The 138,213-nt window shown below is 42.7% G+C and overlaps 13 protein-coding genes across 22 annotated transcripts; 6 read left to right on the forward strand and 7 right to left on the reverse strand.

Annotated features, from left to right (window-relative positions):
* Window positions 1-10,821: 10,821 nt before the first annotated feature.
* On the forward strand, window positions 10,822-12,662 carry mul3 (mitochondrial E3 ubiquitin protein ligase 3). 2 transcript variants are annotated; one of them, XM_026150217.1, is made up of 5 exons: window positions 10,822-10,888; window positions 11,317-11,441; window positions 11,517-11,604; window positions 11,692-11,812; window positions 11,890-12,662. In XM_026150217.1, exons 2-5 carry the CDS (start codon window positions 11,325-11,327, stop codon window positions 12,380-12,382), a joined length of 819 nt encoding a protein of 272 aa, XP_026006002.1. In that variant the 5' UTR covers window positions 10,822-10,888; window positions 11,317-11,324; the 3' UTR covers window positions 12,383-12,662. The 2 variants fall into 2 exon arrangements, with proteins under 2 accessions (XP_026006002.1, XP_026006001.1); XM_026150216.1 differs by having other exon boundaries at window positions 10,831-10,923.
* An 828-nt stretch (window positions 12,663-13,490) lies between these two features.
* On the reverse strand, window positions 13,491-19,186 carry eif2b5 (eukaryotic translation initiation factor 2B, subunit 5 epsilon). The gene is made up of 16 exons (XM_026150215.1): window positions 18,934-19,186; window positions 18,585-18,709; window positions 18,316-18,501; window positions 18,051-18,228; window positions 17,883-17,963; window positions 17,721-17,798; window positions 17,317-17,629; window positions 17,071-17,216; window positions 16,175-16,316; window positions 15,998-16,099; window positions 15,808-15,909; window positions 15,587-15,677; window positions 15,366-15,489; window positions 15,125-15,250; window positions 14,887-14,997; window positions 13,491-13,745 (listed from the first exon to the last, which is right to left on the reverse strand). Exons 1-16 carry the CDS (start codon window positions 19,090-19,092, stop codon window positions 13,683-13,685), a joined length of 2,127 nt encoding a protein of 708 aa, XP_026006000.1. The 5' UTR covers window positions 19,093-19,186; the 3' UTR covers window positions 13,491-13,682.
* Window positions 19,187-22,485: 3,299 nt separating this feature from the next.
* Window positions 22,486-28,221, reverse strand: LOC113011269 (crystallin J1A-like). Of its 4 annotated transcripts, none has more exons than XM_026150732.1 (10): window positions 28,119-28,221; window positions 27,433-27,499; window positions 26,567-26,743; window positions 26,065-26,163; window positions 25,899-25,991; window positions 25,662-25,818; window positions 23,807-23,922; window positions 23,510-23,587; window positions 23,222-23,361; window positions 22,486-23,138 (listed from the first exon to the last, which is right to left on the reverse strand). In XM_026150732.1, exons 2-10 carry the CDS (start codon window positions 27,497-27,499, stop codon window positions 23,037-23,039), a joined length of 1,029 nt encoding a protein of 342 aa, XP_026006517.1. In that variant the 5' UTR covers window positions 28,119-28,221; the 3' UTR covers window positions 22,486-23,036. The 4 variants fall into 4 exon arrangements, with proteins under 4 accessions (XP_026006517.1, XP_026006516.1, XP_026006518.1 ...); XM_026150731.1 differs by having other exon boundaries at window positions 28,086-28,220; XM_026150733.1 differs by lacking the exon at window positions 28,119-28,221 and adding an exon at window positions 27,945-28,031.
* Window positions 28,222-34,333: 6,112 nt separating this feature from the next.
* On the reverse strand, window positions 34,334-38,404 carry LOC113011396 (uncharacterized). Its single transcript, XM_026150957.1, has 6 exons — window positions 38,286-38,404; window positions 38,015-38,203; window positions 37,265-37,417; window positions 35,667-35,825; window positions 35,127-35,222; window positions 34,334-35,048 (listed from the first exon to the last, which is right to left on the reverse strand). The coding sequence occupies exons 3-6, from the start codon at window positions 37,385-37,387 to the stop codon at window positions 34,728-34,730; spliced, it is 699 nt and encodes a 232-aa protein (XP_026006742.1). The 5' UTR covers window positions 37,388-37,417; window positions 38,015-38,203; window positions 38,286-38,404; the 3' UTR covers window positions 34,334-34,727.
* Window positions 38,405-42,136: 3,732 nt separating this feature from the next.
* casq1a (calsequestrin 1a) lies at window positions 42,137-53,700 on the forward strand. The gene is made up of 11 exons (XM_026150524.1): window positions 42,137-42,615; window positions 45,671-45,764; window positions 45,927-46,027; window positions 46,191-46,302; window positions 46,553-46,626; window positions 49,902-50,032; window positions 50,138-50,183; window positions 50,288-50,342; window positions 50,488-50,588; window positions 50,714-50,788; window positions 52,632-53,700. The coding sequence occupies exons 1-11, from the start codon at window positions 42,379-42,381 to the stop codon at window positions 53,028-53,030; spliced, it is 1,425 nt and encodes a 474-aa protein (XP_026006309.1). The 5' UTR covers window positions 42,137-42,378; the 3' UTR covers window positions 53,031-53,700.
* A 4,549-nt stretch (window positions 53,701-58,249) lies between these two features.
* On the forward strand, window positions 58,250-62,800 carry LOC113011394 (zinc finger protein 660). Its single transcript, XM_026150954.1, has 4 exons — window positions 58,250-58,650; window positions 58,905-59,044; window positions 59,226-59,307; window positions 60,750-62,800. The coding sequence occupies exons 1-4, from the start codon at window positions 58,407-58,409 to the stop codon at window positions 61,679-61,681; spliced, it is 1,398 nt and encodes a 465-aa protein (XP_026006739.1). The 5' UTR covers window positions 58,250-58,406; the 3' UTR covers window positions 61,682-62,800.
* Window positions 62,801-64,813: 2,013 nt separating this feature from the next.
* LOC113009921 (E3 ubiquitin/ISG15 ligase TRIM25-like) lies at window positions 64,814-68,810 on the forward strand. Its single transcript, XM_026148579.1, has 8 exons — window positions 64,814-64,969; window positions 65,141-65,400; window positions 65,522-65,839; window positions 66,130-66,222; window positions 66,311-66,383; window positions 66,473-66,562; window positions 66,893-66,949; window positions 67,654-68,810. Exons 2-8 carry the CDS (start codon window positions 65,143-65,145, stop codon window positions 68,184-68,186), a joined length of 1,422 nt encoding a protein of 473 aa, XP_026004364.1. The 5' UTR covers window positions 64,814-64,969; window positions 65,141-65,142; the 3' UTR covers window positions 68,187-68,810.
* A 402-nt stretch (window positions 68,811-69,212) lies between these two features.
* On the reverse strand, window positions 69,213-76,101 carry tox4a (TOX high mobility group box family member 4 a). 2 transcript variants are annotated; one of them, XM_026148578.1, is made up of 9 exons: window positions 75,556-76,101; window positions 75,377-75,442; window positions 74,973-75,260; window positions 74,636-74,881; window positions 72,987-73,325; window positions 72,746-72,826; window positions 71,931-72,653; window positions 69,999-70,138; window positions 69,213-69,913 (listed from the first exon to the last, which is right to left on the reverse strand). In XM_026148578.1, exons 1-9 carry the CDS (start codon window positions 75,658-75,660, stop codon window positions 69,856-69,858), a joined length of 2,046 nt encoding a protein of 681 aa, XP_026004363.1. In that variant the 5' UTR covers window positions 75,661-76,101; the 3' UTR covers window positions 69,213-69,855. The 2 variants fall into 2 exon arrangements, with proteins under 2 accessions (XP_026004363.1, XP_026004362.1); XM_026148577.1 differs by having other exon boundaries at window positions 74,973-75,263.
* A 1,408-nt stretch (window positions 76,102-77,509) lies between these two features.
* Window positions 77,510-96,719, reverse strand: chd8 (chromodomain helicase DNA binding protein 8). 2 transcript variants are annotated; one of them, XM_026148576.1, is made up of 39 exons: window positions 96,572-96,719; window positions 94,457-95,541; window positions 94,014-94,340; window positions 92,544-92,657; window positions 91,902-92,404; window positions 91,664-91,775; window positions 90,991-91,194; window positions 90,772-90,840; window positions 90,620-90,675; window positions 90,363-90,480; window positions 90,178-90,261; window positions 89,920-90,057; window positions 89,154-89,275; window positions 88,784-89,027; window positions 88,511-88,687; window positions 88,107-88,250; window positions 87,889-87,987; window positions 87,577-87,736; window positions 87,038-87,248; window positions 86,689-86,884; window positions 86,358-86,528; window positions 85,938-86,228; window positions 85,551-85,771; window positions 85,249-85,451; window positions 83,866-84,022; window positions 83,694-83,783; window positions 83,499-83,602; window positions 83,264-83,387; window positions 82,968-83,043; window positions 82,603-82,871; window positions 82,133-82,362; window positions 81,330-82,010; window positions 81,138-81,241; window positions 80,834-81,055; window positions 80,570-80,665; window positions 80,357-80,470; window positions 80,149-80,250; window positions 79,949-80,053; window positions 77,510-79,341 (listed from the first exon to the last, which is right to left on the reverse strand). In XM_026148576.1, exons 2-39 carry the CDS (start codon window positions 95,438-95,440, stop codon window positions 78,961-78,963), a joined length of 7,803 nt encoding a protein of 2,600 aa, XP_026004361.1. In that variant the 5' UTR covers window positions 95,441-95,541; window positions 96,572-96,719; the 3' UTR covers window positions 77,510-78,960. The 2 variants fall into 2 exon arrangements, with proteins under 2 accessions (XP_026004361.1, XP_026004359.1); XM_026148574.1 differs by having other exon boundaries at window positions 90,991-91,197.
* A 1,590-nt stretch (window positions 96,720-98,309) lies between these two features.
* cbln12 (cerebellin 12) lies at window positions 98,310-101,172 on the reverse strand. The gene is made up of 4 exons (XM_026148580.1): window positions 100,869-101,172; window positions 99,595-100,255; window positions 99,099-99,218; window positions 98,310-99,018 (listed from the first exon to the last, which is right to left on the reverse strand). Exons 2-4 carry the CDS (start codon window positions 99,874-99,876, stop codon window positions 98,821-98,823), a joined length of 600 nt encoding a protein of 199 aa, XP_026004365.1. The 5' UTR covers window positions 99,877-100,255; window positions 100,869-101,172; the 3' UTR covers window positions 98,310-98,820.
* A 490-nt stretch (window positions 101,173-101,662) lies between these two features.
* trim110 (tripartite motif containing 110) lies at window positions 101,663-107,250 on the reverse strand. Of its 2 annotated transcripts, none has more exons than XM_026150250.1 (8): window positions 107,179-107,250; window positions 105,924-106,434; window positions 105,749-105,841; window positions 105,371-105,604; window positions 104,934-104,956; window positions 104,600-104,745; window positions 102,897-103,168; window positions 101,663-102,289 (listed from the first exon to the last, which is right to left on the reverse strand). In XM_026150250.1, exons 2-8 carry the CDS (start codon window positions 106,410-106,412, stop codon window positions 102,020-102,022), a joined length of 1,527 nt encoding a protein of 508 aa, XP_026006035.1. In that variant the 5' UTR covers window positions 106,413-106,434; window positions 107,179-107,250; the 3' UTR covers window positions 101,663-102,019. The 2 variants fall into 2 exon arrangements, with proteins under 2 accessions (XP_026006035.1, XP_026006034.1); XM_026150249.1 differs by having other exon boundaries at window positions 105,746-105,841.
* A 6,880-nt stretch (window positions 107,251-114,130) lies between these two features.
* sall2 (spalt-like transcription factor 2) lies at window positions 114,131-123,383 on the forward strand. 3 transcript variants are annotated; one of them, XM_026150653.1, is made up of 5 exons: window positions 114,131-114,657; window positions 116,187-116,333; window positions 117,558-117,611; window positions 117,844-121,709; window positions 122,035-123,383. In XM_026150653.1, the coding sequence occupies exons 2-5, from the start codon at window positions 116,258-116,260 to the stop codon at window positions 122,335-122,337; spliced, it is 4,299 nt and encodes a 1,432-aa protein (XP_026006438.1). In that variant the 5' UTR covers window positions 114,131-114,657; window positions 116,187-116,257; the 3' UTR covers window positions 122,338-123,383. The 3 variants fall into 3 exon arrangements, with proteins under 3 accessions (XP_026006438.1, XP_026006436.1, XP_026006437.1); XM_026150651.1 differs by lacking the exon at window positions 117,558-117,611; XM_026150652.1 differs by lacking the exons at window positions 116,187-116,333; window positions 117,558-117,611 and having other exon boundaries at window positions 114,516-114,657.
* A 1,656-nt stretch (window positions 123,384-125,039) lies between these two features.
* mmp14b (matrix metallopeptidase 14b (membrane-inserted)) lies at window positions 125,040-136,535 on the forward strand. The gene is made up of 10 exons (XM_026150255.1): window positions 125,040-125,597; window positions 131,904-132,052; window positions 132,135-132,257; window positions 132,354-132,661; window positions 133,096-133,257; window positions 133,454-133,614; window positions 133,737-133,875; window positions 133,972-134,122; window positions 135,011-135,126; window positions 135,238-136,535. The coding sequence occupies exons 1-10, from the start codon at window positions 125,499-125,501 to the stop codon at window positions 135,738-135,740; spliced, it is 1,911 nt and encodes a 636-aa protein (XP_026006040.1). The 5' UTR covers window positions 125,040-125,498; the 3' UTR covers window positions 135,741-136,535.
* The last annotated feature ends 1,678 nt before the right edge of the window (window positions 136,536-138,213 follow it).

Here is a 138,213-nt window from a genome sequence, read left to right on the forward strand (position 1 = left end):
TAAAAACGGGATATGACAAAAAGAGCTTTATCCCACTTAAGAACTGTAGACTTTTGAGAGACTTGTACTTTAGTTGTATTTATATTTTTGTTTTGTCTTTTAGACTATGTCATACAGATTGGGGGCAGTCAGGGGCTGTCATTATTTAGCAGGAAGATTTTGTCAGAGGTGGGGATCCCATAGAAACTGCATCCATGGAGAAGTTAAAATACAGCAGCTTGCGTAGTACTGAATGTTTTCCTTCTGCTCTCATGATTTTTATTATTTATTTATTTTTTGCATAAACTAACTAACCTGACCTTTAGGGCATCGCCAGCTGGAGGGATGGCAAAGAACTGGTAGAACTACTGTAGCAGGTGAATCCAGGCAATTTGAAACTCATATATATTTTCCACATTGCACAAGTCACAGTGACAGAGCTGCACAAAAGGATCTGTAAGGACCAATAAACAAGACTCACCAGCCTGTAATCTAACTCTGACCAAACTTAACAGCAGTTAAAATTGTGTTGCATGCTTGTAGCTTTCAAAGTGTTTCCTCTGACTTTAGTAAAGTAAGAGAGCTGCATGCAATTACCCATGTTGCATGGTTGCAGTTACTTCATTAATTATTAATGACCATTAATTATTCCCAGCATGAAGACAAAAATTAGCATATCAAAAACCAGTGCCTCCATACTTTGTTGTCATGTTTGAAAGCGGGTTTCCAACCACAACCAGCATCTTCCATTAACTTGTTTTTAACTCGATGGAGTTTGGTTGTGGTAGTTTTGAGAAAGTAAAGGATAGTAACTGATAGTCCATCAAAAATGAATAGTAAAATTATTGTCATTAAGGTGACTAACAACAATGTGACACAGTCATAGAATGGGTCACTAGTTTCACTGCATTAGGACGTCACATCTGTAGCCCAACTAAGGACATGCTAGAGTCATCCATCCACCCATCCATCCAATCATCCATCCAATCATCCATCCATCTTCTCCTGTTTATCCAATTCAGGGACCTGAAGCTTGTCCCATGGGACGAGTGGAAGGGGCAATTCTGCACTGTCACCGCTCTATCATAGGTCACTTTAGAACCATCCATGCTTGTTTTCTTAAAAAAACAAACAGAAGAGCATAAAGACATTCACATGACCTCTTTATTTACACACATAAAAATGATTTTGTTAGTTCCTGGAAATGAAGCCTGTCATAGCCGGCACACTGTTCCTAGATAAGATTCAGTAAACAGTCAAAGAATAGAGCTCATATGCATGTGAATGTGATTACAGCATGCTGTATTGAATGCCCTCAAAGGATTGTAGATGAACGGTGCAGACTGAAAACATGAAGAATACTCACTGCTGGTATCAAAACCAGAGACCAAGGCCTTACTTTAAATGTGCAGACTCTTCCAGTGGCACCACATGCTTTGGAAGAAAAAGCAACATTTTGGGGCTTTTGAGTTCTGATAGGTAAGGCCTGTGGAATTTTAGAGACGATAGAAAGCTTTTTTGATTTTGAGCCTTTGGTGTTTATCAGGTTTGGGCTACGTCAGAAGCTGTGTACAGTCATGTTGCTAAACAGAAAGCTTTTCAGATAGCTCATTTGTCAGAAATGTGATGAATTATTAATACCTCTCTCATCGTAGTGACACGTGGTTTCATTAGAGCAGTCATTTTGCCACTTTCCTAAACATGCTGACAGCAGTCGTCTTTCGTTGCTGTTGTCTTGCAAATTAAAAGCACCTTTTGTCATAAACCCCGATTCTCTGTTTCTTTTTGTTGGCTCACAGTAAAATAAGAGACATCGTACAGGTTTGTGCTGTCAAGCAGTCCAACAGCATCTTGTGCAAAACCTAAACGTGACGTCAGGGTGAAATATGATGACAATCAGAATCCTCATTTGCTGCCATGAAAGCAACAATTGCTCAAAATTAAAGTGGGAGTTGGTTACTGCAGATAATTGCTATGTAAACTGCTGGCTTTAACACACAAGCTGAAACATAACTCCTCGCAAGCAGCCTGTGAGCTTCATTTAATACTGATACAGACTTAAGCTGTCAGTTAACACCTTGAATATGTAACCCAGTCAGTGATGGTAATTATAAAGATACACCAGAGTCATTAGGTTGAAATTATGATGGGCAGCAGGGAAACTAAAAGCAATATAAATCTGTTTATGAGTGCACTATGACGGAACTTTATTAATGAATCATCAGAAAGTATGAGCACCTCTATGAAAGATGTTTTGGCAATTAGTTGATCGGGAGCATTCAGGTGTATGTTAACACAGTGCCAATGAAGAAAGACGGTAGCAAAGATCCCAGAGAAGCAACCTCGGAAGGATTATAAAGCCACTTCCAAACAATCTAAAGTCCCTAATTCTACAGTGAGCAGAGTATTTACATGTGAAAACAGACAGCTGTTAATCTACCCAGGAACCTCACAGCAGATTCACACCAAGGTCAGAGAAATGTCAAAAAAACCCAAGAGCTCCATCTCAGACTCTCTAAATGGTAAATGGCCTGTATTTGTATAGCGCTTTACTAGTCCCTAAGGACCTCAAAGCGCTTTACACATTCAGTCATCCACCCATTCACACACTGGTGATGACAAGCTACATTGTAGCCACAGCCACCCTGGGGCGCACTGACAGAGGCAAGGCTGCCAGACACTGGTCTCTGACCACCACCACCATCTGCACAAGAGCTAAAGCTTGGCTGAAATTGGATCATGAAACATGACAAAGATCTCAAGCACAACAGCAAGTCTACAAGAGACTGGCTGAAAGAGAAAACAATCAAGGTGCTGCAATGGCTATAGTCAAAGACCAGACCTCAATCTGACTGAAATGCTTGGAGAGCTGTGTATAAACCAAATCCTGTAAAATTCTGCAAACTGAAGCCGAGAAGTGGGCCAAATTTCCTTCATCATGATGTGAGAGTCATGTTATTTCTGCTAAAAGTGTCTCTATAAGCCACTGAAGCAATGTGTAAAAAACTAAGGACAGTTTTTTACACATTGCTTCAGATTTGTTTTCATTAAGGTCAAAGAGTTTGATCTTTGTTTTATTAGACCGGTTATTTTGTTTCTCATGGTTTGAGAGTCCTTCAGGTGCCTTTTGACAACCTCGGGTGGACTGTTATGTGCCTTTTACTGAGCAGTGACTTCTGTCTGGCCACTGTACCATGGTCGTCCTTCGTCGACCTTCTGGAAGGTGTTCCTCTCTCCAGAGAACAATGCTGGAGCTCTGTCAGAGAGACCATCAAGTTCTTGGTCACTTCCCTGACGAAGGTCCTTCTCTCCAATCACTCAGACTGGCCCGACGGCCAGCTCTAGGAAGAGACCTGGTGACTCCTAACTTCCTCCATTAACAGATGATAGAGGCCACTGTGCTCATTGAGAACTTCATTGCAGCAGACATTTTTCTGTACTCTTCACCAGATCTCAGTAGAAACTGCTCTCAGATCAGTGCACCTGAGTTCAAGTTTGACTGTCATGGCACAAGTTATGAATACTTATCTGCATGTTATATTTTTCTTCTTCATTAAACTTGTGTGTAATTTTGAGATGAAAAAGAATTTTGGATTAAGGCTGTAACACCACAGAATTTGGAACAAGTGAAGCGCTGTGAATACTTTCTGCATACACTGTATGTAAAAATTCTGAAATCATGGAGGATTCATTCTCTTTTTACCATGACTGCAACTACATACCAAATGGATTTGCACTAAATTGCATAAAGATATGCATGGCCCCAGAAGACGGAGAACACTATTCTGGGAATCTTCCTCTGATGTATGATTTGATGATTTGATGTGGGATTTGTTAAACAGGATGGCACAGGTGGGAAAAGTCATGACAAAGTCATGTGGGCGAGGGCACTTTGGGACACACAATCTCAATTGTAAATAATTAACACAAAGCTTTTGTTCACATTTTCTATTTAATGTCTTATACAGTAGCTTTATTTACAATTAAGGAAGCCATCTTTCCATGTTCTGTTCCCCTTTACTTTACTACAGCCTTATATTCAAAGACAGAGAGAGTTTTGGGAGGGTGGCACCAGGAGGCTGTTTCAGGTAATCAGACAAGTGCTCATTTATTGTAATGCTGTTTGGCTGGAGAACAACTGTGTGCCAGAACCGATCTGTGTGTGAAAATACTCACCTAAATAATAAATTGAACAATAAATCAGAGCATTAGTAAGTCTGTAAAAATCTTGTTTTGACTAATGAATTCTGAAGGTTCCAAAGCTACGTCCATCAAAAATCCAGCTGAAGGCCTAACAAGGGCATTGTGAGCAACACTGACATCAGCATGCAAATGAAAGCATCACCAAGACATACAACAGCTTTGCAGAGCTCTTGCATGATTGGGAATTTTTTTATCACTACAAAACTGATATCACATAATTTCTGGTTATTTTAAGCGGAAATATTATAAATAGTAACAGCAGGAAATAAACAACCACACCGGCTGCCATGAAACAGTGTGTCTCCTACCAGTTCTCACTTTCCAGTGAAAGGAAAAGCCAAAGGGTGTGTGCAACTTTAAAACAAATATTAGAGGATTTAGTGATATGAAAGTAAGCTAGCAGAATTCTGGAACACTTTCTGCTCTTTAAATAAGAACTGCAACTAATCATTAGCCAAAGACGAGATTATGTCTGACTTTTTATTTTGACCGGACTGCACCATTCCTTTTTTAAAACGTCTTCATTCCCACAGAGCCAAAGCAGTTCAGGTTCACAGTTTTCATCCAGTTTTGTAACTTAATCAGTTATCTGTGCCCACTGCTGCCATGAGAGCGGTGCGGCGGTGCCACTACATCTGTTTGATTGGTGTTCCAACAATGTGAAAATTGACGTCACTTCTGCAAGATGAATGCCATTTTTCTGCTTTCAGTGGGCAGTCAAGGACAGACATACTGAAGAGGAAGCAACACCTGAATCAGGATGAGTATTAAGTACACAAATAAAGACACAAAAGAAGCTTTAAATGAAGAAATTCTTCCGCTGTATGTCATCTCTCGCCTCTCCTTGCTCTCTTTCCTCTAGCTTTTTCTGCACTGCTCTCTCCCTCTCTCTATGTGTGTGAAACTGAATGCAGAGAAAATACTTCTGTCTCGAGGAGACACATTTTCAGTTCTCTTTTCATTAACCGAAAAATAGTCTGGACACAATGCAGGAACATAAGAAACAAATGGCATGAGAAAGTATGAGTGTGCATTTAAAACAGGTGTGTATTCAGAGACAAATGTTGTTTACCAAAAGAGCATGTAGTGTTGTAATTAGCATTATGCAAAAGTGGAGAAAAAGGAAGCTAGCTCTTTGGCTGATAATTCATTAGTGGATTGGAGTGTGAATGAAGCACAGTCAGAGGCTTATCTGCTGCAGACAGGTGACCTGGCCCTCTCCAGGAAACACAAGATAAATCTGAGATCATTGACAGGTTAGAAAAGAACATGACCAAGAGAGAACAAGAGTTATTTCCTCTTAAATGGTTGCAGATTTGTAAGGAAAATGCATTTGAGTTGAGCAGCAGAGTTGAATATATGGTTTGTGCCCTGCTATAGTGGTCAGTGGGTGCCACATTTAACTGATCTGGATAGTACCCTGTGGCACAGGATAGAGCCTAGAGCAGGGGTCTCGAACTCCAGTCCTTGAGAGCTACTGCGCTGCAGCTTTTAGCTACAGCCCAACTCGAACACAGCTGAATCAAATGGCTGAATTATCTCTTCAGTGTGCCATCAAGTTTGGTAAAGGCCTGGTAAGAAGCCATTCATTTCATTCAGGTTTGTTGGAACAAGGATGCATCTGAAAGCTGCCAGACAGTAGCTCTCGAGGACCGAAATTGGAGACCTGGCCTAGAGCCATCTTCAAACTGAAGGCCAACAGGGGGTGACAGAAACAGGCTGCAAAGTGGGCATCCCAAGAAAAAGTCACCACAAGAAGTTTACTCACCCTGTCAGCCCTTGGGAATTTTAGGCAGTTGTCTATAGATTTGCAGTCAAGGTTTGCAGGATGATATGGCTCTCCTATCCAGACAATCTCCGGTCTCATAGGCCCATCAGGTGTCAACAACATGAGCACTGGAACCTGATGGGCCAGATTCTGCCTATGGTGTTAGAACAGTAGGGTGAAAGTGTGGAGAAGACGTGGAGAATGCTTTTCTGATGGATACACTGATAGAGCGCAGACTTGTCACAAAAAAGGCTTGTCATCATTGGAGGCAATCTAAATCGAGGATTATCGAAAACGAGATTCTGCAACTAGCGGTAATCCCACATCTCCACAGTCTGTGTCTGAACTCTATCCTTCAAGATGAAAATGACCCCACAGACTGGGGTTTATCAGAGACTACTTCCAGAATTTGGGAGTGGGGAGGATGTTAATGACCTTAACCATGCTGAACAGTGGTTGGATCAGCTTGGGCCTGCTGTTTCTACCAGATTAACCAACACAAACACAGAAAGAAGCCATCTATGTTCTCTGTGAACGACCATCTTTGAATAGACGGAGTGGTTTACGACACCAACTCTCTGCCACTTACAATCCAGGTTTGAGATCCCTTCCCAGGCGCCTTAATGCCCACTCATATCTTACATCAGTTGATCTCAATGGATCACATGGTAGGGTGAGGCAAGGTCTGACAATGGTTTCACCCCAAACCTCTGCTGATAATGACCCACACCCTCTTTCACACCTTGGCTCATGTGATGAGGCACGTGATCAACAGTGGGGCAACGACCCTATTAAGGGACAACTTCCACCAGGGTTAAAATCTGGGACTTTCGTCCTAGAACTGAAGAAGCTTCTGAGATGAGAGGTCAAACGTCTCCAAGAAACTTAAAAAAGTCAGGTTGCTTTTCTTTCCAACCTGCTTATATAAGCATGCTCTGGATGACTGAGAACTCACACAGACGTAGTGACCAAACACAAACTTTATTCATTTTTCTACCACGTTTATGTATATGCAACCAGTAATGAGAAGAGGTACAGTGTTTCAGCCTCCCAAATCCATCATGGCTCATGTCTGCAAATCACCAGGCATGACTGCATCATTGAAATTGGCAGCATTAATCAGTATAACACCACCACAACAAGCAGTAGTAAACATTTGAAGTTGTGTGAAGGACAAGCTGTCTTCTCAGAGAACAAGGCATGAAAAAAACACAGCAGGGCTTTTACAGGAAATGTAACTGATAAAAATCCAGTAAAAGTAGTGGGATGCACGGGAACAAGTTGTAAATTTTGAATTTGCAGTTAAAGAGGATTTTTGTCTTTATGTTTGATTTGAACCCAAAACGAGTAAGTCTAAGCTGTCATCCACAAAGTCAAAATTGTCTTATTTCTTGTCTGTTTATAATCTTGATCTCTCCTAGTCCTGCTGCAAGTCTGTAAAACCCACTGACAGACTCTATGTCCATCAGTATTTGGTCATATAAATAAACCTGACTTTACATGACTAATTATGGGCATTTCATTACCCATCAACAGATTTGAGTTAATGTCACTATATAGTAGAATTATTATCAGTACTAATTGGACACTTTATTAGGTACACCTTACTAGCACTAGATTGAACCGCCTTTTGCCTTCAAAACTGCCTTAATTCTTAATAGAAAAAAAAGATTGAACAAGAAGCTTTGAACATAGAAACATAATGACAATAGAAGGATTCTTCTTCTTCTCATTTGTTGGAGGCGTAGTTTTAATGTTTTATTCTGTGTGTGTATTCTGCATGGCAAGGGAGTTGGACCCAGTAAGGCCTTTCCCAGCAAGCTATAACCGATGAAAAAAAATATTTCTGTGACGGCTGGTGCTAGGGCATCTATTTCAAGACTGCTGCACCTGCACCTGAGCATGTGATATATAAGTGGGACTTGTAGCCTGGGTTTAGTTTTTAGCTTTGAAAATCCCCTGGGATTGTCTTATTGTAAATAAATGATGTTATTTGCTACTCTTGACTCATTGCCTACCACCGCCCTTTGATTTTTTCTAAACTTTCTTTCTCCTTTTCCTTGATTACACATCCGGTCCATATTTACATGACAGAATCAATCACACAATTTCTGCAGATTTATCAGCTGTGTATAATCTGTATCGCCTGTTCCACCACATCCCAAAGATGCTTGATTGGATTGAGATCTGGTGACTGTGGAGCCGCTGTCATGTTCAAGAAACCAGCTTGAGATCATGTGATATGGTGTGTTATCCTATTTATCCTACCTATCAGAACATGGGTACACTGTGGTAAAAAAGAGATGAACATGACCAGCAACAATAGGTAGGCTGTGTGCTCTCTTGGTAATTAGGGTCCCAAAGTGTGCCAAGAAAATATCTCTCACACCATTGCACCACGACCAGCAGCCTAAACCACTGATTCAAAGCAGGATGAATCTGCCTTTTCATGTCGTTTACTCCAAATTCTGACCCTACCATCCAAATGTCATCAGGCAACATTTTTCCAATCCCATGTGAACTGCAGCCTCCGTTTCCTGAGTGGTGCCTGATGTGGTCTTCTGCTGCTGTACCTCATCGGCTTCATGGTTCAACAAGTGGGTTCAGAGATGCTTTTCTTCATACCTCATACTTGGTAAAAGTACAGACATTCTGTACTTAAGTTGAAGTGCAAATACTACTGTTAAAAAATACTCCAGTAAAATTTGAAATATTGATCCATATTCTTTAGTCAAGTAAAAATAAAAAAGTACTGGCATCATTTTAGAAATGAGCTTCCTCCGAAGGGTGGCTGGTGTCTCCCTTAGAGATAGGGTGAGAGGTTCAGCCATCCGGGAGGGGCTCAGAGTAGAGCAGCTGCTCCTCCACATCGAAAGGAGCCAGCTGAGGTGGTTCGGGCATCTGACAAGGATGCCTCCTGGGTGAGGTGTTCCGGGCATGTCCCACCGGGAGGAGGCCCTGGGGATGACCCAGGACACGCTGGAGAGATTATATTTCTTGGCTGGCCTAAGAACGCCTTGGTGTTCCCCCGGATAAGCTGGAGGAGGTGGCTGAGGAGAGGGAGGTCTGGGCTTCTCTGCTTGGGCTGCTGCCCCCGCAACCCGGTCCCGGATAAAGTGGAAGAAGATGAATGGATCATTTTAGAGGAGAGGGTGACTTTGCCTATAAACATAAAAGTGTGTACAGTCAGGAGTTAAAGAGGGGCTTTATCAGGTGGGGAACTTTAAAATCGGTTGTAATGGCTCAGTGTGGGAAAAGAATCATATGTCACAATAATTTCTACTGAGAGCTCGAGTAGATTTTCTTAGTTTACAGGCTGTGATGAGCTGACCTACCGCTCTCTGTGCATGTACACAACTTAATTCAGCCAGATGTGAGCAGATGCTTCATGTGTTGTCCTGGCTGATTTCCATCCTCTACACTGACAGTACACCGTTTATGTTGGGTTTTTTCTAGAACATATAAAGTTGGTATGAAGTCAATGGATCTAAGCATCATCAGCTAAAATCTATATGAATCTCTGCTACTGTTCATGTAACCTAACTCTGTTCTTTACTTTAAGCATCACAGTACAGCAAACTAACCTGTTTATACTGCACTAACCTCCTGAGGATTTTCATGCAGCCTTTAGATAACACATCAGTCTACCTCAGTTTGTTTTGCAGCAGATTTCACAACATAAAAAACAGACCCAATCTTGATTTATAAACATGAGGACTTAGAGCTTACTTAGTGCCTTACTTATGTAAGCTTAGCTTAAATTTTCTAGTTAATCAAACACCACTGATCAGTCCTTATCTTTAAATCTAACCTCCTCTTCCTCTCCTGCCGCCTTTCTTATCTTTCTCCATCTCTGACTGAAGTTAGTTCTCTGTCTTTTCTCTCCCTGTGAAATACAGCAGCTAGACCTTCAGCTAGCAACACACTGAGACAAACCACACAGTTTATGTGTTTTCTGATGTTTGTTGATTTCTATGTCGCACATAGAATTGTAACATTTGAAATTACACTTGAAACAAGTAATCAGAAAAAACACTACTCAAGTACAGATACCTGAAAACTGCACTTAAGATCAGTAAATATTTGTAATTCATTACTTCCCACCTCTGTTCCTTGGTTGGTTACAAGTGGTTATTTGAGTTACTATTTCCTTATTGTCAACTCAAAGCAGTCTGGCCATTCTCCACTGAGGGTCTTTTTCCAGTACTTAAAACACCTCTCCTCCCCACTCTGATGCTTGGTATCAACTTCAGCAGGTGATCTTAACCATGTCTGCACACCTAAATCCATTGGGTTGCTGCTATGTGTTTGGCTGATGTTAATGAGCACTTGTACAACTGTGAATATCAAAATGTAGTTTTAATGACACAGGAGAGCTTTGATAGGTGCATCTGATTTTCTTTTTTTCAAAGCTCTCAACAATAACGATGTAGAACAAAATATAAATCATACAAGCAACAGTACAAATTCTCAGAAAGTACATAAGTAATAAGTAAATAAAAACTATATAATAAACCTTTCAGTCAGAGGTGAAGCTGATACATGTATCTGTGTACAGCTTTAACACTGCAAGGTTTTTTGGACCCCAGGAAGAATAATGCTGAGTTTAACTAATATGATTACATGTACATTTTCCATGAAGGTTTGAAAAACGTTAAATTTAATGGAATCTGGTCAAATGAAATTTACCTGATTGGTAAGTTTATACCAGGCATACCAATCCTTTGATTTTCTATATTTCAGGTTTTTGTTTTGTTTTTTTTGTTTTTAGCCTAATAAACTAACCACATATGCCGTGCTGCCACGAAGCGGTCAAACGGCATGATTGCAAAAAAAATCCGCTCACATTCTATTGGTTAATTAAACGTGACGTAACCCGGTAAAAACGGAAGTGTTGACGAAGTAACTGACAGCTTTTGTTTTCTGTTCCTTCAAAAGGCAAGTGTGACTCTTTTACTTGGTAGTTTTAACAGGTAAGCTTTGTGTTACTTCTCCGCAATTTTATGTAATGACAGTGCAGCATTACAAGATGTTTATAGGCACACTGCGAAGGCAGCGATGTCATAAAAGAGAGACACGACAGTCAACCAGCACTGAACTGGAGTAATCCTGTAGAAGTAAAGATGCTGATAAAATGATATCTCGCAGTGGGGCTTTAAAACCAAAGTCACCGAACATTTTCAGAGGTTTTGACTGTTTAGTGCTGTTTATTTTTTCTGTGTTGACGAACTTTACAACCTCGAAATAACTTCCTGGACCCGTTTCGTTAAGGTCGGGGTTGCCAGGTGCAACAGTGACACTGCTCGTCACTAGTTCACTGGAAGCTGTTTCCTTTCCACTCAGCTGTGTGTGATTTCTCCTCACAGCTACAGATATGAGCGACCTTCCCGTGAACCCTCTGGTTCTGATTGGTATCGGGTCCAGTTTTGCCTTCTCCGGCCTGTTTTATCACCTGTACAAAGAGAAGAAGAGAGAGTTGAAAGCGCTAAAGGCAAGTGACATGTCTGCTGTAAACCTTAAATACAGTCTGACCTTTATCATTCAAGTCAATCTTCTCCATTTTTAGGAAATCCCTGTTTTCAGACCAGATGAAGATTTGGTCAGGGTGCTTAATGCCACTCCCCACAGGCGGCTCCAGTATGTTGCTGTTGAAGGTAGAAATATGTCAACACACTGAATGAGCTCAGTCCTGGAGAGAGAGTTTTAAGAAGACTAATGATTTCCTACATGTCTGGTTTAAGGTCAGGTCCAGGCAGACGGGGAGCCTCTGACCAGCCAGTTCATCCCACGATGCTACGGTGTGATTCAGAAGATTGTTACAGTGGAGCATTGGAAATACTGGGACTCCACTGCTGCGAAATGGTGAATACCACTAAATAATACACCACAAATGTCTTTTTATTAATCTTCTGCTCTACTGAGAATGCATTCTCTTACAGGAACACCCGGATAGGGTGCAAAAAAGAGAGCAACAACTCTGTGCCCTTCAGTCTGATCAGCCCAGACGCCTACATCTCTGATGCAAGTGTGAGGGTGCACAACCCTTTAGAGGCCTCCGGCTGCTTTCTGGAAAGGGTTTATTACAAAATCAGAAATGCTGAGGAGGACCTTGTGAACTCATTGCTGCAAACCGTGGGTGGGGAGAAACCAGTGTCGAAGGAGGAGACGGAGGAAATGCTGCGCGTGGAGACCACCATGACGGGGTTCGGCGAGGTGGTGCTGGAGCGAGGCCAGGTGATGAGGCTACAGGCCCCAAAGGGTGGCCGCAAATACATCCTGGTGCCCACTGACCACAATAGCTTTTTGGACAGCCACAGGTCGTCAGCCGCCATGTGGAAGGCGCTGTCTGCCTTTACTGGGATAACTGGAACTGTAGTTCTGGCCTGTGTCATTCGTAGCTTGATGGATAAGCGAGACGAACGATCAAATTAGGGCAGAAGACGAAGGGTTTGGTGCAGGTTTTACTGGTTGCTAAAGTTGTGTCACAGCCTTTTCAATGCCTTTGGTGTTCTTTCATAGATTCTTTAAGAAACTCTCAGTGCTGACATAATTCTCTTGCATATTTTGAGTAGTTACAACGCTCACGGGCCGTTTCCTGTCATGTTCCAAGGCAAGCTTAGGGATTTCCAATCATGACCATGGGGGTGAAAAATTAGACACACTGGTGCGAATTAAACTTTTCTTAATACACATAAACAAAACTGTAAATGTAACATCAGTAAAACAAAAAGAAGCCAAATTCATACTAGTTCTGCATTTTAAAATGCATTGGTTTTATATTTTGAAGTATTTTGTCCCTCCCAGCCACCGTACTGAGCTGGATACTTCACAGATCTGCTAAATGAAAATTGTAATAAGTGTTCTCTAAGTTAATTAGATAAAGATTCAGTTCAGAAGTGTGTAAACATGCTTAAAGAGGAGTTAAAGACTGGTTTGGTTTGTTAAAGGCAGGCTGAAACCTGTGCGCTACTGTGAATTTTTTGCTTTTTGTGACGTTTCATGTAACATTATCTTAATCAAAACTGACGTTTTATTTTTGTTATAAAATTGTATTTTTCTAATTAATTGAGATTAAATTAAGTGTAATTTTACTCTTGGGTTGTTAACACACACACACTATACATTCAAGCTGTTATTTATAATGATTGCAGTTTATGCTTTACTTTTACTGTTGGTGCATTCCTTATGCAAACTCTGTCCACTCCTGACCATGAACTCATTCCACCTCCACCATAAAGAGGCTTCAAGTATCTATAATACAGCTTATGGTCAAAAGTAAAGAAGTGTATCCTTCCATGCATCTTCTACATCCTTGCACAGAGCAGCCAAGATGGAAGGAAGCATGTTCGCATAAAGAGAAGCGTTCTCTGAATCTGCCCAGAGAATTAATGAAATGTTTCATTTTCGTCAAATGTTGACAGATGAGACAGGAAGGCTTGAAATCTTATTATACTACAGTCTCCTACCTCTTGGATACTTTCCTTCTGTTCTGTTTTTAAAGTGAACAATCAGTTTCATTAAATAAAAAAAAATGACACAGTTGTCTGTTAAAACTTTTATTCCAAGCAGACCACAGGTCCTTTATTTGGATATTGACATTCACACCAGCCTTTACACGGCGTGGCATAATGTGATTAAAATATGTCCCCTTCAGCTACGCAGAGCACGTCCAGATGGTAACTAGATGCAGAAGCGTAAGAGTTCACCTTGTCATAACTTAAACTGCTCATCATTACTCTCCATCCTCCTCCGAAGACTCCTCAGCCTCTTCCAACCACTGGATGAACTTCTGCAGCTGTTTGAGATAAATAGATAAATTGTTGTTAGAAACCATGAAACTGCTGCAGAGGCCGTGAATGTAAAGCTATACTCAGGCTCAAATGTGAGTACATGAGGAAAGAATATATATAGCAGTTTATAGGCTGTTTCTCAAACATACGTACAGCACCCTTTTTTCTGTTTTCTATCCAGATGATCCCACACGGCTTCAATAATGTTAGATCTGGGCTCTGGGAAGGCCAGCCCATCATAATGATAGTGTTTCACTACATGTTTTTGTATCCAGGTGTGTTTTTACTGCTTTGGTCGTGTATTTGGGATCATTATCATGGTGAAAGATGAAGTTGTTGCCAATCAGATGCTACTGTATTAGGAATCAAATCTGAGAGTATTTTGACAAGATCCCCAACACCACTGGGAGCAATGCATCTCCAAACCATGAATGAGCCTCCACACTGTAATACAGATGGCTGCAGACACTGTTGTACCTCCATACATACTGTCAACAACGTGAACCAGAAAGTTTCAAATTTGCATTCATCAGTCTGTAAGATCTGTCACCAATAATTTTCAGAGCACTTCTTGTGTAATTTGGCAAACCTCAGACTTGTCTCCCTGTTTCACTTCCTTAAGAGTGGCTTCTTGACAGCCACTTTCCTACTGACAGTTTCCTATGAGGCTTCATGAACAGTAGATGGATCGACTAAAGGTTCTCTCAGTCACATCTTTGCAGGATATATATATAAATTTAAAATTGGTTCTTTGGTCTGCTATGTGTAAACAGCACTGGTTTATAGTTAGATGCCTTCACAGGTCATAGGTTGGTGTTAAGTGGCTTAACAGACAAAACGAATTCCTCTGAAAAAGATCAGTTACAAGGACTGGACTAAAAGTGAGTGAAAAAGAAGCCAATGTCCAAAGAAAAACTGAAAGAGTTTCAGAAAGCCTGGAGAATTAAAATATTACAGGAATGTCTGGGCCTCTTGGAAACAAAATATAAAAAAAATGGGGGGTAGCTCGACTGTACATTTGCACAGTACTGTAATTCCTTTCTTTACATATACATACATTTACACTAAACCTGTTCATAATGTGAATACTGAGCTTAAACTTTGTTGCTGCTCTGTGCTGTCTCCTGTAGTTCACACTGTACTTACCCCTTGGTTTTTGCGGAGCTGTCTGCTTTTGTCACTGGTGGCTCCCTGAGAGAACCAGCGCAGTATCATTTCCTCCTCCAAGATTTCCAGCTCGTACATATTCATGAGGACCTGAGTTACAAACAAAGCAGCATATTCATCCTCATCCTAACAGGCTGGATAAAGACACAGCAAACAATTAAAAACCATTGATTTTAACAATGCAGTTTTGCACGTATAAGTGCTCATTGCTCCTGACCTTGACCATAGCAGCCCAGTGGCTCTCCTGCTCCAGGAAGTGTTCCTCAAAGGCAGACAGGCAGTCTAGATGGTCCTGTGCTCTCTTCACATAATTCTTAAACACTGGCGCCCATTTCTTCAATAGCTGACAGCAGCATAAAGAAAAAGAAAAAAAGAAATGGAAAATAATTAAGTTTTTTGGGTTTTTTCTGAGCTTCTGTTTTGTCATATTAAAAGTAATAGACTTGTATCTTATTCACCGGCAGAAGCAGAGTAACGTATTGTGAAGGGGTGAGATGTGTGCCCTGCTGCTGGAAAGGGTACTCCAGTACCACTCGGGTTAAAATCTGCATCACCTCTTTCAGACTGATATTGTAGGCATACCTGGAAAAGGGAGGTTGGAGGGGGATTGGGAAATGTCAAACTAAGCAACAATTACTGCAAAGACGAGCAACACAGGTGTGAGTCAGTTCCCCCTTACTTTAGAGAGTTGATCTCAAGTACGAGGTTGTCACAGCTGATGTTCTCCTCCAAACCTCTCTGCAGGGTCCCGAGCACCTCCATGTGGAAGACTACATAAGAGAAAAAAACATGTATTAGTATTATTATTCGTTTTGCAGTTTGTGTTGTCATTTTCGGGCCAGGAGGGGGCAGTATGAGAGTTCCACATGCAGGCTAGCTAAATGAGACATGCCCTCTCACCTTTGACATCGTCCATCTCAGGGGAAGGAATCACCGGGTCATCGGGGTCATCAGTGTCGCTGTCTTCACTGTCACTCTCAGGGTCTGGATTCAACACCAAGCCTGGGAACACACAAAAACAAGCATGCTGGGACTTCAGCTGAAGCATCATGGGAAATGCCAGTTCCATGACGATGAACTGCTGCTCTACCCCAGAGACACTGCGACAGCTCCTCTTCCTCTGTGTCATCCAGACTGCTGGCCTTCCAGATGTAGCCTTTTCCTTCTGCTCCAACTTCTGCAGGATTGAAAACTGCAAGACAGGAGAACATTCACATCAAGCAGCTTGATAACATATAAACTGATCTAATACAGACTTAATACACACCTTTCTGTTTGGTTTTGTCCGATCTTTGGCCAACCTCAGCATCATCACTGAGGAATTCATCGTCATCCTCCTCTTCCTCCTCTGGATGGTGCATAGACACCACGGTGCCTTCTGGTAGAGAGATGTTTGGTCCAATTACCACCTGTAAAACAGTTCATAGAAACATTCAAATACGCAGATACTGCAAATCTGACTTTATATCTGATGACGTTTTACAAGACGATCACTGAATGCACGTCCCTGATTTCATGCATTGAACTAAGCGCGTGTACAAATAGCTATATATTTGTACTACTACTGTGGGTAATTACTTTTGCAGCAGGAAGGTGCAAAGGACCAACAGCCAGCAGACTGTAAGCCAAATCTGAAACCCTGTTTCCAGTTTGATTAAGACTAGTAAAATCATTCTCTTTTAGCGTAAATCAAAGCTACTTTTGGACATAAAAAAAGAACACAGAAGACTAAATATGAAGGACACAGGCAACCAACTGATTGGCTGAACTTTGCACAGATGCTAAAACCAAAATCCTTCTATCAGTATTGCTCAATATCTGACATAGTGTGGCATTGCAGTGGATATATATCAGATTCTTTTTTGCCCAGATTTGTGGCATCTCTACTAGACTCCAGAGGGTCACAGCTACTACACTAAATCCAGTTAAGAACCAGATATTTGCTGCGGTTATATTTCTGCAATAACAAGCCATTTTAGATCCTTTCACAGTTTTTGAAATCTGCTTATGTTTTCTCTAAAAAGGAGCAAAGAAATGTCAAGAAAAATGGAAAATTTGCCAGTCAAAATGCAATATCCTTAAACGCCTTTAAAATGCAACATCAATTTGCCACCAGACAGAGTTTGCTTTGCAATCGGATATAAAAGATGATGTGGAGCTTACATCATATGCTAGAACACACTGTTTCTTAAGAGTCACGCCCTCTTTGACCTCAGCCTTGTTGCAGATGACAGACTGGATGATCTCCACATTACTGGCAATGTGAACATGATTCCAGATGTAGGCATGATCCAGGACTACATTGTCACCTATTGCAGTGAACCAATAAAAAAAGAAAAATGTTAACTACACTTCTATAACTTAAAAATTGAAGCACTGAGTTTGAGTGGTGCTGGCCAGAGAGCTCACCTATGATGCAGTTGTCACCAATGACACTGTTCGAGATGTAACAGTTGGCACCGATGCTGGTATCACAGCCGATAAGAACGTTCTCCTCCATCTGGCTGCCATGGCCCAGGCTGACACCAGACGCCCTGTAGACATTGTGGCGAGAGTATGTGCAGCTATGTCCCTCCTGGTCTGTGAAGTTGGCTTCGGGGGTCAGGGGATAGACCCACCGCCGCACAAGGTCAGACGACACTGAGTCATACATTAGAAGGTTCGACACTCGGACACCATATCCGTCCTGTGTGACATGCACATGGATCTGGTTGCCCAGAATCTAAACAAAGAAAATGAACAAGGGTCAGAAATGCTCTAAATATTTTTTGTGGCATTATTCAAATTTCAGCATAATAATGCTTCCATAGTACCTCTTCATTGACCAAAAGCCCTCTAACAAAGTCATCTCTAGTTTGGTAGTCAAAATTGTCAGTGAAAAGCTCAGCAACCTGAAAAAATGACATCAAAAACAACAATGTTACTGCAGCCAACAATGACAGTTAAATATTTCCCCTGTGTGGACCAAAACCAACCTGCGGGGAGCAGATACTGATGTGGCTGTCCAGGAGGTCATGTCTGATTTCAAATTCCTCACTTCCACTGTGGAAAATATTCTGCAAGTACGACAAAGACTCAAAAAGTCAATCGAACCCCAAAATGCATCAAAGATATAACAGACTGCCAAAGATACAACTGTTTACCATTGGAAACTGTAGCTTCTTGAGCCCTTGTGTCTTCTGATAGTGTAAAATCTGCTGGCTCTTGCTGTCCACTGCCACAATGACGTCGTCTTCCTCACAACGAGATCTGTGACCCGGCGACGATTCTTTAAAGATCATGGTCATCACTGAGATGTTCTTGTCCATCTTTCGGCGATGCCTTAAGTGCACAAAAACACAGCCTTGTGGAAACACTTAGATCAACACCATTTCTCATGTAGAAAAAGGCTGGCCGGTGGACTTTTACCTGTGCTCCTGCAGAGCCTGGCTGATATCAATATTGGATACCACATCTCCGTAAACCAATATAAAGTCTGAGCGCACCAGGGACTTTGCATCAACATCCCGTAGCACATCCCCAAGGGAGCGGTACAGGTCCGAAGTAATGATGTGGACTGTGTTTGGAGAACTGGGTCGACACCACTTTGATTTCCTGTCAGACACAATATTCATAAGTTTTAATACAATAAGCTTCAGAAAACAAAAGCTCACACACACAGTAGCAGGGAAACTCACTGCAAGTGCGCCTTGATTTTACTGGCCATCCAGCAGCAGAATACAAATGTTTCCTGCACTCCAGTAGAAGTGAGGAACTCCAAGGTGTAGTCGATCATGGCAACGTTACCCAGCGGCAGCAGCGCCTGTCATCAATGAAAATCTGACAGTTAAGTGGAGCTAAACAATCCCGAGACTCGCGTGATTCTCTCATTTTAGCAACTACTGTACAGACAGCAACAAGCACGAGTTCAAATTTTGTTTGATTAAATGCTTTCATCATCCGTATGAGTGATGCCCTGTCACTGTTTACAGCATGGACACAAGCTAGCCTCCATTAGCATTTTGGTTAGCTTAGCTCACTGCCTACCCGCGGCTGGTCTTTGGTCACTGGGAAAAACCTCCGGTTGAAGCTGTCAGCGACTAAAACCGCCTGCAGCGGCTGTTCCTCTTCCTCCTGGTCTCCTGCACCTTTTCTACATGAAAGACCAGACGCCGACCGACTTTGTTTCCCCCCCTTACTAGCCATGTTTGACTCCCAGGTAGTAAGTACCAAACGCTTTCGTCAGACACAGCTACGGCAGCTGTAGCGGGACAATTCTGTGGTAGACAATCCCCGCGAGAGCGCGTGTGTGAAGAAAATTACAGTTTAATTTTCGTGGGTCACATACACATGTGGCCGCACATGTATGAATAACGCATGTATGATAACAGTGCCAAACAGCAAAGTTGAAACAACACCACTTCCATATATATATATATATATATATATATATATATATATATATATATATATATATATATATATATATATATGACATGACACCCGGAATGGCTAACTGAAGGCCGGACGGTCCTGATCCCCAAGGACCCCAAGAAGGGACCGGTCCCCTCCAACTACCGACCAATAACCTGCCTCAGTACTACATGGAAGCTCCTGTCAGGCATCATATCGGCTAAGATGAACAGGCACATGGGTCAATACATGAGCGGGACACAGAAAGGAATTGGCAAGAATACCAGAGGTGCAAAACACCAGCTACTGGTAGACAGAACAATCAGCCGAGACTGCAAGACCAGACTGACCAACCTGTGCACTGCCTGGATTGATTACAAGAAGGCCTATGACTCAATGCCCCACAGCTGGATACTGGAATGCCTAGAATTGTACAAGATCAATGGGACCCTAAGAGCCTTCATCAGGAACTCAATGGGGATGTGGCGTACAACACTAGAGGCCAACTCCAAGCCCATAGCACAAGTTACCATCAAGTGCGGGATCTACCAAGGAGATGCTCTGTCCCCACTGCTGTTCTGCATAGGCCTGAACCCCCTCAGTGAGATCATTAACAAGACTGGCTACGGATACCGACTACGGAACGGAGCAGTTGTCAGCCACCTCCTGTACATGGATGACATCAAGCTGTATGCCAAGAGTGAACGAGACATCGATTCACTGATCCACACTACCAGGCTATACAGCAATGACATTGGAATGTCGTTCGGACTGGAGAAGTGTAGTCGGATGGTAACAAAGAGAGGGAAGGTAGTCAGAACTGAGGGGATTGAACTACCAGAAGGCAACATTGCAGACATAGAGGACAGTTACAAGTACCTGGGGATCCCGCAGGCAAATGGGAACCATGAAGAGGCCGCTAGAAAGGCTGCAACCACCAAGTACCTGCAGAGGGTCAGGCAAGTCCTGAGGAGTCAGCTGAATGGTAAGAACAAGATCCGGGCCATCAACACATACCGTGATCAGGTACCCTGCTGGGGTAATAGGCTGGCCAAAGGAGGAGATAGAAGCCACTGACATAAAGACAAGAAAGCTCCTTACCATGCATGGAGGGTTTCACCCCAAGTCCAGCACCCTGAGGCTGTACGCTAAGCGGAAGGAAGGGGGCCGGGGACTGGTGAGTGTCAGCACCACAGTCCAGGATGAGACAAGGAACATCCAAGAATACATTGGGAAGATGGCCCCAACTGACCGAGTGCTCAGTGAATACCTCAGGCAGCAGAAACCCAAGAAAGAGGGAGGAGACGAGGAACCATCATGGAAGGACAGGGCCCTGCACGGTATGTACCACCGGCAGATAGAGGAGGTGGCTGATATCCAGAAATCCTACCAGTGGCTGGACAAAGCTGGACTGAAAGACAGCACAGAGGCACTAATCATGGCAGCACAAGAACAAGCTCTGAGTACAAGATCCATAGAGGCTGGGGTCTATCACACCAGGCAAGACCCCAGGTGCAGGCTGTGTAAAGATGCCCCAGAGACAATCCAGCACATAACAGCAGGGTGCAAGATGCTAGCAGGCAAGGCATACATGGAACGCCATAACCAAGTGGCCGGCATAGTGTACAGGAACATCTGTGCCGAGTATAACCTAGAAGTCCCGAGGTCAAAATGGGAGATGCCCCCAAGGGTGGTGGAGAATGACCGAGCTAAGATCCTGTGGGACTTCCAGATACAGACGGACAAAATGGCTAACCAACCGGACATAGTGGTGGTAGACAAACAGAAGAAGACGGCCGTAGTGATCGATGTAGCGGTTCCGAATGACAGCAATATCAGGAAGAAGGAACACGAGAAGCTGGAGAAATACCAAGGGCTCAGAGAAGAGCTCGAGAGGATGTGGAGGGTGAAGGTAACGGTGGTCCCCGTGGTAATCGGAGCACTAGGTGCGGTGACTCCCAAGCTAGGCGAGTGGCTCCAGCAGATCCCGGGAATAACATCGGAGATCTCTGTCCAGAAGAGCGCAGTCCTGGGAACAGCTAAGATACTGCGCAGGACCCTCAAGCTCCCAGGCCTCTGGTAGAGGACCCGAGCTTGAAGGATAAACCGCCCGCAGGGGCGTGCTGGGTGTTTTTTTATATATATACTGATTTCACTCAGGCCTGTCCACGGTGCTCACCGCTTCTCGCCCTAAGGTAGCAGAGTTCCGTTGATGGAACCAGATGTGCAGCCTACCAGTTCCAGATGCAGTAATGCACCCTCATAGACCTGATTGGAAAATCAGGTTTGTGAACTGAGTACTGATGTTTTCTTTTCCAAAAAGAACTTCGAAATCTCGATTAGTCTGACCACAAAACAGTTTGTTTTTTTTCACTATGTCTCACTCAATTTCAAAAGAGCTGTGGCCGCAAGAAGATGATCGCATTTTCACCTGAGTTTGTGGATGGCAGTGATTTCCATGACAGAATCATGCCTGTTTTTAATGCAGTGCCACTGGCTCAGAGTGCAGTCCCACAATTCTCTGTTTCTTGATATTATGTGTTGTAGATGATTCAAAGCCATTGGGATGAAAATTATTATGAAACTGTTTCACAATTTATAGTTGTTTTTTTTTTACATAGTGGTGAACCTCTGCCCACCTTTACTTGAGAAGCTTTGCCCCTCTAAGATGCTCTTTTTATTTCCAGTCCTGTTAATGACCTGTTCCCAGCTAACTTAATTAGTTCCAAAATGTTCCTCTACCCATTTCTTTTCAGTGCCACCTACTTTTCCAGTCTTTTGTTGTCCTCATGCCTACCCTTTTTTGAGACATGCTGCTGTCATCAAATTTAAAACCTTATTTTTGTCTTATAATGGCACATCCTCTCAGTTTAAACATTTCATATGTTCTCTGTGTTCTGTGAATAAAATGTGGGTTTATGCAGTTTTCAAATCAGTGCATTCTGTGTTTAATTACATTTCACACAGCGTCCTGTTTTATTAACTAATTTGGTGTGGTTATAGATTTTAAAAGAGATTACAAAATATTCATCTGGTGTAAATGAAATCCACGCTCAAGCTGCTGAAATTTTTTAAATTACATAAAAGAAAAATGTGACCTCCATGTGGAACATGGAATCTCAGTACACTCATACAATCAGCTCCTGTTAATGTTTTATTAATTTTATGATACTGGCACTGGAAGGCTAAGTACAGCAGTTTATTTCAGCTTCAAAGGAAATTTTCATTCAATACTAAAAGGAAAGACAGATGTGTGAGTTATAAAAGCACACTGTAAAATAAATAAAGGAAGGTATTATTTGTCTTTTTATTGATGGCCTTTACATCTCTGATGTGCTTGCTGAAGTTTATGGGCTCTTCATACAACTTGTGGCTTTACATAAATGCAGTATTGGATATTGGAAAAACATCATTTGCAAAAACTGTGGTGCATGGACTCTTTTTCTCTAAACTCCTATATTTTGTGTTGGACCACAAATCGCACTGTCAATATGAATAATGCTTAAATGACACGTATGTAGTCCAGAAATAGTAATTTAAATAGTAATTCATTTTTAAAATAATGATGATCTTTACCATATCTTCTCACAGAACATGTGAACAACCTGTTTTACTTTAACAGAAACAAAAACATCTGGCTCCTGCCATCCAGACATTTAAACAGGAACCATCATTCGCTGTTCTGTCAAAGCTCGACAGTTTGTCACACCGTTCTCTCTAAGCCTTCTTAAAAGGCATTACGCCGACAGGTGTTTGGTTATCTTCTTGGTATGCTCCAACACCAAGTCGTATTGCAGGGTCTTGGACTTCCAGGACTCCGGGATTCCCTCAAGTCCGACCTAGAAAAATGAGAACAGAACATTTCATAAATCAAACTTAAAATATGTGCATGTGAATATATTAGATTAGCAGACAGCCCCACCTGAGCCCCAAGACAGGCTCCTATGAAGGATCCTCTGCTGCAGGTGCATCCCCCGCAGCTCATGGTGTCTCTGACAGCCGTCTCATAGCGAGTGGCTGTCAGGACTCCGTGCAGCGCGGCTTGGAACGCACCGGGCAAACCTGAAACATCAGAGGCAGATGTGAATGGCATGAAGGCATTTTTCCTGGTTTGTCTCACAGCTATCCAAATTACACATACCGCTTTTTTACCACGTTACTGTTAAGGACTACACTGATGGCAGAGGTTGAAGGAGCTTATCAAAGATACCTCATGCATTTGTGAAGACAGAGGGGATCAGCTCTTGCGGAGTTTTGGATAAATTCTCCTTCACCTGGTGGATGTGTCCTGAAATCAGGCAGAGAGGGTGCAGTAGTGAGTCACACATAAGATAAGATATTAACTAAAATACTAAACATAACTCTCTGCATATCTCTTTATCCTATAATCGTTATGTCGCATTGGAACTGAACCTTCAGAGAATAAGGTAAAATAAACTCTTTGATCACATGAGTCGGTCTCATGACTTTAACACAGGGAAGGAAATATGCTGCTGGCCTCACGTACCGATGACTGCTTTGTCTAAATCTTGAGGCTGCTTTCTGTTTGGGTCATTCAGCTGATTGAGCACCGCGTCCAAGGCTTTTGGATCTGGACCATTCAGGATGAAATGTTCCAGAAACCTGGGAAAAGAAGTCAGTGTGGAGCATTTCCGTTTTATGTTTTTCTTTATACATCTTTGTAGAACAGTATTAAATACACTCAACAAAAATATAAACGCAACACCTTTGTTACTGCTCCCATTCCCCATGGGATGGACGTAGAGACCTAAAATTCATTCCAGATACACAATATAACCATCCCTCCCAAACAGTGGTCACAAATCAGTCCAAATGTGTGGTAGTGGGCACATCTGCTATATTGAGATAATCCATCCCACCTCACAGGTGTGCCACATCAGGATGCTGATCTGACATCATGAGTAGTGCACAGGTGTACCTCAGACTGCCCACAACAAAAGGCCACCCTGGAATGTGCAGTTTTTTGCGCTATTGGGGGTCTGGGGACCCAGAACCGGTCAGTATCTGGTGTGACCACCATTTGCCTCATGCAGTGCAACACATCGTCGCATGGAGTCTATCAGATTGTCAATTGTGGCCTGTGGAATGTTGGTCCACTCCACTTCAATGGCTGTGCGAGGTTGTTGGATATTCGTGGGAACTGGTACACGCTGTCGTATACGCCGGTCAAGCACATCCCGAACATGCTCAATGGGTGACATGTCCGGTGAGTATGCTGGCCATGCAAGAACTGGGACATTCTCAGCTGCCATCTGCCCTGAACAATGTGAACCATGATTCATCCGTGAAGCGCACACCTCTCCAACGTGCCAGACGCCATCGAATGTGAGCATTTGCCCACACAAGTCTGTTACGGCGACGAGCTGGAGTCAGGTCAAGACCCCGATGAGGACGACGGGCATGCAGTTGAGCGTCCCTGAGACGGTTTCTGACAGTTTGTGCAGAAATTGTTTGGTTGTGCAAACCAATTGTTCCAGCAGCTGTCTGGGTGGCTGGTCTCAGGCGATCTTGGAGGTGAACCTGCTGGATGTGGAGGTCCTGGGCTGGTGTGGTTACACGAGGTCTGCGGTTGTGAGGCCGGTTGGATGTGCTGCCATATTCTCTGAAACGCCTGTGGAGACGGCTTATGGTTGAGAAATGAACATTCAATGCACGGGCGACAGATCTGGTTGACATTCCTGCTGTCAGCATGCCAATTGCACGCTCCCTCATTGCTTGTGGCATCTGTGGCATTTTGCTGTGAGACAAAACTGCACATTCCAGGGTGGCCTTTTGTTGTGGGCAGTCTGAGGTACACCTGTGCACTACTCATGATGTCAGATCAGCATCCTGATGTGGGACACCTGTGAGGTGGGATGGATTATCTCAATATAGCAGATGTGCCCACTACCACACATTTGGACTGATTTGTGACCACTGTTTGGGAGGGATGGTTATATTGTGTATCTGGAATGAATTTTAGGTCTCTACGTCCATCCCATGGGGAATGGGAGCAGTAACAAAGGTGTTGCGTTTATATTTTTGTTGAGTGTATGTGTTCTGATTTTGCCTCACTACAGAGAAAGGTGTAATCAACCATGCAGCCAAACTGGAATGATCTTTAGAGACACTCAGCTTTCATGTGGCTGATCAGTTTATTAAAATGTGAAATGTGTTCTCTTCCCTATTTTTATACTCTCTGCTCCAAATACTTCTTATTATGCCCAATTTTAATTACCAGATCTAATAGTCTATTGTGGTTTCCAGGTTAAAAACTAAGTTTTATTATTAACCCTTAAATAGCCAATTCTAATCCAACATGTGTAAATAAGTGAAACTGGTGTGCTGGAAGATGTCCTGACCTCGCTGCTGCTAGAGTCTCTGCCACACATTCATCATTGTTCTGGGTGACACGGATGGCCTGTTCCACCTTCTCCAGCATATCGGGCTGTCCTGCATAAAAAGCCACTATAGGAGCCAGTTTGGCTATTCCATCAATCTGACAGTCGTTCTCACAACCTGAAGGAAACCAGGACATATTTAGGTTAGAGATGTTTGTCTTCATAACATCAAACTGTGAATAATTTCAGAAGCTTTACCCGTCTCCTCTTTGCCTGCATCCACATTCTTCAGGAAGCTCTTTAAACTTGCATGTCTCCACGGCCCATCGATAGGCAGCTGAGGTCTTGGCCCTGCAGAAGTCCAAATTGCATATTTTGTCAAAAAGGTAACGGACCTCAGGGATATCTCCAAGATTTCTCTTACCTCCCCTCTCTCTGTAAGGATCATTGACGGGCGTGTCATACTCTGATCCTGGCCCAAAAACTTTCAGTGTGCGCTGCTTCAGGTCATCAATGTTTAGACCTGGTCAGAGAGATCAGGCATCTTAGACAGTGTGTGAAAATTCCCTACACACTGCACGAACCGAGTCCCTGCATGTAGACTATGTGGCTCTAGAGTAATGCGTAATATTTCTTTGAGGACAGCCCACTTTCTTCTATTTTCCTTATATCACTTGTACAGATATGAGGCAATTTCATGTGTCCAGTTCTAGTTAATCCCTTTATGTTGGACCAAGTGCTACTTCTGGTAGAATTTAAAGCAAATCCATCCATGAATTTATCAATAATTCTACTGACAAACAGAAAAAACAAACTGAATCAACTGCATAACTTCGCTTGCTGTAGATAGTAGTAATCTGAAACCTACTATGACCTATAGAAATGTAAGTTTAGTTTAATTTTAGGGATAAAGTCAGCAGCACTACCTCCACATTCAGACAGGGACTCCAGCAGGACATATGCCTGGTCTCCATAGCAACTCTGCTTGCCAGTCTCCCTCCTGTAAAAAGGGTTAGCGGACTCAGGGTGGAATTCTGGGTTTGGATTCAGAGCCAGGATCCCCTTTAACTTCTGGAGGTCGTACACCCAGTGGAGAGGCTGTGCTGCAAGAGACAAGATAATTACACTCTGAACCTTGACATTACTCAAAACCTAAGGAGATGTGTTAAAAATAAGGACGGACTGAAAATCCACTTCTACTCGTACAACCTGAAGATCTGAGTACTCAACTCAAACCAGGAAGCTCTCAGCTCAGCTGAAAGATACCTGCTAACCTTATGGCAGCTCAAAAGTTATAGTCTTGACAGATTTGACAGGCGACAGAGTTTATCAGTCTCTCACATTGTTGTGGAAGAAATCTGGCCCACTCTTCTTTACAAAATTGATTTAGTTCATTGATGTCTGTTTTCATTTATGCACAGTTCTCTTAAGGTCCCATAATCGAATTGCAATCAGGGTGAGGTCTGGACTTTGACAGGCCCATCGCAACACGTGGATTCTTTTATTTTTCCAGCGATTTTTTTTTTTTTTTTAAAGAGATTTGCTGCTGTCCTTGGATCATTGTCTTGTTGCATGATCCAATTTTGAGGTGCCTGAGGTGCTCACACTTGTGATGATCAATTAATCAGGTGCACCACTAAACTAACCCTGCCATGGAAGTAGTATGGTGATATTGAGTGTTTCACAGAACAGCATTTTAGTCCCCTATAAAAACTGTCTTTCCAGTTATTAAACACAAGCATGATTACTTTCATAGATCATCAATGTAAAATAAGTGTGACACTATTAATACCTGCAGCATCTGCCACTGCTGATCCCATGATGGCTCCTATTGCCCTGTTTGCCAGAGCTGAAGCCATCTGCAAAAATGTACAAAGAATTAAATACATTTAAAAAAAAAAGAAATTTTAAATGAAATGAACAGTTAATTTCATTATTTTGGCAGAGTGGACTGTTTAAATTTTCTTAAAATTAACATTTTCTGTTTCCCGCTTTAGTAATGTGGCTAAAAATTATTTTCTATTGCTCACTATTTTATAATGACAAACCATTAATCCGGTATTCAAAAGCTTAAGCTTTGAGCAAACATAAGAGAGTTAGTGACAGTGACAGGGCATTTCTCTTATTATATTTCCCAGCAGTCGGTTTTCTACTGTAACAAAACTCTCCAGCTGATAAGCGGTCATATCGATTTCATCTGCGCTCGACTACCTTTCCTAATCACCTGACAAATCGAGCACAGCTTGGCGGAGCTTTCACCAACTTGTAGCCAGCTAAATGATTAGAAGCTTGGTAGCTACTCACAGAAATATAGCACTTGCTGTTTGTACTCGTTCAAGCTACAGCTAGCAACCACGACAGCAGAGTGCTAGCTAACATACTCTTAGCTAGCATAAACTAGCGAGTTGCTGAGGCATAAATAAAGTTCATAAAGAAAAGTCTGACCTTAGCCTGCGTTATATGTAGCCCACAGCGTACCGTAATTCGTTTAAAACCTTTTACACCAGCAGTACGAGCACCAGCACCACAACAACACACTTTGATTCTGAAACTTGTTACGAAAGCTTCGGCACCGCCCACAATGAAATGTCTCAATTACCCGGGCCCTCCTCCGGCGAGGAGAGGAACTGTGGTCCTGCATGAGGAAGTCAGAAGTAAAAGAGAAGAGTGTGAGGGTGATGAAAGACATGAATGATGACAGCAAGACAGTAGTGAGGTCTGTGGTAGCAGCTACTGGTAGAAGGTTTAGGCATGATGTGTCATTACATAAGGTGCCCTGAGCCCCTTCTTGTTTGCAGTGGTGATGGACAGATTCCTGGTCTGGCAGGAGTCTTGATAGTCTATGATGAGAAGAAGCATGAAGGTCAATAAAAACCAGACAGAATATGTGTATTTTGTGGTTTTAATGCTTAAAAAAAACATTAATTCACCAGCTTATATAAATGAAGATGGATAACTGAAATTCATAATGACAATTCATAATGGTCTTTTTGCATTTAATGATAGTTTTTCAATGTGCTTTTCACTGTTAGCAGAGCCAATGTTGTGTCAAAAAGGGATTGCTGTCCAAAAAGTGATTTACAGTATTTAAAGGTATCAAGTATTAGTCTTGGAAGAACACAGCTCTTTACCATTAGGCTTCCTGCTGTTGTGTAATGAAAAATTCTGGGTGCAAGTGTAACCCAGGTTATGTTCCTAAGTATGAGTTTGTGATCATTTGGCAGGCATTGAACGCATCACAGTGCTGTGAGCATAGGAGCCTAATGGTGTGTTCTTCCAAGCTAGCTGACTTACTACTGGTGTAAAAGGTTTTAAACAAATTACAGTGCTATATATCTGTGTGTAGCTACCGAGCTTCTAATCATTTAGCATTATACAGTCATTGAGTTATACCCAGGCAAAAAATGTGTTCTCATTTGTGCCCAAGATGAATGTTCACTGCTGTTTAAGGGTATTGCAGGTTTTAAAACGCATTTAAATCGTTCTTATAGTACTTCTTGGGATGATACATGTAATGTTCAAAATCCACATCCACTGAACATGGATTCCAGTTGAAATTAATTTCAGAGTGCAATATGATTCAAAGAGAAACGAATCATCTGCTTTATATGAGCAAGTTCCAGTAAATGACACTTTCATTTATGTACCTATTTTGAAAGAGTTGATTTTCAAAAATGCAGAAGTTTCACAACACATGAATAAACCAGCTACTGTATGTGATGGCAGATGTTAGCGACATCAACCATTAGTCTCAAAATCCAATGGCGCACTGCAAATTTAAGTTAACTGTCAACACAGGTGCACTGCACTGTGAGCTATTCCAAACTGCTACAAACCTTCCAGGGCACAAGAAAGATTGAGGGGACTGGCAGAAATTAGTATTAACAACAAAGTTGGCCATCACATTTCTTGTAATGATGTAATAAATGATTTTGCCTCTAGAGCAAGGGAAAGCTCTAAGCTGGGAAACAAAGGTGTTAAGATGGAGTGTTGAGGAAAAACAAAAAAGTCAAATGTTTGGAGTCCAATCATTCATTTTGAAATGTAGTTCTTCCTATTTTTAGCCAAGTGTTTACACATTTTTACAGTTTTCAGAACAAATTATTCAACTTTGGATTTGATTTATAAATCCCTTGTTTCACCTACCTCTATTAATTTACAATATTTAAACATTTCTCTGATATTTTTTATTTTATTTAATACTTTGTTTTGTAGATTTTCATTTATTTTCACTTACAACATATTAACTAGGTAATGTTTTATTTAAGGAGTTTTTGTTGTATTTCTATTTTTTGTAGTACTTCATTGTTGCACATTACTCTTACAGTTTATTTAAAACTAGAAATAATAAAGCAGTTGAGGTGTTTCAGCCTGTGACATTCAGTATCTGTTGGTGCTTCAGCTGTTTGAATAAGTGTAAGTCAACGCCAGGCCACGCTTCCAGCTGAGTCTTTAAGTAGTGTGTAACACCATGAATGAGGAACAGTAAATGTCAATAACTGATCAAGAGTAAGTTTTTCTTAGTCTTTCAATGAAACACATGGACAGGCACCTAGGATTAAATCTTTTGATTCGTCATCCACAGCTCTCATCATGAATGACTTCTCCTGTAACACAGAGCGCTTCAACACTTTCATCACTTCTGACAACAAGAGATTTCTGTGTGTAAAACCAGGCAGTTATGCAATTGCTCAGAAATGATCTGTCCATAGACAAGGACGCAGGTGCCCACCTATGACCTGGTTTATTAATACTAAGCTAAAGAAGAAATGATCTCACTGTAGTTCTCACAGCTCAGGACAAGCAGACACCTGATGACTACTGAATGGAACTAAAACAAGAATTCATAATTATGTTTGTCTATGTTTGATAAAACTCTGCATATGCAGTCAGGAGACTGATGACCTGTGAAATGAGCTGTTAGAAATGTGCAGATATGTGTAAACATTATATGTAGCAAAACTTCTGACCTACAGGAAATGATGACATCGGATATGATGGCTGCTATAAAACAAAAAATCATTCATATGATAAAAATGAACAAGTTGTGTTTCCAACTTTAAAACATCTTAGTGTCTGCTGCACTTTAATTCAAGAGTAATCTCATTAAATGTATGAGAACATTTAATCACATGGCCCCATAACAGCTGGGATGGCTCCAACCTTGAAATGAACAAGCAGAAGGAAGTTGATGGATGGATAATCCAATGGGGAACATTAAAGACCCTCTCACCAGCTTTCATTTATTAAATTTGTATTTACTGAACGATTTCTGCTGTGTATTTGCATTGATACTCAGACAACAACTCACATGTCCTCTTTCTGTTTGTGGTGCATGATTCAGGCAAACACATATTACATATATAGATTGTTATGCTATGACACAGTTTCACATTTAATGCTCTATGATAATGATGAGGTCCAGTTTAATAGTACTGCTAGTGTCTAATGAAATGAATTGAACACATGTGATTTTGGGGTCCAGCAAAGTGAATATTTTTCACTGTGGATAAAATACATGGAAAGGTTTAATGAGTCATCAGCTACTTCACTACAAAGATGATGTGATTAAAGGTTCTCATACATTTAATGAGATTCATCTTGAATTAAAGTGCAGCAGACACTAAGATGTTTTAAAGTTGGAAACACAACTTGTTCATTTTTATCATATGGATGATTTTTTGTTTTATAGCAGCCATGATATCCGATGTCGTCATTTCCTGTAGGTCAGAAGTTTTGCTACATATAATGTTTACACATATCTGAACATTTCTAACAGCTCATTTCACAGGTCATCAGTCTCCTGACTGCATATGCAGAGTTTTATCATCATGTGTTCATGAGAGACAAACATAATTATGAATTCTGAACATTATGAAAACCGTTACTTCAGTTTGTTTCTGGTTTGTTGTAAGGAAAAGAATTCTGCCAGTGGAACAACTAAATTTACTTGCAAAGTTATAAAATTAGAGAATGATTCATCATAACCAAGAATTGAGTTCAAACCTCACTTGTCACCAGTTACTTGTGCAATCATGCCATAGACAAGTTGTTCATTCAATGACACTTTCATAGCACTGTTTTCTAATACCCAACATCATCAGCAAACGGAGTGAGTATTTTGTCAGCGCCATGTTTCTTTGTATTTTGGGAATGAAGCAAAGAAATGAGATGAATGTTCATCAACGAGGAATTCAGACTTGGTGGTAAATTGCACACATCCAGACATCCAAGCTTCTGGAGGCTTTGTCAAGACCCTAGGGGGATTTGATGTTTCAAAGTCCTCATAAAAAACTTAAATTTGCAGTGCGCCATTGGATTTTGAGACTAATGGTTGATGTCTGTAACATCTGCCGTCACATAAAGCCTCACACATTGCTGGTTTATTCATGTGTTGTGAAACTTCTGCATTTTTGAAAATCAACTCTAAAGTTTTTAAAAAGAGGTACATAAATGAAAATGTCATTTACTGAAACTTGCTCGTATAAAGCAGATGATTCACTTCTCTTTGAATCATATCACACTCCCAAATGAATTTCAACTGGGATCCATGTTCAGTAACACCTGACTGATGTGCGTTTTGAACATTACATGTATCATCCCCAGAAGTACTATGAGAACAATTTAAATGCGTTCTAAAACCTGCAATAACCTTAAACAGCAGTGAACATTCATCTTGGGCACAAATGAGAACACATTTTTTGCCTGGGTATAACTCAATGACTGTATAATGCTAAATGATTAGAAGCTCGGTAGCTACACACAGATACATAGCACTGTAATTTGTTTAAAACCTTTTACACCAGCAGTACGAGCAGCACCACGACACACTTTGATTCTGAAACTTGTTACGAAAGCTTCGGCACCGTCCACAATGAAATGTCTCAATTACCCGGGCCCTCCTCCTGCGGACTGAGTGGAGATTATGTGGAGATTGCAAAAATGAAATAAAACATTTCTTTTTAGTGTAACAGTAATAATTGTGCTGCATATTTTAATAGTCTATAGAGATTTGATGTTTGCTTCGAGACTGTGGCTGTAGAAGTATAGAGAAGGTCAGAAGGAGTTGCACTGTGTCATTGTGGATTCAGAGAAAGCGTATGAGAGGAACTGTGGTCCTGCATGAGGAAGTCAGAAGTAGAAGAGAAGAATGTGAGGGTGATGAAAGACACGAATGATGACAGCAAGACAATAGTGAGGTCTGTGGTAGCAGCTACTGACAGAAAGTTCAGCCACGATGTGTCATTACATAAGGCGCCCTGAGCCCCTTCTTGTTTGCAGTGGTGATGGACAAATGAGGAAATGAGGATCACAGGTTAAAGGTGAGTTTGGGGCAGATGATCTGCTGAGGTGACCTCTAACAGTCACAGGCAAAAGAAAGAGATTAAATATTCTTACGGTTTGAGGAATCTATCCAGAAACTGGAAGCTGCAGACTCTACAGTACACAATCTGTAGTTACAGTAGATCAGAGAGTGCCATCTCCTGGCCAGCAGCGGTAACTGCTGCAGACATGAAGAAACTGGATGAACGTCATTCTCCCTCTGTCAAAATATTACATTATTCGTATTAGAAATGTTCTATTACAAATTAGCCTGCAATCATGGGTATAAATGCAAAATAGCAAATAGTAATTCAGAAAAAGAAAAAAACACCAGCTAGCTATTGTTTGGACTGCAAACAAATAAACAACAAGTAAAAGTCTTTATTTAACCAGGTTCCAGGAGACCAGCACAGAACAGAAGAAGCTTAATTATTTAGCAGTATGCCTAAAGTCCATGAGACAGTGTATTATACACACTGTATACATCAGTTCTACAGTAGATAAACTAGAAGTTTCAAAACTTACAAGTTATAAGCTTTTGATTGCATATGTGTGTCATAAAATGAATAGTCGTACACTGTAAAAAAAAAAAACGTTGCTAAAACTTAAAAACTCAAGGCAACCGACTGCATTTACGTTTTTAGGTTCTGATGGATAACTTATAATTTCAAGTTTAGGTGATAAGTTGCTTTAGCTAATGTTTTTGTGTTGACAAAATTAATAATTGTCCTTTTTCTCAACTCATATTTTATTGTTTTTGCAACGCATTTCCTAAAGTTTACACAAGGTATTAGTTTTAGTTTTGGCAACGTATTTCCTAAAGTTTACACAAGGTATTAGTTTTAGTTTCGGCAACGTATTTCCTAAAGTTTACACAAGGTATTAGTTTTAGTTTTGGCAACGTATTTCCTAAAGTTTACACAAGGTATTAGTTTTAGTTTTGGCAACGTATTTCCTAAAGTTTACACAACATATTTTTTTTGTTTTGCCAATCAATTTCCTAAAGTTTAGAAAAAGTATCTTTCATAGTTTTCATGAGGTGCTCCCTGTTGTACCAATGAATGTTTACACAGTTGATTTTCAAATAACTTTGTGTTCAAACACAACTGCACCACTGACAATGTTGACTTTTGAGATCAGCCATTTTTAACATACTGACAACATTCAGCCACAAATAAAGTCCTTCCAAAAACACAAAAAAAGTCAAATTTTTGTAACAAATGTTACTCATCCAATTTTAAAGGTGGTGTTGTCAGACAGAATATCAAACCTATCTTGATAGATAGTCACTAACAAACAGATTCAAAACATCAGATGGCAGGATGTGAACAACTTCCTGGTTTCCATACAGCTAACAACTTTCAAACAAATTTTTCCACCACTTGTCTTTTAATAGTAATGGTATCAACACTCCAATTTCCTGTGAAGTTCAGTATCGCGCCACATTTGTTATAAAACTAATACAAATGTACCTAAAACCAGATTATAAAATTTTTTAAAACAGCTCAAGTTAGAATAAAACCTTTCAACATTTTATAATAACATGTTATACATGAAATCTGCAATCAGCCATGCAAGCTACATTAAGTAAAGTTAGAACAGAAGACATTGATTCAGAACTTTCTGCACCTTACCGTTTTCTTAAAGACAGAAATTAACTTTTTTCAGAGCAACTTGCCACGAAACCCAAAAACAGTAAATCAAAACAAATTGCCATTCTGTTTTACACAAGTTGCATTTGAGTTGAACATGTTGTCAAATAGGTTAGACTTTGGTTAAGAGCTTGGTTTTGAAGCTTCTTATCCTCTGGGAACAGGTAGATGTCAACTCCATAAAAATGTGTTGCACAGCTTCAAATGTGTACTTGAGTTCTTTGGGAAACTCCATGTTGAGCCCATAAAGTAGGCCAAACAAGTAGGCAAAGGCAGTGGGAAGGTCTGGCAGATCATCAAGAATAATGTCCTCTTCCAAAACAATGGCAGTGTTGACCACTGTGGACTGCGAGTTGGGTCCCACGTAGTCCTCCAGAACAGTGAGGATGCCCACCGTAACACCTCGGGTTGCCCTCTCAACTGGATCTGTATCCTATGCAAAATAAAAAACAACAGTACATATAAGTCTCTGAAAACCAAAACTGAAGATTGAGTAGATTTGCATACTCACCAGACATGTTAAGAAGAGTTTGGTCTCGTCGTCGCGAACAAATATCGGTAACCCTTCCAAACTGATGGTTCGTCGATGCTGGACTATGTTTGAGACCTAAAACAAGGAAATCAAATAAGACTCAGTCTCATTTATAAACCTACCATTTTGTTTTTAAAACACATTAAGTGTTGTTGCTCAAAATACAGCCTTAAGAAATAAGATGTTGAAATGAGTTATTACAGATAATTGGTCATGTTTTTGTCAGTTTTTTTAATTTATTTATTTTTTAAGTAATTTTGATGTGCAACAAATGTAGCACACTTATTACAACATTTATAACAAAAAGTGCCATGAGTGGGATGAGAGTTGAACTGTCTGTCATTACCTGCAATCTGCCAAACAGCGCTGCTTGTTAGCTTGTAATCCCATTCAGGACACACTTTTTGAAAACTAACAATTTTTACATCAATTTAGTAAATATTTAATAAAGTATCTTTCGTTACAGTGGGAACTTCAGGTTCCTCATAAACCAGACACAAATACATTTTTATATATTACCTGTTCATCAAACTTCTGCAACAGGGAATCCATGTCATTGCGGAAAGCAGCTTTTCTAATTCGATACAGCTTAATCAGCCGAAGTGAGTAAGTGTCGAGGGCAGTCATGAAGGTCCCCATGAGATCCTTGGTGGTAATGCGTGAGAATTCCGCACAAATCTACAAAGCAACAAAAAAAAATATAGAAGAAAACTTTTAAAGGTACATTATATAAAAATCACATTGTTTTCAAATTTGGTTAAAAGAGCTTAATTTCAAAACATTTAGTTAGTCTCGGTTGATCTATTGGTCAGGCCTTGATTGGATTTTTTTTTTTTCTTTTAGTGGTAGTGGTGGTACAAATTATAACTGACGTATTAAAAAAAAACAAAAAACAAGAAAAATCTGATCAGCAGATTTTACAGTAAGTCTATAGAATACCTAATCAAATGTTGATAAGACAAAATAATGGTTTCAATTGTTACAGGATGTATTGCAGAAAAGAAATAAATCAATAAATTGTATTTTAAATTCATTGAAAAAATTCCATTAATTTTATAGTTATGTAGAAATGAAGTAAGAATAACATCCTGTGGTCAAATTTGTATACTTTCATAACACGTAAGTGACTTTCTCAATCCTGTTCTGTGAGTTTCATGGCTGTTGCCCGCTAAGGGTCAGCACCAAAAGATTCTAGATGCCCAGTGAAGACAAGTCATTGCGGCGACCGTGGTTCAGGGGGTTGGGAAGCTCATCTGTAACCGGAAGGATGCTGGTTCTATCCCCAGCTCTCTCTGTCCTGGTCGTTGTGTCCTTGGGCAAGACCCTTTACCCCACCGCTTACTGGTGTTGGCCAGAGGGGCCAGTGGCGCGATATGGCAGCGTCACTTCTGTCAGTCTACCCCAGGGCAGCTGTGGCTACAACTGTGGTTTCCCTGCACCGATGTGTGAATGTGAGAGTGAGTGAGTGAGTAGTGGAATTATAAAGCGCTTTGGGTGCCCAGAGAAGAGCGAAATAAAAGCAATCCGTTATTATACACAGCAAGTTGACAAGTAAATAGATTTCACTTCAATAGAGTTCATATTTTTAGAGCCAAGTATTTTTTTATATTTTATTGTTCTGCATTGTTAGCTCAACGGTAGCCTTCAACCTTTTCTACAAGATATTGGAGTGATACAAACAGATGCTTCTCAAGGGCACAAGAAATGGAGCTCACGTTCATTTACTCACCCAGACAAGTTTCGAGGCATTTGGAGTTGTTCAGAAGGAATTGTAAAGGTCCTATATCATGTAAAATCAACTTTTTGGAGCTTTTAAACACATTTTAATGTTATTTCCTTAGATTAAAATCCCTCCAGAGTGGTTTTTGGCTTAATTCAGGCATTTCTTAGTTGTCTCAGTGAATCCTTTCCCCATAACCGTGGCTCAGCTCTCTCTTGCAAAACGACTGACTCGTAACATTGGGATTAAAATTTCTTTCTAACAACTCCAAATGCCTTGAAATTTTTCTGGGTGAATAAATGAACGTTTTCAATTTTAGAAATAAGACCACACTGGGGAAAAAGGGAAGAAGAAAAAAACGGAAGTTTTCCTTTAAATATTTAAGAGATTATCTTACCTGTTCTTTCAAGAAGAGAGCTGGCCATCTGAGCTGCATTTCCTTGACCAAGGGCTGCATCTCCACAACTTCTTTCCTCCTGAGAGAGAATGTGATGTCCATCTTTTGGGTGATGAGTGCCATGTTCTTATCCCTTTTCTTCACCTTTTGGTTCTGTTGAGATAATTAATGGGTTGGTTTTGAAAAGTGCATCATTTATATTTTTAATTACATCATCATCTGCCTCAATGTTCTGTTAAGCAAGCACCTGTTTGATTCTTTGAAATGAATGAACCTGAGAAAATTTTAAAATGTCACTAATTTCCTCAATAATTCTCTGCAAAGCACTTTTAGAAACATGTAACAATGTTTGCATGCATAGAAAAAGTCTAGCTATTTTATGTTCAAGACATTGGTAATCTACAAACTCATTGTCCTCTTTATCACTTGATGCTACACCTGAACCACTTGGTAATGTCTCTGGCTCCTGAGAGGTATTTAAGGATTTATCAGGGGAGCTACTTTCACTAGGACATGCATTTGCATGAGAAATCAGTCTAATACAGTTTTTTATATCTTTTGAGTTTTTGTGCTTTCTGCTTGTGTGTGACGTAAAGGTTGTTAAATTGTTGGTAGCATAGTCACATTTTTGGAAAGGACAGGATACAGTCTGATTTTTTTAAGTGCCTTAAAATATGTGAAATAAATGTATGCTGTGAGCAGTTTTCCTTAAATTCACAAAAATCACAAAAAAATGTTGAGATCTCCTGCCTTTTCTTAGCCCTGTTGTGTGATCTGCTGAGGTGAGACTTCAATGCCCCTCGTGTCCTGAACGAACAGACGCAGTCACTGTAAACACAGGGCAAATGAAATCCTCTTCTATGTCGTAGCTGGTGATGTCTTAAGAGTACTTCTTGGCTTGAACAGACAAAAGAGCAGAACTGGCACTGCATACAAAAGCTATAATGAGAAGAGAGGAGAGGACAGTGTCAACAATTCAAAAGAAACCTGAATTAATCTCAAATTACCAAAGTTACATTACCTGATAATGTGTTTGGGGCGGGGGGCAGGCACTCCTGTTCTGATTCCTCTCCTTACCAACTCCTCATCAGTCCCTCATAAATCAGGACAAGCAGTGGTCTGGAGTTGGCTTTTAATTCTCTAAATAAATAAAAATAGCAATTAGTTTTAAAATAAAATACCAGCTTCCTGACATTACTTAAGAATTTTTTTGGCTCACTAAAGTGAGCTGATTCTGCCTTGTAAAATGCCATGTGAAACACAGTAAAACAAATAATTTACAAAACATACATTACATCAAATGTTTAATTTATTTAATTTATTATTAACAAATTGTATTCTACATGGAATGCACCAACAGTATACTGGGATGTATTATGTAAGCCAAGGATAATTTTGTGTGATTGGTTTTACAACTTAGAATGACAAACATTGGATTGAGAGTATGAGTGGGATAAAACTCCTGAAGCATCTGTTTAAATTATCAGTGCATTTATTAATGGTGCTCCATAAATAAACCAAAACAATGTTGTTTTGTGCATAACAAAAAGCTCACAATTGTGCAGTCAAAATGTAAAATAAAAGATGCTGAGCATAATAACAAAGACAGATTTTGCAGCTGCTCTGTTTCCAAGTTCTACTGCGCAACTGACAGCCTGGAGTTTGAAATTCTCTTTGTAACCGTGTCTCTTACAGGTGCCATTTATGGTCCTTACACACATAATATGGTAATATTACGTTGAAGCAGAGTACGTATCACTCTGCGAGGCTCCTCGGTAGCCGTAATGCTCCAACAATCCATCAAGCAGTGCAGCTTCATAGCTTACCAAAGTCGTACCAAAACATTTTTTGACATATTTTTTTAAGCTGTGTACCACATAAAATTGGTTCGAGGTCAGTAAGCACAACCAGAATTCATACATAAGGCAGACTGTCGATTTTTGAGATGAAAGGATTTTAGGCCGTGCGTCAACGCGTTAGCCCGGTTAGCTCACTAACGCCACCCAGCCCCACGCACGGGGTGATCCGCGGTAACTAGTTAACGGAGATTTGCCCCGTTAATGCAGTTATGGCATTAACTTTACGCTGACAGCACTAAAATAGTCATCTTCAAATGTTTTCTTTTTACCGACCAGCTCCTCTTTGATAGTTGCCGTGTCCATCTTGTCGTTGCCTGCAGGTGAAGCGATGGGGGAGGGGGAGTTGTGTTCAGTGAAGGAGAGAGGCGGAGTAACACAGCGTAGAGACAAAAGTGGACGAAAGAGAGGCAAACTTGCGGCTCCACGAGTATAATGATAATGTAGACTACATCGATATAAACTATATTGTCACATCTCATATTTCATTTAGTGGAGCTCGCTGGCCATGAGGACTCCACCACCCCGTTCACACAGAAACTAAAGCACACATTTTATTGGCTAGATGTGATTCGAACAAATTAAACAACATGGCAGCAGGCGCCCCCGAACTTTATTTTATTTTATTTAAATAGCGGCGGGGGGTTGCTGCCGTTGGTCATGAGTGAGCCAGCCTATTTTGTTTCGTTCGGTGGTATGGCGGCCACAGACTGCACTTCATGAAATACGCATAGGGGGTGTCGCGGAGGCTTGTCAGATATGAGCGCGCCTCTTTAGTAGCGAAGTTTGTCGGATTTTCATTGGTTTGTGACATGGAATCTTAAATGATATAGTAAACACATACCCATAAGCCACAAGGCTTCTTAGCCAAGAAAGTAATGCTATGCTAAGTTTCGGAAAAATACGAAGAACTTCAGTTGTGATATTTCTAACAGACAAATTGAGACTGTTCAAACATATACTGTCTGATATAATAAAAGAAACATTACTTGCCTTTAGAAACTTGAGATGAACGATCTATCCAGCTCCTAGCCTCACGTTCTCATTAAGGCAGACGGGCAGGTGGCTTTCAGTCCTTGCAAAAGCGCAAAGTAGACCCCGTAGCATCCAAAAATATGAGATGCGCATGCGTACTCAGGCACAGAAAGGCGCCAACAGCTTCAACTCATGTAAAACTTGAATTCATTCATTTTGCCAGCAATAAATTTAATCTGAGACCAACTTTTGCTCCAAAACGTTAAATGATTAGTTGAAACCCTTAATGTATTTGAGTTTATGGGCCAACTGAACTTTTATTGTTGAATTGTGAAAGAAATGACTGTAAGCTCAACAACTGCAAGTTTGATTTTTTACAGTGATATGAATTTAACAGTCTTGCATGTGTCCTGTCCATCAAAGGATAAATGATCTATAAAATAGAGGACTAAATGATAGCAAATTGGTTTTGCTTTTTCGAGCATACCTTAATCCAGGATTGGGCAATTCATTTTCCCAAGGGGCTACATAAGAAACTGGAACACACAGGCACAGCACCACAGTTCCAGTTTCTCATGTGGCCTCCTGGGAAAATTAATGTTCCAACCCTGCCTTAATCAGTGCTGGCACAGTGCATGCTCTTATCACCATTGTCAATAAAAGACTGAATGTGATATCACTGACTGAATTATGGCCAGAGGAGTGAGATGCTGAAAGCAGAGGTGCAGAGTTTGTGGATGAAGAACTTAATGACAGTTATGTGCTGTGAAGCAAAGTAGTTTGTAGGCTGAGTTGACACTAGTAACCATAGGCATACAGCACATTTTATGCCTCTGTTCACAGGTGTGGATGTGGAGTAGGGCCCACAAAATTAGTTGAGATCTAAGCAGGGCACCTGCTTAGATCTCAACTTAATGTGCTCAAACATTAGACGCACCCATTGCGCTTCTCATTCAATCAAGCCACGCATGCTCGAGCTGACTGTCACTTTTTCACGTTTAAGGCTATTAATGTAATCAGGACTTCAAACTGTTATGCAAGCTGTCGCTGCATGGTTTGCAAAGGAAGCACACTTGAAACCAACCCTCGCATATCCTTTTATTAGGTGTTTACAGTAACACAGCTGACCACAGTTCAGCTCCATGTTCTACAGTTAAGCCACACGCAGACGCGCATGGTGCACCTTTTAAGCCGTTTGCTTAGACAAAAAAAAATGTCTGCGTTAATGCTGTAAGCTTGCATGTCTTGTTACAGAAAAGAAGGGGTGTGTTGAGAGCTGGATGAAGTATTACGATAGCCTGTATTTATTTATAGCTTACCTCTTCCCTTTCAATTCGTAAAGTAATATGACAGGCAACCATCTCAAGCATACATGCAAACGCTGCACAGGACACATGTGTTCAGTGTGTATCAGGGTCAGATTCACAAGGATTCCAATAAAGCTTCCACATGCATGCCCAGCCCCTGTAAAACATTATGTTTCACTTTCTTCTTGAATCAGGGCTAAGTGACCCCTGTGCTCCTCAGCAAGTGCACCGCCCTCTCCTTTCCTCATCTCCTCTCCTCTCTCTCACTCCAGCTTCATGTCCCCGAGTGACCCAGCTTCACATTCTAGCACTGCACGGGTGCCAGCAGAAGCAAATTAGACACCAGCACCCCCTCCTGATATGTACTTCTCTGTCCTACATCCATTATTTTTAGCTGGGATCCAAGCCTTCATCTTCACTTAATAAGGGAAAAGAATCCCTCATATTTGTACCCACCCCTAAATCCATCATATCAAAGTTCTTCATCACAAAACGGACACACTCACACACCTATGTCCTATTCTATATGATGCCTTCTCTCTTTGCTCACACACCTCCTTCCATCTCCACAGCTGTCTGTGTATGTTCTGTGTTGCATGCAGAGAGCAGGTTGGTCATCTCCCCCTCACTCCACCCTCTTTCACTGGTTCCTAACATACACTCAAGCATGCACACACACACAGAAAGCTGTCACCCCAGCCCTGCCTCATCTTCTCCATGCTTAATTACGTGCCACATAGGACCACGGTCACACCTATGTCAGACTAAGCCCAACCCCTCTTGCACCCTGAGCCCACTGCCAGTTGCCCATGTGGGGTTTTTAATAAGGTGGATGCAGGAGGCTGTCTTGCTCTCTTCTGGGTGACGCGGATTGGAAGGGGTTCTCCATACTTTCACCAAACTTTTTTTTTCAATATTTTTCACCCCTTTCATTTACTTTCTGAAACTGTAAATACATCCACATTAGAGAGGAGTCATGAAGTGGACCTGGGTGCTTGTAGTAGTCTTGCTGTCCTTTGGGAGCATTTCACTGGGCAAGGAGAGCTTGGACTTCCCTGAGTACGATGGCAAGGACCGCGTTCACGACCTCAACGCCAAGAACTATAAGTCCGTGATGAAGAAGTATGACATTATGGTGGTGTACTACCATGACCATCCCGGATCCAGCCGCGCCGCCCAGAGACAGTTCGATATCGAGGAGTTGGCCCTTGAGGTGGGTTAAGATAAGAACTGTGGATAGATGGTGATGAGGAAGCTGTAATATTGGTACTTTATTCATGAGCACACAGATGCTTTCAGCATATTTAACTGCGGTTTTAAAAAAATGGACTGAATAAACTCATCTCCTGTCAGTGACTTGCAAAGAGGAAGTTATTATGGAGAACAGGAGATAAGGCGGTAGAAAATAGCTTTGCTGGATTGAGAAATGCTGAGAAGTGAAGTCCCAAAAATGTGTCACAAGCCTACGGTGTGTCGTCATGTCGACCACCCCGAGGCAAAGAGCTGAGCTGTGAGGACCCAAGGTATCATTTATTTTGGCAAAGGCTGAGCCTGTGTAGAGGATGTGTGTCTGTTTGTGTGCGTCTTTGTGTGATACTGTGTGTGAGGCGAGCAGTTGATGCACTTAACACTCCCTCATCTGATTGCTCATCAGGCCTCACGCCAGCCTGGTTCACATTCCCATAAAAACACACTACATCCCTTTCCACACAAACCTTTCCACTTGTTTACTGTAAGTAAACAAGTGTAAGTAAACAAGTGAAAACCACATTCCATTTTCCAAGAAAAGTTCAATTTATCACTTCAAGCAGCTGACTCCATGTTTGCAGACATGCTGATTATTTATACAGAGAGCAAAATTCCTTTTTACACTATAACGATCACAGACACAATGCAGAACTAAGAGGTGCCCAGAGAGCATTTGAAGACACACTTGATATTGTTTAAAGAAGCAGTTATTTGAGAACTGCACTGAACATTGCAGTTCTGAGAAACCAGGTTGATTTCTGATTTATGGCCTGCACTAGATCACGTAGCAACAGTATTTTATGGCATTTGGCATGGCTAATGTACAGTGTAATGTCAAGGCTGCTACCCCATATGCTTGTTGCATTATTGTAATTTGCAAGCCTGGTTTGTTGACTCCTGTTTAAATTTTTTTTTTTTTTATGACAACTCTAGGCCAAAAAGGATCATATAAGGAACTCTCAACAGCCCCTAAAAATAAAAATTGTGACAAATATTCTGACTTTGCCTAAACAAATATAGCAGAAATTGTGTGCAACGGATCTCATCAGTAACCAAATCTCATGTGAACAAGACAAAGGAAAAAGGATGAAGGGCTAAAAAAAAACTAGTAATAAATAGCAGTAATGAGGAAAATATTAATAACAAATCAGACAGAGAGAGCAGGAGAGTGAGAGATACGAGAGAGGCTGCTCTCCTTGGCGAATCACATCAAGACCCTCTGGTGTCTGCGTATAGGGCACTGTTGCTCAGCCTTGGGGCTCCAGGCCAGCGCTTGAGATACTGGCTCCAGTAGTGCCAGCTCAGCTCTGCGCTGTGATTGACACATGCAGTACTGTACTTGTCAGCGGATCCCAGAGTATTGAGCATCACTGCCATCTCACCAAAATAGTCCCTGGGGCTGGTGTGGCTTCTGGTGCTATATTTATCCTGAGCTGCTTTTGTGGTGGGTTGAGCTCCGATGGCTTGTGTTTCTCCTTCTGAATGTATTTTGATTTACATTTAATGAAGCTTTATTTATAGTAAGAGGCAACTGCAAAAGGTGCAAACATTTCAGAGGTCAAGGAGCCCTGTGGGGGTTAGTGAAAGTCAAATGAAACATGACATTGTGATGGTGATAATTAAGTGCTTTCGTCCATGCCATTTGAACTTGGTTGATTTTGTTATTAAAGTGACCTCTCAGGTCTGTTACGAATGCTTTGTCAAGGGGAGCGCTGTAGACCAATGTAAGGAAAAGCACCTGCATTCTCCAGACAGATTGCAGGTGCTTTTACACTTCAACACTGAATGGCACACATGAAGGTGTACATGTCTTTCTTTGTTACTCTGCTCATCAAAATGAGCAGATACAGTCAGGTGCTGCACCAGCTGAATATCACTACAGTTCGTAACATCTCAGCCAAGAACAAAAACTGAAAGAAATGTACAGCTGCAGTGCACGCAGACATGAAGCTATGAAATCCCACCCCAGATACTGAGCCTGCTGGTTTAACTTTACATGTAGTTGGGGAGGTTCAATTACTCTGAGCAAATGATCTCATCCATGTCACATCAAATACACATTCAGAACACCCAAGTTCCAAAAACAACTTTGCAGGTTTCAGACTAGGAGGAGCAGGCAGACATAGTTTGCTTTTGCTTTACATACTTTAACTGAAAGACATTTGCAAAAACAATTTATCTGGGTAAAAATAATGTGCTTTATTCAAATGGACATTTGGTGAAATTCACTACTAGGTACTACCAAAAAAATGTATACACATATATTTTTTGGGGAGGCTAAATATGTTTATAGACTAAATATAGCCTGTAAATATATGCCACAAAGTAAATGTGATATATACAACCATGAAGCATTAATCCATTTGCCTGTAAGAAGTTTTATTTTAGTCTGTGTAAATGCCAAAAGGGCACAGTCTGCAAAAAAGGTATAGTGCAATGAAGGGAATAAGTCTGTATGATGTGTAACTTAAAACTAAGCTGCAAATTTTAAACTATTTCACTGTGCCCCACTCATCCAAAACTCCAGTCAGGTTAAAAGAAATTCAGAGAATTATCTGCACAACAAACTGCAGGACAGCCTGGTTGGGCTAACTATTTATGCCAGTAAAGCAGCTGCTCAAGATTTCTGACACCAGTGTACATGTATGTGTGTGTGTGTGTGTGTGTCTGCAAGAGTTTGTGTGCACTGTTTACCCTTCAAATGCACTGAGACAGCTCTCAAACAACTTCCTCAATGCAGCTGAGCTGCAAGTGTGATGCTGTCATTGGTGGACCCAACTGTCAGTCACAAGGTTCAAGTTTCATACAGATTTAGAAAGTGCATAAGCGGCGCTCTGAAAAGCAGGCTTTTATGGTAATGAAACTACTGAGTGAGACAACTTTGTCAAAAGGTGTAAATAATAGTGTAGGGGTGTAATGGTGTAGCCTTCCAAATGAGTAAAACACACTATCCCACCACCCCACCCTTTTTTGTGTTGAACTAATAAATTGTTTAATTATTTATGTGCAATGTTTTACAGCTTGCAGCCCAGGTCCTGGATGAGTTTGAAGATGAAGATATTGGAGTTGGTCTCATTGATGCAAAGCACGACAAGGCTGTTGCAAAGAAATTAGGTAAATACAGCTGCAGGCAGTTGGTACATGGCTTATTGTGCAAAAGTCAGACTAGCCAAACAATCACAGTTAAGTTACTGTAACAGAAGTTAGCTAAAATATAATCTGAGCTAACCTGTTCAAAAGCCGCATGATTAAACACAAAATGTTCTTTCCCCTTAGGCCTTGACGAGTCTGACAGCATCTTCGTCTTCACAGACGATGAAGTCATAGAATATGATGGCGAGCTTGCAGCTGACACTCTTGTGGAGTTCATCTATGATGTTCGTGAGGATATAATCTCCCAGTTAATAGCCTGCCTTATTTTAGCAATAAAATCTCTAAATACTGATTTTTCTTCCTTTGAAGATGACCCACAGAGCTTTATTCCAGTTTATTCTCCTCTCTGTCATCTCTGTTGTCTCTCCCTTTTCTCCTTTTCCACAGGTTCTCGAGGACCCTGTGGAAATAATTGACAATAGTAAGGAACTAAAAGGCTTTAAAAACATCGAAGAGGACATCAAATTGGTGGGCTACTTTAAGAGTCACAAGTCAGAACGTAAGAATCCTGTGATACTGTAATGTCATGATAGCCTGTATTGTTTTTAGATAATTCCACATCAAGCAAATTAAACAGCATCCTAACTCTAGGATAATTATCAGAATGTTTTCATTGCAGTTGCTACTATTTGATTTAAGTGAGCACACAAAAACACCAGTAATGATGAGAACAAGAAGTCTACATTCTTAGATATTTCATACATATAGCAATCTACTGAAACAACTTGATGGATGCCTTTAAATTTCAGATTTTGAGGCTTATGCTGATGCTGCTGAAGAGTTCCATCCACACATCCTGTTCTATGCCACATTCAGTCCCAAGGTGAGTAATCAAAGTAAGTTACTTGAGGCTACTATGTGATTAGTCTAGTTTCAGCTTTCAGCACAACTGGTAAAGCTAAAGTCTTTTGAGCACTACGGATATGGGGATTGTTTTTGTAAGGATGATCAGACTCAAAAATTTAACTCAAACATAGAAACATTAAAATGAATTTCTTGGAAACTGTATATTTGCTTGCATGTTTTAATTATCTGAAAACATTTTATTTTAAAAAGTGGCAGAGGGCCCAAGATTGAACTCTGAGGCACTCCATATTTTATGTATCCAGTTTTTATGTGCAACTATAAATACAAAAGCTTTCTAAAAAAAAAATCTGAAAAATATTTTAAACAAGAATTTTAGATTGCTCCTCCCCTTTTTTTCCTCCCCATCCCCAGCTGCCTCCCTCTTCCCGCTCCAACACACCCACCCACACAAGTAGGGCATTGGGGTGCGGGCGTGTCACCAGGGTGCAGGGGAGGCATTCCCCCCCCCCCGTCCCCTCCCCGTCCCCTTCTGGCCACCTGTGCCTCAGAGCCGGCGGGCACGCCACTGCAGCCTCCTCTGGCTTCTGCTCCGTGGCTACTGGGTGACCCCTCATCTGGGGCTCTCCTCAGCTCTCCCCAGGAGGGTGGCACGGATGCCCCTCCGGTGGTCCTCCTTGGGCTCTCGCACTCTGGGGCCTCTGGATGTCTGGGGCCTGGATCTCCTCCATGCCTGCTTCATGCCCTGGGGGACAGGGCTATAGATCTCTACATCCTCTAGCACAGCGTTCCCCAACCTTTTTTGCGCCACGGATCGGTTTATGCCCGACAATATTTTCACGGACCGGCCTTTAGGGTGTCGCGGATAAATACAACTAAATAAAACTAGTACCGGTAAAAAAGAAGATTTATTCATAACACACGTGAAAAGACCCAGGAAAACCGAGTTAACGATAAAAACGATAACAAAATAACGCTGAAAACCGATAAAAACCCTGAAAACCATACATTTAACACCTGAGCCTCAACTCTCGCGGCCCGGTACCAAACGACTCACGGACCGGTACCGGTCCAAGGCCCGGGGGTTGGGGACCGCTGCTCTAGCAGACCATTACATGGGGAAACTTTTTGAATACAGTCATGTCTGTCCCGTCTGTAACAACTGAAAATAAAATAAAATAAATAATAACAACAAAGATTGATCAAATGGACCAATATGGCAAGGCCGTGATGATCCATTTGGCAAAGTAAATCCATTGGGTATCCTTGTTGGTCTTCAGACAACAATTCTGACGGCTAAAGAACCAAATGGGACAGGCAAAAAAAAAAAAAAAAAAAAAAATTTAGATGGCAAAGGGCAGCCCTAGCGGAGCCCATCACCCACCGGGAACGAGTCCGACTTATTGCTGGCAATGCGAACCAAGCTCTTGCGACGGTCGTATAGGGATCGAATGGCCTGTAGCAATGCGCCAGACACCCCATACTCCCGCAACACCTCCCACAGGACACCCCGAGGGACACGGTCGAATGCCTTCTCCAAGTCCACAAAACACATGTACACTGGTTGGGCAAACTCCCATGCGCCCTCAAGTATCCTTCAGAGGATAAAGAGCTGGTCCAGTGTTCCTCAACCAGGACGTAAAACCGCATTGTTCCTCCTGTATCCGAGGTTCGACTAACGGACGAACTCTCCTCTCCAGCACCCTGACTGAGACTTTCCCAGGGAGGCTGAGGAGTGTGATCCCCCTGTAGTTGGAACACACCCTCCAGTCCCCCTTCTTAAAGATGGGGACCACCACCCCGGTCTGCCAGTCCAGGGATACTGCCCCTGATCTCCACGCAACATTGTAGAGGTGTGTCAACCAGGACAGCCCTACAACGTCCAGAGCCTTCAGGAACTCGGGCGGACCTCATCAACACCAGGGGCTCTGCCACCAAGGAGTTGTTTAACTGCCTCAGTGACCTCGCCTCCGGAAATTGGCGGATCATCCCCCTCATCCCCAGACTCCGCCTCTTCCTCGGAAGACGTGTCAGTGGGATTAAGGAGGTCCTCGAAGTATTCCTTCCACCGCCTGACAATTTTCTCAGTCAAAGTCAGCAGCGCTCCGCCAGCACTATACACAGTGCAGGTAGAGCACCGCTTTCCCCTCCTGAGATGCCTGACGGTTTGCCAGAATCTCTTCGAGGTAGTCCGAAAGTCTTTTTCCATGGCCTCTCCGAACTCCTCCCACACCCGAGTTTTTGCTTCAGCCACTGCCCGAGCCGCATTCCGCTTGGCCTTTCGATACCTGTCAGCTGCCTCCGGAGTCACACAGGCTGACCAAGCCCGATAGGACTCCTTCTTCAGCCTGGTGGCTCCCTTCACCTCTGGTGTCCACCATTTGGTTCGGGGATTAACACCACGGCAGGCACCAACCACCTTGCGGCTGCAGCTCAATGCAGCAGCTTCAGCAATGGAGATGCTGAACATGGTCCATTCGGACTCAATGTCCCCAGTCTCCCTCGGAATGCTGTTGAAGCTCTGCCGGAGGTGTGCGTTGAAGATCTCGCGGACTGGGGCCTCTGCTAGACGTTCCCAGCACACCCTCACTACACGTTTAGGTGCACCAGGTCTGTCCAGCGTCCTCCCCAGGGAGGTCTGGGCCTCTCTGCTTAAGCTGCTGCCCCCGCGACCCAGCCCCGGATAAAGCAGATGAAGATGGATGGATGGATGGAAGAATTTTAGATGCATCTTACATTGCATCGTTTTGAAGATTAAAGTTATGGTTACATTATTATTTGTCCATCATGTGATCATCACGCAAGAAATAAAAACACTGTGTGATTACCAGTATTTGTGAAGCCATTGGATCAGGGGGCGAGCCTTTCCAAGGTATCCTTAATCAATTCATTCAAGTTAGTGAGGCCTAAGTGATCTTTCTTATATCTAAATATCAGACAGATCTTCCACTAAGATGTTAAGTATATGTTAAGTAAAGCATTTTACACTGTTGTTTCTCTTCCACCCATTGTACACTCACAGATCAGTGGTGGTGAAAAGTGCAGAGTAAGGTACTAGCTGAACTGCTAAATGGAGTGACTTAGGCTTGCAGTGTTTTGCTCAAGTACATTTTAACATATGGATTGAAACATCAACCCTGCAATTAGTCACAAACCTTGGCTAACTTACTAAACACAAATATATATTAATAACACTTTCATTTTTCTTAAGCAAAAACAAATAATAAATAATACACCATTAATATATCCTTTATGGTCAGATGAGGGTTTGAGTTCTTTGGCCCTGTCTTACAGGTCGCCAAGGCTCTGGACCTGAAGCTCAATGAGGTGGACTTCTATGAACCATTTATGGATGAACCAGTTGTTGTCCCAGGAAAACCTTACTCTGAGAAGGAACTGGTGAAATTCATTGAAGATCACGACAGGTAAGTCCTATTTTTGCCACATTAGAAGGATCTCGAGAGGTACAAGCTTCATGATCTGAGTTCCAAGTAAAGGGCATTAAGATTTGAGTAATCTTTGCTTGTTAGACCAACCCTGAGGAAGCTGCAGCCCCACAACATGTACGAGATCTGGGTGAGAAATTATAAACTTGAATTATATTTCCTAGACATAACTTTAATAAGATTGTAACCTAATGTTTTACAGTTTCCCTGAAATTCCGGCCTTTTTTCCCACAGGAAGATGATGTTGATGGTGAACATATTATTGCCTTTGCAGAGGAGTCTGACCCAGGTAAAGGAATCTTAAATGAAGTATAAAAACATATCTATGAGCATCTGTAATGACAGTTGTTTCTGATCATCCTGTAATGCTGTTTAGTTTTTGTTATTTAGATAGCTGTTTAGCTTAGACTGCGATGTACTTTTCCACTACTCAGATGGTTTCGAGTTCCTGGAGATTCTAAAGCAAGTTGCCGAGGATAACACTGACAACCCCGACCTCAGCATTGTCTGGATCGACCCTGATGACTTCCCTCTGGTAACAATATGAAGCAGTGTAATATGCTCTTTAGAAACAAGAGGCTGTGAGGCACTCTGCACAGTTTTACTGATAGCAGTTGGGTTGATAACAGCAACTAATCTTTTGCTTACTTTCCCCTGCAGCTCCTGCCACACTGGGAAAAGACTTTTGGAATTGACCTGTCGCACCCACAGATTGGTGTTGTTGAAGCTGATGATGTAAGTAATATTTTGAGTATGACCTTATTACCAAATTCAAAACATTTCTTTGTATTGTTCCTCTGATGTACTGTTATACATTCTGTTTATAGTTCAATTCAATTCAGATTGAATTCAGATTTCTTTATACAGCACCAAATCACAATAACTGTTGCCTATTATTAAAGGTGCTTTATATTGTAAGTTAACGACCCTACAGTAATATAGAGAAAACCCCATCAAACCACCCCCTATGAGCAAGCACTTGGCAACAGTGGGAAGAAAAAAACTCCCTTTTAACAGGAAGAAACTTCCAACACCACCAGGGTAGGGGAAGGGCAGCCATCTGCCATGACCAATGAGGAGAGATGAGTTATTAATTATTACATTTGTTCATTTTCAATTTAATATTTTTATTCTTAGGCTACGTCCACACGTACCCGGGTATTTTTGAAAACGCAGATTTTTCTATGCGTTTGCACCTTTCGTCCACACATAAGCTGCGTTTTTGGTCACTGAAAATGGAGATTTTTAAAAACTCCGGCCTGGGTGGATATTTTTGAAAACTCAGTTTTTGCATTTACGTGTGGACAACAAAAACGGAGAAAACGCAGAAAACGCAGCGTCAAAGGTGTGCGCCTTTTTTGACGTCACACTGTGCGCCACGTTATTGTTTCGGTGAAATGAATTTCTACAATACTGTTACTGTTAATTCTACTCTCTGCAGTGTTTAAATGCTTACATATACACACACAGTTACTGTCCCTCCACACAAACGACTCGGTTCTGCTTCTATACCCCAGCTTTGTTTACTATTTCCCACCGAGGCTTCTAGACTTCTGATTGGCCAACATTTCTACACGGTTAGGAATATATCGCCACCTGTTGCTTTCCTTCATTTCTGCGTTTACTTGTGGACGGGATTATTTTTTTAAACGAAAACAGAAAATCTCAGTTTTCAAAAATACCCGTGTACGTGTGGACGTAACCTTAGACTCTAGATCATCCTTATGTCAGATACACTTTACTTTCTCAGTTAATGGTGTATCTGATACAAGCTATTTTAGTTTTATTTTTGGAAAAGTTAGTATTTATTAAACCTTTTGACATTAAAAAAATGTATCAACTTATTGCTTTATAATGTTTATTAACGTTTTTTGGGAGAAAATTACAATGATGATGAAGAAGTCTCAAAAATTTTCAAAAACTCACGTATCAAATAAGCTGCACTTGGCATTAAGGCCACCAACTTAAGCTTGCTTTGTTTGGCTCTCACAAAGAGAAAGACCTGAGAGCCAGTGGGAGGGGTTGTGGTCAGAGTCAGTGGTATCTGTCTCAGATAACCAAATAAGCTCTCTTTGACATCACACAGAGCCAAGACTAGAAAGAAATGTCTGAAACTGAGGGTTTGGAGCAGTATGAAGCTGGGATTTTGGCTTACATGGATTACAACGGTCATTTTTATTGTTAGTGTCCACTGTGGCACACCAATGCTAGACCTGACCACATAGTTCACTCAGTACACTTTTTATTAGGTTGGTGGTTCTTTCTGCACACGGCCACAGCTTTTCAGTTGTGTCCCACATACACACAGCAACCCCACCCTCAGGTCCCGGCACTTGTCATGCAGAGGAGGCGTGATGAACTGATGGAGCTCTGGTGTGTCAGCCTCCCCTGCAGCCGCACCACAAACCACGCCCAGCCACATCCACTAATGTAACAGCTTACACTTGACAGAAATAAGGGAGGCATATGGCCATGGTTCATTCAAGTTTAGGCTCATCGTGTCTTTAAAGGTACCCTGAACCTTCACCTTTTCAGAGAATCCACAACAGAGCAGTTACTGTTGGTTTTTTGCCCCCAGGCTGACAGCGTGTGGCTGGACATGGATGACGGTGAGGACCTGCCCTCTGCAGATGAGCTGGAGGACTGGCTCGAGGATGTTCTGTCAGATGAAATCGATCCTGATGACGATGATGACGACGATGACGACGATGACGACGATGATGACGACGATGATGACGACGATGATGACGACGATGACGACGACGACGATGATGATGACGATGATGATGACGACGATGATGATGATGACGACGATGATGATGACGACGATGATGACGACGACGACGACGATGATGACGACGACGACGACAATGATGATGACGATGATGATGACGACGACGATGATGACGACGATGACGATGACGACGATGACGATGACGATGACGATGACGACGACGATGACGATGACGATTATTAAACAATTAAGTCATAAATTACTTTTCAAGTCTGACCAATGCAGTTTCAAGACTCAGCGTCACTAACTCTGTCATATCATCCTTTCTTGAAACCAGTTATCATGTTGATATCTCATCTTCTCATCACCCTCCCTCTGCATCACATCAGAACATTATTCCAGTAATCATTTGACCCTCTCACCTCCATATCCTCTAATGCTCCATGTAACAAAGTACTAAGAAGCCACAGTGCCTTTATCCCCACATGTAAAAATAAAAAAAAATGATTTGAAACCTTGCAATCTACTTCTATTGATTTTTATACTATTAAAGTGTTTATTTTCCTAATACTGGAAGGGTTGCATTGTTTTATGCATTATGTCTGAATCCATCTGTGGAGTCTGTTGCCGTCTGAATGTGTATTATTTATGTTCACTTAGTTTCTTGTTTTCCCCACAACCGAAACGACTGAGGTCAGATCCTAGGGTGCTAACAAGCTTTTGTTACAGGTCTTGAATATCACCAGCCTACTCTGTAAAATCAATGTAATGCTGTACACTGAATGTGCTGTACATCATATGGATGTTTTCTACGATGATGAAATATGACAACAGCCATATTCTATTTTTGTAACAAGAGGAATTTAACGTACTGTGAAGTCTTAAATAAATGACAGCTTGGACGGAAACCTCACTACTGTATAGTTTTTAAAGATGTGTATGTGTGTGTGCATGTGTGAAATATACACGATAGCAAGTCATGAATTCTCATCCTCATCATGAAAACAATCTGAGGAGTTCTTCATCTCATCAAGTGTGCTTAGACTAAATAGGTACAAAGAAATCACTTTCAGCACTTAAAGCTACAGTGTTAAAATATTACTAAAGAAGATACAGTTTTGATACTTGCCACTTCATTAGGTAAACTTCAATGTTGCCAGGATAGCATCATGCAGTTGCTGCAGATTTGTTGACTGCACATCCATGATCCAAATCTACCACTCCTCTACATTGCAGAGGTGCTCTACTGCAGCGGTCCCCAACCTTTTTTTGCACCACGTTTATGCCCGACAATATTTTCACGGAACGGCCTTTAAGGTGTCGCGGATAAATACAACAAAATAAAACTAGTACCGGTACCGAAAAAAGAAGATTTATTCATAACACATGTGAAAAGACCCAGGAAAACCAAGTTAACGATAAAAACGATAACAAAATAACGCTGAAAACCGATAAAAACCCTGAAAACCATACATTTCAAACCTGAGCCTCAACTCTCACGGCCCGGTACCAAACGACTCACGGACTGGTACCGGTCCGAAACCCAGGGGTTGGGGACCGCTGCTTTACTGTACTGAAATTTAGTGACTGTGGCCATTTGAGTACAATGAACTCACTGTCATGTTTAAAGAACCAGTTTGAAATGACCTGAGCTTTGTGACATGGCACATTATTCTTGTAGCAACCTTCAGATGAGTACACTGTGGTCATAATATGGTTACCACCAATACTCAGGTAGGTTGTCGTGTTTAAATGATTCTCAGCTGGTACCAAGGGGCAGAAAATTTGCCATGATGATACTAGACCTCCCTCTCCCCAGCCACCTCCTCCAGCTTGTCCAGCCGAGAGATATAATCTCACCAGTGTACCCTGGGTCTGCCCAGGACACACTGGTGGTGGGACATGCCCAGAACACCTCACGCAGGAGGCACCCAGGAGGCATCCTTATCAGATGCCCGAACCACCTCAATTGGCTCCTTTTGATGTGGAGGAGCAGCGGCTCTACTCTGAGCCCTTCCTCGATGGCCGAACCTCTCACCCTATCTCTAAGGGAGAGGCCAGCCACCCTTCGGAGCAAGCTCATTTCTGCCTTCGAACGGCCTGTAGCAATGGGCCAGACACCGCATACTACCGAAGCACCTCTCACAGGACACTCCGAGGGACACGGTCGAATATCTTCTTCAAGTCCACAAAACGCATGTACACTGGTCGGGCAATCTCCCATGCACCCTCAAGTATCCTTGAGAGAACAAAGAGCTGGTTCATTGTTCCACAACCAGGACGAAAACCGCATTGTTCCTCCTGTATCCGAGGTTCGACTAACGGATGGATTCTCCTCTCCAGCACCCTGGCTGAGACTTTCCCAGAGAGGCTGAGGATTGTGATCCCTGTATAGTTGGAACACACACTCCAGTCTCCCTTCTTAAAGCTGGTAACCACCACCTGGTCTTCCAATCCAGAGGTACCGACCCTGATCTCGTGTTCAGATCCGAGAGGTCGTTCCTTCCAATCACACCCCTCCAGCTCTCACTGTCATTGCCCACATGAGCATTGAAGTCTCCCAGTAGGACAACAGAGTCCCCGGGCGGAGCACCCTCAAGCACCCTGACCGGGGACTCCAAGAAGGCTGGGTACTCTGAACGGTCACTCGGAGCATAAGCGCAGATGAGAGTCAGGACCCATTCCCCGACCCCAAAGGCACAGGGAACAAATCCTAATAGGAAACAAACCCCAGTGTACAGTCAGTAAGCCGAGGGGATACTAGGATACCCAGCACCTCCAGACTGAGATAGAGTCCCTCCCCTCTCCAGGAGACTGGTTCCAGAGCCCAAGCAGTGTATTGAGGTGACCCCAACTATATCTAGTGGGTACCTCTCGACCTCACGCTCTAACTCGGGCTCCTTCCCCACCAGAGAAGTGACATTCCATGTCCCAATTGCTAGTCTTGGTACCTGGGGATCGCTCTGCCAGGGCCTCCGCTTCTGGCCACTGCCCACCAGACAATGCACCCGACCCCTACGCCGCCTCCTGCGGGTGTTGGGCGCCCGCAGGAGGATGGACCCACAGCCCGAAAAAGGGAGATGAATACTCTCGGGCACCCTCCCCAGGCCCAGCTCCAGGTCGGGGCCCCCGTAAACCCTATCCCAGGCGGCATGAACTGTTCCTTTGATGTTCTACTCATGGGGGTCTTCTGAATCACTCCTTGTCTGGTCCCTCACCCAGGACCAGGACACAGCCCCTGGGATCCCTGGGACACACAAACTCCTCCACCACGATAAGGTAGTGATTTACAGAGGTGGGATAGAAAAATATTTTGGGGGAATTCAAAGGGTTTAGGGGATTAAATTTTCTTTGAGGATTTTCAGCTTGATTCCCTGTGGGAATATTAGAGGTCAAGCTACTGAAAAGATATCTCCAGTGATGAAGAGGTAGACTTGATAAGTTAAATATTGATGGACTCTATTTTGCCCCCTTCTGTTTTGTATTTCCTGTGTGCTTCTGTGCAGAGTCAGTGTGAACTTGAAAAAGCTTTCCTTCAAGAATGAAAACATAGCGTTACTCTGGGATGGTGGCTGTACTAAAAGATAAAACCAGAGTGAATTATGTTTATCATGAGCACTAATTACGCTGTGGCAGCAAACCAGAAACATTGCCATAATATTTTCATACTCCAGCCTACCTGTTTGTGCAAGTGCACAAGGTCTTTAAGAGCATACACCCTGTGTATCCTGTTTTGACTGGTGGGAGGGATAAAGGTGGGACAGAAAAATTACATTTTTGTTTATATGAGAGTCCTGGGTGTGTCTAAAAGCTGTAATAAAACTCTGATTTCAGTTTATTTCTGAAATTCCTCTTACAGGAACACCATGAAGAGCCACTTTAAAACTATAAGCTCTAAGCCACAATGTTATAACCACCTACCAATCAATGTTAAGGTCACTAAAGTGCAGTGAATCCTTTGGACCAGGCTTATTTTGTCACATCATTATGGATAGTCACTTTATTAAACACCATCAAAAAGAAGAAGCAAGAAGGTTGGACATAATCCAGGATGAAGTTTTGAGACGTGATGTACTGACAAAGCTGTTCCAGAATTCTTTCTTTCTAAGTTTTATTTAACTAAGTAAAATTTTGGTTATCAAAACTGACCATTATCTGTCAATCACCTCTCTTTTGTCTGAGCTTAGCTCATGTAAACAGTATATGCAAATCATATTAACAAGTAAGGCAATGTTGAGATTCAAAATAAAAATGAAACTGCACATGGACACAAAAACAGAAAAGGGTGGGATAATTAGGGAAAATGAGGAACATTTAATATAGAATTAAAAAGAATGAGAGGAATACAGATATAGGAATACAGAATAGATATACCAGGGGAAGATTGCAGTATTTTCACATTACATCCGCAAAAAAGGCAGATGCTCAGATATTTTTAGGGGAAATTGCATATTACAGTTTTCCCCAATTGTTTACACACTTTCCTGAAAGAATGCCTCGTATTGTCAGAGCTCCACACAGAAATAAAAAAAACACACACACAAAACGGGCAAAACCCTTCAATTCTCCTGTAAATGAAACGCTACATTCAAAACGATATAATTTCTTGTCAAAATGGCATTTTGTTTTCAAATGACACACACAAACATCACATGAATAGACATTTATTAGAACCAACTGAACACTGATGTGCTTAATGTAAAACACTATGACCATTCTTCTACCAGTCATCATAATGACTTGCTGTAAGCCTTTTTTTTTGTTCAGAGTATGATTACTGTACAGTGCTGTAATTTATACAGTGCTGAGAGTATGCATCAATTGTGGGATTGTGTGGGACTTACTTGCATATAGTTGCATCGCAATTCTTTGACTCTTTCTGAATTGCGTTCAAATGGCACCCTGGTTGATCCTCAGATTATTTCTGTGCAAGAGATGGTCCAGTGTTGATAAGTTGACCCTATCAATATTTTGAAATATGTTGTTGTCTTCTATTATTTTTCTTTATATTTGTTATGAGGTTTTTTCTAGAAACCATGTTTATCATTTCAGTCTCCTGTTCAGGAGACCACCTCATGTTGGTAAGCTTTCAACTCTGCAATAAAAACAGTATACTGTAAAATACTGCAGCGTGACGTCAACTCCAAAGCCCTATTACTGTACTTGTACTTCAAACACAATGGCTACGACATGTAACTGATGCACTAATCCCCTGAACCAATTCTGCTACACTGCAAGCACGATTCCTACTTTTTTAAAACACACTTAAAAAAAACCAGAAAATACTGTAAAGTATGTGGGAAATGTACTCCTACTTTGTATTCCTACATAGTAGTGTGTAAACAATTGGGAAAAACTAACATAGATTATAGAAGTAGGGCTTCGACAGTAACCACGCTAATCCACAAGGTGGCGGTAATGCACCTTAAAGGTCTTTGCCGGCTGCCAATTAGCAAACTGAAAGAAGAGGAAGGCCATTCCTTTGGCCACTCCTCCCCCACTAGTAGACACACCTCTTCCCTCTGCAAACCATGTGGCTATACGGTTGGTAAATAAATACTTCTTCTAAATTTTAACTTCCTTTACGGTGTGAACTTCTGCACGGCAGGAACAGGCAGCATGTCGACGGTGGTCGTGAGCCTCCAGGCGCAGGTGGAGTCGGTGCTAGGCTCGCTGGTTAAAGCGGCCTCGGTGGAGTTAATCAAACTGTTCGAGAGCAGATACCGAGCATCCGAGGTGGACCTGGGCCGCGGTGAGGACGGGAAGGGAAGTGAAACCTCGGATGTTTTATCGAGCGGGGACACAAAACGGAGCATCGGAGTGCAAGTGGGCGACACCGCGGAGGAGCCGTCGCTGCTTCATGGTTCGTGTTTCTGAGGCTTTAAACGTCGTTACTTCCTGTTTGTGTTCACAGCTCTGCTGCAGCTCCTGGTACACGAGTGGGGCTTTTAGCTCCAGTAAAAAAATAAATAAAAACATGTTTGAAAGTTATTCCAACAGAGTTCTGTGACGTCGATAAAGAAATAGTTTGATGCATGTTTGCATATCACCAAGCAATCTTGCACGAAGCTGAAGTGTAGTTGCCAGCGTTAACCCTCCCCCTCCTCTACTCCGTAGGGCTCACTTTTGTCTCGGATAGCGATTATGTGAGGGAGTGCAAGGAGGTGGTGATGGAGGGTTGCCTCATTCCGCCAGAAATCCTCTTGGCTGAAGATAATGGGCCTGCTGACCCCGAGTGGTCATCCCTGAAGGATCCGGTCAGTAAGAATTTACAGGGGCTGTAAATCACCTGTGGAATGAAGAACAGGCACTTTATGAAGCCTGGTCTGCTTTTCTCTGTTGCCCGTTTTTTTTATTACTGCGATGCTTCAGGTGCGGTATGCATTGCACTAGTCATGATGCATGCATGCAAATGTGTCTTGTTCCTTCTTTGGTCAGGTTGTGGATACGGTGGAGTTGAGCGTCCTTGGAGCAGAGTCTCCATCTGACTGTGGTGCTCAGACAGAAGTTGATTTGCATGGTAAGAACTTTGTGTTATGCTGACACAGTGGAAGCATGAACACATTATGCATGCTAGACACACACCATGCATACTACATTAAAAAAAAGTCAGCGTACAATTGATCTGGTTGCATAACTCATTTGTTTTGTTTTGCTTTTTGTTGTTTTCTTTTATCTTGAAAAGGGGCAAGGTACATGAGGCTAGCATCTGAATGTGCGAGGACCCGAAAATTCTGTAAAATAATTCATAAATAATTGATGCAAAGTAGAATGGGCAGTATTCTGATCTACCCTGTGCACAGTTCTGTTTGGAAATGATCCATTCATCATAAGCAATAGGATTAAGTTATTGAAGTTATTTTTTGTAACTTCTTTCATATTCCCTCCACACATCATAGCAACTCTCCCATGCATAATAGGAGAGTTGCTTTGATGCTACTTTCCAATGGACAGTGCCTGCAGGTACATATACACACATACCAGATACAGTAAATACTATGACGAGTACCTGGATTTCTGTCTGATGTTAAGTGTCATCAGTAAAGCTGTGGCTTTTTGCTCCCTCAGACCAGTAAACCACAACATTGAGAAACCTGTGTGTTCCTCTATGATGCAGGATGTGTATCGCACGCAAGTTGTAATGCGGCATTATTCTTGCAAATATCGATTTTTAGCATCACGCGATAGTTTAATAATGTGGTGGAGCAAGTAGGCTTAGGCTAAATGCTTTTTTTATACACAGAGTAGCAATACAAAAGTTTGACTCAATTTTATTTATACAGCGCCAAATCACAACAACAGTCTCCTCAAGGTGCTTTATATTGTAAGGTAGACCCTACAGTAATACAACAGTGTATCATGAGAGTGTGCTGTGCTAACACTTGGAAACACTTTGTTGTGTTGCTGCCGTGTCGTGCTAACAGCAGCGATACTTGACCATTTCACTTCACAGCTACATGAATTAGCAAGAACACTAGCTCCGCTCGTCACTCACGGCACTCTGTCACCTGTCTTTAATAATTACCGTGGTTAAAGATTGTTACATTTCAGAACGTTGTGCTTCCATCATTACACTCCCATGAAGCACATCGTGCACTCACTCATGTGATGCAAGAATTCGGACGGGGTAGAGCTGCAAAGTTTGAGTGCCAGTGTCACGCTGTTGCATTTTGTGAGCATTTTTACATTTTATGGTTTCAAATAATGTCAAATTCTTCAGTTGTGGGGATTATTTAACATGCATACAAACATACAAAAACAAGGTGAGGACACGTGTAATGACAGTGTTTTAAATACCGTATCTGCCCCTGTTATTTGATGGCTCCTCTTCTATTATTTTGCATGCATAGCATCCACTGAGAGACAGAGACATTTTGTAAGAGAGTGAAGGGGTTTGGGAAGCTTTATGAAAGGACGGTGAAAATGTTCAGTGTCATTAAAGATGTATGTGATCTGTTTCAGTCTCCACAGAGACGTCAGCTGATCAGAAGCTTCTTGTAATTCAGCCTGACACGAACAACTCTGCTTCTGGGGAGAAGGTGAAGTTTGTTTGCCCGCTGATCCTTAAGCTGGAGTCTCCAACACCCAAAGTTGATCAATCGGAGAAGCCTGCTCAAGCCGAGCCTCAGCAGGCCAGTGTCAGCACAGCTAAAGGCACTGCCTACAGTCCATCCCCATCTGATGGCGCTGCGACTCCTGCACACACTGGAGTGTGGGAGTGGGTCCACGCTCAGAAGGAAGCAAAGAACCATCTCCAGATGAAATTGAAACTCACATCGCCAGATCCAAAGCTGCTGCGTCCCTGCGCAGTGCAGCTGGTAAATGTTCTCACGTTGCCTGAATCAGACATTCAGGGCGACGCTGCCAAAGCTCACAGCGTTGACCTCAAAAACGGTTGGCCTGTGCCAAAAGATCTCCGCCGTCATCAAGGTCTTCACACTGGCCATCGCCTGTGCTGCTTCACCAGATGCGCAAATGACATATGGCGCCTCCAAACGGTCATCAGTCGCTCCCGAGATGGATACTCTTGCAGCATCTGCGGGAAAACATTCAGCCGGAGGAAGATCCTCCGGCGGCACAAGCGCTTCCACACCGGAGAAAAGCCGTACTCGTGTTCTGCGTGCTCTAAAACGTTCGCCCTGCGAAAGAGTCTCCGCCGCCACTCGAGGTTCCACACGGGGGAGAGGCCGCACACCTGCACGCAGTGCGGTAAAAGCTTTCGGCTGCGAGACAACCTAAAAGCGCACTTGAGGTTTCACTCCGGAGAGAAGCCTTTCAGCTGTGCCACGTGTGGCAAGACGTTCAGGATCATGAGGAATCTAGAGAAGCACAAAGTGAACCACTGTGAGCTCTTCGTTCCTTCATTCAGAACGATCGCCGGCTTAAAGCTGTAGGAACAGCTGTGAGCAGCCACACGGATGTCTACCTCACACTGAAGACACTATAAACAGAAGCTGTCCCGAGAAACTTAAAGAAGAGAAGTGAAAGTCATAAGATTGCTTATGTTGATTGTTTATTTGGAGTTGTCCTAAAATAACTGGGGTTGTAATTGGATCTTAGGAGCTTGAGAAAAGAAGGCAGCTGGACGTCTTTAGGTTTGGAAAGACGTTTCGCATCCAAGAAGATGTCCCGGGTATTGACACCATAGTCGCTGACGTGGGACATTAAGGGTGAAACCACCTCCCAGGGCCAATAACCCCAATATGGTTTACCTGAGGCTCTCCACCTTCTTGTTTTTGAAACCAAAGCATCTTTCTAAACTTAAAGAAGTTCAGCTGCCTTCTTTTTTTTCTTCTGTCCCACCTCCTATGACGACCAATGACCTGAATGACTGCCATTTTTTGGGGGGGAGTTGTACTACAAAATTTTTTTTGGGGGGGGGGGTTCTGCTGTAATTTGTGTGTTTAGTTCATGCCATAGTTTTTGTGATTGTGGGTTATTAATGGGGCTGCAAGACTGCGACTACTACACATGTTTTGGCATTAAACCTCCTGAGAAACGCACAATCAAATTGCAGGGAAACCCACCCGCCACTGCACAGTTAACCAGCTTACAAATGCTCTGGTGCTCCTTGGAGATGGAGATGTTATAAATGTCTTGAAACACAGCATTAATGGGTAGACCTGAGATATCTGGTGGTTGTCTGTATTGGAAAGCCTACGGTTCTCCACCTCTCAACATTTCACGTTAAATGATGTGCTTTTATACACTCTTATCTTTTATAGATTTGTTTTTCAAGTCTTTGTTTTTGTTTTAATTAACACTTATGTCACTTATTACTGACTCTTTGACTTTGTAGCACGTTACGATTATTCGCCGTCTGTAGATGTCTTGCTCTCCATGACCTGTATGTTTCATGGTGACTTTATAAGTTAAAACGTAACAAATATGCTCTCGTCTTCATTTAAGGGACGGGTTTTTTTTTTTGGTTTTTTTTTATTAACTACATGTGCATTGAATAACATCTTGTTTTCAGTGTTTTTAATAACTTTTTCTGATGAACATTTGTCTCTTGTATCAATAAAAAAATTTTTTTTTAAAGTTTATTTTGTGTGTGAAGATCAAAGCATTCAAACCAATGTAAATACAAAATGCAGCTTTTAATGCTGATTTCATTTATTATTGGGAAAGGCGGCTATTTAAACCCACTTTATGAAAAACTAATTGCCCCATAAACCTAATAACTAGTTGTTCCACTCTGGGCAGCAAGAACTGCAATCAAGCCTTTGTGATAGCAGGCAATGAGGTTTTTAGATGGCAGTGAAGGAACTCTTGTTTGTATAATTAATTTAATTCAGCCACATTGGAGGAGTTTTGAGTATGAAGAGCCTGCAAACTGATGCTTTTTAATATTTGGGTCATTCAGAGGTGGACTTGCTAGGGGCGATCGTGGCTCAAAAGTTGGGAGTTCGCGTTGTAATCGGAAGGTTGCCGGTTCAAGCCCCAGCTTGGACAGTCGGTCGTTGTGTCCATGGGCAAGACACTTCACCCGTTGCCTACTGGTGGTGGTCAGAGGGCCCAGTGGTGCCAGTGTCCAGGAGCCTCGCCTCTGTCAGTGCCCCCCAGGGTGGCTGTGGCTACAATGTAGCTGCCATCACCAGTGTGTGAATGTGTGAATGACAGGTTGTTTAAAGCGCTTTGGGGTCTTTAGGGACTAGAAAAGCGCTATACAAATACAGGCCATTTTTTTTGTTGATGTGTTTTCCTGGTAGAGAGCAGAATTTATTGTTCCATTAATTACAGCAAAGCAGCCCCAGACCGTCACACTACCACCACCATGTTTGGTATGATGTTATCTTTATGATGTCCTGTGCTGGTTTTATGCTAGATGTAAAGGGACTTAAACCTTCCAAAAACTCTTGTCAGTCCACAGAATTTTTTGCTGTTGACAGATGTAAGACGATACTTTGTGTTCTTTTCAGTCAGCAGTGGTTTTCTCCTTGGAGCTCTCCAATGGATGCCATTTTTGCCTTGTCTGTTTCTTATTATTGCATCGTGATTACTGACCTGCACTGATACTGTAATTCTCTCATCACCCACAATCAGTCATGACACATGGTCGCCCCTCCCTGAGCCTGGATCTGCTGGAGGTTTCTTCCTGTTAAATTCAAGTTTTTCTTTCCCACTGTTGCCAAGTGCCTGCTCATAGGGTTGTTTTTTTATTTATTTATTGTTGAGGTCTCTATTATCTGAGGGTCTTACAATATAAAGTGCCTTAAGGTGACCTGTGATTTGGCAGTACATAAATAGAATAGAATGGAGCTCAATGAAAGTGAGGTTTGCAGTTCTTTTTGTGTTTTTTGTGACCACCTGGAAAAGTCATTGATGTGTTTTTGGAGTAATTTTGGAGTCCAAGTTTTCTCCATTTGTGGATGTCTCTCACCCTGATTCACTGGAGTCCCAAAGCATTAGAAACCGCTTTGTAACCCTTTCCAGACTTATTGTCACTGAGTTGGCTTCTCAGAAAAAAAAAAAAAATAAAAAATAAGAAGTGTGAAATTTCGGTCGCAGGGTTATTACTCGGAGAGGTTATCTGCGTGTTTAACCGGCATGTTCTCTACAGAGTTCCTCTGAAAACAACTGAAGTTTTCCTGACAGCGGAGGACAAGCGCTGACATGAAAACTGGACGAGCAGAACAAAGTGGAGGAAGGACATGGCTTTCAAAGAGAGCACCAGGACCCTGTCCTTCAGTATTATATACTCCCTTTTATTAATCAGTTAGAGATAACGTGAAATTACCGATGACCACTATTTGAGTTCATTCAGAGGGTTTAGTTAGTAAAATCTACCATTTTCTTTATTTTCTTGTTCGTGCTTTTTTTCTAAGTGTCGGTAATTAACTGAGTCAGCACAACTGACTGACGCTTTTAGTTTGACTGGGTTGATTATCTGAAAAGTGTAAAAACACAATGGTAAGTTAGGGATAAGTACGCACAGTACCTGGAAATCTTTGACTGACAGTTTAAAATCTAGCACCGACATTAACAGAGTGTGACTCGGTATTTTAAAAAATAAGGCTACGTTGACGCAACCGGAAACACGTAACGAATAGTCCACGTAAGCCCCGCCCACCAGGAAGTATGAAACATAACACTGAGGTGCTTTCACTTTTAGCAATGTATGTAGCGAAGACAGAAAACGAATAATCCCGACAAGCCTCCGACACCTTTTGGATAACGAGGTAGGCATTAAATCTTCGAGTGCCTTCATGCTGAGGTTGATGGTTTATTCAAAGCAAACTCAACAGGAAGTGTTTAGACCCACAGTAGTGTGACGCTGGAAAAAGTTTGCATGTCACGCCTTCCTTCTTGCTCTTTCCACGCTCGCTGTCACTCGTATTTTTTATTTTCAGAGATGGAAGATGCAGAGGAAAGCCGGATGGAGGAGATGCTCATGTGTCCAGTGTGCCAGGACATATTCAAGGATCCTCGGCAGCTGCCCTGTGGACACAGCATGTGTATGACATGCCTGGAAGGCCTGATGGATCACTCCTCAGACGTCCCATTCAAGTGTCCAGACTGCAGGGCGCATTTTGGTCAGGTTGTTACTGTGCAGAAGAGCTACGCGCTGGCCAGCATCGCAGAGGACTTCAGGCTGAGCAGGAGGACCAGGGTGCCCACTAGATGCACTTTTTAGAATCTCAAATCTGTTTGGCAGTCTTAAAAAGTGTAAACAACTCTGCGGGACTGCAATACATCATTCTTCATGTCAATATCTGACATTTTCTCCCCAGGAAAAGCAGACAAAATGTGTGTACTGCGACTACTGCCCAGAGAAAAACATCTTGGCTGTCAAGACATGTACAAAGTGTGAGGTGTCGCTGTGCAAAGAGCACGTCAAGGACCACCAGAAGCTGCCAGTGTTCACTGGGCACCCTCTGGTGGGACCGCTGAGCGACCTCGCAGAGAGGAGGTGCCCACAGCATGAGGATGAGGTGCTGAGGTACTACTGCAAGTCATCCAGACGCTACATCTGCAGCATTTGCACACTGGAGGGCAAGCAGCTTAACGTGGCCACTGAGACCTCCACTGTCCTACGGAGACAACTTACCGTGAGTTTAATAACCATCTTGGACTCAATGTTGCACAATCAGGTTATCTTGATTCATTCATTGACCTCTTAAAATCCACCTGGTCACGGGCAACCAGTCTAGGGTTAGGGGTAGGATCATTTCAGCTGTACTGCTAAAATGAATGTATGAGACTAACAACTTCATATCTGCAAATATATCTGTTTAATATGTGAGTAAAACAAAATGAAAATCTGAATCGCAGCCTAAGACTGATTGCTATTTATAGATGTTAAGGCAATTTAAGGTAATATTGTGTGTGCATTTGACAGGAATACATGGACCAGCACTTTAAAACGCTCATGGATCAAATCACAGAATCCAGCAACACTGTAAGAAAACTGCAAGAAGACATTCATCATAACGTGAGTCCTGTTTCCTGACATCTTAATATCTCATTTCAAGGTGTTTACAGTTTGTTCCTGTGGCTAATGTCCTTTTCTTTGAACCCAGAAACAGAAAATGAACTCCATCAACGGTGTCACCATAGTCCTGCTCTTACTCTGGTTCATAGTTCTCTATTACGGTAATAGAACCCCGAGCCCCTTGTTCTTGTGTTTCTTTTGTGTCTATGTGTAAACTCACTCACGTCTGCCTTTTCTTTCTTTCAACCAGCCTACAACTTCTCTGTGGAGAACCAGACGCTGACAGAAGCGCTGGACGAGCAACAGAACCGCGTGCATGACATCTATTCCACGATCGCAGGTAAGGAGGGTTCAAGTGTCCATTTCACTGATGGAGTTATGCAGTGCAAATCTTTCTTTGTCAGCCCTGCATTGTTTGCTGGGTGCTAATCTAGACGCTACCCCTGCTTCCAGTCTTTATACTAAGCCAGGCTAACGTTCTTCTGAGGCTTTCATATCCATCTCCTGGCAAGATAGTGAATACCGTATTTCTTAAAGTCAAAATGTTCATGTCTGTGTGGTAATGCAGGGCTGAACAAACCTTTTATCTGCTTTTTTGTAAACTATAATTACTAAACTCTAATTCTGTTCCACTCAGAAGTCTGAATAACATTTATGTATCCCTCCATAGAAAGTTTGGTTTATCATTCCATGAAAAGCTACAGACCTAAAGAAACAGAAGATCAAGGTAGGACTGGCATGAGGTTATTTTTTTTGGTAGCATTTGCGTGTGTGTGATTCTGTCTGTTAAGCTTGATAGCTTGAAAAGTTTTGAATGAATTCTGGTAAAGCTTTGCAGGGGTGTACAATTTGTTTGGCTTACATCCATCAAGGTTTTCAGGGTCAACTGATTTAATGGATGAAAACTGACAAAACGTGTTATAACTTAGAAACTGTTTTAAAATGTGGTGTGTATTCTCAAGATATATAAAGTACCATATAATGATTTAAAGTCATTCAATTCAGTTTCACTTATATGGTGCAAAATCACAACACCTGTCACATTTGACCTCTGACCTCACTTTTACATTTGCACTGTATTGCTTGTGTTGAGACAACTGTGAGTGTGGCAGAATTAGGAGAAACAAGAATATTGAGATTGAGTGATTGAAAGTAAGACTGCAACATTTATTGAACGGAAAACAAGATTGAGAATTAGGAAAAGCGCAGGTAGGTCATCTGGTGACCTCCTAATGGTTAGCTACGGTAGCTTTAGCTACAAAGCTAAGGTAATTGCTTTAAAGTCTTAATAGACTTTGATTTTGTCTTATTTGTTCTGTAAAGTGTTTTGAAAGGCACTTCTAAATAAAATGTATTATTATTATTTTAAAACTGGGGTAGCAACAAAACACTGTATGTAAATGTACTTATAGTCGTGTGTCTGTTTGTCAGGAGCTCTCATGTTGGACCTCAACACTGTCAATCACGTTCTTGGAGTGTCTGCTGATCTCAAAACAGCTGAGAGAGTGAACGCAAAGCTGGATTATCCCAACAGTAACAGCCGTTTCGATGAAGCCCCGCAGGTCCTCTCCTCCCAGTGCTTCTCCTCTGGTGTCCATGTCTGGGAGGTGGAGGCTGAGGGGCACTGGGACATTGCTGTATCCTACAAGAGCATCCAACGAAAGTGCAAGGAAACCAGCGCCTTCGGAAACAACACAGAGTCCTGGAGTCTTGTGCACAAAGGCAAAGGGAACCTGTTTGCCTGCCATAACAAAACCAAAACTCCTGTATCTCGTGCCTTGCAGAGCAGCCGAATAGCAGTGGTGGTTAATTTCGAGGAGGGCAGCATCTCATTCAGTGCTGTAGATTCCACCGTCACACAGCTGCATGAATTCAAGGCTGAACTGAGTCAGCCAGTGTGTCTGGGTTTGGGGCTTCATCACGTGGATCCACCCAGCCGAGTGTCCATTGTCAAAGCTTCCTGAATAATACCGCACACTGTCCCAACATTCAGACAACACTGTGTGCACACTGCCTCAAGTTCAGTGGCCTGAACCAAAGAGAAGATGCTTCAAAGCCAAATCACACCTCAGGAATTTATTTTTATATTGTGAAGCTTTATATGACATGCAAAGTGTGTTAAATACTTGATTTTCTGGTTGTAGATACTTATTTTTAATATAAATCTTCTTACAAGTCTTGAATAGCTTCCAGATATACAAATTGTAAGAATTTTAACATCTGACAATTCATCGTGCCACTTTTGCAACAAATATGCACCTTAACCCCGTCAGTTTTATTTAAGTACTGGATTATCGCTATATTTAAAAATACACTAAATTAAAGCAAAAATAGCTGCAAGAATATGATTTAAAACCTTTGAACTGATTACTTGTAAAATGCAGTTTGATCCATATCTGAGAGATATATGGGAACCAGAATAGATGACTTCTGAGACAACTGCAAGAAATCCATAAGTTTCGATCTCAGCTTTCCTTCTCTTCACGTCAAACGTGAGCTGACACATTTGACGTGGCTGAACATGCACGATGAAGAGTTTGCAGCTTTTTTGAGAAAATGAGCTCAGAACAACCTGAATCTGTAACCTTTTCTGAATAAAAGCCATGACAGGATAACTGTGAAAGCCAAAATGTAGTTTTGTCTCGGCACAATTAGATCAGAGTGAAAAGTCAATAAATTCACTTGGCATTTAAAGATTTGCCAACACAAGCTAGAACAGTCAAGTTAGGGCAACAGCACCAAAAACTGCATGTGTGTCTAAGTCAGCTGTGTATTTTTGCCTGCTCCCTTTAGGGGTCGCCACAGCAGATCACCTGCCTCCATCTCACCCTTTCCCTAGCATCCTTACCTGCCACACCACATCCATGAAGCTCCTCTGAGGTCTTCCTCTTTTCCTCCTGCCCTGCAGCCATGGTGTGTAATTTACAAGCAGGAGAGTTAAAAAGCCTTTGTAAGCTGGCATTGGGGGAAAAGATGGACAGAAACAGAAGTTTGAGCAATTTGTCTCATTTATTAACAAAACATGGAGGTTGAGCATTCTTGAACAACTGTCTGATTATTTTTGAAGAAAAAGGCAACAATCAGTCTGGCAGGCCTCCGTACAAAACAGGTTATTACAGTGATACAAACGTTCTCTGCTAACAAAACAAGAGTCCATTCAGTTACAGTTTCTCTCTCTTCATACAAAAGGAATTAACACTTAAAAATGCCAAACCATTGATTTTAAACCTTGATGTAGAAAATCAGTGAGCACCGAACGAGTTGCTTTTGTCCTCTTTTGATCGTCAACAACTTGTAATAAACAACTAGAAACTAAGAGAGAGAATATTATTGTCTTGATCATATCTCACACTAGCTGCCGTAAGGCCCCTTGGTGCCTCACTAAAAATGGCACACATACTCATATCATTACACATTTATCTACACTGCATACATGCCTTTAGTAACAAGGTTAACACTACTGGGCTGTTCCATTACAGCAATACCAGCTGTCCTGAAAAACAACTGTGTTTCGTGTACAAATCGTGAAATGTATTTCTCTAACGCACCAGTTCTGCATCCACCCTACAGCTATCAACACATTCCTTGCGAAAACGAAGAAGTCTGTTGATGTGATGGACCGCAGCAGCTGTGTTACTTCACTGTTCCCATGTTCTGATTCTTTATGGAGCACCATGCCCTAAATACATCTCTGAAAGACAGAAAATATCATGTAAAAGAAAGTTTCTCTACATGTTGCTGAAAACAAAACAACTTCAGCTTTCACCTCTACACACCTGCAGTGAGTGGCCACACATTCATTACTGCAGTATTCTTTGTCCCAGTCTTCACTCTCTACTGCTGGGTTGTTGCAGCCTGCCCTTACGCACACAGTCTTCACTGCAGCGGTGTCCCGCGACGCACTCACCTCCATCTCCTGAAGAAAAAAGGGATTAATATCAGCAGATTTTACACAAGTCTAGGTTTGCCGCAGCTGTTTTTTCTCCATGTTACAATATGTTAAAATCAGAAGTGAGAATATATCTTTAATTTTGTTAGTTTTATTAAGAAAACTCTTGTGTCAAAGTCAGCAAACTCGCTGATATACACTACCAGTCAAAAGTTCTCATTTAATGGTTTTTCTTTCTTTTCATGACTATTTACATTGTACATTCTCTCTGAAGGCATCAAAAACTATGAATGAACACATAGGATGCTGTGGTAGCCATGCTGGTCTAGTTTTGAATAAATCCCCAACAAAGCACCCCCACACCATCACACCTCCTCCTCCATGCTTCACAGTGGAAACCATGAAGTATGGAGACCATCCATTCACCTTTTCTGTATCGTGGGCAGAACCAATGATCTCAGATTTGGACTCATCAGACCAAAGCACAGATTCCCACTGGTCAAATGCCCATCCCTTGTGTTTCTTGGCCCAAACAAATCCCGTCTGCTTGTTGCTTTTCCTTAATAGTGGTTTCTTAGCAGCTGTCTGATCATAAAGGCCTGATTTGCGCAGTCTCCTCTGAACAGTTGATGTAGAGATGTGCCTGCTACTGGAGCTCTGTGTGCCATTTATCTGGGCTCTAATCTGAGGATGTTAACTTCACTGGCTGGTGACTTGGATGAATTTATCCTCAGCAGCAGAGGTGACTCTTGCTATTCCTTTCCTGGGACGGTCCTCATGTGAGCCAGTTTCGTCATAGCGCTTGATGGTTTTTGTGCCCATTCGTAGTTTTAGCAATTTTCCAGACTGACTGACCTTCAGTTCTAAAACTAATGGTGTACTGTTGTTTCTCTTTACTTAGCTGGTTGTTTTTTGCCATGATATGAATTCTAACAGTTGTCAAATAGTGCTGTCAGCTGTGTACTAAACTGACTTCTGCACAACACAACTGATGGTCTCAACCCCATTAAGAAGGCAAGAAACTCCACAAATGAACCCTGATAAGGATCACCTGTGAAGTGAAAACCATCTCAGGTGACTACATCATGAAACTCATCGAGTTGGTTTTTAAGAAATATAAAATATAAGACATATTTAGAGTTATCATTTTTTCTTGCTTCATAATTCCATATATCTTGCTTCATACATTTGATGTAGATACACACACCCCCGACCAATTTTATGAAATTACTCAAGCAATGCAAATCTGCATAGACTGATAAATCAAACAGGAATTTGTACTTTCCCCAAGTTGTGTGTGTTATATTACAGAGGAGGTGAAAATCAGCAAACAGTTGTTGAACAGTCTTCCACTGTTCTTCTCCAAATATGGAGGGGAACGCTCCATTATTTACATTTTTCATTCATTCATTTAAAAATATGTCCAACTCAATTTCTGTGTGAAACACTCTGTGGAGTTTTAATTATTTTTGGAATTCCCTGCGTTTTGTCGGGTATTTCCATCAATTTGTAATAATAATAATAATAATAATAATGGATATTTAATCAGAGTAAAAAAGGGCAAAAACCTATGATGAAATCTCTGCTGTCTGCTGAAACAATAGGCAGAATAAATGATTGTTAGAATATTTGATATTAAAACATTAATTACAGTATTTGTTCTTCATTGGAATGAACTATACTCACTGAAGGGATATTATACCCTTAAAAAACTGAAACATACCTGTTAATTAAATCAACACAATTAGTCAGATGTGCTAACACCTGTAAAAGAGGATAAACCCCAAGTTTACTGAACCTTAAAAAGATCTAGCTTTACCTCTTCTGAAGGAAGCACTTCTGTAACATCGTCGTCGTCATCGTCGTCTGCATGGCCTGACGTCTCAGCAGAATCGTCTTCTTGCAGCAGTGACACGACAGGTGGAGCCTGGGCAGGTGTGGTTTCAGTAGATGATGAGGCTGCTGTGCTAGGGACAATAATTGGCAGCGCCTGTTTTCCCTGAATGGGGGCAGGAACAATTTTTATCTGAAGTGGAGGAGGCGGTGTAGCTGTGACGGACACAGGGTGGCCTGGTGTTCCCTCGCGGGGTTTGGCCTGTAAAGGTGGGGGCGCTGGTGCCATCTGCTGGAGCCGAGGTGGAGGCGGGGCATTCTGCATCTGCAGCAATGGAGGCGGCTGACGCGAGGCGTTCGATACCACGAGGGTAGGCTGCAAGGCACGGACCCCTCCAGGCAACACGGTCACCACCTGCCCGCCTCCCTGCAGAATGTGCTTGGGGATTATGATCTTGGTGATGGTCTGGGTCGGAGCGACTGAAGCTGCTGGAGCAGAAACTTTGTTTGCCCCCGTGCGGGAACGTGTGGTCACCTCTGGGACGTCCAGGATGATGTTGGAGGCACAGATGTTAGTAATGGTGTTCTCTTCCATGGTGCTGTTTGCCACACGGGTTCCCTGGTGACCAGCAGAGGGAAGGGCAGCAGGAGTCGAGTTAACCACAGGTGGAGGTGGCGAGGGGGCAGTTTCCATCTCCTCGGTAACAGGCTAGAATGAGGCCATATTAAATGCACGAGAAAAGTAAGTCCCAAGAAGCACAGCAATGGACTGGTTTTCTTTCAGAGACAACATGACGTTACCTGTGAGAGCTGGTTGGCTCTGTAAGCTGCGAGCGCTTTCAAATACTCTTTTTTGGCTGCTTCTGTCTTTCTCTTGTACACCTTATAAAAAAGAAAAAGAAGTTTGCTTGTGTTATATTGATGCATTTTTTCCTAAATTATTATAATAAATGCTGACATGCTAAAAAGGAGTCATTTTAAAAGGGGGATTCTACATATTCCTTCTTTGTTTGTCAGTGAAGGCATAACTATACGCAAACACCTGTTTCTGTTCCTCAGCCAGGCTGTCCCACATGGAGGCCACGATCTTCGACACCTCCCCGAAAGAAGCATTGGGGTTCTGGCCTTTAATCGCTGCCTGGGTGTCTCTGAAGAAGAGTGCGTACGCTGAAACCGGCTTTTGTGGCTCATTGGGGTCTTTCTTCTTCCTTCCTTTTTTCGCTCCAGCAACCACATTCGCTGATGCTAGTGTGGCAGGTTTACCCCCACCCCTCCGGGCTGTTCCAGGAGAAATGGATGATGGAAGAGCCAGGTGAGACGAAATGTTGGGGAGACCAGAGGAAGAGGAGAGAGACAATGGAGAGTCCACCAGAACACTCTTCTGAGAAGGGAGAGATTCAGTTGGAGAGATGGGAGAGCAGGCATTAGCTTCATCATCTCCAACACAGCAGTGACTGTTATTCACAGTGCAGGTAAAGTTTTCCACCTTCTCTCAATTTCTTCTATTTTCTTCATGTAACTCTTACTATATGTACGGTGTCAGATGTTCAAAGAAATTAAGCGATAAATGTATGTCAAGAAAAAAAAACGTACATCACTGAAGCTAAGGAGTAATTGCCAGCCCCCAAACTTATGAGCAAAATGTGGCACATTAAGCATCAACAACAGCAATCAAATGCTTTCAATAACTACAGATCGGTCTGACATTGTTACTCTTCTTTGCATGATCGCATTATTGAAGCCACATTGGAGAGTCTGTCAGTCTGAGCTGCTCTTCTCAGGTCAGAAGCTAACTGTAGGTATTGTTCCTGTGTGAAACCAGTATATAAATAATTAATTTAGCATTACCTATTATTTTCAATCTTAAAGAAAATCAGATGGAGTTTGTTCAGGTTAAAAGTAAATTGGAAAAAATATATATTAGTCACGTTTAAGAAGATTTGATTTCCATTAAAACACAACTTTCCACAACATCCTCCTGAGAACCAAGGAAAAAAAGAATATTCCCATTGAACTTTTTTTTGTGATTTCCTTCCTCTTTGGTGCTGAAAGAGGCCCCCCAAACATATGACATACCAATGGAAGCCCAGGATGTCCTCTACTTAGTATATCAGGACTTAAATGGGGGCTGAAATAAATATGGACCAAAAAACCGAGGAGATAAATGATTGGGCTGGTTCTCAGGAGGATATAACAAGCCTCTCTGGCAGATGAACTTCTCTTACGTACGGTCTTTTTGCAAAGTTGTGAAGCCATAGCATCATTAAAAGGTGATCGGTTCATTCCAAGAATGGTCCTGAAGCAGTACTGATTATAATTGTTTATGTTACCAACAGGCCAAGATCACATTTTGCACCCCCTTCTTATCCTGGAGTGCTACTAGCAACATCTGCTTCTGGAAACAGATGAATCAAGTGCTAGGCCGGCCTGGGTGTTTTTATTCTAGCTGCAACCAATTATCTCAACATCTTTTTGTTTATTAGGACTTATTAATGGGACACTTTTTGTTCTTTTAAACTGGACGCAGTGTTTACTCAAGTTACCTTGTTTGATTTTGTGTTAACATAACCACAAAATTTTATATGTTTACTTCACTGTAAAAGTTGGATTATAACTAATATGCAAATAGTTTGTAATCTAAACTACAGTTCCAATACTACGTTGAAAAACGATCCAGGTGTTTCTTATTACCTTGAAGTCATCCATGTCCTCGTCCTGTAAGGAACCTGCTGGGGATGGTGTTGCTGACAGAGGCTGCTTGGGCGCCTCTGAAGGGTGGCCAATGTTTTCACCTCCCAGGCCCAGTGAAAGCTCAGACTGGTTAATAGTAGTAAGGTGACCACTTCCCAAAAGACTATGACCAATGTCACAGAGCTGAACATCAATGGTCATGGGGGAAGAACTGCTGAAATGAGAACCACCAGAGTTGCCCAGTTCCTGTGGAGACACAAAATACAAACTGTAAATAAACCTTTACAGCCCTCAACAAACAGTATCGTGTGTGCGAGTCCACAGGTGAGGTACTTACCAGGGCTGAAGAGCTCAGCAGGGCTCCTCCTCCTGACTGGCCCATTCCCCCGAGGCTCTGCTGCTCCAGGCCTTGAGAACCAGAGTTTACAAAGGTGGAAGCAAAGGAAGGGTCATTGGCTTCTACCACAAGGTTGCTAACAAGGCTACGGGAGCCCGAAGGTCCCCCGGTTCCCTCTGACAGCTCAAAGTGGGCCACCGCATCACTGATACCCAGCGATGGATCTGGATCAAGGGAAATCGGGGGGATCTCGAAAACTTCATCCCCCAGACTAGGAGTATGAAATGTCTGCTGTATGTGCAGGAGAAGAGGTAATGAGTTAGTAACTAATGGACTGACGAAGGTTCGGTATAAGCAAAACGTGTGACACTGTACCATCATGCAGTTTCATGCAACCCACTCACCTCTGAAGACAAAAAGGGGTGTCCTGCTCCACTGATGGTGAGATAACTGTCACTGCCTTCCGAAAACTTAAAAAACAAACAAGCCAAAAAAAACCCCACAGATAGTTAGCTGTAAACTGCCGGTTCGATACCGTTAGTCTAAGAGACCTTTCATAAAAACACCGGTGTCGGTGAGTTACCTTATTTCCTTGGGAGTATCCACCATATGCTTGGGAGTCCAAAAACTCTGAGTCAACATTTTGAGCACAACCATCCGAGAGCTCAGAGTAGAAATTGAGATCCATTGTGAAATAAATTATTAGGTAAGACTACCCCACACACTGTTCAATTTGTTTAAAATGGGATATTTTTTTAAACACACACCAATTTAGAGCAGCTACGCGTGTAGTAACTAAAGGTGCTAGTCGCTAGCTAGCTAAACACTGCTGACTACCATCACGTTGAGTTCGAAGAGATGTACCTTCGTCGTGAAGCTCGGGGGAAACTAGGATAAGGGGAGTGATTCAAAGTTCATAGGAACCAAAAACTCGCATATTAGTTAAATATTATGTGTTATATTATAGCCTCGCAAGGCAGAGTTTACCGGAGGCCCAAAACACACCCATTCAAACACCGGAGACCTACTGCTACTGCTGTGACTAGCGCCCCCTCCTAACCGACAGCAGTATGTCGTGCTAGATTCACGGGCCGTGGGAAAAATTGTAACTGTCACGTGTAGCGGTGCCTGTGTTCTGTTTTGTTTTGTTGCAATCTGACAGCTATGAACGAATACCACATGAGCTTGTTTAGAAAACGAAAGAACAGGCGTTTCGCTTTTTTTGTTCTGCGTATAGATTTTTTTGGTCTAGAGGAAAGCACTCAAATGTCCAATGAGTCTTTAACCATACCTCACACCCGATGTCCCTAATCAGACTATTCCAATATAAAAATGATATATCAGGATTATTATAAGGTAGTATTTTGTAGGTATTACATGTAGTGATTTAAAATTAGTTCAAAAGTCACTTCCAAACAACCAGTGATCCCCTTCATTAACTAGTTCAGTGCTTGTTTGCTTTCATTTTATTGGCTCGGTTGTAATATTCATGAGCCCTTTATTTCATCTTATTTTTTAGAAATGCAATTGTCTGCTCTAAACACAAAACCTACATTTACTGTCTTGGTGCTATTGCTCATCTTTAATTCTTTGTGAATATCAATATACTTCTCAATTCTAGCCTACTTATAAAACTATGGTACATATCCCAACATAATGGACAGTAACAGCAATTTGAGAAATGCAGGAAGTTTTAATCACCCCTCACCTATTTTGTAGTTTTTACTCAAAGTCAGTAGCAACAACTTGAAAGATCCCCATTAACCACTTTAAACATTACTGACGTTTGCTAAACTTATGTGATTTCTATATGCAAAAAAATATGTCCTTAAAGCAGCTAATCAAATTTGGATATTTGCTTGATTCCAAGTTCTTTTATGGTGGTGTGAGTCATAGAGGTGGGAATCACCAGACAGCCCACAATATGATATCACAACATGTAACTCAGGATACAATATCGCAGTTGTTAACATTTTGCAATATGCCAAGTGTTGCGCTAACATATATTGCAATCTATCACTTTTTTTGAAATTGCAAATTATGTCCTCAAAGTTAAACTTTGTCAGTATCTATTTTATCCACTAGGATAAATTTCAGTTATTTTTTTGACTGTCAAATGTTCCAACACTGTCACTAAAACCGGCCATAAACGTTGCCATAAGCCAGAGTCAGCCTGCAGTTAGAGCGGCAATTACATGCAATCTGTTTCTGATAATACAACAATTAACTGTGAGAAATCAAGGAAATATTACAGTTGTCTAAATAGACAGAAATTCACATTTAACCACTACATTTGTACTCAGCAACCTTCCTGTTTTATAGAAATATAACCAGTGAGTTGAGTTCCCTTGAGTTGTCCTTGTTGACAAAGACTCATTCAGACTGATGGCAACACGTTGGCAATCAGTCTGCATTTATCAAATCAAACAGTAATTATGTGCAATCCTTTAACAATCTGAGTGTGACAGTAGCCAGTGCAAATCACACTGTGACCGTTTGCATAAACGTTGCATCCGATCAGGCGACATGAGGCCTCGTTTGTAATGTTCCCAGAGTATTTTAATGTATTTTACAAAACATTACCGTATTGATACAATATTACGATACCACGCTGTATTGACTCTTTTCCCTTCCACCAGTGAATAGTATGTACGATCACGCTACGGGGACCAAAAAAAAAAAACCCCAACTTAACCATTAATCTCTCTTTCCACCACTATCAGCATTTACTGAATGCAATTATTCCCCTTTTAGCGAAGGATTTTAATGAACCAATTTTATCAAATCCGAGTTATTTCTCAGGCTTCCTGTCCCAACTTAAGGATTTCCTCACGCTGCTCTGTTATGTAAACCTTAATCGCAGCCCAATCCTCAGGAACACCTGTATCCTAAAAACACACTAAGCTCAAGTTGCACCAAATATAGTGTTTGCACATCCGTGTTACATCATTATTTTCACACATTTAGCCTCGAGACAGAGTAAACTTCACAATAAATACTACTTTAGTTTCCAATATAGCTTAATAACTGCATAACATATCTCGGTTCAGGGGAAACGGGAATAATTGGAGCTCTTATACATCATCGTCTGCTGTAATCAGGGCATGACTATTAAACAGGAGGACATTATGTGTACAGAGAGCAAACTTCCTTATTGCTTCAGCTGAGTGGAAATCGCAATAACACACACAAACGTGCTTTCACTGTAGATTGCTGTTATTCATATCACAGATACAGTCAGGTCATAAAACAAGAATAGTAACTCAATGCCGTCATCTTTGCACCATAGTACACAATTGACCAGCTCTACATTGTACAATACACCCATCCTCCTATTACGTTTCAGTAACTAATAACGCCACTTTCCCCTCTCCCTCCCTCCCTCTCTACCCCTAACCCTCCCATAGAGTGAAAACACTAACAGTACATCCATAAACTGGATCCCCTTTAAAGTTCACAGACTCGTTTGGACAAAACGAGACCCAGGGGAGATTGTGGGATCTGGCTCTGCTCAGTACACGTCCAGTTTCATGTAGCGCTAGAGGACCAGCTTTGAGGTTCTTAGATAAGAAAAGTGTATCTGTACAGCAGGGGTCCCCTTTTGGTCACGGCTGGGAATGTGATGGGAATTCGTAGGTTTTAGAAGGAAGTAGAGGACAAGGACCAGTTGACAGGTAAGAAAGCTCAGCTTTTTGCCGTTTTATCAGAGGTTAGAGAGGAAGATTGAGGAGAATAAGGACCAGACACGATTGTGAGGGGGGGAAAAAAAACCAAACAAACAAAAAATAAATTGAAGGGTGCAAATCTGCTCCTCACATGGAAAAAAAAAATCCTATGTAAAACAAATGAAAAGATGTAGCAACAAATAAACCCTGAAACAAATTCATCCATAATTTGATACATAATGATAAAAATAAATGATTAGGAATAACATGATTTGTTTTGGAAAAGGGGACTAAGTCAGATGTGTTTGGAGAGGAGGGTTCAGTCAATCCTCTGAGCTTGATGAGGAGTCAGAGTCTTTCTGTGCTATGATAACATCGTCCAATAGCGCTTCCTGATCCGAGCTGTCATAGTCCCCCTGTGAAAGGCTGTCTCCTCCTTCCATTTTAACATCAAAGTCTGGACTGGTGAGGAAGTGATGAGAGGACTCCAGGTCCTCCTCGTCCATCATGTAGGCTCCATCTGACACCAGAGTCTCCTCTTCAACTCCGTCCAGGTTGGGGTCATCGGGGGTAGGCTCTGGAGTGTGGTGATGGTGGTGGTGGTGGTGGTGGTGATGGTGGTGATGATGACGGCGACGGCTTTTCTTCGGGATCTCCGAGTGCTCCGTTAGCAGTCGGTGGAACAGGGTCTCCGGCAGAAAGCCCTGTGAGAAAAAGCAAAGAATCAATATTATCTGAATTAATATGAATAATTCATCGAGTCGGCACAAAAATCAGAGTGAAAAATGATCTGATTCATTGAAATTTATCATACAACTGTTGTGAGAGGCAATTTACTGCCATCTGGGTCATCATCTGACGCCGTCATTTGTGCTTAATTATAGCATCAAGATCATTTTAAGCACAGCACCGCTGCGAGTGTGGTGCAAAAGCTTTGGCTTTGTCCTGAAGGTGGTCAGCAAAATCAAATGTGCATGCTTTAGCCTTAGACTGCTTTATTTCCGACAAGCTGTGCCTGTGATGCTAGTAGATGACTCGCACTCTCTGGTTTGCTCATTTGCAGTGCTCTTCATAGGTTACATTTGTTATTACTCTAACAAAATGACTGAATTCATCTTCATAAATTGGCACAATGAGCACAGAGCTTTCCACCTCCATTGGTGCCTCTTTGCAATTGCAGCGTCACAATTGCGCCCTACTTTGTTATGAATAATTAATAATGACGTCGACCCAATGAAGTATTAGAATTATCAATAAAGATGTAATCTAATCACAAGAGTCATGTAAAATTATAGCATCTTTAATACATACAGAATTCCGAACAGTTTCGGACCACTCCGGTGCTACAGCGTTGTCGGGATTCTCCTCCAGATATTCTCTCAGTTCTTGCAACATTGGACAGAAAGCAGCTCCAACCTACAGAGAAACATTTGCATGCTTGTTAGCGAGGGGCATCATAAAGCCTAAACGTAAACATCACCAGTCTACGCTTGTGTGCAACTGCGCCCCACCTTCTTCCCTGTCCTCATGTTGATGAGTTTGACCTTCTCATTGCCTGTGATGGCTTTATCTGCCCTCCTCCTTCTCTTCCTCTTGCTCCGGTTCACAAGAAGCTGAAGAAACAAGATATGATGAAGCATAGTCCCGTACCCGTTTCGCCACAAACTGTCACCAGGGTTTGTTTATGAACCAGGACATGAATAAGAGTCATGAATTTACCTCCAGCATGTCTCCCTCCACTTCATAATCTGGGTTTTCCTTCAGCCACGTGGGCGGGTCCCTGCGACGAGGCATCCGCTCCAACGGATCGTGGAGTCCATCCATGTCAGAAAACTAAAAAGAAAGGAAGAGATATGATGATAAGATTATGAAGTGATATCAAACACTGCTTGGTTTCTGTTGCAGAGGAACATGTAAACCTGACTCTTGTACCTCTTGGTCCTTGCGCTTCTTCCGGCCACTGGCTTCTCCTCCTGACCCATTGGGCATCAAGGCCTGCTTGGAGAATGTGAGCTTCAGGCCCTCCTCCTGGCAGAGTGAGAGGAGGTGGTTTGTATTTTTAAACACAGACTACACATCACAGTCAACAATATTTTAGCAACTTGCATTAACAGTCAACAGACTGCTTCAGGTAAGCTGAACAGAATTTGCCAGTGTACCCCTACAACAATTCTAATGTCTCAACCTTATTCTCACCTTGAGGAGTTTTACAGTAAATTCGCCATCTTCTCCATCTGCCCCTGGGACGGCAGGCATGATGGGGGGTTTACGCATCACCCGTGTGTAAGCCATCTCATCTCCCACCAGCTCCGAGTTCGGGTTGAGCTGAGCTTCAGACACGTAACGCCGGCCCGAGGGCCACTGACCGGTCAGCACGAGGGTGCACAAACTGTCCAGGCGGTTGATCAACACACGGTCCTGAAACAAAAATAATCCCATGAGTGAGTCTTTTACCGTGACAAAACCCCACACATGTATGGATTAAGCGGGCATAAATTACCTTGGGCCAGTCAACTCTGAGGGGATCAGGAGGAGGAATGCCATCCTGAGACGTAGTCATGGAGAGTAAACTATTATCTTCATCCACATCGCACACCTTCATTCCTGTATAGATTGAAAAGAGTAACTTAGCACACAGGTCATTTCTATCTCCCGCCCCACTCAGCATTTTTTCTTTTAACTACCAGCTCACCTCCTTCTACCTCCGCCTCACTCTCTCCACTATCATCGCTGCTACTCGATCGATCTGAGGACGACGAGCCCGAATCAGAGTCTGAATCCGAGTCAGACGCTCCCTCCCCCTTCCTTCCCCCTTCCGTTTTCTCTCCCCGCACCTTGCTCCTCTTGAAGCTCCAGCCCTGACCTCGCATTTTGCCGTCATGGTGACTCAAGGGCGTACTCTGCAATCCAGCGGCGATTTCACCTGCGAGCAACCCAATATTCTCATCGGTTCCCTCCTCTTTCACCCCAAGCATGTGCTCCTCAGTCTTGGGCTGGCTGAGTGTCATGATGGGTGGTGCCTGGGGTGGTGGAGGTGGAGGAGGAGGGGGAGGTGGAGGAGGTGGGGCCTGCTGGTTCTGGATGAACTCATCACGGGCCTGGCTGAAAGTGAACTGTGGGTCTGCGAAGATGGAGAGCTCAGTGCGGCTGACGCCGTGCAGTGATGCGCCCAGCATTAGCTGGCGATCGTGCTCTGGAATATTCCACCAAGCAGGGAGCTCGGAGGTGGATGGAGCCAGAGCGAGACGTTCCTCCAGGCAGGGGTGGGGGAGGACTCGCTCACGAAGGCGACGCAGGAGGCTGATACGGTAAAGAGTACGGGAAGCGCGTTCTTCAGTGATGGGAGCCACAGTCTGGGTAACCTCTGCTGGATCTGAATAAGGTGAGCGTGAAATATGTTAAATCATGTGGTAGATATAGTAGGACACTGACTACAACATACGGGGGGGGGGGGGGGGGGAAGAAGAAGCCAAGCATCAATCAATTAGTAATTACCTTCACGGCCTGGACGCAGGTGGCACACCCTCCGGCACATGGCGACAAAGGAACGGAAGTATCGACTGAGGCTCTCATCGGTTTTTTTATCTAGACGGGCAAAAGTACGGAAACGGGTCCAGTCAAATTCTGGCTCTCCTCCTTCAGGAAGACCGGGCTCCTTTTTGATCTTCTCCACACCGAAAGTTGACACCACGCGGTAGAAATCACATTCTTCCCTACGTGTCCACCTGGAAGAAACAGAAGAGAAAGGGGTCAGAATGAGGACGGTATTTTGTATAACTGATTCTGAACTAAAATGGAAAATACTTAAATCTCTTTACGTGTTTATAATGTGACATGGTAACTCAGCATTTCACCTGTAAAAGGTAATATTTCCAAAATCTTAAGCAAGATTTACAAAATAGTGATTTGGTGGGATTAAAGCTTTTACTACTGTGTGTTGAGACAGTAATATAGCAGAAGTATACCTTTGCTGTCGCTCCTGCCGTGCAATCTCTTTCAGCTTGCTGGCCTGTTCGCACCGCCTGCGCCTGCGGTCACCCTTCGCTTCGGCTTCAATCTTCAGCTGCTCTTGTCTGTAGCTGCGCTGGTAAGCTGTGATCAACCGCCGCAGCCGTGCTGTGAGCGATGAGCTTGAGGGCCATTCGCAGACACCGCTATGGCTAGCTGAATTTTCTATGATCACTGGTGGAGGTGCCTTATCTTCCACAGAAATCTCCTCGTCCACATTCATGGACTGGAGGACAAAATAAAAAATTGTTAGTGCTATCATCCAAATCTATGACATTAGAACAGTGCTGCCACATCCAAATGTGATGGGTCTGATATGTACCTCCTCAAAAAGATCTTTGGTGTGTCTTGATGCAGGCTTAAATTCTGGGTCTTCTGAGTACTTATCATAGTCACCCCTGCATTTAAAAAAAAAACAACAAAAAAACAAAAAGATAGAAGGAAAAAGTAAACAATGCAATTATGCAGTAATCTAATTTAACTTAAACACAAACATTTGAAACTTTCAAAACTGACAGAAATGTGAAACTGTAAAAGCTCACAGTTAATTTGAAAATCTGCTACAAATCTATAAGCAAATAACTTCTAAAATCGGCCCAGTTTGCCAACGACACTCACTCGTCTCCCAGTTCAGCATCACCAGTGTGCTGCTCGGCATCAATGGCCTTGTCATCAGGCCGGCCGACTCTCTCCAGGAAGCAGAGGCAAGGATCAGCGCGCATGGTCGTGTACATCTCATAACCTAAGAGCAGGGAAAAGTCGAGGCTGTTAAACGCTAAATCTTTGACCACCAACACAGAGCAAGAACTGAGCCTGTCTTTAAACCACAATAAGATCCTCACACTGAACCCACCGTGCTTGAATACACCAGCCAGCAGTGAGCGGTCTGCATCAGAGTCCCACCATCCTGCGGGCACCTCTTGCTGCTCCATCTCAGGCATCCAGATATCAACATCCCTGTGAAGAAAAAGAAAACAATGTATGATATATGGCCAGGACTGGCTGCTGTTTGTGTGCGCACTTGTCTATATATATATATATTAGATACCTGATATCAGCTCCTTTCAGGACAGAATCAGAATGTTCACCAATAACTTCCTGTTTCAGGTAGTATAGCATACGCACCCTCAGCAACACCCTGACATGGGAGAATAGAGGTTTATATCCATGGTGAATAATCTATACAAATATACATACACACAGCTGACTGGTTCACTAACTTGTTGCACTGATGCTTGAGGTGCTTGCGGTAGCTGTCGTCAAGCAGCAGGGTATCAGGGTTGTACTTGCGGATCCACTCCACCTTCTGTACATCAAATGTACTCTGGGCTTTTACCCTCTTGCCCTTTCTGCCTCTAGGGACAGGAATAGAAAGGCCTAGACACACAAAAAAAGAATAAATACTGCTATTCAGCTTTTACACAGATTAACAGATTTGCTCTTTAACAAGCTAGGAACCACAGTTAGGTCCATAAATATTTTATACAGAGAACTTTGTTCTAAATTTGGTTCTGTTCATTACAACAATGATGAAACGACTCAGATTCAGGTGAAGTGCTTCTGAGTTGTAGTTTAGCTTTAATTCAGTGAACAAAAAGATTGCATAAAAATGTGAGGAGCTAAAGCATTTTTTTAATAACACAATCCCTTCATTTCAGTAAAAAGTAATGGGCAAATTAAATAATTGCAAATAAAATGTTCATTTCTAATAATTGGTTGAAACGCTTTGTTGGCAATGACAGCCTGAAGTCCTGAACTCATGGACATGACCAGATGCTGGGTTTCCTCTTTTTTAATACTCCACCAGGCCTTTACTGAAGCAGCTTTCAGTTGCTGTTTGTTTGCTTTCTGTCTCAAGTTTAGTCTTCAGCAAGTGAAATGCACGTTCAATTGGGTTGAGGCCAGGTGAGTGACTTGTACATTCGAGAATATTCCACTTCTTTGCTTAAATAAACTCCTGGGTTACTTTGGCTGTATGTTTTGGGTAATTGCCCACTTATATTATAAAGTACCACACAATTAATTTGACAGCATTTAGCTGGATTTGAGCGGACAGTAAGTCTTTGAACACCTCAGAATTCATTCAGCTACACCAGCGCCTTCTTTCTCTCTCAGGATGTACTAAACTGTAGAATCTTCCATTTGTAATATTGTATCAACGTCTCTGATGTTTTTTTTTCCCCAGCAGCTTTAGGATAGTTCATTTCTCCTGCACGGAGAGCTTCTTTGACTTCATGTTGTCTGTTCACAGCAAAATCTTCCAAATGCAAGCGCCACGCCTCAAATCAACTCCAGGCCTTTTATTGATAATGATTTAATGAAGGAGTTGCCCAAACCTGCTCATGAAACAGTCTTTGAGTCAATTGTCCAATGACTTTTTGTCCCTTTAAAAAGAGGGCGCATGTTAAGGAGCTAAACTCCTAAACCCTTGTGGATATCCTCAAATGAAAGTTGAGTCTACACATTATGTCTATTATATACTATAACTGGAATATGTTTCAATAAATGGGTAAAAAACAAAAACAAACCCTGTGTCAGTGGTCAAATATATATGCACCTAACTGTATGAGGGATAAATGGGAATGCTAAGTGCAGCTCCATACCCGAGTGGTTGAGTAGCGTTTGTGGTTCACGCCCATTCTCTGGCGGCGTGATGAGCTCCCAGATGAAACTCTTGATGTTCTCGTCTCCACGATAGTGAAGCAGACAGAAGACCAGAATAACGCGACAGATCGTCTCCACATCACGCTCGCTCAGACGCCGCTTACACCTGGCATGGGATAAGATGTCCCTCCAGCGACCCCAACTAAAAAAGACGAACACAGGTAAAAGAGTGAAAATAAAGGACAAAACCCCATTAAAAAGAAAAAAATATATATTTATACAGGAAATGCACTCTTCGCACCCATAGACGAGAAGGTGTTTCTCCACCCGGAAACAGTCAGTGCGGCCGTAACCACCTCCGCTGTGGCGGTCAGACCGCCGAGAAGCACGCGAGTGTCTGGAATTGGACGGTGGGTACTCTTCATCACTGTCTAGATCGGACAGGTCTCCACCTTCACCTCGTAGACTGGAGAACTGACGGGTCTGCTTACGAACTCTTGGAGTGTCGATCACAAGAGTGTTCTGTGAAGAGAAACACGTTATATTAAGATGAACACAATAAACAACTCAAACTTGGTGTATGAGAGGATAGGTGCTTTTAAATAAATCTAATACAAGTTGACACCATTTAGCTCTACAATTCTCATATGAATTTCTTTACCAAAAAAATAAAACAGCATAGCTTTACCTTCCTATTGATTGTGTCCATGTCTATGTCTGCTTTCTTGGCCCACTTCTGCCAGAACTCAGGGTCATCGAGGGCGATGTCAGTACGGTTCTCAGAGGCCACAAAGCTGGCTTTGGAGAAAGTGGAACCTTTTCCCTCGCTCTCAATGGTGATGGTAGTGGCTCTTCGCTGAAGGATCTGGTCAATATCTTCCTCACAGAACCGACTACCCTCGTCGTTCTCATCCATGATGGCAGCATAAGCCCCCTTCCTAAGCAGATCTTCTATCTCCTTCTTGGAGAACTGCTGGATCTGTCGAAAGGCATCGAATTTACAAATTACCCAGACTGGATTTCAAAAGGCTAGTTTTGAAACAAACAAAAATATACTACAACTGATCAATAATGTGGCACGGCAGTCTGAGTCTGTGACTTTTCTTACCCCATTGACGTTGCTGTCTTTGTTGCCACTCATGCTTTGCAGGACTGCACGGTCTAGGCCTAGCTTCAGACTTGCTTTATCAAGCATCTCCCGCTCATAGGAATTTCTAGTGATGAGTCGGTAGACCTTGACAGCCTTTGACTGGCCAATACGATGACATCGGGCTTGGGCCTAAAATAGCCATTTAAAAAACAAATTAAAAAAACAACACAAACAAAGGGGTCAAGAGAGCAGAACTTGCACAAAATGAGGAGAAAGTACAAAGTTTGAACCAAATATTTTAAGATTGTTTGATCTTTTGGTTATATTCATGCCACTTTATGTCTTGTACCTGCAGGTCATTTTGAGGGTTCCAGTCAGAGTCAAATATAACACAAGTGTCAGCAGCAGTTAGGTTAATACCCAAGCCACCAGCGCGGGTACACAGCAGGAAGACAAAGCGGTCTGAGTCAGGTTTGCTGAAACGATCGATGGCAGCCTGTCGCAAGTTCCCACGCACTCTACCATCAATTCGCTCATAAAGGTATCTGTAAAAGCAAGTTACATTAACCTACCACACAGCATTCTGCAAGCACTAACAAATATTTCAAAAAGATTTTTAATGATCGCTGACTTAGCATCATTTGACATTTATTTATCATTTTAGAAAAACTGCAACATATACACTGCGGTCATCATACCTCTTGTTGATGAGGTAGTCCTCCAGAATGTCTAAGCAGCGCACCATCTGGGAGAAGATGAGCACTTTGTGGCCACCAGCCTTGAGGCGAGGCAGCAGCTTGTCCAGTAGCACCAGCTTTCCAGCCGACCGAATCAGAGCCTGCAAATGGAAGTCAGGGGCCAGGGGGTCATACACCTCCCGCAACTCTGCTACGATCTTCTCCTCCGCACCTGAACATAACAACGAGAACATATTGGTTTTAAATAAATATGATACCTGCTGGCAAAACCTGCAGTGCTGCCGCTGTATTTTAGAAACATCACATGTTAATAACATCTGCCAAATATCAAATGATTATATGAACTACATGGCACAGTTTAGGTCTGTGAGCCTGAGTGTACCAAAGGTACAAAGAGCTAAAAAAAAAACTTCGACCTAATGTTGTTTACCAAAGCCAGAGGGTGAACTCTGATAAATAAGCTGTCTCCACTAGAGGGGAAGGAAAAGGAAAAAAAAAAAAAAAAAAAAAAAAAAAACTCGTTAAGAGTCATGTAATACCATTGATGAGGTAGGGGTGGTTGCAGCACTTGCGGAGCTCCATCATAGTGTTGAGCAGGTTGGGGACATTGCTGTTACTGCTTGCTCCTAAACTGAGGAAACTGAAGTTTCTCTCCAGAATGGCCCGGTAGTACTTCTTCTGGATATCTGTCAGCTCAACCTGAGAGGAAACAATTGCACGTTATGTTTTTTCTCCCTTTAAGCTCACCAGTGATGTTATGGCAATCATCAATTGAGATCCTTGGGGTTTTTTTTCTTTCTTTTTTTTGGTGAAAAGAAAAGGTCTTGCATTAAGATTTTATTCCATCTAACCTCAATGATGGTCTCCTGTTTGGGTGCCAAGTTCTTCTCTACATCCTCCTTGAGCCTTCGAAGCATCATGGGTTTCAAGATTGCTTGTAGCTTCTGAACCTAAAGGACCAAAACAAATAATCAGCTCAATAGCGGGCAAGGGAGCCGATGCGTATATGTAACGACGACAAACAGAATAAGGTTATCGATGCTAACGCCAATATTTAGGCATGTCGCACCTGTTCCTCTGTTTTCAAGTCTCCAAAGTCTCTGAGAAATTCAGTTTCAGAGGGGAACTGGGCAGGCTCCAGGAAATGAAGCAGACTAAAGAGCTCCTCCACAGTGTTCTGGAGGGGAGTGCCAGTCAACAACACTTTGTGTTCCTGAAAGAACCACAAGACACAAATTGTGAGATGGAAGAAAAAAGAAGGGCGAGTGTAAAACCGTGTGGTGATAAATCAGGGACGATGCAGAAGGAACAAGATCCCAAAAAAACGGATTAGCTGAAGTCTGAAAGTTTTTTAAAACCATTTGGGGTGCACTTCTGTGTAAATGAAAACAATTTTAATTCAATTAAAACTGTGCTGGACACCATTATGTCAGTATTCCTGTTATTCAGCAACATTAGCTGTGGTCCACTCACCAGGTCCAGCATCTTTAAGCTATCCAAAAGCTTGCAATTACGATTTTTGAGACGGTGAGCCTCGTCAATGATGACGCAACGCCAGGCGATCTCCCTCAACTCGGGGCAGTCAGATAGCACCATCTCAAAGGTTGTGATGAGAGCATCGAACTTGTACGCACCCGGGATTAAATGCTCCTGCACACAAAATCATGATTTTCATTATACATGTGATGAACACATAACAAAAAACACACAAAACAAATCGCTGGCGATCATAACCAATAACTTTACCTTCTCATCTTTGCAGTACATCTCATACTGCTGTATCATCTGTCGGCTGGCCAGGCTGCCGTGATAGACGATGGCATTCATGTTGGTCCACGTAGAGAACTCCCGCTCCCAGTTGGTGATGGTGGAGAGGGGAGCAATGACCAGAAAGGGGCCCTGGACACCAGCAGCATAAACCTCAGATAGGAGTGCAATAGACTGGATGGTCTTCCCCAGACCCATCTCATCTGCCAGGATACAGTTCTGCCTAAAATAAAGAAACATCATTTGAGTGCAAAGTGCGGTGGTATGTTCACACTGTCTGAAACTAGTTTGAAGGTTAAAATATGTTTCTGACCATGGTGTTAAGCAAGAGAGTGTGTGGGATAAATACCTGTTGTACCAGTTAAAGAGCAGCCAGTTGACTCCTTCCAGCTGGTACTCTCTGAGTGTGTTACCATTCTTGTACTCTCTGGTCTCCTCCAACTTTTTCCAAGAACTAGCAGGAGGCCGTGCCTAAATAGAAGAGAAAAAATAGATGAAAAACTCACAAGAAACATCGTTGTTCCCTTACGTAAGTTCTCATTTTTTCCATTAAGCCAAGTTTTGAAGGAAGGAAGGAGACAAAAGTAAAAAAAAAAGAAAGAAAGAAAGAAACTCAAAGAAGCATTTCTGCATCTTGATGCAGAGCAGATTAGTCCTGTTGGAACAACTGGGGATTTTCTAAAGTTTGGTTCACAGTGAATGGTAACCTGCACTGAACATGTTTGATTTGTGCACTGGGGGTTGTGTCAGTTTGTTTCTGTTACACACAAAGTGTCTCTCTAAACTGTTTACGTTAAACATTTAACAGAGAAACACAGGGACAAACTTAAAGTTACAGCTTCCTCCCACCATTGTTTAATTTAACTGTAGTTTGGGATTCTAAAACACGGATGCTGGATACACATCTTCATCCAAGCCAGCGTCTTCACAATCACGTGCTCTTCCAAATTTACAGTCACCAATAGTATTTCTGGACTTATGGCCTGACAATTTCACATCAGTGGCTTTGGTCATCACTGTAATGTTGTGTTGAAAAGAATACAGGGTTGTACTATCAGACGTCACAACATAAATACACACAGATACATTACTATATCTTTTACATGACTGCTCACCGCTCTCTTAAGGCGAGGTTGTCTGTTTTGGATCTTGCTGAATTCTTCAACCTTGCCTTCGTCCACATCCTCCTTCAGCTCCCAAGTAGCATCTTCATATGGCAGAGAGCACCACTTCACCAAGTAGTAGATAACAGGCTGACAGGACGAGAGAGAATGGGAATTAACACAAGCAATTTGCAATTTTGCAAAGGGAGGTCAAAAGAACCATGTCCAAAATTAGGCCACATAGCCAAAGGTTAATGCCTCATCTCTCACCTCGCCGTTGTCCTTGTCCACACTGTGGGACACATCCAGGATCCTGTCCACCTCCACGTAGTCTGGATTAAAAGGCTCCTCGTCCTAAAGAAAACAATAGCATTAGCCACAGACAGCATAAGGATAAGTGCATCTAACTGAGATACACCCAAGCTGACAGGTTTCAGCGTGTGCTTCCCGCTCACCTCCTGGAACAAGTGCCTCATCTGAGCTTGCTTGGTCTTGAACCTCTTAATCTTTTGATGGATCCTCTTGTCTTTCTCCAGCTGCTCCAAAGTGGCCCACTCGCAGTGCAAGTATGAACTGAAAACAAGAGTGTGCAGTTGTACTCATTTTTACTCACTCACCCATCCCCTCAAACAATAAAAAAAAAAAAAAAAAAAAAAAAAAAAAGGTGTCACGTGCCAGAGTCAAAGATGCTCAGAGAGACACTGCAACTTACTAGTTTTTGTATTTCACAAAGAATTCTTCTATATTTGTATACTGGCCTGGAAACACCTTAAAAACAAAAGAGCAAATTTGAAGCCATTACGCCCGCAACAACTTAAACTATATTAAGTAATTTAGTAATTATAATTAATTAAGTGAACGTACTTCCTTCTTGGTTAATCTCATGGAGAGAATTTTGTCTACAATGGCAGCATCTTCTTCACTTGGGTTTTCCTGTAAAATAAACACGTGTCAAAAACTCACACTACAAACATCACAAATAGCCACACATAAATGTGAATAAAAACAAACACCCCAAAATACACACAACCAGCATCCGTCTCATCGTGACAATAAGAAGAAATGATATTGTTCCACACTCACCACAAAGAACTGCATACTGGGCAATCCATCACCATCCAGCTCCACTTCCTGTTTGAGCTGCACTGGTGCCCCACTGCTGATGGAAGCCACAGCTGCCGCGGTTGTAGTAACATCTACGTCTTCCTGCTCGTCCTCATCATCCGTTATCTTGATATCTAGATCCTCAGTGTACTTCTTTCTCTTCACCACACGATTGGAGCGTCTCTTCTGAGGAGAGAGGGGCGCAATTTAAACGTGTGTATTCTGTGCAGCAGGAGCTGAGTGTTATTAGACCGTTTTTATTTAGAATTCATTATATTTCTGTGGTATCTTGACTTATATGCCCCCTTTTTCCAAATCGGTTCATAACTGGGACGTCCCAGCACATAACTGGATGTGTGTCAACCACCTGAGACAGGAAGGGAGGCTACTCATCTGCAACTACCAGGTGGTTTTATTAGGACAAGTCTTTACTGTGGAAGTACTCCACATACTCTTAATCTTCTGTTTATTTTATGTCGCAATTATTATCACAAAGACATCAAATCAGGGCAATGTACTGTCAACAATTGCTACCAACAAACAGTACGATTATGAAGTGTTCACAGTGGGGCAAAAAAAGAAAAGAAAGGATGGCTCAACACTATTTGTTGCGTCTACTTGTATGATTTTATGAGCATGCATGTGCTTGTACCGTAATCATGTCATCCTCCAGCGCAGCAGGTGACGCAGGACTCAACTCCCCGTCAGAGTGGTCTGAGGACGCGTTTCTCTTTCTTTTCTTTGCTCCAACTAGAGTGATAGTACTGTAGAGTGGGGTGGGGGGTGGGGGGGGGGGGGGGGGGGGGTTAAATATGGTTTTCTTCAAAGCTGCATTTCTAAATGTACAGAAATAAGCTGTGCATTTAAATGAGACATCTTCATTTGCTTACTTCGCCTTAGCTTTGCTTTTGCTCTTGTTCGCAGCACTGGGTATTACTGTGCCTCCTGCCACTATAGTTGTTCCTCCCGGTGCCTTGACTTTTCCCTTTTTGTCAGGCCCTCCTGCGGTTTTGGGTGCCGTTCCTCCAGATACAGGGCTTTTCTTCTTACTTCCTCCACCGCTGGTTTTCTTCTTAGCACTAGACACCACCGTCACGGTACCCCCCATTTCTGGGGAAGACTGCGTAGCTGGAAGCTCATCCTGGTTAAGGACTCTGGGTAGGTTCTTCTCACCACGAGCTTTGGCCCGAGCTATAGCCTCAGCCACTATACGGTTAGCTTTCTCTTGCTTGCAGAGAATCTCCACTCGCCGCACAGAGGCAGGCTCTCCGGGCGCCTTGGTAATGCGGATGGCCTGGGATGGAGTGGTAGTTGTAGAAGACGGTCCTGCTGCTGAAGTGTTGATGACCTTCACAACAGAGACGGTGCCGCCAGCCGACGAGGCTGCGCTTGTCTGAGTTAAAGAGAAGGTTAAAAATACATAACATTTTTACAAAATTACAATACATTCTTCCCTGTAATTTCTCTCAGTTCACATTAAAAGCCCCACTCTAATGTAGAGAATAAATAAAATCTGCAGATTAGAGGTCTACCTGTGGCTGCAGAAGCATTTTGAGTGGTACTGCCACTCGCTGCCCTCCTTGGCCTTGGGATATTTGCAACACCTGAGGGCTGCCGGTATTCCCAGCTCCTGAAACCAGCTGGTACTGCACATATGAAAGAGACACATCAAGTTACAGATTGATCAGATTGATAAAAAAAAAAAAAAGTATTAGTTTAAAAAAGAAAAAAAAAAAAACCATAACAAGCCTTGTCTGAGGGACTTCCTAAAAATTAACAAGAATTTTTTTTTTTTTTTAAATGCAAGTTTCCGAGAATAAGTTGTATTAACAAGTTTTTAAAACTGGATGGCATACGACTTGTAAAAGCAGCCTGTAGCACATGGATGAGACTTCCTTCTGACTCCAAAATTTGCTTTAAACTAGGTGGTGTTCCCACCCATACTGACTTTGAGTGGGCTACATCATAAATACACTCACACACGCCTGAAAAATAAAAATGAATAAACAATGTCTTTATGTTATCAGTTTACTAGTAGACAGTTTGCACTGTTTTATTGTGAAAGTTCAAATGCTTGAAATAAACTAGCATGAGTCCTTCCTGTTTCATGGTTTGCCTGTTGGGTTGCTACTGTAGTTATCGTTCACACTGCCCCCCCCCCCACACACACACACACAGCAAAGGTATTTCAAAATTTTGTTGTCATGTTGCTTTAAACTGGTTTTAAAAAACCAAACATAAAAACCCCACAATGACCATGTAAAATTGTTATTAACTTGACAGAAAGACGAACACATTGATTAGACACACATGTGTCTAATCTGATTATTTGGAGTAATAATAAACTTAACATTCCTATTAAAAGACTTAAATTTGCTGGTTTTTCAACCTGAAGCCATTAAATATCACGTAACAAAGACACGGAGAGAATGTCAATATATTTAAAATGCACCGTCCTTTATCTCCAAGCTTGCCAGTCCCTCCACATCACATACCACAAAGTGCGTTTCAAAACAATCAATGCTCTTCAGCTGATCAGAGAAACTACCTCTGAATACTAACTGATACCGGTCAGTGGAGCCAAGATGGTGATTAAGCTGGTCTGATCTGTCCTGGCTAAAAGACGTTGTCAAAGCCAAGGTGTTTTGCCATGTCACCTCATATTACATTTGTACATCTGAAGCACTGTGTACTCTGGTACACATGTTGAACTAAAATATTAGTTACACAGTGACACCTTTGAGGAGGAGCAAACTTTCACAGATTTTAGAACTATAGTACTTGCGAATGGTGGAAATTAAAAGCAGACCGGTATTCAAGATGATTGACAAGGGAACAACAACAACAACAACAAGACTTTCAAGGCCCCACTTACTTGAAACAACAGAAATTAAGAGCAATTTGAATGATTTTGACAAAAACATGCCATCAAAACTCAATGTAACTTATTAACACTGTTAAACAAGCCGAGACCTCCAACTCCTACAGCACTCGTTTCTCACCTTTACACCACCTTGCTGATTGGGCTGTTGTTGCACCTGTAGCTGAATTGTGAGAACTTTGGGCTGCCCTCCAGCCTGGCCTGCTGCTCGTGCCTGGGTCAGGGCTGCTAGCTGGCTCCCCTGGAGCACCAGTTTCCCCCCGGGGAGCTGCCCCAGAACCAGTTTAGTTGGGGCCTGGGTCTGCTGAGGTTGGCCTCCTTGTGCTGTCTGAACCTGCTGGACTTGGGTGACCTGCTGTTGGGCTGCAAGAGCTTGACCTGCTTGAGTTGCAGAGCCAGCCTGGGATGGCTGCTGAAGAACCAAGGTGATGCGTTTTGCTTCTCCACCCTAGAATGAGAAATGCAGAAGGACATTTATAACTGAACTAATTAAAAAACATGAAATCAGCAGTTATCCTGATGGTATAACAAATGTCACCTGCTGACACTTTGTGGTCTGCTTACCTGCGTCTGGGCCTGCATAGCTGGCTGGAGCTGCACTTGGCCCTGTGCCTGGACCTGGATCTGAGCAGCTTGGTTTTGGAGCTGCACTTGGCCCTGTGCCTGAACCTGGATCTGGGCAGCCTGGGTTTGAGTTATCTGTGCTGTTGCTGGAATCTGCACTTGAACTGACTGGCCTTGTGTCTGCTGCACCTGCTGGGGCATGGACGTGAGCAACACCTGTTTCACTGGTCCATTAGGAGACTGCAGCAGCCTCTGCACTCCTGCACCACCCACCTTCACTTGTGTTTGTCCTGGGCCTGCCTGATTCAATACTGTTCCGCCCTGCAGGATGGACATGCCAGGTTTGAGTGGTGTGCCAGACACTACACGGATGACCTTTCCACCAGTCTGACCCGTGGCTCCTGATAAAGTCTGTAGCACCTGTGCTTGACCCTGGGGACCTTTGAGAATGACGATTTTGCCACCAGCCTGTTGTGTAATGGCAGCTAACTGCTGGGGAGTAAGCTGGTGGGTTATCTGTGTGAGCTGCTGGGTGGTGGCGGTGGTTGTAGCTGGAGAGCTAGAAACAGTCAGAGGCGAGCTCAACAGGACAGTGCTACTGGTGGCCCCACTGGCATTGCTGGCAATTGGTATGGTGGTCTGGGCCTGTATCTGATTCACAGTATCAGTAGGGGCAGGGGTCACATGAGGCGCTACAGCTATGGAAATGGTCTGAGGAGTTGCCACTTGCACTGGCTGCTGTGTGGGGACTTGAACAGGGGCTGGATCCGGAACGGCTGGAGCTTCTACAGGAATACAGAGGCTCGTGTTAGACGCGAGCTCAGGAGCAGGCTCAGACTCTGGTGTTGGATCCACCTGGCCCAGAGCAAGCTTGAACGCTTCCTCAACCGGGTCCGAGGAACCCTGAGAAAAGGAGTCGTCCTGTAGGGCATCCAAGTTAAACAGGGGTGTGTCCTCAAAGAGGTCCATAATGGGATCTGCCATCTTGCCCACTCCACACAGGGAGATGGGCACAATGTTAAAAAGACTCCGAGACGGAAGCTAAATAGTTGTTGTCCAGTTCTTCTCAATTTTTAGATAATCAGCTGTGAAGGGAAAGGAAACAACAGTTAGACACAATTTTCTTACTGACTTTGTTCAAAGAAATGCTGCACTATCACAGCATAACGTCGCTCAGACCTGTACATCAAACTGTGACGTGACAGCTCTAATGGTTAGTACAAGAGTGCTTAAGTTAAGGAAGGGAGAAGCAGAGAAAGGTAATCATTGTAGTTTTGATTATGGTTTTCTGGTGGCTATGAAGATCATATTCAGTGGAAATGTCTTAAGGGTTAAAAGGACATGAAGTTTACTAAAACAAGGATCACTTTATGTAAACACGCTTTTATTTATCTTAGTGGCTGTGGTGGAAATTATCCGGTTAATACAGTTAATGGGCCGCATAAAAAATAAAATAATGCTAGAAGGATGTAGCAGCTTGTAAACTAGAGACGAAACATTAAAAGTATAGTTTTTGAATTCATCCTCCAACTTGTGGCCACACCGTCTAGAAACGCTTTCAAAGTGAAATTAAAAGCTTTGAAAACACACAAAAACAGTGCTCGTCGGCTTAAGTGTTAACATATAAAGAGAAAGTACGCGGATAACATTTAGTGAATGAGAATAACGAGCAGTGAAGTCATACGATTAGGTGAGTGATGCTGGAAAGACGGGATGCTTTCCTCTCAGGTCGTATTGCAGTCTTTCTCTCAAAACCGTCGGCTAGCATTAGCTTCTACCGCTACAAAAATGTGCCTGTTACAAAGGCGTGTGTGGCACCGTAAACACATTTAGACTCAAAAACACGATGAACTGTGTCCTCTTCGCCGTCAGTTCGCTTTCCAGTCATTTACTATCAACCATTCAGTCCACCGGACTCCTTCGATATCGTCAACAAACCGGACCAAACCAAAGCAACGTGCCACAATAACCATTGCCCGTCAACGTTCAGACACAGGTTAGGCCGCATTGCTGTTTCGGCTGGCCTGCGTCTATTTTCGGCAAAAATACGTGAAAATAACCATCATATCTACTGCCCCAACTCTCACAGTAATAATTTCAGGGTGCTAAATTTACCTTTGCGTCGACACACATGGCTTTCTGAGTCTCACAACACTGTACGATTACAGGAAACGGCCAGGAGAGAGCAGGAACTAACATTCTTGCCAGAGAAAGCTCAGAAAGCTTGCCCCTCTGGTGCCGTGAAACGATCATTGGTTAGCCTCCTCCCAAGCCGGCAGCATACGGCAATTTCATTGGCTCGACTAGCTGTCCATCAGACGTACTGCCGCTACCGGGCGGGATGAGAGTCATAGTTTGGTTGAAGTAACACTAAATGCGGCCTAGTTGGGATCGTTTGGCTCGGTGATCTTCAACATTGCTGTCTCGCTGTTGTAGATGCTCGAAATAGGAAGCGCAGCAGTTTTAGAGCTGGCTGGAAAAAAATAGATATTGTTTTAATAAACTGAAGTGTTCATGGACTGCACGGCCAAAAGACCTGTTTCTGAATGGCACACCATCAATTTTTTCAGCGGTTTATTACACTGGCCATAGCCCAGAAATCAGCCTACATCATTAAATGAATGAAGACCTGTTGTCATATCGGTCTATTAGTTTCTAGATGTATATAACCAGACGACGAGGGCGTATTATATATTTCCCAAGGTTACTGGTACACCTGGAACATTAATATTAGCTTCCTCTGGGTATTAATGTAATGGTCTGGCGCTTTCATATGCGATTCAGTTTTTTAATTAGGCTTTGGTGCCCTCTAGTGGCCTAATATTAAAATATAATTACTAGCTTTCAGTCTGTTATGTATGCAGTTTTCAGGGCACTGGGACAGAAAAGGGCTCTTATTGCCCCAGATTCATTTTTTCGTTTTCTTTTTTCTTTTGGTCAGTTTCCTTAATCACAAATTAATTAGACCATATAAGTGTAAACTAATCTTAAATAATCTCATACTTAGATTTCTACATAGGGCCCTCTGAGGTCAGATCACAGGAATGCCACACCCTGTCAGATACAATTGTATTTGAGTGGAGCAAATCTTGAAGTAAATAAACTGCCAATGGCTTTGAAGTTTGTTGTATTTGCAGGTCCTTGTGGGGCTCGGGGCAAAACGGAGGTTACTCACTCTACGTGGCTGAAGAGTGAACCAATCAGTACAGTGGCACTTAGGTGTAAAGTATAAAAAAGAAAAACATTTTAACATTTGTGCGAACACTGCAAGATTTCATTGTGTGGACTTGAGGTTAATTTAATAAGATATTCTTCTTTGGGAGCATTAATATGACAGCGTGAATTCATATCTAGGCTTTTTCCATTTTTATGAATTTTTTACTTATCATCCTAATTTCATAAATGTATAATTCTGGTAACAGAAGGATGAAAATGACAAAGGAAGTCAGAGAGAGAGAGAGAGAGAGAGAGAGAGAGAGGAAGATGGTGGGCATGAACCACGGAAGCGTAAGTGACTACATGTGACAGCACACCACACTTTATCCACGGCAGCCCTGCAGAGATGAACCTGCCTGTTCGACAGAGCCTCCATCTGTCTGCGGCCCTGTAAGGAGCATCCACCGTACACCACACTTCATACCGGGTCCCACGCTGGTCCCTTCGGTCCATGCCAATGCCAGCTCTGCTGGTGGGATCTATATTTACAAACAGCTGCCATGGCACTAGGTAGGGTACAATGGAAGGGATGAGAAATACTGCCTTGTATAAGCAGATTAAACAGTCGCGGTCTTGGTGATTCATCAGATATTGTCTGAAATCAATCTCGCTCGCATACTCAAAGTGAAATACTGAGCCAGATTTAGACTATTTTATTTGGTCTTTGATAGAAATTTCTTTGTAAATAAACATTTGTTATATTATACTAACAGGCATATAGAGGAACAGCAGTCATACAGCACACTAGAATAAAGAGATTTTTTAAACATAGACAGGATGGCATGTGGAGCACAGCAGTGTTGAAACACTTAAGAACAGAAGCTTTTAGGTACTCTAGCACAGAAGCCCATGTTTTAAATGGCTACTTTAGAATTTTGCCACAAAGTATCTCCTATAACAAGCATTTAGACATAAAAAAAAAAACCCAAACAAAACAGAGCAAATGAATTCCTCAGAGAAATTATGTTTGCCATCTACTCTCATTTTCTTTTTGGTCCATTTGAACAATCATCTCATTTTTGCATAAAAGCCATCTTTTCATGCACTATATAAGGTTACAGATTGAAGCCTTTCTTTTCTCCCACCACCTCTTCCCCTTTTTTCTCTCAATCATTCTCACTTTGCGGCGCTTCAACCCTCTATCTTTCTCACAAGGGGAAAACCAGGAAGCCTGAGAATGTGGAGTACTTCCAGCCTCCCATCAGGTTGCCTCTCTCCAGTCTGAGGTAGGCCTTGTCGCCCTTCTCCATAATCACCAGGCCGGCATTGGTGGCGGCTTCTCTGGTCACGTCCTGGTCCCCGGCGAATGCCGAAATCATTGGCCAGCCGTTCACCATCAGGCTAACCTAAGAGATGGGAACCAGCGAGATTAAGAGAGTGATCCACTGGAACCACAGCTATGAGTCACAGAGTTGAGTGGGCGTACCTGAATAGTTTGTCTATTGTAGGCCTTCACCACATGGAAGTTGAAGCTGTACACCCCCCTCCTTGGTGCCAGGAACACACTACTTTCTTGGTCAAAATGAGTGCCCACGTTAACCAAAATCTGAACAGACAGCAGGAAAAAGACGGGGGATGATAAAGTCACGACATGGGTCATTCTTTTCGTCTGTTCAGATTGCTTACTTCCAAACTACTGAGACCTATTTTAATACATCCCTCCCTCCCTCTAAAATGTCCATGGACATGCAGCTTGTGCAGCATAATCCAACCATGTTTTCATTATGTGGCTTCACTACAAGTTCAAAAGTTTAGCAATCAGCTCATTATCACACCCAATGGGAGAAGACACCTGACTACAAAATGATAGCACAGAGCCTTTTGTGTGTTTGCCCATTCTGTACTGTAAAAAATAAACCTGTCACAATTTGCCACAGTATGCTACAAATGGGCATAATAAACATAGATATCTGATAACTCACATTATCAAAGTAGATGATCATGGTGCGGTTGCTCATGTCTGTCGGCTCGTGGTTGGTCTGGCGGCTGGCAGAGAAGGCCACCCGACCCGAGCCAGAGCGCACCGACATGCCCAGGGCGTTTCCGGCGGGCTCGGACGAAGGCGTGGAGTCACACACTACCAAACATTTCCCCTCAAGGATGATGGGCTCTGTGTCATTCTGGCCCCTGGATCCCAAAGGTCCCCACAACAGGAGCATGCCCAGGAGGAGCAGGATGTCAGGGTGGACTGACCCGAGGTGCATGACTGAACCTGAGATTTTATTTTTTTTTAAGTCAAATATCTCTAATTTCTAAGGACAATAGTCACTCTGGGCAATCTGCAAAATAAATAAACATGCTACGGCTAAAGAAACACTCTATATCAGAACAGAAAGAGAAAGAAAACCTGTTTGTTTTTTTAATTTAGTCTATGTTTTCCAGGCAGTTTTGACTCAGATTGGTTTGCTGGTCATATCTGTCAGTCTTTTCTGTCGAGTTTCCCCCTTTTTGACCCCCAGACAAATCCCCAAATCTCTTCAGTGTCCTTTGTGCTGTGTCAACAGGGTCCAGAATGACACTCAGAAAAAAATCTCTTGATATTTTCAAGTTGATGTCGTCAGCAAAAAATAAGCAGAGATGTAGCTGAGGAGGGGAAGAGAGGGAGAGACAGAGAAAAGATAAGGGGCGGCACGGTGAGTGAAGATCCAAGTCCGGGCTTAACGGATGAAGACGAGGACGGAAAAGGTGTGGAAGAGAGGGGAAAAAAAAGATGAGGTAAGACTTTGGAGAGGTGACAAGGGGGAGGATGTAGGACCCAGAAGGGAATCAGAGAGAGAGAGATGGGGAACAACTCCACTGAGTGACCATCTGTCTGCCACACACGCTCGCTGTTTCTCCCACTTGTGCCTCTTGTTGCGCACACTCACACACGCTGTAGCCGCACGTACACACATTCATCTTCTCTGCAGGTTCGAAAGACTTTCTGTTGGTTCAGCTCACTGAAATGAGTAAAATGCAAAGCCCCCCCCCCCCCCCCCCCCCCCACACCTCCAATGCCATTTCAAAGTGTAGCATTTTTTAAATATCATCCATTTATCTGTGCAAAATCAGCAACAGGGTGAAAACATTTGCATCATGCTTCCTCATTCAAGGAATTACACAATTCATTGTGTTATTCATCAACAGTGACTAAACATGATCTGACTACAAAATTATGAGATTGTGAGAATAATAAAAGTAATAAACAGAGGATCACCTGTTCCCATGCAAAGGATCGTGTATTCCATATCTGAAGGACTGAAATATCCTTGTTGTCCCGCTCCTCTGTCACATTAATTCACAGCATGGCTGATCACAACCAAGATAGAGACTGCTCTGATCTCTCTGTCTATCTCCCTGTTCTTTCCCTTCTCTCTCTCTCTCTCCCTCCTTTCCATCTGCTTCGTTCTCACCCTTTATGCTGCATCCGCCCACTCACGTTTACAGTAATATAAAAGATAAATAAGTGTGAGCAGCTTCAAAGAGCAAAGTTAGCAAGTGAGTGGCAGTTTTCTCCCCTTCCCCCCCTGTAATTCCCAAACAAAACATTGATCTCCTCACAAGAATCAAAAGATCCTTCGCCATCTTCAAGACAGCGAGATTTATTTCCAGGTCTTTATGCATGTGGTAAATAGAGCTGGATTCCTCGATCCGCAGCACCGTTTGATCCATAAAGATGCTGCTTTTGTGCTTTTCTTTGATCATGCACTTAATGTCTAGACACTCCTAGATACAGACAGGAAATCCCAAAACAGAGGCAGAGCTTCAGAGATGTTTAAGAAAGGCTGGAGTGAGAAAAAAGTTCAAGTTTATCATATTAATATCAGCCAAACAAATTTCCAGCTTTTCTATAACTACATTACTTTATAAACAAAGGCCATCCTTATTTCTAATTGCTGTGGAATCAAGGTGCTGAACAATGTAACTAAAGTAACTAATTACTTTTAGAATATTTTAACTCAGTTACTAACTCAGTTACTTTTTTGAAGTAACTAGTAACTATAATTAATTACTTTTTCAAAGTAACTTGCCCAACACTGGAAATGAACATAATTGGTCCCCTTTAAAATGAGCCTTTCCATCTAGTGTTTATGGAAGTATCAAATTCCCTTTGGGTGTCTTCTGGAAATGTTTTCACATGCCAGCTGATCGCAGCTTTAGAAGACACAGTTTTGTCTCTTTGGTGAGGAAGAGCTAAAGCTCTGTTTTAGAGCAGGAAGCAGAGAAACAGCAGCTCATGGCAAAGACTCCAACAGAGGTTTGCGTAAGTTACACAGACGGGGAAAAAACAACAGCACTTTATTTTGGAATGGCCAAAACAGCACAGAGTTCATCATCATCATCCTCCTAGCTGTCCTCTTCATCACATCAGACTTTAACAATAGTGATCCGACTGTTGAGCTCAGCTTTGTAGAGTCCAAAGCCCAGGCACACCGGCTGAGTAAAGGTGGTGGAGAAAGTGTGGAGGTGGATCAGGTTGTTAGACGGTCCCACCTCTGAGTAGGTGATGGTGCCTGAGCTGTAGTCCACGGCTACAGCAACGCGGTTCCCAGTCATTTGGTATGTGAGGCGGGTCTTCCTGCGGTTGTGCCAGGCGGCTAGCTTTTTATCGTGCTGCTGTGTCAAGCTCCATGAAACCTACAAGGGGTTTAATCAAGGAAGATGTTTTCATTTCAGCTGAAACTTTACTATCAAACAATTACTGATGTGGGGGAAATTGATCTGGCGATAATTTTAGTAACTGATATATATTTTAAGTTGAGCAAAAATCACTGCAGCGTTCCAAGGAAGTATTGGCTATATCTTAAATTGCATGTGGTTGACAAGGAAGGTATCACTGTAAATGTTCTCATCCTTCTGCAAAATGTGCTTCGATCATTGACGGTTAAATCAGGGCAGTGATTTTAGTAAAAAACCTAAACATAAAATTAAATGTACACAAAAGAATAGACTAGGAAAGAATAGAACTGGAATACAATTGTTGAACTGCTTTAGTGCACCAGAGGAAAATAGAAAGAAGGTTCACTTTTTTTCAAGGCCAAATTTACTGTTTCACTCTGACTGAATGAATGATGAGATGTTCGAAGGAAAAAATCTTTTTCACTGATGCCAAACAGACTGAGAGATGTCAGGGACAGGCATCAAACAGAGGCTCCTGCTCATTCTATTATTTAGCAAAGAAAACACAAAATCTAACACTGGAACGAGTGTGATTAACCACTCTGGCTCTGCGGCACACTTGTACCTTGTTGTTCCCAAATGCATTGCCTTCTTTGCCCTTCCGTCCAATACTTCGGTAGCAGATGCCCACATCCCAGAATCCCTCGGCTTCCAGCTCCCAGTAGTGAGTCCCAGAGGAGAAGGTCTGGACGGTGAGGACCTGGGGCCAGTGGTCGAAACGTTCGGGATGAGCAGCGCAAGGCAGGCGGTTTTTAACTCGTGTAACTGAGCGCAGGTCATCCGAGATGCTCAACAGAGGATGAGCTGTGTTTGTGTCCAGACTCAAGGGACTGGTTACTGCAAGGAGAGAGATAAATTTTAGTTACTTTCCTCGTAGTACTTAAACTTGTTCGCCCATTTCTATGGAGCAAAACAGAACTTTTAAAATGCAAAACAGAGATTTATAAATATATGCTTTTGAGCCACACCTACATCCTCAATTGCTGTCACCTTCATTTTGTCCCCACTGCGTTACATCTGAATAAATATATTTAAACTTAAACGTTACAAACATGTATATGCATAATTCAGGTCATTAAACTCGTGCTTTTTAACATAAACATCATCTCCTATTTATTCAACACATTCATAGATGGTTCATCATGGTTTTAACTCCATTGATGATGCTTTCTTTATTTAGCTCAAGGCAAACATATTTAGAGTTGAACTGACTCTGATTTGCTATTCTGGACTCAAAACTGAGTTTCTCTTCTTGGGATTAGAGGTCAGCGTTAGACTCAGAGTTTGTTAAACAGATTGCTGGTGTATTCAGCTTCATGTCTCTACCTTTGTATTTGTCTGTGCTCCTCTGTTCCCCGCCTTTGTTGATCACTATGTTTGTCTTCCTGTTTTTAGTGCCAGCTTAGATTTTGTGTCCTTATTTGGGATTTTGATGTCTGCTGCTTTTGAATTTGCGTAGACTCTTGTAAGTTACCAGCAGCATCTTATTAAAGCTTTTGTTTTGTTTGCTCAAGCTGTCAGTCTCTGAGTGTCGGCAAGTGTGTCCTCCAGTGAACCATAGAAACCAACTGAGAAATATTTGCTAATGACATCTACGTGTTAATGAAAACCCACAAACACATTCTTTAGGTTTTATCAAACATGAACTCCAAACAATGTCAAGAAAAATCAGGTCGTTGACTACAGAGGTGTTACATAGTTACATACATAGAAGACTGCTTACAGTCCATCATACCAAAGGTGCCATTGGTCCTATCTATCTATCTATCTATCTATCTATCTATCTATCTATCTATCTATCTATCTATCTATCTATCTATCTATCTATCTATCTATCTATCTATCTATCTATCTATCTATCTATCTATCTATCTATCTATCTATCTATCTATCTATCTATCTATCTATCTATCTAGCTGACCTTTCACTTCTAAATTGAATATGTAAATGACTGCACTCTGGAGCCTCACCTTAAGACCAACTGAGCATTATTTAAATGCCATGTAATTTATGATGTCTGCTTACAGCAGGATGATGTACCATGTCACTCAGAACTCAGATCATCTCAAACTGGTTTCTTGAACATTACACTGGAATTCAAATGGCCTCTACAGTCACCAGATCTCAGTCTAACAGAGCACCTCTGACATGTGGGTTAAGTTCTGAGGTTCAACAAGAAAGCTAACAAGCTTCATTCCCCAAAATGTCTAGCTATTCCGTTAAAATCATTAGCGGGGCAGGTAAGTGTCACACATTCATTCCACTCACAGAGTTCCCTCTTGAGGTCACTGAGACAGCGGAGGGTAGCAGTGATGAACTCGCGGTACTTGTGCTCGATGTCCTCCAGAATGTGCTTCCTGTCTGCGCTGATGGGATCAGGGATGTAAAGTGGACTGTTCAGCTCAGCTAATAACCTACAAATCAAAAGCACAAATGAAATAACGCCTTTATTATTTTGTGTTTTTCATTGTTTCTCTGTCTCTCTTTTCTCTCGAGCTTCCACTGTAATAACACTCCCTAACATGACAACCCAAACACACGTCAACATAACACAGCTCAGGACGAGTCCTAATTCAGTCTGACTGGTTTGTTCTGGACTTACTTTGTGTCATCTGACTGAAAGGCCTGCGAAAAGAAAAGTCAAGGACAGCTGAGAAAAATGCACCAACAGAATGAAAAGCAGCTGTCTGTGTGAATGTGAATGTGCTCAGGTAGATTTTTTTTCTATAAATTCCTACATTTCTACATTTTTGCATTTTCAAATCGCCCTAATATGTAGCCATGCTAAATGTGTGATCTGCTGTAAAGCTTCACTCTCTGGCCACTGTGTATATGTGTAGGGTATTGCAGCATATTCCAGTCAGGACTACAGTGGTGGATTTCCTTGGCTAAAAATGATATTCTGCAGTCGTACAACAGTTAATCTCCCAATCAGAGATTGGACTGGATCGTTACTGGAAACTGGTGCATCCTGTCTTAAGCTATAATTTAGTTTCGTTTGCATGACCTAGTTCTGGAAAAACTTAATGCTACACTCACCCAGATGAGCAGGAAAGGGTCTGTCTCTGACAGCAGTAAGGCCAGATAGTGCTGGATTCTTAGGGTGTGGTGCATGTGGTCCCTCACTTTGGAGCAGTCTTCATGCACACGATCCATGACCTGCTGCCTCTCCTTCTTGGTGATGTCTCTCAGTGCCACCACCAGCTTGTTGACCTGGACCTGCAGGTCTGAGCCCAGCTGCTCCACCTGGGCATCGTCCTGCCTCAGAGAATCCTGGAACCAATGAGGACAGAATACTGGATTGCTGGCAGATCAGTGATTGAGACACAATCAAACCACATGACTTGTGATTTTGGTACGAACAGCTTTATGAGTCATTAGATTTCCTTTGCACAGATAAATATGTGTACTCACTACCATGGTGGAATCGATGTTCTCACGCTCTTTGAGGATTCGCTCTCCATCTTTCAGTTTTTCCTCTGCTTTTATAAGCAGTGTCTGAAGGATGACCTGCAAAAATCACCCAGTAGGTATTACAGCAACCACACGTTAACATAAAAACATACATTAATTGATTATCCATCCAGCACACCTTCAGATCATCCTCCACGTGCCTCAGTGCTTTCACTTTGTGCTGAGCGTGGCCTCCTTCCAGCAGACAGTCGCCACACACGTACACTCTCTCATCAGCACAGTAGTAGCGGAACAGCTCTGTGTGCGCCGGGCACCTTCGCTGGGACAGATCGCCCAGCGGATCCACCAAAAGGTGGGTGCTAAACACCGGTCTCTCAAGATGAGGCCGGAGATGTTCGGCACACAGCGACACTTCACACCTCAGGCAGGTCTTAACTGCCAATGGCGGTTGTCCTTTCTCTGCCTCGGGAGGGCAGCAGTCGCACAGCACTTCGCCGTGCTCCTCCTGACACTGGGGACAGGTGAAGCGACCTTTTCCTTCACCCTGGCTGCTCCAGGCCTCCCGGACACAGGCAGGACAGAAGCTGTGACCACAGGGCAGGGGCTGGGATTGGCTGAAGGTGTCTCGGCACACAGAGCAGGTCAGCTCTTCATCCATGGAGGCCATCGTGACAAGGATACTATAAACACTGGTTTCATACAACAGGACGAAAACAAATAAGCACATTGATTAAGCGGCAAACACACAAAACGTACAAATATCAACAACTGTACAGACTAACATGTTTGTGTGATGTATAAGAAAGACTAACACAAGACAGAACCACACACAGGCAGCGCTGGAATGGTGACAAGCTGGGAATGCTTGTTTCACTCCAACTGTGCACTCAGACCAGTAATCCTGTCTACTGGGCTTTTGCCTACTGTGCTCTATGAATAGATACTTCACAAAGTAAGCGGTTTTACTGAGAAAACATGCTGAAAGTGTACAAAAATATCAGAAAGGCCTCATCCACTTTTGTCAGGGAATATATCAGCACAACTAAAAGTGCTAGAAATGACATAGAATACCAAAAAAACCCTTCTTCTTCTTCTTCTTCTTCTTTACAATAATATATACTATCAGATATTTAAAACATTATCAAATGAAACAAAGCAATTATCTAATAAACCCAGGTGTAATATATGGTGGTTCCTTTGCTTTAAAATAGTAGCAAAGGTGTTGTAACACTGACTGTAGACGAGCATTAACTGCACTTAGACTGAAGCTGTTGCAGTGGAGGGATCAGGAGATCATCTGACACAGATGGCTGGCTCAGTTTCCTTTACATGTGCTCTTCTTTTCTGTATTTCCCCCAAAACTTTAATGCTTTAACTAACAACTATGTATCATTAGAAATTACTAAAAAAGCCACAGAAGTGTCATTCCTTACCCGTTAGCTTCTTAGTGTTTGCAGACTAAAGCCATCTGTGAGTGCGTGAGTTGTGTGCAATCAGACTGCCGATTGGAGGCTAATCCCAACAGATTCACTGCACTCAGAGAGGTCAGCTGATCCTGAGATGGGAGGAAGGGCAAAAGTGGGGGGAGTGGGGCAGGGAAATTGATTAGGTAACTCTGAAGATACAAGGTTTAGGGTTAGAGTTTACATCATGTCCCTGCACAATTTAAAACATGTCAGCGTCACATAAAGCGTTTCCTCTCTAGCTGTCCTACACCATGTGTGTCCCACATGTCCAACGCTTTCCATACGTTTGTTTTTGTCATTCAGAAACATGACTGCAGCTTTCAGCAAGCTTAGCTTTACCTGACTTTGTTGGGCCAGTGAACTTATAACAGAGGTTTGGTTTTTTTGTTGAAACACACATGGGGGTGCTTACTGGGGTCAGCGGGGGAGCTGGCCCCAGGGAGGGGTCACTTGCCCCTCCCTTCCTTCCCTCCCCATCTCCAGCTGCCTCCCTCTTCCCGCTCCACCACAACCACCCACACATGCAGGGACTTGGAGTAGGGGTATGTCACCAGGGTGCAGAGGAGGCTACCCCCCCCCCCTCTGTCCCCTTCTGGCTGCCTCTGCCTCAATTTTATCCCACAACTTAGACATTCACATTACTCACACTCTCATTACACATACATATAGGATCTTGGGGGTGGGCACGATACACGGAGTCCAAAGTACCATCAGGGTGTACACCCCACCCCTGGCATCGTTGCCCACCTCTCAATTTTAAATACACGTAGACATTGAGGGCTAGCAGGAGGGACCATGCGCTTACCTGCTGCTCTCTGGCAGGTAGCTCCATGCCCTCCTGGGTTTTAAATGCACCTTAGAACACACATGCATCAACATTACAATGAGCGGGTGGAGGGAGGTTTGGAGTCTTCTCTCACCCCCATTCTCTGCGACCTGCTGGAGCAGGGGGGCTAGGACTAGGAGGAGGAGTTGGCCGTCCGACTGCGGTCTGGAGTGTGGAGCCTTCCTGCTGCTGCGGAGTCGGGGCGGTCTGCCTCTCCCCACCGCAGGGAAAAGGGAAACACCACCTGGGTCTGGGTGCAGTTCCCCCCTCCAGGGGCGGGGGCACCTAGACCCGGTTTGTAGAGTACGCTTGGGGAGTGTGATCGTGTGTACAACGTCTCTTTATGTCTGTCTCCACGTTGGTTGAGTGTGGAGTAAGTGCATATGAGAGCATGAGGGTGGGAATGGATGTTTGTATCTGTGTGTGCCTGTATGTCTGTGTCTATATGTCAGGTTGGGTGTCAGGCGCCACCTCTCTGGGGACATCTCAGGCCCTCCAAGGTTTGGAGGCCTATCTCCCCCTACCACCACTTCCCCTGCCAGTGGCGGACCCCCTCAGACATCGGTGCGTTGGTGGTTCTTTGTGTCCGGGGATGGGCGTCCAGGTACACACCGGCTCACTCCTTGGCGGCCGCTTATCGGGGCCTGGAGCCTGGGGCTCGCTCGGGCCACTTCGGAGGTGGGGTGCCCCCGGCCTCTCGGCCTGGGGCTCGGTCACTCAGGCGCAGCTGGCTGCCGGCGGAGCTCACGGGCGCGTCACTGCAACTCCCCCTGGCTTCTGCGCCGCGGCTGCTGAGTGAGCCCTTATCTGGGACTCTCCTCAGCTCTTTCCGGGACAGTGGCGCAGCTGCCCCTCTGTTGGTCTTCCATGGTCTCTTGTGTTCTGGGGGCCTCTGGATGTCTGGAGTTTTGATCTCCTCCACACCTGCTTCACGCCCTGGAGGACGGGGCTGTGGCCCCCCCACACCCTCTAGCAGATTATTACATGAAGGAACCTTTTAAAAAACAAAAAACAAGCACGTCCATGCTCACAGGTGTACACACGGGTGGTCACACCCACAAACTACACCCTTTTTGGCTCCTACCTCAAAGCACACTGTGTTCTGTTGATCTTATGTGCTGCACAATAATGTTTAACATTTAGTATTTACTGTCATATTCCCATATATCATTGTGATGTTGTTTATTCTATTACTCTTGTTCTCTTCTGCTTGTTTTCTTTTTTCTTTCTCAGCAGGTGACCCAGGTGATTGATATATGCTTTTTTTTTTCTCTGCCCGTTCTGTTGGTTTTTGTTTTTTGCCCTTCTCCCCCGTCCCTCTTCTCAGCTGTTTCTCTTTCCCTCTTTCTTTCTCCCCTTCTTTCCCCCAGTCAAGTCTGTCCCGTATTCAGTAAGTGAAAATAAAATAAACAATAAAAGGTGAATCAAATGGACCATTACGGCAAGGCTGGGATGGTCAGTTTGGTAAAGTAAATCCGTTGGGCATCTTTCTTTGCCTTTAGACAACAATTCTGATGGCAAAAGAGCCAAACGGGACAGGCAAAAAAAAAGAAAAAGAAAAAAAAAAAAAAAAAAACACATGCATACTACTGTATTTTCCCATCACAAAAACTATCAACGTGAACCATTCAGTCAGTGATACTGGGGACAAAACAAACAACATATGCAGCAAGCTCAGTAGGGCGAGGTATTTACCTCTATATTTAATTTTTCTTTTTGTCTTAAGGAATACAAATATATGTGCGTTATTTGCTCTCAAACACAGGTCTTCAGCTTTATACAAAGTAATTTTGTTTTATTTCTGCCAACATTTCCATGCACAGACATGAGAAAGAAGACCTTGGGGTTTTTTCTTCTTTTCTTCCCCAAGCCTTTTTTACAATTAAAAACACGACCTTCAGAATATTCAGTATAGAAATGGATTGGGTTGGATTTCGGCACAAAGATGCGGTGCACAAGGTTGCACACAGAAAAGCAAATAATCACAGAACTTTTGTCAAGGGAACATTTTTGCAATTTTTCTCCTGGCATCTCTGATGAAAAATCTAAAAATTTGGAGGAAGCATCCTGTATTGAGGTCTTACTGTAATTTTCATGCTTTAATAGACACCTCTAAGAAATGTGAACTTACGAGAGCTGATGACATCCATTTTTTCATTATAATAAAGGTTCAAAATTTCAAAGACCTGCCACATCCATTCAAGAAACACCAATTAGCTCCTGAAATATTCAAATGTTATTGTTTTTTTTAATGACAATGTAACTTCATAGAATTAGGCATGAAGCTAAGCGTTAATAAATAACAAAAAAAACCTCTTTTGTTATTTATTAACTGACTTAACAGTATGAGTAATTTGAATGTACAATATCCTGGACTCTTCAATCAGTAATGTTTCCTAAAGTCATAGGATGTTTTGGGTCTTAAAACCATCAGACGGGTGATAATGCTCGTGCCCATGTGGTGCTACCATAACTGCGACTATTCTCTGGACCCTTGGTTTAAACAAATTCTGGCCTCAGTGATATCCAGCATGTAGTAGGTTCTGAGCAGCAGAGGCCTTAAACCTCCTCTAATAAGTCTGAGTTCTCTGCTGGTTGCCGGGATGGATAGTGTGTCTCTCAGGCTGCAAACACTTTTCCTTCACTGGTTTGTGGTTTGAAACTGGCTGTAGGTGTGAATGTGAGCCTGAATGGTTGTCTATCTATTGGGTTAGCCTTGTGATAGACTGGTGGCCCATTGGGGTGTACCCTGCTTTTCATCCACTGCCAGGTAGGATAATTTTTAGCGCCCTGGAAAAGTGGTTAGGATGGATGGATGGATGGATGGATGGATGGATGGATGGATGGATGGATGGATGGATGGATGGATGGATGGATGGATGGATGGATGGATGGATGGATGGATGGATCATAAAGGGGTCTTTATTCACTAGACTCTTAAGAGTAAAATGGTGCATCCAAAACTCACTTTTTTAACGTAAGTCTCAACAACAAGGCAAGAGGATCAGAATGAGGTTGTTAGAGTAGTCAAGCATAATCCCTGAACCATAGTAGCACTCACTGTCTCTTTACCTTTATTTGAGTAAGGACATGTAGGTATTTACGAGATCCAGTCAGACCACCATTGTCCCATTTTCCTTCTTTTTGGAGAGTGGTATGAATGTAAAGGTGTCAGGACGGTGCTCAATTGGGCCCCTAACAACAATAAAAACAAATATCTTCCCCTTAACACTGAGTACTGCGCTCACTTTACAATCTAAGGTATAATGCAATCTAGATAACAGGAAGTGATGTGAGCAACACAAGGCAATGTGAAGCAAATGAAATTTGATGTTTCTATTTTTCAACTTTGTATCATTCAAGACACTGGAACAGTGAATGCCTGCAGATGTTGAACTAGAAAAATGAAATATTTGCAGCATGTGCAGCACTGTCATTGTTATAAAATGTAAGCCGTACAGGTGTGGACTTTCGCTAGCAGAGGTTGCAACAAAGCAGAGAACTGTCATTAACGAGCTTCATTAGAACAGATAGAATAGAATAATCATTTAATTGTCCCACAGGGGGGAATTTGGTTGTACAGACAATTACAGACAAGAACAAATTATATATCATAATATATCACACTGACTAATAATCTAATCCTCCTCGTGTGTGTTTTTAATACCAACATGATATCTAGCTGTAGACAAGTGGAGGAAAGAAAATGCAGCAGATATTCACTTTGCCCTTCCGTTGTGACCACTAACAGCTACCGTGTATGGTCTTTTGTTGAGTTTGATTTCCAGAATTTATTCCTGCTCCACAGCTAAACATGCATACAATAACACATAACATAATTCCAAATATGCATTTTGTATTTAAGTTTTTATTAAATGCTTTGTATGTTTTCATTGAAAAAGATAAACCACGGATGCACAGGTGAGTAATTCAATGAAATAAATGGACCCTCTTTATAAGTTTGTACAACAGATCCTCAGCTTGTGTTTTGTCACTTAAACCTAAATCATATCACAGCTGTACTTACTGGACTTTTATGGATATTTCTCTTACTATTTAGTTAATTTCTTGGTGTAATAGTAGGATTTTGACTCTGCAGGTAACTCATTTATGTTTTGGGGGGATTTTTTTGGATTTTCTCAGGCGTCACACTCTACAATACGTGAGATGCGCTGCCTGAAAGCTTCATGGCCTGCCATGCCTGCTTGTGTCTAATAAAAAAAGAAGACATAGCAGTTCTGATCTTTCCCATAAAACTGCTCCTGTCAGATGTCATTCAGGTCAGGACCACAACTGTCTTAATCATAAGCAGAATTTTTAATAGCGCACACTGATCTGACCTCCAATGTGGTTTTCGCGCTACTGATTTCTGCAGAGAAGTATTTCTGGTATCCTGGTATCCACCCTCATCTCATTTTCCATTTGGATACTTTCACTGGTCTACGTGACTCTGGATCATGCCTTCTTGACCAAACCAGATTCTAGTTGTCACCATCCTCTGTTATCTGCCTTGCAGGCTTATTTGTAGCCAGATAGAAAGTCTTTGACAGAAGTGAAGCCATAGGGGGTCATAGGTTTGGTGGTGGCAGCAGCCACAATTCTGTTCTTTGCCTACCATTTCACAATCTTCTACTACTCTCACAAAGGGGACACAGCCTCAGAATCAATAGGCTATGTGAATTATTCCTCTGGTGGTCTGACCTGCACTCCACTCAATCTAGTGAGCAGTGCTTGGTTTCCTCCACACACGAGGCTGGTGTAACTAAGGTCCTTCTACCCCAGTTGCTCAGATTGGCCAGGCAGCCAGCTCTATGAAGAGTCTTGGTGGTTCCCAACTTCTTCCATTTACAGATGATAGAGGCCACAGTGCTCACTGGGACCTCCTGCTGCAGATCTACCCTTCCCCAAATCTTTGCCTCAATACAATCCTGTCTTGAAGATCCACAGACAATTCTTTGGACGTCATGGTTCAGATTGAGCTCTGACGTGCACTGTCAACTGTAGGACCTTATATAGATGTGTCCAATCAACTGATTAAAAAGATATTGTAAACTCGTTCAGTATCTAATTACGTAGCACTGGTATTCTTTTTTAACATGTCTTTGAGAGACACCTAGTGGCTTTATTGCTGTAGCACACAAGCCACCGCACCTGTCTGCTTATAGGGAGACATTCTTATGAGTTAAGATAAGACAATAATCAATATCATGACAGTAATACAAATAAAAAATGAGGCTGCTGGCACAACTACATCATTAGCTGACAAAATAAGCGTTGTAATGCACAAAGAAACTCACAGCAGAAGCTTTTTACACTGTTTAACACTAATATAAGCGGTGCATGAACATGAATCATTCATATTTTCTCATAGGGGTCACCAAAGAAAGATAAATTGCCTGTAAATACTCTGGAGGAGACTAGAATTTTTCTTTATATCATCACTTACTTCTACTGATTTTCACATTATTGTCTCCAAAATGAACGAAATATAATGATAGAGTGGCTCAAGTGGGCTGCTCACTTTTTCTTTTTTTTGATAATTCAATACAACATCAGTCTGTGGACTACATCTACAGAGATATCTAACCTTAAAAAAGAAAAAGAAAAAAAGAAATCATTATCCTCCTAAGACCCGAACTCTTCCACGGCATGCATTTTTAATTTCTCTTTGATATTTGGGCTGATTGGGACCCGATGATTGTAAAAACAAAGAATTACCAGATTTTCATTTTTTTTACCTGATTTTTGTTTCTAAGAAAAACGAGAGCCACATGAGGATATTCGTTTGAAATTTCGATAGAACAGTAACAGTATAATGTCCTCGTAAGTGGATATCAGGCCCCTGTAGAGCAAAATTGAGTATTTTGGTCTAAATAACCCAAAATGTGATGTCCACATATATGTGGACGCCAGGTCCTAGGAGGGTAATAATATGACTCAGTAGTGGTTGTTATTTTTATCAATGGGAACCTCTGTCACTTAAATCCTACATGGATTCATGTCTGCATCAGAGGTGTGCGCGCTCCCGGGCCTGCACTCTTATGTGACATGCACACTGAGAGCCAATGTGGAGGTAACCGTGGTCACAGTTTCCCTAAGGACCGTCTGGCGGCGAGGGCCATTAATTATAAGAGACAGGGAGACAGACACCGAGCCAGCTTAGCAGACAGACAGACAGTACCGCAGCTAGCGCAGACAGGCCGGACAGGAGCAGGCCCCGACAAATACAAAGAGGGGAGGAAGAGCGACACGTAATCTACGGCCAAGGGGGGGAAAAACATAATCCTCCCCTTGTAGCGAGCAGGCTACGGCTATCTGCACCGGTCCTGCTTTCGCTCCTGACCCTGGACTCTGGGTGAACACACTCAGGCATAATAACCCTTTTGTCATAAGAGAAAGAACGCGGTTTTCTACGGAGATAAATAATTGAAAAAAATGCGGCTGTGTGACTGCGCATCCCTGGCAGTGAATAGGAAAATGCTGCGCCAGTGTCCCGGCTGAGAGACGGAGCCGATCTTTCCCAACACAAGCTCCCCGGCTTCCCCACTCTCTCTCTCTCTCCCTCTCTCTCTCCTGTCATTACACAATATCGCTGCCAAAAATTCATCGTTTCGAACATGGTAAGTTTTCTTTGTGTTATATTTAACGGGCTTGTGTCGGCGACGCGCGGCCTGTGGGGGAAATGCACATCCGGGACTGCATTTTTTTCCGGAGAAGTCATAATATTTATGAATCATAACTTGTTATGATGTAGGAACGCGCGTGGCGTGCAACAGGTCGCCGTACAGTAGCGGGGACGCGCATCTCAGGGCCAGATTTTGAGCTTGGTTTCCAAACACTGGTGCTCACATACACACACGGGCGCGCGTTCAGCCTTTGTATACGCGATCAAACTGGCGAGATGGCACGAAAATCATACTAATATTAAGAAGAATAAGAAGGCCTTGTTGGAATGATGGAGACCAGGTTAAAAGGGATGATATTATCCGCTTCGACTGTTTGTCTGCTATTAGAGTAATGGCTTTATTCTCTTTTACAAGACACCAGCGATTACACAATGACACGTAGGTTATTAGCCAAATGATTTCCTTTTTAATCCCTACAATATTCCGAAATAACTGCCTGGTTTGGACAGAAAGCCTTTTTCCCAATATAATCTTGCTGTTAAGAACGTCAGATTAGTGGATGGTTATTACCCGTATTAATTACTGATTTAGAATTTTGGCTCCATTATTATTCTGCCCAAGCCCCAGTAAGAGAGGGAAGAAGGTGGATGCTTTTTGGGTGGGGGACTGTCACGGGGCCCAAGTGGAAAATGTATTTTTCTCCTCACCATGGCTGTGTTTTTTTCCAACTCCACGTGCTAAGCAGCCGTGATGAGGTTTGAAAAGGGAGCATTGTGTCTCCAGTCAGTGGCCTTATGTGTTGGAGAGGCTCGGAGAGGGTGATGTTCACTCAGCTGAGCTCCCTCGACGTCATTGTTGCAAATTTCACCTGATTTCAGGCGCTCTGTTTCACCGAGCTCACGCAGGAGGCTGTTTGTGGAGGTGTCGGGAGGGGGGAACACAGCCCACGCACACTTTGAAGTGTCGGTGTTCGACAACACGCCCCGTGACAGGATGCGTTTGATTTATAGTCTCGGGAAACAAGGTTTTAGCGGATACGGATTTCTTCCTTCCTTGCGCACTATTAGCTTTTACGTTTTAACAATCGACTGCTCGGGGAGGACTCATAATGTGATGAACTTGTGCGTAAATGTGTAAGGGTTTACCGAACAGAAGCAGTGGACTCTCGGCTCAAAAGATGGGGTGTTCACTCGCCATTTGAATGCAAAGTAGTGGATGAACAAGTGAGCTGTGTGTATGCGTGTGTGCGAGTGTGTGTGTGTCCAGAGAAGGAGGGCCAACGCCGTGTTTTCAGAATAGAAAGACTTGTTGAGAGAAACTGTCACACATGCCTCTTTGGTTCTTGTATTCCCCCCCTCTTCTCCACAATGCCACAAACGTGGAGCCACTTTATTAAGTCTAATCGAACCGGATCACCCGGTGTCAGATTTTTGGAAACCATACTGTAGTTTGTCTTTATTTATTTAATTCTTTTTTCTTTCATTTTTTTTTGTCTAAGTAATTTAGTTACCTGCTTTTTTCAGTGCGCAGGGAGACAGAGTAAAAGTTGTGTGTTGGCCAATGCGCCCCTGCGTCGGTCCCATCCTGTTGAAGCATGTCCCGTCGGAAACAGAAACGACCCCAGCAGCTTATGAGCCTGACCCTGGGTGCCTGTCGGAAACTTGAGCATGGTGAGACATAGACTATATAAATCAATAGAACAATGATCAATAATAAGTAAGACGATATTCACATTGGATGCCGTAGTATAGGAGACTTAGCCTTTTCTTAGTATGCGCTTTGTGCCTTTTACACAAGTACATTAAAATGTAGTGCTTATTTAGGATGTACATTTACAGTTTAAATTAAAATGACTATTAGCTCCTTTGGGACTTCAAATATGTTTTTACTGTTTATATTTTAAGCTTTGTTGACTGAGATGTAATCATTTACTCTTAATCAGCCTTTTATTAATTCAATTTAAGTGTTTCAATTGAGTTCATTTGCGCTAAAAGTTTAACCAAAGTTAAATGTGCATGTTATAGCATTGTGCTAAGAAAATGGCTTGCTGGAATAATTTGAGTGCAGACGCTTTAATTCCTTCTGTGCAGGTTTAAGCCTTAAGCTGCTTCCTTGGCCCTATTAAACCCAAGTATCTTCACTCCTCTCACACTGCCAGTTTCAAACACACAGACCACCCATATTTCAGAAAAACACAATAAATCAAAAGCAGTATCACTGAAAAACAATGCAAGGTGAACCTGAAGGCGTGTGCTATGAAAAGGGTTAGGGTTTGAAGCAAAGACGTGAGCACGAGAAGGTCAAGGAAAAAGAAACTTTGTGGGGCACTGTATAAGGTGTTCTAACTGCAACAGCCCATTGTCCCCATTCAGCTTTGTTGCTAGCCACTGAAGCATGAACATGCCCACAAAGACGTGTGTGTGAAGGCGTGCGCGTGTGTGTGTGTGTGTACACACAGTTGTGTGTATTTGTGTCCGCTTGTCCACTTCAGTTACAGGAATAGGGACCCCATTGTGTCACAAAATTGTAGCTGTTGAGCTAACAGCAGGAAGTTCTGTATGCATTTGGGTGCACGTGAGTATACAAAGTGTTACGGAGTTTGCTTGCAGAACATATTTGCTGAGTCGTCATGTCATGTTTTGCTTGCACGACAAACTCTTCCTCTGGCTGGCCTATCAGGAATGGGACCCCCAACTGTTTAAAGTCAGTTTTACTAGCCAGTCAGATACCCTGCAAAGTGTTCAGTACTTGACTAAGAACTAACTCTTGACACCCCTACTGGGCCAGTGGGGGATGGGCTCTTCAGTAAGACAGACTGAATGGAGGAAGAAAGAAAGAAAGAAAGAAAGGCATAGATGAAAGATTGCCTTAGGATGCGTCTTATTTTATTTTAGGGAAGTGGAGGTCTTGTGTGTGTTTCCCTGGAAACAAGGTGGTCTCCTCTGCGGGTGAGTAGTATATTCTGAGTGCATGTGTGTGTTTGTGTGCAAGCATGTGTGTCTGTGTGCAGACAGCAGTAAAGAAGCAGCACAAAGAGAACAGGAAAAAACATTTAGTTTAGTTGGCTGGAAATTAACCCCTGAGGCCAAAATTCACCTCCTACAGACCATTTGTTTTTTCATACCCTTCACGTGAAGTAGCCACCTAAATTTCTTTTCCTTTTTTTTTCAATACCTGCAGATGACACCTCGGCACTGAAGTCACACTTCTTTTCATTTATCACGGATTCTACTTTGTGCTCTTTGTCTTCTCCTCAAAGCTCCCAGCTGCCCCATACACTCTGTTCATCTCTCAAGGGCTCTCAGATCGCCTCTCAACTTACTGAGGGTCAATCCCTACCTTGTTCACCGATAAAGCCCCACCAGCAGCCTCTCAAAGACCTACAGCCCTCCCTTTCATCAGACTTCCCTTACTCCCCTCTCACATCCCACATACAATTCTCACCTGGCTTCAAGTTGTTTGCCAGCAATTCCGCAGCTTTCGTAAGTGCTGTTACCTACCCTCCCAGAAGCTCACAAATGGCCTCTCCCAAGCTGGGACTATCAGCCACCACCACAACCTCTTCTTCCTCCTCCTCATCCTCTGCTTCTCTATGTCCTCCACCACACCCTGGAAGCCCCAGTCGTGTGCCCGAAGGCCCTCCGAGTCCTGTTACACCTACCCCAAGCCCTGGAGTGTCATCTGCTTCGGGTGCACCTTCTAGGACCCAGCTGAGCATAGCTTTGATCCTGGAGGAGCTTCGGGTGTTGCAGCAAAGACAAATTCACCAGATGCAGATAACAGAGGAGATCTGTAGACAGGTCCTGCGCCTTGGTGGAGCCTCCTATAGCATAGACACACCTGCCCAACATCTTCTCCCTTCTGTACCTCAGCTCTGCCTGGAAGGCAGTAAAAGGGCATCTAGTCCAATAACCCAGCCAACTGCATCTCAGCCTTCCACCTCTATGGCTCCTCTTCTAGCATGTTTCTCCTCCCTGCTTCCCTCCCAAGCAGTCAACAAGCCCACACAGCAATGCACCTCCTTGTCTCAAATCCTGCAGCCTAACAAGGTGCAGATGGAGGAAACAGGTGGGGCAGCTGGTGCTCATGGTCTCACAAGGGTGAGCTCTCGCTCATCAGCTCCCTTGAATTCTTCCTCTGTTGCCACCACAGTGGCTTCCTCCACCTATCCGCTAGCACTGTCATTAGCTCTACCCAGTCGGTATCTTCATGAGAAGTCTCCAAATACTACTTCAGTGAGCGGGCACAGTGGTCTCTCCTTCCTTAACACACCCCTCCCCACATCAGTACCTATAGTCCCAAACTCACAACATGCTCTGCAATCTGCTTCTAACGGAGGAGAATCTTCTTCTGCATCCAGTTCCAACAACACTGTCGGCCGTCTCCAGCATGCCTGTCGCTTTTGTGGAAAAATGTTCAGCAGTGATTCAGCCCTGCAGATACATCTCCGCTCACACACGGGGGAACGACCCTACCAGTGCCCAGTTTGCCTCAGCCGCTTCACTACACGAGGTAACCTCAAAGTTCATTTCCTACGGCACAGAGAACAAAACCCCGAGCTTTCGCTGTCACTTCTGCCACCGTCTTTGTTTGGGATTGCATTAGGGACTACTGCGGGATCGGATATGGGACAAAACATGAGCAGCGGTAGCAGTACTAGTGCCATGAATACGATACAGAAGAAGCGAAAAAATAGGGCTGAGGATGAAACATCTGGAGACAGTTTGGAAATCAGTGGTTCTAGTACTGGGCTACCACTAGGGGCTTCTGGAGGGTCGACCCCATCTTCCCTACCCCTGCCCCCGAGTGTTGATCTAGCGTTGATTTCCCACTCTCTCCTGCAATTTAACAGAGCTGCAGTGGTAGCTGCTGCAGCATCTATCACAACTGGCTCATCCAACTCATCCTCCTCATCGTCTTCCTCCACCTCATCTCTCGCAACCTCCCTTCTCTCAAACCCTTCCTTGTCCTCATCTTCTGCCATCACAGGATTATTCAAGGGTGCCAAGCAGCATCACTTTGATGAAAACACTCCTCCCCATGCCCCAGTGCTTTCCCCTGCTGCCTATTCCCAGCTAGCCCACCTACCTAAGCTTCTTTTCCCAACTGTCTCCACACCTTCTTCTACCCCAGCTGCACACTCATCCCTCTACAACCATCCAGCTTTGGGCTTGCTCCGCACCCCTCTACCTTCTGCTCCAGGCTCCCACCAACATGCTTCTTCAAGCCATTCCCAGCTTTCCTTTCCCTTCTCTTCTTTTCCTAAAGTCACAGGTCCACCCACAACTACCAATGCATCTTCCCTGCCTTCCTCCATAGCCCCCACTCCTACATCGGAAACCTCTAAGCTGCAAAGGCTGGTCGAGAAGCTAGAGAAGGCCCCTCGACCTTCCTCTTCTCCATGGAGTTCTTCCAATACTTCCAATTCTGTGATGGAAATGTTATCTGGCAGTACCACTACCTCTTTAGCAACTTCAGCAAACAGTAGTTTCACAAATGCCAGCAATTCTACCACATATGTCATGGCATCTCCACTGTCTTCTAGCCTTGTTACTACTTCGGTTTCAAACTTCACTCGCGAAATGGTAGCTGCCCTAGGCATGGGTGCCAATGGAGCAAGTGCCATGGCAGGAGGCATGTTACCATCACTGATTACAGATCCAGCTGGTAACCTTACATCCAATCAGTGTGGGGTGTGTCTACGAGTGCTGAGCTGCCCCAGAGCATTGCGGCTGCACCAGGCCACACACCTCGGAGAACGGCCTTTTCCATGTAAGATATGTGGACGATCCTTCTCTACCAAAGGCAGTCTGCGATCCCATATTGCCACCCATCATGCCCGGCCCCCCAATGCACGTGTACAGAACTCTTGCCCACTGTGCCAACGTAAGTTCACTAATGCTCTCGTGCTTCAGCACCACATCCGTATGCACCTTGGTGGACAATTGCCTCCAGATGGCACAGAGGATTCTGCACATGAGATGCCAGCTGAATCTAAAGCCATATCCTTGGTACAATCTCAGTCCCAGTGCACTGACCCAAATGCTACTTCAAGTAATACACCTCCCCTCGCAGGCCATTCAAAGAGTATGGTTCCAACTCAACAAGTTAATACTGCAACAGTTGCCTCTGTCCCTGCCTCTGACAGTATGAAATCAGCTGAGTTCACTCAAAATCCAGGCAAGTCTGCACCCTCCAGCCCAGACCACATTCCCCCCTCTGACCTAAGCCCTGACCCCTTTATGAATCCCACCACACAGACTTCACCACCAGGCAGTGCAGACCCCCCTGTGCTTACTGTCAGTGTCCCTTTGCCTGCATCCCAGCAGACAGATCAAGCTTCACCAACTGGCGAAGACAACCAAGTTCCACAAGCCACTGTTGGTTTCAATCTTCCAAAATCTACCCCTTCACCATTTACTTCCAGTGTTACCAAAACCACAGAATCACCTACTGCTACTGAGATGGACTGTGGAGAGGATGAAGTATCTACCTCTTCCGATGCCTTCCTTGGCTCTAAATCAAACGTAGAGGACTTGCAAAGCACACCTGCTCTCGATGATCCCTTTTCCTACACCTGTCCCAGCACCACCTCTAACCCCAATCTTTGTGACGGTAATACAACAACAACCTTGGAATCAGACCCAGTCTCTCCAAGGCCCCAATCACCAGAGCCCATAAATAAAGATAAAGAGCTCTCATCTCCACCCACAACACCAAAGCAAGACCAAGCAACTGTGCCAGAAGGAGAACCTAAGCTGACGTCAGCTTTGGAGGATACAGACAACACTGGAGCTGAAGTAAGAGGCGAACCCCAGAAAACAGCCACTTTTGTAAGAGAGACACGTCAAAGCTTTCATTTTAGTTCATATGGGAGGGAAGAACGGGCAGATGGCATAAGTGGATTCGGCTCAAGTTCAATACTGGATGCTTCTGGCCCCATCAACCTTGCTCCAACCCTCCCGTCTCCGATGTCTCGTCCTGAGAAGAAGACCTACTGCTGTGCTGAGTGTGGAAAAGAGTACGCCAGTCGCAGTGGGCTGAAGGTAAGGAACAAGTTCCATCATTTATATCAATAAGATGTGTAGTTATGTTTGCACAATTACTGTGTTGAACAGAGCATTTTGTCCTACACAAAAGAGAGTTTTTCATTCCCACTGTCACCAAGTGCTTTACTGTACAATGTAAAGCACACTGAGGTGACTGGTGTTGTGATTTGGCACTAAATAAGTTGAATTAAACTGAATTGAATTAAGCTGGACTCTAAAATTACCTCTGCTGTGCAATTTTAGCCTACCCAAATTCTATTAAGATTTGTCTTTACAAGATGATGATTATAAATAAAAATCTTTCAAATCTATTCAATTTTAGGGGCACATGAAGCATCACGGCGTGGTATCCAAAACATCACGTCCGTCAGCCCGGAGTCGCCGTTCCTCCACTGACCAACTTCCTTCTTCTACATCTATGACTTCCTCAAACATTCCAGCCACTAGGAGCTCAGCAGGCTTCTGGAACCAGTATCAAGCATTCCTCAACACCAGCGCTGAGCCAACTGATGACCCAACCACTGCAGGCCGAGGAGAAAACGAATCATCAAAATCTCCTGTTTTGTCACAGATGGATCCAAGAGCCCACGAGGAAGCTGGGGAAGAGTCCAGCGAAGGGTCATAACTCGCATAGCCGTAACTGGCTGGTAAATGTTACGGTGTTTTTGATTGTTGTTTACGTCTTGGTGTAACTGTACGGGCATATCATTAGTACTGCTTCCTTAACACATTTCAGGTTGCCTGTCAATGATAGTCAGAATAATATGTTTGTATATTTAAAGTTGTGAGTCAATCAGCTTGGTCCTGTTGTATTAAAAAAGAGACAGCTGTAGTGCAAATAAAAAAAAAGTGTGTATTCAAAGTAACAAAATTAGCCCAGTTATAGCTGGATTTGTTAAAAAGTGAAACTACCATTGTCTGTCTGACGTTCTTAACAGAGTAAAATTTGAAATGTTTGGTTATTAAAAAAGAGAATGGGTCATAATTCATATTACGTTTAAACATCCCAACAGGCTCAGATAGATAAATCTGATATTACTGGCTTTGAGTCATAGGAAATGAAGCTACAATAACCAGTTTAAACCATTTTTGGTAGTGTTGTAAACATGTAGACACTTTTGTTCTGTTGTGGCATGTACCAAATCTCATCCATCTGACACCAAAGGAGACTCGAGCCAACCAAAAGAAAATATTTTGGAAAATACTACAGCAAACTCATGTGTGTTTCATATGAAGAGAATTCTTTTGCTGATAGGGATGAGTAAACAAATTATTGGATCTAAAACTACATCTTGCTTTGTAAAAGTCAACAAGGTGAACAATATGAATGTGTTACTGGGGGGAGGGGGGGGTGTATATGGAGTCTTTTGTCCCCGTCCTGTGGCTCTTAAAACTACTTGCTCCTGCTGTGATTTCCTTTTCACTACCTTGTCCCGTCAAACCAGAAGCACACCTGCAGTTTTTGTGAGCCCAGTGAGGGCGCGATCCTTTGTGTGACCCTTGCCCTTCAGCTTTGTGAGTATTATGATTGTCGTTTAGTCCAAAAGTACTATCTGTAAAACCCTTTCAGTTGCTAAAGTTACTAAAACTTTAAGTTTGTGTATAGAATGTATAAGAAATCTGTCTGTTTGTTGTACGCTGTTATTTCAGTATCTCCACATTAAAAACTAATTTGGGAAAAAATATATATTGTTCAGTCTTGTTCTTCCCCCAAAGGGAGGGAGTATGTAGTCGGTTCAGTTTGTTTGTTTGTTAGCACTCTAGCATCCACAGTCTTCAACATGTTATTTTCAGACTTTGTATGATGCTAGAGATCAATAAAATCTCCAGCTGATTTAATTTAGGGGAAAACTGAGTCAAAGTCAACTTCACATTAAATGTTGAAAATCAGTAAAAACTCTATAAAACACAACTTTTTATGGATCATCTTCAAACTTCACAACAATATACTAGGCCATGGGGGACATGAGAACCTAGGTTGGCTAAGCATTTGACCTTCACCTTCATTTCTAGCACCCAAGGTCAAAGTTAACCTTGAAAATAAATTTCAAGAATCCATATTGAGTAATATACGATATGAAAGGGCATGGATAGAGCTGTACAACACACTTTATATTTTTTCAATTCCTACAACGTCACAGTGACGCCATAATGTTTCATGCACTATATCATAAAATTTCAGGTCTTTACAGCTTTTAGAAGCCAAAGATTTCAGCCAGTTCTGCGTCAGTCATGAGGAAAAAGATAACAAAATACACCATTTTAGTATGCAATGCTTCATTGTCATAGGTTAAAGGGCAGGGTAGCATGAATTAGGAAAACACTTCAGTTTCCATAGGATCATTTCCAAACTTTAAAGCAATATATTAACTACAAGCACTTTCTTTGTTTGAGCTCTTTAAAACTTTATATTTACAGCACAATGTTACACGTTTTACAATGACACAAAATGATTTATATGCGATTTATATTAAAAATACTGACATCAGCACAAATGATCTGTGAAACAATACAGATGGCATTATTGGGGATTTCCATATTACCAGTGCTGACATCAGCCTAAAACATCAACGTTTTAGTAAAGCCCTTAATCCATCGGAGTGCTCCTGTTTAATTATTGTATCTTATATGAACGCCAAGAAAAAACAGAGGAATTTAACACATGCACACTAAACAAGACTGCAGTTATGAAAGGAAACAAATGCAACACTCACAGAGGACAAAGAAAAAGAAATGAGAAGCATGCAAGACAAAAGGCACACATTTGGATGTGTACAAGTAGCGCACTGGAGGGCGCAATTCCCCCTCTTTTTTAGCACAGTTTGCTGCTTCGTGTAGCTAAATTATTATATGATGTTTACAGTGCATTTGAGCACTTTTTGAACACCCTTTATAAAAATCTGCGAAAATTAATATGTTAAAGATCAGAAGACTTAAAAAGCAGCAACATAATAGTCTACCATCTTCGGCTTGAAACGAGGTTTTAGGGAAAAGGCTGATTTTGGCTGAAGAGATGGCAGATGGCAGATATAGATGATCGGTTATTATCACATATGGAAGCGAAGTAGATGACTGTACTGACAGATCACACTAAAATAACTAAAATCTTGAATACATTCCCAGATAAACTTTTGCATTTTGTCCTTATTTGGAACAGATTGAGCTGCTCGCTTCTGCAAACAACAAGGTTCCTACAGTTTAGGGCGCATTAACGCTTTAGTCCCAGTGAGGAGCCGTGCCAAGTCCGATGGGTCATCCGGTTGATTCTGAAGGGGCGGGCTTATTTCGGAGGGGGGTGGTTCACGTCGCTTTACTTTCCAACTAAAGTAGGCTATCAACTACCACGTCTGCAGAGGAGAGAGGGGGTCAAAATAAACCGACAAGAAAGATAGGACAGGAGGAGTAAGGACGGTTCCATCAAAGTCGGCTGCAACATCGGGAGCAGACCGCAAGCTGAATTTGGACATAAAGTACGCACCGCTTGCGGCTCCAGAGCCCCTTTACACAGTTCTCGTTTCAAGTAACGTCCGATTGTAATCTTGCCAATTCACCAAAACACGAGAAGAATGTACATGTTGGAGACACACGTCTAATAGTTTAAATCGTCCTGGCAACCACAGGGAAACAGTTTTTGTGTGTTTTGCGCGAAGTCCAAAGTTTTGCGCATGGGATGCTTCCCTCCCCCACACAGATAATGTTCTGACAAAAGAGAGAGAGAGAGAGAGAGAGAATCGAGCAACCTTCCCGAGGACATCTTCGTTTGTTAAATTTTTTGAGAATTGACTGATGGCACCTAAGCTGAAATCGGTAGCCCGGCTGCTGCTGCTGGCGGTGGTGTGGGAGCTGAGCGCGCAGGGAGCGACGGAGCGACAATTCAATCCAGAGGTGAGGAAAACATGCAGAATGCAGAACTAAAACCACATAAAGTTTTAAATGCGCATTAAACGATTAAAGTTGGATAAATATAAACTGGATTAAAACTGGATGAATACTCCATAAAGGCATAGATATTGTACACTTGGAACATGTATATCGCCAATAAATGCACTCAGTTAAAACAGTTAATAATGTTAGACAGTTGTGACATATAATTAAAGTTAAGGAGATCTTTTTCTATCTATGAGTTAATAATACATAGCAATTTTTTTGTTTATTATTATATTCATCTTTCAAATTTGTGTGGAGCTTGTTTTTTTTATGACTCCTATGCAGAATTTTTTTAGAACTTTGCATCCTGATAATAATTTCTGCAGCTGACTGTTGTTGGCACAGGGATATGGGAAATGGGCTCTGACCCTGGGTTAGAGGAAGCAGCCCTTAATGATGATAACGCTCGTGAAAACACAGAAATGCTGAGAGGGCAAAAGCAGCGGAGCCAGAGCAAAAGAAATGCATTCAATTGTATTGTGGTCGCTGCAGAGACTGAGGCAATTTTTGTGGGAACGGACTGAGGGATGGGGAGATGTAATTGTTGACATCTGTCCTGAGTTATGTCTGAGTACAGCACCAAAGGGGGGGTTACAGAAAGAAAGAGGTTCTGCAGCATCTCACCCTTTCTCATCTGTGGAAAAATACAACAGACTGAGCACTAAAAGTTTTCCAATATCTTCCAATAACAGCGCTGGCTACTATCAAGGCAGATACAGCTGAGATTTTTTCCCCTGCTGTTCACATCTGTTCCTTTCTCATCTTCTTCTGTATTGTTCTGATCTCATTTGTCTGTTTAGGTCTGTTCTTCTTGCAGAATCAGCAGCTCTCAAATCCCATAACCAGAGCAAAGTTAGGAACTTCTGTGTTAATGTTCCAGGAAGTGACTTTGTGATGATACTCCTACACACCTGCTTCCTTCAGTGCCATTAGAAAAAATAGGGCAAGGTCTTGCTCACACAGGACATCAAAGAATTCATATTTTTTTACATACAGTAGCGCCTGGAGTATCCTGCCTGTGACCAATGCAGTTATAGCTCAGCTTTATGCCAGTGGAAGAAAATGGAGCAAAGTTACTCAATTGACCTACATTTAGACCAGAGACTGCAAAGCGCCATCTGCTAAAAATGTAAACAATGTGTCGCCTACATAATTCATAATTTCGCTTTCACTCCACACACGCACGCTGTGCAGCAGTAAATCTAAGTGATTAATATTTTCTTATTCTGGGAAAGATTTGATTACATTTTGTCAAGATGGGCTTGTGGTTAAGTCAACTCCTTTTAGGCAAGCAGATTTCAAGGAATTTTTTCATATCAGCACATTTTAACAGCCAATACTCTACGGTGCAGAATTTTCTCATAAAAAAGTGCATTAGCTACCGGTGTGAACCACAAGTACGATAAAGGCCAGATATAAAGTGGATATTTGACCTGATAATTTCAAAATACTAGTATGAAGGTTGATTTCCTATTGTTACTTTGCACGACTGCAAGTTTAAAATAATTCACATTCTCAATCTTATTTGTCACCCAGTTCATCTGCTTGCTGAAAAAACGTCACTTTTAGCTCCAAGGACTCTGTTCTGTTCAGTCAGCTTTCTTCTGATTGACTAACTTTTTCAGGCAGAGCTGTGTATCTGAAATGCCCATATTAGGGATATCCCCTGGCAATTACATCATAAAGAACCATGAGGAGAAAACAGATTTGAAACCCAGTATTTACAGCAGTCTGAGCTTTTGCTCAACTGGGATTACCTGTGTAAACACTGACCTCATCATTTGAAACTTTGGCCTTGTTAAATATGAGTATGCACTGCTATAACAGGATAAAATAAATAAATAAGGAAGAGCATAATAAGCCTCTTTAATTAAAGCGAGTAATGCTGCAGATCATCTGGGCTTCGGTGAAGAACTTCAATTAATTAGATGAACATGTCTTGCCTATTTTATTTCTTTGGAAAATAATAAGTCATGCAACCCCCCCCAAAAAACCCCTTTCTGTCATCACATTCATCACGAATAGCATCAGTCAACAGTGTGCAATCAAATAAGGAAGTTAATGAGGATGATAAACGTGAAATGTCTGCACCGCAGGAAGCGGGCCTTTCCATCGCTAGTTAAGTTATGGTCAAAAAGTGCTTTTTTTTCTTTTCTTTTCTTTTTTTAACATAAGACCAAACTCTCCGTACAGTTGAGGAAATCTGACCTCATATGCTGCCTCCACAAACCCACAAGTCAGCGGGATTTTTTAAATTAATTTTTTTATTGACAATGAATAAAATTAGATCAGTGGTTACGTGTTGGTCAGTGGGTCTGTTTTGTGATATAGAGGTTGTGTGGACACAATTCATTTCCTGTGGCGTGTGGTAGAGACAGGAAGTGGGCAGCTTGGTGTGTCAGCAACCACCTGCCTATCACACACACACATCTTTTTTTTCCCCCCTGTGCTCGAATCTGCAGAAATGGCTGCAAGCCGAGGTCATTCAGTACAAAGAATGACTTCAGCTCGTAGCTAATTGTCATGAAATTGTCATGAAATGAGATGATGAAAGCGAGGCAGGGAGGACACTGAGGAGCCTGTCGCAGACCAGAAAGGGGGCTATTGTGGAGATGGGAGTGATGCAATCTTTTTTGGAAAAGACGGAAAATGAAGCAACTGTCCAACTGTACGAGACAGGATAAAGATCATAGTTGTCATGCACACATCCTGTGTGAGTGTACTGGATGTCACACTCCCTCTGTTCCCAAAGAGAACAATTACACAGGTAACTTGATACTAGTCCCATGCTGGACTAGTCTTGTTAGTCGTTTAGAGGAAGCAGTTGATGTGCAGTTAATAAGTGCAATACATATTTATACTGGAAAAGAAAATCGTGAGAGAATTGTGATCTCAATTCTAAGCCAAAAAATCGTGATTCTCATTTTATGCAAAATCGTGCAGCCCTAGCAGGAGTGCATCGTTTCCAGGAAGCCATTGTTTTAATAATCAGCAGTGGGTGGTCTTTCCTTGGGGAAAGGTGTTAACTGAAAATAAGGTAATGTTCAAAGTCATCATGTCATTTCCTGTAACTAAAACAAAGAGGCCAAATTTTTTTTAGGATAAAATTCTTCCTTTTTCCTGGGATTGACTGACTCCTCAAATGACACTGGCAGAGATGAATTTTTCCACTCTTGTGTCATCGGCTCTTTCTGGTGTTGGCTAGAGAGAGGTTGTTTAATAGACACCAGCTGGGGGATTACACACAACCAAAGGGGTTTCTGCTTGTGTGTGCTCAGGAGCTGTTGGCCAGAGGGGTCAGAGAGGTTGTAAATGCCCTCCTGAGCCAAGAGCATAGCAGGAAAATGCCTATAAAGTAGAGGAAAAAAAAAAAGTTAATAAAGTTACCTACCCACAATAAACTCCCTGAAGTACACACGGGCGCCATAACCTGCTGTTGCACATAAAGTGGGAGTCATAATTTCATACATTTAAGACATGTGACAGAATATCACAGCTTTCTGGATGGAGTGGGTGGATATGTAATGATGAGCTCTCTTGCCCTGTGTGTCCGCTTTATACTGAGCATGCCTCAGTTGGACTCCCATCGCTGTTGACCAGAGTTTCTTTCCATTGGCCTTCAGCAAATGGAACAACTGACTAACTATGCCTTCTTCTTCTCCTCCTCATCCTATGCAAAATGAGCACACTGCCTAGAAACATCCACAGCAAACATTGTCTGCTTCTTGTAGGTCTTCCATTAAACAATAAAGTCAATCGCTGCACATGAGTGAGCTTTACATCAAAGTGCTGGACTGGCAAGGTTCCTTTGCTTCCTACTCCCTCTGTGCATGGGTAAATATCAAGGGGTGATGACTACATTTAACACAAGTGCTTCCAGGCATCAGTTTAAAGTGTTGCTCATTACTCAAATTGTAGTAAAAATCTAGTAAAATGGACAGCCTAACACTAAGTCAGTTGTCACACCTCCATGTTTTTCCACAAACATGTAAAGGAACAGGAAACATGATATCATTTGAGCTTTGAAATCATTGGTAGTAAATAAGTTGATGTGTGTGTGTGTGTGGGGGGCAGTTGGAAACCACTGCTTCACATCAAAAGACTGTATTAGTTTAGACTATCCTTTCTTATTCTTCTCTAAATACTCACCACTTCCTCTTCCTGCTGCTGCTTTAGTTGCTCCAGTTATTACCGTGGGCAAAAATAGCATGGTGCGACAGTGAATAAGACTTTGTCAGAGTCACCTGTGGGACCTATGAATGGGGCGTGGGAGCCTTAAAGTTAAAACAAGTGTTCGGTGTCATTCAACAGAAGTCTTTTGACTGAGCCGAGGGCAAAATTGGGCCTTTTGTAGAAAAGAAAACAGGGAATGTGTGAACTGGAAGAATATGGTTTCGAGCTCAAATCAGGCCTTAAAATCTCTTACATTTGTGGCAAATTATCCAAGTTGCTAATGGTTGTATTTGACTCTGGTACAAGCAAAACCTTTATTTGTTTATCCCAGCAAACTGCAGGCGTTTCATTATGACCGTTAATTACAACCTCTAAATCCCACTAGCCTTCATCTTTCCTTCCTTGTGCTCCTCTTTTTCCCGCTCATGCAGCCGCGCTGTAACAGTGACTCTTTATGTGTCCACTGGAGCTCCATGGGTGAGTCAAGACGAGAAAGGGCTCATTCAGGAGTAAAGTCTAAACACGTAGACCTCCATGTCTCTCTAGGACAGACAGAGAGGCAGAGATTAGACTTGCAACGTCCTCCAAAGTTGCCATTCAGCTCAGGGCCAAACAGTTAAGCTGAATGAACATCAGGAGCATCAATACTGACCTAAAGCCCAGAGTCGGACAACCACGTCAGCACATTCACTTACTGTACATTTTCAGTGGAAAACTCTAAAATAAGCGAGTTGATTTATTTAGCTTTAACTGTGTTTAACATCCATTAGCAGCAGCAGATAGGCATTAACAACAATAATCGAGCGGCTCAGGGTGTGGTTGTTCATGAGTATTTACCCTCAAGTCTGTGGGTTTTCCATAAGAGAGGGATGAGGCAGAGGAGAAGGGGTGGAGTGAAGAGGCGAAGACAGAGACATGAACGTGGGGGGAAGAGTTTGACTTTGAGGTTTGGATGCGACGAGGAAGAAATTCCCAGTTAAATTACTGACTGACTTTACTGCTTGACTGGAGACCTCGACTGAGGTTGCCCAAGGCCTGAGTCTCACCCTGGGACACTCCCTATCTTTTTCTCTTCTGTTTTCCCAATGTCCTTCTCTGCACATACTCTACAGCAACTGCGCCTATAATTCTGAATCCAGTTGAAATAATAGATCCCGCTAAGCTGCAAAGTCACGTCAGGCTCTGCCAAACAAAGACAAAAGTCATTAGCAGCTCCAAACCATAAAACGCTTCCTGAACGTGCCACGACAAGCTCACAAAGTCACTGTACAGGAGAATATCAGAGCGGTCTTGGTTTCCACCACGCTCACAATAGCCTCAGTGTTATTTTTCGTCTCTTGCTTGAGAGGGAAGGAGTTCAGGAGAAGCTGTGTGGGAGAGGTGCGTAGCAGAGCTGTCGGCACCGGTCCAAATGTCAAACCAGCACCGCAGGCAAATGGGTTTCCAGGGGAAAATAAGGTCAAGTTTAGCTGAGAGTGAGGGATTTGGAGCACCAGAGAACTCGGTGACCATCATAATATGCTCTCCAAATGCTTTAAAAAAACGCTTTCATTTATGAATTGTACAAACTCGATGACTTTAGCTAGAACTGATGTAGGTACAGACTAACATGAGTTTTAAACTTTAACTGTGTCCTCATTCAGTGTCTGTGTCAGGGTTTTGGATGAAACCTGAGCCGTCCTTGTCTTAAGCTTTTTTTGGCTCCTCAGGCCAGTTCTACTTTCAGTCCACACATACTGGAGAGTCCAGTGTTGATGGTTGAATAGCTTTTGTGTTTAGTCACGACATGGAGACGTGCCAGTTGCTTGAAAGTGATGTTGCTCCCTCTGGCTACGAGATACAAAAACACAGAAAGAAGTTATTTAAGAGCTTATTCTTGCTGTCGGCGTGGAATGTGTTTTCATCGCAGTCGCAGGAAAACATCCTGTTCTCATATTCCGAGTAACCAATGATCAACATTTTCAGGTGACGTGCGGAGTGTTTTTGTGTCTGTTTTTCATTTTTGTTTCTTTGCTAAAAGTGGAATTTCCTCACTATATTGTGCAAGACTTCTCATCATGTTTTCCTTTTTTATCCTGTTTTCCACTGCAGTCATGGCTACAACAGTATGGGTACCTTCCCCCAGGGGACTTGAGAACCCATGCCCTTCGCTCCCCAAACTCCATCTCCTCCGCCATCGCTGCCATGCAGAGGTTCTACGGCCTCACTGTCAGTGGTACCTTTGACGCAGACACCGTCAAGTGAGTATCACGCAGTGTCGTTTTTTTCAAGCACATTTAAGCGTACGTTGTCATGAGCGCGGTGTGTCTTACTGTCTGGCAGGGCCATGAAGCGACCGCGCTGTGGTGTCCCTGATAAGTTTGGTGCTGAGCTCAAGAGCAACCTGAGGAGGAAGCGGTACGCCATCCAGGGCCTGAAGTGGCCCAAGACAGAGATCACTTTCTCGTAAGTCACAGAGTTATGAAATAAACATGAAGCAGCCTGCAATTATGTCTCTGTAAAAAGGAATTAACTGTCTCGCCTTTTTAACACACTGTTTAGTATACAGAACTACACCCCAAAGGTGGGTGAGTATGAGACCTACGAGGCCATCAGGAAGGCCTTCAAGGTGTGGGAGGGCGTCACCCCGCTTCGCTTCCGGGAAATTCCCTACAGCTACATACGGGACAAAGTGGAGGAGTTTGCTGACATCATGATATTCTTTGCTGAGGGTTTCCACGGTGACAGCAGCCCATTTGATGGCGAGGGGGGATTCCTGGCACACGCCTATTTTCCTGGCATTGGCATCGGTGGAGACACTCACTTTGATTCGGCTGAGCCGTGGACAGTTGGAAACCGGGACCTGTTAGGTAAAGTTTCATGTTGAAACTGAAATTTCAATAGATGACTAATTCCCCAAAACCTGACACAAGAAAAACTTAAATGTTGGGAGGGGACCTCTCTGACTCTGTTTTGCTGTCAAAAGCAAAACCTAAGCCGCGACAGGCCCCAGCTTGTGCTTGTGCACTTCAGGCAGTGAATACCTGTGTGCGAAAATGCAGCAGACACAAACTGCAGCGTCAGCTCCTCGAGTCTAACACATCTTCACATGAGCTGCTGATGATTTTATTTTTAACTACTTGGTGTCTAGTTGTGTGCTTCTGAGTCACTTGAAAATAAGGAAACAGCACTTTTTCCTCATTCTCCTTTAGGACTCTGTCTCAAAATCCTCCCACTTTATGTCTAACACTTTGGCCTAATTTTTAAAAAGTTGCTGTAATTTTTCTTGTTGATGTTGTTTCAGGGAATGATATTTTCCTCGTTGCTGTGCATGAACTTGGTCACGCCATGGGTCTCGAGCACTCTAACGACCCCTCAGCCATCATGGCTCCGTTCTACCAGTGGATGGACACTGAGAACTTCCAGCTCCCAGATGATGACCGCAGAGGCATACAGCAGCTTTATGGTTTGTACAAATCACAATTAATCATTATCATTCTACACTAGGGATTAAAGACTAACCCGAAAAATTACATTGTAAATTACAGCATGAGTAATTTCTGTTTTTATCCATCCAAAGATGGATAAAAACAGATTATTTTGCTGCTTTTAAGTTAAGGCTTTGCTGTTTAAAGAAATGTTCGATGTCCTTACTCACAAAGGGTCAGGCTCAGGTCCACAGCCCCCACCTGTAACACCGCGTTCACCTTACAACCCCCCCGATCCCCCACATTCACCTGACAAGCCTCACTTCGGCCCCAACATCTGCGATGGGCACTTTGACACCATCGCCATCCTCAGGGGAGAAATGTTTGTGTTCAAGGTAAAAAGCTGCTGGAGAAAGTTTGGGCCATTTATAGCGATATCATTTATAGATTGTTATCTTGTTGTCTATGTCATCTTGTAAGTTTCTGAGAATTTTCTTTCTTTTTTTCCCCCTATCAGGATAAGTGGTTTTGGCGGGTGCGTAATAACCACGTGTTGGATGGATACCCAATGCCAATTGGTCACTTTTGGAGGGGCTTGCCCACTCATATTAATGCTGCATTTGAAAGGGATGATGGGAAATTTGCTTTCTTTAAAGGTAAGTCTGGCTTTAACATATTGCAAAGAAATTATTTTACTATTATTATGAAATTAAAAAAACTTCTCTCGGGTCCTCGGTTTTATTGCTCTACAGGAGACAGGTACTGGGTGTTCACCGAATCAATTCTTGACTCTGGCTACCCCAGGAGTCTTAAAGAGATGGGCACAGGGCTTCCCAAAGATCGAATAGACGCTGCTCTCTACTACACCCCCACTGGACAGACATATTTCTTCAGAGGAAACAAGTTAGTCATTGTCCGTTTTGTGTGTGCGTGTGTTTATCATATGCAGAAGTTTCAAAAGTAGGTGATTACAAGGAAACTCCCCCTGACATCACCGCCAGTAAAATATATGTTTTGACCATATGAGGTTAAAACATGTAAACTCAAACACTTACCATCCAATCCAAATCTGCCTCTCAGTTAAACAAGAAAATTCACCTTGAGGGAACTGTTACGGTTGCTGAGCTTTTCCATGGGTATAAAAAGTGGATGACATGTGGCAGTTGAATTGTAGCAGTCGGATTATAAAGTGAATATAGCTACTATAGTTACTATAGTTACTGCACTTTTCCTAAGACCTCAGCTCGCGGTCGTTTTGGTTCTAGAAGAGTTCGTGGTAGTTGAGCGGCAGTGTCTGCAGAGACAACACTGACTGTGGCTGTGCAGTTTTTACATTAGAAAGCAAGTCAAGAAAGTTAGTTAAGGTCTGTAAGGACAGTTCTTAAGTTAAGTCAAGTCACTCTACACAAGTCAACTACAAATGGTCTACACCAGTTTGAAGACTAATGCCTAGCTTCAAGTCCTGTAGGCACAAACAGGTCTATCAACACCAAGTTCTGAACCATTTAAAGCAAAGAAAACTCAAGTTCTGAGTAATCTGTGGCAGGTTCAATTTAATTGAACTAGTTTAAAGCTATCCAAAACTAAACCCAAGTCTATGTCTGTTCTCAACTCCAACCGAGTCGTGTATTTAGTTTGAGACAAGTCCAAGATAAGTGTAATGTCAGGTCTTTTAGGAAAAACCAGAGTCCATCCACAACTGTTTATGTGGGTAAAGAGGAGAGTTTCTAGCTCTGGCCGAATCATCAGTTCACCATATCTCTTTTTTTTCTCCTCTCGTTTCCTGTTTAGCTATTACCGTTTCAATGAAGCGTCCCAGACAGTTGACGATGGCTATCCGAAATCTATTAGCGTGTGGCAGGGCGTTCCTGATAACATCAAGTCAGCCTTCATGAGCAAAGATCAAGGTAAGGGTGGCATGTGTCAGATTATCTAGATTATTCATCACATCTTACTGTGACTGGATAGTTATTGGTACATGTTGTTTTTTACTTACACGTCTTTCTTCCACCCTTCAGCGTACACCTACTTCTACAAAGCCAACAAATACTGGAAGTTCAACAACCAGGTGATGCGAGTGGAGCCTGGATATCCCAAATCAGCCCTTCGTGACTGGATGGGCTGCCCCAATGAAGACCCCAAGACAGATGGAGGAAGAGGCGGAGGTGGACATGACAAGGACAAGGAAAGGGAGAAGGAAAGGGAGAGAGAGAGGGAGCGAGAGAGGGAGAGAGAGAGGGAGAGAGAGAGGGAGAGAGAGAGGGAGAGAGAGAGGGAAGACAGAGACAGAACTAGAGATAGAGAGAAGGATAGAGAGAGGGAGAAGGTGATTGAGAGGGAGGAGGAAATTGATGTGAAAGTTATTGAGACAGATAGTGGCAGCGGGGCAGCGGCGTTTGTTGTGCCGCTGTTTCTGGTAGTGTGTGTGATCGCAACGTTGGCAGCCTTGCTGTTTTTCCGTCGTTACGGTACCCCCCGCCGACTCCTCTACTGCCAACGATCTCTATTGGACAAGGTGTAGTTAGAGATGGAGGGGCAGAAGAGAGGAGAGAAAGAAGGCGAGAGAAGAAGAAGAAAACGCGGTGGAGAACGTTCGACGCAGATAAGGGAGCAGGACAGAAAGAGACGGAACAGGAGAAAGAGCCGAAGGAAAACTGTCAGACTTGCATTTTCAACTCTTCTTACCACTTCCAGATTCCTTTGACTCTATCTCTCAACCACTCAGCTCTTTCCAATTTTCTCCTTTCTGACTCTGCCTCTCTTCTCGCGGTTACTGACGCCAGCTCATTGCTGTTTGTTTTAGCCTTTTTCAATGTCATATTTTTAGTTTTTGTCAGTGGTCAGTGTTTGTGTTCTCGTGAATTTTCCACTTCGAACCTGCGTCTTCATGACATCCATTTCAGCATGTTTCTGTGCGTAAGCAGACGCCGTTGTTTCATCGCTCGGCCAAGTGCCCTTTTTTTTTTTAATTTGCACACCCTCACTTAAACACAAAATCCTGGAAACCACGGCGGCACAGTCATCTGTGTTTCTTAATCTTCCAGTAAAGCAACATTTCAGGAGCCAGCAGGGACAATAAAAGGGAAACATTAGCTTGCATCCTTATGAAGCATGAGATACACTCCTATCAGAGTAAAGCAGTAAATGCAACAGTGTATTTTCTTTTTTTTTTTAAATGTCTTTATTGTTATTATTATAAATGATGTTGTCATTACTATTATGACTATTACTATTATTGTTGTTGTCGTCCACCATGTAAAGAATGTTTTTTTTTTGTATATTGTCATTAAAAAGTCCTGCTGGACAGTGACATACAGTTTTGAAAGTGGCCTTAATTTTATACATGTGGGAACAGTGAATGGGGAAATGGGGTTATGTATTCTTGAAACTTGATTGTTTTTTTTTTTTTATACCTTGAATCCATCTCAAATGAAAATAAATTGAAGACCTGAAAATGACTCCTTTTTGTCATCGTACTTACTTTTGTACAGTTTTTCGAATCATGGTGCTACATTGCTAGTCAGGGGTTAGATTAACAACAATAATAATAATAACATTAGTGACAGTGATAATGATGACCATCTAGCCTTCTCAATCAGAACTGTGTGTGTGTGTACTCACTTATAAGCTTTTCGTACAAAAATAAAGTAATTTCAAAAGGCTTCATGTGCTTTGATCTTCACTTAGTCTTTGATCAACTTTGATAAAATCTTTCTCTCGCCTGCCTTGTTCACCTTTACTGATCATATTGGTCGTTGCTGTTTTACATCTGGCCTTCCCCAGTCTCCCCGGACCTCCAGGTTTCTTGTTCCCCGACCGCACCACTCTGCTCTGCTTTACTGGGGCTCGGAAACTGGCAAGCCAGAAACTGGGTTGGAAAACACGGACTGGATCCAGAGCTTAAGTAGAAACAGAGATGAAGATGACTGTATAAACCCGTTGCTGCACAGCAGGAAAACATATCTTAACTATATAGCTAGAGGGAGAGGGTGTGCATGCGTGTGTGTTCTTGGGTATATTTCTATTCTTATGAGGACCACATAGCCTCTGCAAGTATAAGATGACAAGGGAAAGCGTGCAAAGTCCCCCAAACTATCAAACTATTATCAAGACTTTGAAGTTGGAAAAGTAGTTTCACAATTTGATTAATGTAGGTCCTGACAAACACATTGGCACAAACAAGCACTCGTGCATGTTCTGAAAAACTGTAAATGCCTGTACTTGTGTGTTATCCACTGTGTTTGTGTGCACCCCCGTCCAACACGAGCCAATAAACGCTCAAACACCAAGCCTAGGCGTCTCCCCACTCCTTAATGATTCCACTAATGAACAACTGGCATACAGACACGAGACATGCCGTAAAGACGACTGACTGCAACAGAACAAGAGTGGGTGAGGGTGGAAGCCGGGAAGGCAGCGCTTCTATGATTTGCTATGATAACACCGACGGGGTTTTGTGCACTTTTGCTCTGTTCCTATTGTGTTTAAGAGATTCTGGGCGCCCATTCTTCTCCACTTCTCGCTGCAGTGTTTTGAAGACTTGGAGCTTAAGAGAGAAGTCACGAGGATTGCTGTGGGAGGAGATGAAGGAGGAGTGAGGATGGTTAAGTCACATTTGGAAGCCAGATATGGAGCAGAATTCCATGCACAACATCTGGAATTCCAACTGCATCATGTGAGCCAGACACACAGCAGGACACGGCAATGAGGGAATGGGGGATGGGATTTTTTCTTTTTTAGGATGTGTTTCATTCATTTTAATTTAACTTTATCTAGGTGAAAGACATTAAAAACACAATAAACATGAAAAAGTGTTATTTGTTTGTTTGTTTGTGTTTAAGATTAGTTTCCTCTAATGGATTTTTAGTGTAATATCTTTATACACACTGTTTTACTTGCTCTGCTTATCTCTGGGGTCCTCTTCACAAGTCAGACCCTGAGCTGTGGGTCAACATTTGATGTTTTCTCTCTTTACCCAGCTGACACTGCAGACT

The sequence above is a fragment of the Astatotilapia calliptera genome, chromosome 18, assembly GCF_900246225.1.
Source record: "Astatotilapia calliptera chromosome 18, fAstCal1.2, whole genome shotgun sequence".
Lineage (NCBI taxonomy): Eukaryota > Metazoa > Chordata > Actinopteri > Cichliformes > Cichlidae > Astatotilapia > Astatotilapia calliptera.

Bases quoted from the DNA above. Each gene is read 5' to 3' on its own strand.
- mul3 (XM_026150217.1), top strand. From the start codon at position 11,325: ATGAGCGACCTTCCCGTGAACCCTCTGGTTCTGATTGGTATCGGGTCC. The intron at 11,442-11,516 runs GCAAGTGACATG...CTCCATTTTTAG, and splicing joins GAGAGTTGAAAGCGCTAAAG to GAAATCCCTGTTTTCAGACC. The intron at 11,605-11,691 runs GTAGAAATATGT...GTCTGGTTTAAG, and splicing joins CCAGTATGTTGCTGTTGAAG to GTCAGGTCCAGGCAGACGGG.
- eif2b5 (XM_026150215.1), bottom strand. From the start codon at position 19,092: ATGGCTAGTAAGGGGGGGAAACAAAGTCGGTCGGCGTCTGGTCTTTCA. The intron at 18,229-18,315 runs GTAAAAGTCCAC...TGTGCACTTAAG, and splicing joins CAGGCTCTGCAGGAGCACAG to GCATCGCCGAAAGATGGACA. The intron at 16,317-17,070 runs GTAAGCTCCACA...ACTGTTTTACAG, and splicing joins AGTGTGTTCTAGCATATGAT to GTGGTAATTGGACCAAACAT.
- LOC113011396 (XM_026150957.1), bottom strand. From the start codon at position 37,387: ATGGCACTCATCACCCAAAAGATGGACATCACATTCTCTCTCAGGAGG. The intron at 35,223-35,666 runs GTAATATATAAA...TCCTTGTTTTAG, and splicing joins TGCAGAAGTTTGATGAACAG to GTCTCAAACATAGTCCAGCA. The intron at 35,049-35,126 runs GTGAGTATGCAA...TATTTTGCATAG, and splicing joins AACTCTTCTTAACATGTCTG to GATACAGATCCAGTTGAGAG.
- casq1a (XM_026150524.1), top strand. From the start codon at position 42,379: ATGAAGTGGACCTGGGTGCTTGTAGTAGTCTTGCTGTCCTTTGGGAGC. The intron at 46,303-46,552 runs GTAAGAATCCTG...TTTAAATTTCAG, and splicing joins TAAGAGTCACAAGTCAGAAC to ATTTTGAGGCTTATGCTGAT. The intron at 50,789-52,631 runs GTAAGTAATATT...TTTTGCCCCCAG, and splicing joins GTGTTGTTGAAGCTGATGAT to GCTGACAGCGTGTGGCTGGA.
- LOC113011394 (XM_026150954.1), top strand. From the start codon at position 58,407: ATGTCGACGGTGGTCGTGAGCCTCCAGGCGCAGGTGGAGTCGGTGCTA. The intron at 58,651-58,904 runs GTTCGTGTTTCT...TCTACTCCGTAG, and splicing joins GGAGCCGTCGCTGCTTCATG to GGCTCACTTTTGTCTCGGAT. The intron at 59,308-60,749 runs GTAAGAACTTTG...GATCTGTTTCAG, and splicing joins GACAGAAGTTGATTTGCATG to TCTCCACAGAGACGTCAGCT.
- LOC113009921 (XM_026148579.1), top strand. From the start codon at position 65,143: ATGGAAGATGCAGAGGAAAGCCGGATGGAGGAGATGCTCATGTGTCCA. The intron at 65,401-65,521 runs GTGCCCACTAGA...TTTTCTCCCCAG, and splicing joins GGCTGAGCAGGAGGACCAGG to GAAAAGCAGACAAAATGTGT. The intron at 65,840-66,129 runs GTGAGTTTAATA...TGCATTTGACAG, and splicing joins TCCTACGGAGACAACTTACC to GAATACATGGACCAGCACTT.
- tox4a (XM_026148577.1), bottom strand. From the start codon at position 75,660: ATGGATCTCAATTTCTACTCTGAGCTCTCGGATGGTTGTGCTCAAAAT. The intron at 72,827-72,986 runs GTGTTTGCGTAT...CTTTTTTATAAG, and splicing joins TGGCTGAGGAACAGAAACAG to GTGTACAAGAGAAAGACAGA. The intron at 70,139-71,930 runs GTAAAGCTAGAT...TTTTTTCTTCAG, and splicing joins AAGTGCTTCCTTCAGAAGAG to GAGATGGAGGTGAGTGCGTC.
- chd8 (XM_026148574.1), bottom strand. From the start codon at position 95,440: ATGGCAGATCCCATTATGGACCTCTTTGAGGACACACCCCTGTTTAAC. The intron at 86,529-86,688 runs GTACAAGACATA...TGGCTATTTTAG, and splicing joins ACCCTCAAAATGACCTGCAG to GCCCAAGCCCGATGTCATCG. The intron at 86,229-86,357 runs GTAAGAAAAGTC...GCCTTTCGACAG, and splicing joins AAGACAGCAACGTCAATGGG to ATCCAGCAGTTCTCCAAGAA.
- cbln12 (XM_026148580.1), bottom strand. From the start codon at position 99,876: ATGCACCTCGGGTCAGTCCACCCTGACATCCTGCTCCTCCTGGGCATG. The intron at 99,219-99,594 runs GTGAGTTATCAG...CTGTCTGTTCAG, and splicing joins TGATCATCTACTTTGATAAT to ATTTTGGTTAACGTGGGCAC. The intron at 99,019-99,098 runs GTACGCCCACTC...CCCATCTCTTAG, and splicing joins ACAATAGACAAACTATTCAG to GTTAGCCTGATGGTGAACGG.
- trim110 (XM_026150249.1), bottom strand. From the start codon at position 106,412: ATGGCCTCCATGGATGAAGAGCTGACCTGCTCTGTGTGCCGAGACACC. The intron at 105,605-105,745 runs GTGAGTACACAT...CATTGGTTCCAG, and splicing joins ACATCGATTCCACCATGGTA to GATTCTCTGAGGCAGGACGA. The intron at 103,169-104,599 runs GTGAGTGGAATG...CTCTCCTTGCAG, and splicing joins TGACCTCAAGAGGGAACTCT to TAACCAGTCCCTTGAGTCTG.
- sall2 (XM_026150653.1), top strand. From the start codon at position 116,258: ATGTCCCGTCGGAAACAGAAACGACCCCAGCAGCTTATGAGCCTGACC. The intron at 116,334-117,557 runs GTGAGACATAGA...ATTTTATTTTAG, and splicing joins CTGTCGGAAACTTGAGCATG to GGAAGTGGAGGTCTTGTGTG. The intron at 117,612-117,843 runs GTGAGTAGTATA...CAATACCTGCAG, and splicing joins CAAGGTGGTCTCCTCTGCGG to ATGACACCTCGGCACTGAAG.
- mmp14b (XM_026150255.1), top strand. From the start codon at position 125,499: ATGGCACCTAAGCTGAAATCGGTAGCCCGGCTGCTGCTGCTGGCGGTG. The intron at 132,662-133,095 runs GTAAAGTTTCAT...ATGTTGTTTCAG, and splicing joins TGGAAACCGGGACCTGTTAG to GGAATGATATTTTCCTCGTT. The intron at 133,615-133,736 runs GTAAAAAGCTGC...TCCCCCTATCAG, and splicing joins GAGAAATGTTTGTGTTCAAG to GATAAGTGGTTTTGGCGGGT.